Below are 144,179 nucleotides of genomic sequence, written 5' to 3'. Positions count from 1 at the left end.
TCATTCCACAGTAAAAATGGTTTTGACATTATAAGTACATCTAATGTGAAATCATTCTACAACAAAAATTGTTTCGGGGGGTGCGCGAGAAAAATTGGGGGTGCGTGATAAAAAATTGGGGGCGCGCGAGAAAATCTGGGGTGCGCTAAGTATATGGGGGGTGCTAAGCAATTTGGGGGGTGCGTTAAGCAATTTTCATTATTTATACATGATGCATAAGGAAAAAGCTTATGCACCATAACCGCTCCCCTATACTAGAGATAGAACACAACACCCTACATTGTGTCAAAAATTGCCAAAATGAAAGGCTCTCTCTAAAGCAATCCAAATTAATGCATATCGACAAACATTTTACAATGCCAACAACTGCAAATTTTTGAAAAACCTACCAAATTTGGGCAATATTACAATTTGTTTTACTAATAACACTTCAGTAACTAATGCCAACAACTGCAAGTAATGTGTACCAAAAAAATTAATCATACAAGAAATTAGCAAAATATTTGCAGCATATACAATAAATTGAATGAGTAAAAAATGAAGTTAGGAGACCACTCTTATACAATAATGTACTCACCACAGAACAATAAAGTAGTATGATGCATGCATGCATTTGTAGGGTAGTACTGGACAACGTACATGGATAATATACCATATGGCTGCCGACAAGAAAATTATCCATACAAAATGATACAGTCCCTTATATAGAAAAAAAAACTTAGAGACTTTATTCCCTTGTACAATTAAGGCTTAACTTATCCCTTACATTTATTTTAGGTTTCAATTTGATCTCTTACGTTTAAAAAATATCAATTTGATCTCTTACGTTTCCACTATTTGCATTAGTTAATCATCTTGCTATTATTTTTTTTTCAACCAGTTTTTTCCCGCCTTCTATTTATGAACCATGACTAGACTGTCATGCCATGTTAGGAGTGCGGAGAAGAGAAATATGTATCTAGGGTTCAAAGTAGGAAATACAGGTGTATCTGTTTCTCATCTCCAAATTGTTGATGATATCTTTTTCATTGGAGATGCTTCAATGGAAAACCTCTGGTCATTGAAAGTTTGCCTCAGGCTTGGAAGTTAGCTTCTCTAAGAGTTTGGAGAAAGGTATGTGACGGTGGTTCTGCAAGTGCACAGAATCGCTACCAAGTAATAAAGTAGTAAGTTTATCGTTCTGCAAGTGTACAGAATCACTACAAATTTGTTTTTCTCGACTTTAGGTGGGGTGGGGAGCCTGTTTTGATGTCCTTTGGTGTCGGAGACACTTGCGGTTTTGTTGTATTTTTCTTCCCTTGTCTGTTTCTGATTTTTTCCTCTCTATTATAACGATAGAACACAACGCCCTGCATTATGTCAAAAATTGACAAAATGAAAGGCTCTCTCTAAAGCAATCTACATTAATGCATATCGACAAACGATGCTCATTGATTAGTACAATACTATTACAATTTGTTTTTCCAATAACACACCAGTAACTAATGCCAACAACTGCAAGTATAATGTGCACGAAAAAAATAAAGTTAGGACAACTCTTATACAGTAATGTACTGACCACACAACATTAAACCTCTTTCGGAGTTATGACCCCAATTAGTATGATGCACGATGCATTTGTAGCGTAGTACTGGACAACGTATATGGATGATATATATGGCTGCCGACAAAATTAAGGAGAATGTTAACTTGTGCTCTTAAGGCACATGTTAAGAAGATAAATGTGGAAAATATTTATTGAACTTGTGTTGTATTCAATTCTGTAAGCATTAAATTCTTTGTATCATTAAATGCTATATATTTCTATTTTTAGGTAGCTTAACATGTGCCCTTAGGGCACAAGTTAACATGACCCATTACTTAACTATAACTTTTTTTTTAATTTTATTAGTGAAGATAAGATAAACTTTTTTTGTCTCTAAAAAAAGTTATGTACAAGATATCATATAGAATTAAACTAGATTAGGATAATCCTCTTGCTAATATTTTTTTTAACCAGTTTTATGCCATGTTAGGAGTTCGGATGAGAGAAATATGTATCCAGGGTTTAAAGTAGGAAATCCATGTTTATCTGTTTATCATCTCTCTAATATGTTGATGATACCATGCTTATTGGGAAGCTAATTCAATGAAAAACCTCTGGTCGTTGAAAGCTATTTTGCATACATTGTAAAGTAGGGACGTACGGTACCTTTTGAGCTTGCCTCGGGCTTAAAAGAATTAACTTCTATTTATGATGCATACATTGTAAAGTAGGGACGTACGGTACCTTTTACTTATTAAATATATATGTTAGTTTAATTTAATTTAATTTTTTTTTACTTTTTATATGTTTCGAATATAATTGGTAATTGTCATTTTAAAATATTAATTTTTAATATATTATATTTTACATCAAACTTAATATTTATTTTGTCAAAAATGTCAAACTATTATTTTGTAGCGTTTTTTATAATATTTATATTTATTAAAAAAATTACAATTTATAATTTGGATATCCAAAAACCGATCCAAATTAAACCGCATAATATTGGATCGGATTGGATCGGATTTTTTTATTTGTCATCCAAAACCGAACCAAATCGCAAATAAATTTATTTTTGGATCGGATGAGTTTTTCCCTCAAAACCGATCCAAACCGAATCACGAGCACCCCTACATGTAGGAGCGAATCATTGTAAGGAAGCAACCTGGCAGCTTCTCTTGGATAGTTTGACTAGGTGTTTAGGAGTTTGGAGAAATAGGTGATGACTAAATTAGCAAGTGTACTAACTTATCGTTAAAGTGATAAAATTTATAAAGTTCGTATCCGCAGGGATTGTTCCAATCTCGACAAAACAATTGTATCGTATTTAGGAATGTAAATGCAAGGGGGATTTGCTAAGCAAAGTTGGTTTATAAAACAATTAAAATTAAAAGTGATGATTGCAAACGATTAAAGAGATGATTAGAATTTTCGATTCACTTCCTCTTCATGATTTGATAAATGCGATCCTAAGCTACCTTTTCACTCTTATTGTCACGATAAATTAACTAAATAGTTCAGACCAGTGTTAATGACTAAGAACCCTTTTCCATAAAAATAATTTCCTAATGTCTAGGTCAATTCAAATTCATAGAAAGATTTATGCTCGTTAATTCTCCTTATCATAGTACAATAATCCGATATCTCTAAAACGACTATTGACCAAACAATTATTTCAAATTCGGGTTTCAAAAGTTATGGTTAGTAATTATTCGATTCCTAAATTCAATTCATAAATTCGTCAATTCATAAAAAGCAGGGGCTGCGAAGAAAACAGGGGCTGCATTCATTTTTCACCTTCAATTTTGCAATATTTTTTTATGTCTTTTTTTTCTTGTGATCTTTTGTCTTCAAACTTCTTGCTATTGTAATTTCTTCAAATAATCTCCTTTTTGACCATGTATTACTCCTAAAAATCACTAAAATACTATAAAATAATAATTAAAAATACTCAAATGATCGACTGTCATCAATAGGTATGCCAGTCTTAAGGTAGGGTGATTCTCCTGAACTCGGTCTTCAATTCCATAACCATTTTTTATCTCTTCTTTATGAAAATGCCTGTTAAATTTTGGAAAAAGGTTGTCCAAATCCAGCGGAAGTTTCTATGGGGCAGGCCTACATGTACTAGTAAGATGGCTTGGATAAGTTAGAACAAAGTTTGTAAGCTTAATAGTGAAGGTGGGTTGGTGGTTAGAGATCTTCAGGTAATGCCTCTTGCATTGCTTGTAAAATGGAGATGCCATTGAATTTCAGAGGGGGTGACAAAAAAGGTTGGTAATGGGCATAAGACTTCCTTCTGGTTTGACCCTTGGGCGTGGGATACACCTCTAAGGATGCAATTTCGAAGGCTCTTTCAAGTTTCGGCTTAGAGCGCTAATATTGTGTGAGACATGTGCAGTTGGGTTTACGACCATTGGGTTTGGGAATTAAGGTGGAGAAGGCTCTTTTTGTCTGAGAGCTTAATTAACTTGTTGGAATGTCTTCTTGGTATTCTAAATGTATTCTAAATGGGGTAACTGGTTATTCCTTACCTTGAGACCAAATTGGTTATTGGGCAGTAAAAATTGTAACAGGTGTACCCGACTAGTTGTCTACAAAAAAAAATTTGCAGCGGGGTAAAACAAATCTCACGTATTTTGCAGGGGGTAAAACCCTATTTACCCTAGGATAAATGTTAATATTGTTCGAGTCACACATAATAAACAACATCAAGGGTGTCGTGACAATTTGGAGAATAATGTACCAGATATTGATAGGATAAACGTTAACACATATATATATTTTTTTTTGTAGATAGACGAAATGATAAAGTCATTATAAACTCACACACACAGGAATGAAGGAGCCGGGATTCGAACCCCGATCAAGACGTCCAACCTAATAATTTTAAATATTTTTTATCAGTTAAGTTAAAACTTATTAACAAATGAATAATTTTAGTTTTTTTTTTGAAGGAGAATAATTTTAGTTTTTTTTTTTTTGAAGGAGAATAATTTTAGTTTATATATGCTGGGAAAATGGTCGGTTTATAAAAAATGTAGAAGTGAAAGTATAAGCTTATGGATGAGAGGTATGATTTCAAATTTTCATCCTATTATTTGCCACATGCCCAACATGAATATGGCCTGCTATCGTTTATGGGCCCAACAAACTATTGTATTGCAATTATATATATATATATATATATATATATATATATATATATATATATATATATATATTTTGACTAAATTGCATTGCAATTAGAAAATTACTCTTTAGGCCTCCAAAGGGACTGTTTTCATATTTCAGCCTTATAAATATTTTGGTCCATTTCGGATCAAGTGTTGTGTTTTGTGTTTCGTGTTTTATCCCCTTGTATACAATAGATGTGTAAACACTGTCGTGTTGATACTTGTTTCTCCTTGTGAAACTAGTAGAAGTTTGCAGCTGGGCATGGGAGTCGGGAGTCTTAGCAGAAGGTTGCCGGTGCCCGATAGGTTTGAGACAAGTGGGGGAGAACCTATATTACTCATATTAATACGAGGTTTTTTTTTTATTATTTTCTATGAGAACCTATATTTATACTCATATTAATACGGGAGACCTATTATTTACTGTAGTTTTTACTGAGACTTATATTTACACTCATATTAATACGATTGCATTTTTTTGTAATTTATACGTGGCCTATATTTATATTCATATATCAATACAATACCCTTAATTTTTTATAATTTCTACGAGGGCAGTAGAGAAAATACCATAATGTTGGGAATGTGGTGTGGAAGATCACTCTCCACTGTGTTATGTCCCTTTAAAATCCCTAAATTTGTATTATATTTCATATTTACGAAGACCTTTTTTTTTTGTAATTTTACGAGGACATATATGAATATGAGGACCTATACTTCTAGTATATGGAGACCAATTTTTTTGAAATTTGTAGGAGTTATATACGGGGTTTATTTTATGGTAATTTTTATGGATGTTTTGATACGAGGTTTATTAATATGGGGCAGAGGGCCTCTTTTATGGGAACCTATATTTATACACATCAATACGGGATACCTTTTTTTTTTTTTTTACTGGGACTTAGAGCATCCACAATGAAGCTACTCATTTTTTAGTACTTACGTGGGCCTCATATGTACACATCATTTATTTATAATTTTTTTAATAGTAGTACATAATAAATACTCAATCCCTCCAACCTAAAACCTCTTCAAAAGTTCTAAATTGGTCCCACTAGTAGCACATCTATCCAATAACTCAACATCATTTTAAATGGGTCACACAAAAATTATTTAGATACTATGTCTTATTGTAAAACTAGTACTTATTAGGTACAATTTTGCTTTTACTCCAATGGGAGTACCTATTAGGTACTAGTACTTAAAAATATAAGTACCACCATTGGAGATGGTCTTATATTTACAGTCATATTAATACGAGTGTTTTTTTTTTGTAATTTACACGAGGGCCCGTTAGAATTATACTCATATATTAATGTAGATGCTTGATTTTTTTGTAACTTACATGGGGCCTATATTTATTCTCATATATTAAATACATGACCTACTTTATTTTGTGATTTCTATGAGGGCGGGAGAGAAAACATTGTATTGTTGGGAACGGGGAGCGGTAGATCACTCTTCACCCTGTTCAATTCCTTTAAAATCTCAAATATTTTTTTCATATTTGAAGAATTAATGATACACAAATTGCAAGTATACAACTATCGTCAAGTAGTAGTTAAAAGATATCGTTCCACTCGGGGATTGAGTTAAATTCTTACCACAGAAATCATATCTAACACACGTATTTTTGAACACATAATTTGGGGGAATTTCAGAGGATTATTTCGAGTCTTTGTTCATAGTTTTAAAAGCGATTGGAAGTTCTTCGGATCAATTATTTCGCAAGCAACAACGTGACTTCGTACACAATTGAATCGATCAAATTCACTTAAGATAGAATCACCACTAATTGGATTCAATCTCTTGAATTCCAATTCTCTCAATCAATCACAAATCCCTAATCTCTTAGGTGATTGGTGATTCATTGAGGTTTTCAACACATGATTCCATTATCATAATCAATTATGCCTAATCTCTTAAACACAATCAATTATTCAAACATTCCTAGTTCAACAATTAATTTCTATTCTCATAGCAAATCAATCATACAAATCATCATATAACTAGCTAGGAAACATGAAGCATTACACATAAAGAAGTTTTATTAAATGAAGTCGAGTGATTACAAGACTGTACCAAAGTTACATCAATGCTGCTACATAATCTCACCTAAGAACCTCCAACCAAGATGCCTAGTGTGCCATCCTAATCTTGCACTTCAACACCTTCGCGGTTGATCTTCTCAATCCTAGCATATTCTCAAGGTTCTTCAGCTGTAAGGGAGTAGAAAATCACGAGATCACCTTCAATAGTCACTTCTTGATCCAAAAAGTCGAACCTCTTAATTGGAAACTCTGTTTCCTTTTATAATTTCATGAACCTGCACCATGCGCAGACCCTCGCGCCCTAGCGCAAAGTGGCAGTTACACCTGCGCAGTGGCGCAGGCCTCTGGCGCCATGGCGCAGCTCCCAGATCAAGATTTCTCCTTCAGAACATTCATATTGCGCCATGGCGCAGCTCACAAATACTAAATCCTCCTTTCCAAGCTTTAATTGCACCATGCGCAACTCCTTTGCGCCATGGCGCAGAACACAGGTGAGAACTCTTCCTTTTCAAGCTTCAATTGCGCCATGCACGGCTCCATTGCGCAAAACACCGGGAAAACATCTGGTAATTCCATTCCAATTGCGCCATGCACAATCCAGTGGCGCCATGGCGCAGCCTACAGAGGAATTGAACTCTCCAATTTCGCTCAATTGTGCCATGCGCAATACTTCTGCGCCATGGCACAACTTAATCTTCAATTTCCCCTATTTTGCTTGCGCAACACTCTACCTTCAACTTGGCTCTTTTTTCACTAGTTGTAATCAACTTCCTTACATTATTACCTATGTTTTGCCTTTAATTTGCTCAAATAACATGTAATGATGAGGATTCATCAATTAATACAAATATAACATCAATTTTACAAGTAATTGCAAAAATAAAAATATCAAAATTGCCAATTATTTGAAATCTTTTTCACAAGAGATAATTTTCAGTTGCTATTTGTTACACTCTTTTTTAAAGCAATTTGATACACTTATTTATAAAAATAGGTACATTTGTTTTTAATTCTCTTTAGGGATTAAAAACATAAATTTTGTAATTTTAAAGACCATAAATCGAATACAATAACTAAAAATACAAGGGTCAGTCGGAGTTCGAACTCTGATACACTTACTTGACAAAAAATATATTAATTAAAAATAAGAATAAAAAAAATTAAAATTAAATCTAAAAAACTTTTTTTTAAAACCAAAAAAGTGGATGCAAAGAATTATCCACCCCAAAATATATTAAAAGTAAATAACAAACATAAATGGAGGGGACCAGACCAAAACTCCATTAAGAAGAACAAAAACGAAAGATAGGCATGCCTAGCTTGTTCCTTATAAACAAAGGAGAATCCACCCAACAAGTGAGAGATCCTAAAAACAATCCAAAGTTAGCAAGGAGGTCAGCCACCTAATTGCCTACCTTTAAAGGAGAGTATGTGTCTGATATAAGGAGGAACATTAAACTGTTCAGATAGAGGAATGCCACACCAATTATCATTCCAAAAATTAACCTTCTCACCATTACCTATAAGCCAAATGAAGTTAGCCATAATCACTTCAAACTCCGCTTTAATACTGCTCCAAATTGAAGAAGAAATGTGGTGCTGTATATGATATCTCATCTAATCAATTTTAACTAGAGTTGGGTATGCAGGTTGGCCCGTCTAGTTTAACCCGCCCCGCATAAGCCCGCACATTAAACGGGGCGAACAAGTCTGACAGCAAATGTAAACGAGTTATGATATGTAGGCTCGACTCCGATATAAACTAAAATCACTTTTTCAAAAAATAAACTAAAATATTGATATAATAAAAGCTAAAAAAAACTATATTGTTAATAATTTTATGTTATAGCATATAAATTATACATGACAAATAAAAATAAATAAAGTTTGTGACATTTTTAAGTTTATCTATCTTCTCTATGCAAGTAATGCAACCAAAATCAAATTTAACTGATCCTTATCGTCATTCTTTCTCCACATACACATTAAATCCATAAAATAAACACAAATGATATTTAATAAGAATTTTAGTCTTGTTCAAAATATTAAAAAGAACTTTAATAGTCCAAACCAATATTAAGAGTACAACCAATATGAGTGTGTTGTTGTTTTTTATAATTAGAATTTAGACTAAGTTTTTTTTTTTTTTTGAGAAAGTTGGATTTGGACCATGGACCAAGGTTATAATTTATAAGTGATAAAATTTGTAATTAATTATATATAAAAATTTTTTTAAAAAAGACGGATCACGGGCCAACCCGCAAATCTTTAACGGTCCAACCCACACATGTGCAAAGTTATAAACGGATCAAAAAATTTGGTCTTAACTCCGTGCGGACTGCGGGTTGAACGGGTCATATCAACCTGCAGACCTTGACCAGTATACCCAGCTCTAACTTTAACCTTAATCATATATACTAATCTAATTAATACAACAGGATAAAAAACTTTTAATAACTCATTTTTCATTGAATATTAACCTATATATGCATTGCACGGATGAGTTATACTCGGTTTTCAAAATGTCATATATGTCCATCTTTCTGTGTGATCTCAAAAAATAGTCTAAGATAAATATGTTCACCTATGCATTTCTCGAATTTTTTCTTTTATGATGTAATAATATTTTTCAGTGTTGTTGAACGGAGAACATAGACAACCTTCTAAATAATATAAAATGAAAAAGGACATATGAAACCTTTAAAAGAAAAAAAAGAACATAACCAGATAAATATTATTGAAAAAAATGAACCGTGCATGACAATGAGCCTGATGTATATTTTCTAAAGAGTCAGTTGAGGATGAGTTAGCGGACAACCATACTTGAGGACATCTATCGCAATCAAATAATCATGGTATATTTTAATTTTATGGGAAACCATGCTCCCAAAAAATCTTAAGGCCATGAAAAATCACAGCATATTTTCATAATAGAGTTATAATTATTTTATAATGCTGGTCAGTCTGTGTTGTAACAAAGTTATTTTTGGTATAGTTTATTTTTAAATTTTTTTTGTTTTTTTAATAATTAGATAGAAGTTATAGAAGTTGAGAATAATTTTAAAAAAAAATGTAGAAGTTAAAAAGAGTTAAAAAAGAAATTGTTAAGGGTATTGTGGTATTTATGAGTATAGATTTAAAATTTGAAATAAAGGATAAATTTAGAAATAATAAAAGAGGCTACATCAAATTTTAAGTTTTCCCTTTATTATTGGTAGGTATAGATTTATAGTGAACCTATATGGTCTCATAATTTAATGCAAGTGAAAGAATCTCCTAATTGTGTAGAACGGGAAGCAAATACTCTCTATCTCGATCTACCCTGTAAAATCTTTAATGGCCCGTTTGGTGCACATGATAAGAGATAGGATAGGATAACTGTATCATATCCTGTCTCAATCCAGTGTTTGGTGACACAGCAGGATATGATAAGTTAATCCTGAAGCTTATCCTATCATGTTTCTCTAGTTATAATCCTTATCCTGAATTTGAGCTGGGTTACCAGCAAGATAGGGTAAGAAACAAATCGTTGATTTATTCTATAAAATATATTTTAAAATAAAAAACTGAAAATTAATAAAATATAAATAATAAAATAATTTGATAGTAAATTAATAATAAAATAATTAATTTTTAAATATATACGTGATTTTTCTCACAAGGGTAATTTTGTAATTTATATAATCTAAAAGATCAAAATTCTCCTAAAATTACAATATTTTAAAGTAAAATAATTATTAAAAAATTGCAAAATAGGAATATTAATTTAAATTTAATAACAACTTAAATATAATTCTTTTACAATGGTAGTTTTATTATTTACATATGAGATATATCATATATTTATTTAGCTTATCTAACATGTATAATTGAGTTAATTATTTGATCATGATTCATATAAAAAACTTAATTTGTTTATTTTCCTCATGATTTGTATTTAAAATTTAAAGTTATTTGATTACTTATTTATATTTTTATTTATAAAATTCAAAGTATTACAATATAATTTTTAAAAAATAACAATTGTTTTACAAGGGTAATTTTGTCATTTAAATATGTTATGTATCTTATCATATTGGTATGAATAAGTATGTATTAAAAATATGATAATAGTTATCATGTTTGTTATCCTGTGTGCACCAAACACATGATATAATAGTTATCATGTTTGTTATCTTGTGTGCACCAAACACAGGATATGATAACTGAGGATAACTGTTATCCTGCTGATATCCTATCCTATCACTATCCTGTTGTATATCCTATCCTGTCACTATCCTATCCTGCGCACCAAACGAGCCCTAAACATATATCATGCAAAAACTATCTCAATTTTATCGTAAAATTTTAAACCAACCTAATATTTTAAAATAAACCCATAAATAATAGTATTAAAAAAGAAAATAATCCAGTGCATGACACGGGCTAACGTACTAGTTATTTATAAAAGTAAGAATCATTTTGGTCCCTATATCAATTTTCTTAGGACAATTTGGTCCCCATATTTTTTTTTTAAAAAAAAAACAAAATTATTTATTCTTCATTAAAAAAATTCATAAATGCAGTTTTTTAATTTTAAGAGGAGAACTTTTGAAACCCTAAATTCTTTATTTTTTTGGGCAAATTTGCGTATCTAAATGTAAGAATTCAACCCTTCTTTTTATAGCAAATCCAGTGGTTTTATAGAGGAGAAAATAGGGCGTATAATAGAGAATGTGATTCTCTTTCTATTTTTTGAAATACCTATTCAACTTCATTTGTTTCGAGTAAATTCATATGTTTCTATGCTGCTTATTATAAAAAAAAAAAAATTCTATGGTTTTACCCTAAATTTTTTTTGGCCTAATATTTGAAAACTTCTCATCCCACCTACCCACTTTTCTTACCACACCCCTGGAAATTCCATTTTTGCCCTTGGTCAAAAAATTCGGAACGCGTTTTCCGAATTTTTTTGCCTTTAAAAACAACTTCGGAATGTGTTTTCCGAATTTTTTCCAAATTTGAACTAAAGAAATTCGGAAAACGCGTTCCGAATTTTTTGACCAAGGGCAAAAATGGAATATCCAGGGGGTGGGTGAGAAAGTGGGTAGTGGGATGAGAAATTTTCCTAATATTTGTAAGGGCATATCCAAAACACAACATTTTGAGGCGTGATTTGGATATGACAACTTTTCTAAGATATTTTCTCTTTTTGATCCCCCCTTTTCTTTTCTACCCCCAAACTGACGTTTTTGTCCTTGGGGTACTTCGGTTTGTACGAACCGATTTAATTTGATCTTTTATGCACTTCGGTTAATATAAACTGCTCGCTTATTTGGTTAAGTTAATAAACCGAAGTCATATTTGTTCGGGTCGTGAAAACCGAAATATTTTGCTTATTCAATTTAACCTAATCAACCGTAATTTTTTTTTTTGGTATACTAATCAACTGTAATTTATCAACGCTTATCATGTCATGCCCATTTTTTTTTTATGATCATGGTACTTGTTGATGAAGCTTGTTGAGAGAACAATGAACTTGGAGGAGGGAAGAAGATGAATTGTTTTATTTATTTCATAAAAGGAAAGATATGATTTGTTAGATATGATTTTTTTTGACAACTTAGGTATTAAAAGAATGAAATTGAGCCTTTAGATCAAATAAAATAAATGGTCAAGATTTGGTGTCAATATAAACTTTGACACCTGGTGTCAACGGATCTGACTCTATATATATATATATATATATATATATATATATATATATATATATATATATAACTTTTTTTTTATAATGAAAACTCTGTTTTTTTATTAAACTCTTTTTTTTTTTTAAGAGAAAACTCTTTCGTAAGTTACTAACAGTATGCAGTCACTAATTTCTGACCGTATAGAATCTAAATCCCTTAAAAATAAACTGTTTCTTTCCGTGATACTATATAAGCAAAAAATCTCTTTTTAGATTCATTACTTTATTAATGTATTCGCTTATAAATAGGCCGGAGGGAGTAACTACTTTATTGTGCGAATAGGAAAAAAAAAACTTCATTATTGTTTCTTTTTCTTGTTAATCAACAACACCATCTATCATTCTATAATTTTACCAATTAACATCATAGCATCTAGTAGAAAAGAACAAGATAGTGGTAGTAGTAGTAGTAGTAGTACAATACTAATTAATTCCGCTAATTAAGATACATAGCCTCTAATATTAATTTTGGATTACTAGTGCTTACAAAACCATTTTCGACATAAATTCTACCAAATAATACATAAAAGTTGTATTCCTAGTTGTCTTCATACCTTTATTTATCTTTGGTCTCAGAACTTCCCATAATGTCAAGAAATGTGGTAGTGTTACACTTAGGACACCTTGGATTCTCTTCTGATAGCATAACATACATGAAGCATTTAGGACAACCTACGAGAGCCATTGGCTTTATTATTATCCCATTTATTTCCTTAGAAGATTCTTTACCTTGTTCAGTTGGTAGTAGAATTAGTTCACTGGTCAAATCTGATGTATAAGATATTGATGAAGATGAAGAAGACCTTGCATGGTGTGATGAATTTACTATGTGGCTCATGATTACCTCTGGATGAAAAATACTATAAGAAGATAAGCAAAATGTTAGATTCTTTTTCAAAAGTAGTATTCAAGGAAATGACATACTTTGAATGCATGATATATAACAGCACGTGAAAAGTAATAATCACATGTACTTTTTTTGTACAAACATTATTTTTAATTTTTTTTACTAGAAAAAAATATTTATTCCAAATTGGTAGAGTATAACCCCGTTTAGATTAGCTTATTTTTTAGCTTGTGCAAACAACTTATACAATTTTTATGTATTATTATAAGTTTGTCAAGATAGTTATGATAAAATAGCTTATAAAAATATAATTTTCACTATATGAACTTATAAAATAACATAAAACTTAATTTATATTACATAAGTTGTTTGCATAAGCTCAAAAATAAGTTAATCTAAATGAGACCTATATTAGATACAATCACGAAAATGCTTATAAAAAAAAATACAATCACGAAAATGTGAATTTACTAACAAACTCACAACATCCAAATTAATAGCAACATATTCATGTCTACAAATAATTTGATAAAATCAAAGTCACCAAAATACATATGCCTCTGAATCTGCATTATTGATGAACTTAGTCACTAGTTGAAATAGTAATTGATCAAAGTTGATCTGTCAATCTGAACCAAACAAATTCCGCAGATGATAAATTAAACAAACACCACACTATGACAAAAAATCAAACAACGTCGCACTGAGAGTATGATAACATGAAAAACAAAATCTAAAGAAAAACTTAATCTACGTGAAAACCACACATTTAGATTAAAGAAAAAGAAAAATTAAAAGATGCATAGGGGTGTACCTGATGATGGACCGTTGATTGACAATTCTCCAATTGGGGGTGTACTTGCAAACACATCAACGATCAAGTAAGAAGCTTATAAAAAAAAACGATCAAGAAAATGTTGTACATTTGAAGTTTTAAGGTTAGAATAATGTGTAGTTAAGCTTTATTGGGAATTGGATTTGGTGTTGTAACTTTTTTGATGGAGTTACAGTTTTCAATCGTTCAATTTCAATTAATAGCTGAGATCATTTAAATGTATTAAATTAATGTGTAATTTAGACAGTCTAATATCAAATCAACGGTTCAGATTGAAAGTAGCGTTAAACTGCATGGATGAGGAAAGCAGCCGATCTAAATCAACTTTATAGTGTGTGAATTATGGTTTCTAGTTCTCATAACCTTCTACAAGACAACTGTCATCTTGAAAATACAATGGTCTGTATGAGTCCATCGACCTTGTTCCATGACACCTCTAGGCGAGTTCACGTTGTGACCTTCAATTCCTTAAAGCCAGTGACTTTAGGCGAGTTCATGTTGTCCATCGACTCTGTCTGAATCAAAAATTGAGATTTCACAATTCGAATATTATATTAGTATCACAGTATATATAGATTAATAGACTTTTTTTAGGTGTCTGTTAAGGTGGGAATAAAACTTTATTTTTCTATGGTGAGAAGGTAGGTTGTTACCTCTTATGTTCCATTAATTTTTTTTAACACAAAAAAGTAGAAAACTTCAAACCTATTTCTCTCATTTTTATTTCTTTTGACCGAACAAATGCTAGCTACTACTACCTATTTCTTTAGGGTTTAAAAAGTATTAGCAGCGGAGCTTATTTCTTATTTGTCTTTCATTTATGTGCAATTATTCTAAAATAGAAGTTTTCATTCTCAACCAAATTGAAAAAACGGTCTCATCGGAATGTTAGTTTCTACAAAAACGTGTATTACCAAGAAGAAGAAAAAAACAATTAATTAAATTCGGATTTTTTTCTAAACGTGAACTTGGAACATTAATAAGGGTTAAATATGTTTTAAATCCCTATATTTAAGAATAATCCTTACATTTTAAAAGCCGTGAAAAAACATATAGTTTTTTCCATTACTAAATTTAGTCTCTGCCTTCAATTTTACCAACGGAGTGTTGACGTGGCATATATAGTGTAGCCCATTTTTAATTGAATTGGCAAATGGGATGATGACACGTGTCAATACAATGTCATTTCTACTTCCTAATTTATCCATAATATTCCAAATTTCATATCCTTCATTGTAATTTTACTCTATATTATTAAAAATCTATACATAAACATAGGAACAAAATAAAAATATGAATTTATCTATAAAAATAGGAACAAAATAAAAATATGAATCTATCTATAAAAATAGGAACAAAATAAAAACAATAAAAAGATTATCGAAAGTTTAAACATGGATCAATCTGTTTGTAAAATTGACGGCAGTGATCAAATTTAGTAACGGAAAAAACTATAGAGTTTTTTTTCCACAGTTTTAAAATGTAAGCATTATTTTTAAATATATAGCAAAAATTACTCCCTCCGATTCTATATATAAGAAAAATTTGACTTTCTAGATTCATTGTAGAATTGATGTATCTAGACATAATATAGTCTAATTCTACAATGAATCTAAAAAGTGAAATGTTTATTTTATATATATATATATATATATATTGAAATTCTGGTATCACTAGAATGATATTGCCTAAGATGTCCCAACAACCACTTTGTGAATAATGTTGTTTTCTATTGTTGGCACATCTTATATAACATATAAAAACTGACAGAGAATAAATAAATGACACAAGTAATTGTTAACCCAGTTCAGCCAACTGCCTACTCTGGGGGATACCAATCCAGGAAGGAAATCCACTAATAGCTCTAGTTACTAAGACCTCCAGCAAACCCTAGGATTTACGCCTTAAACTAAGACCTCCAGCAAACCCTTGGTTTACGCCTTATAACCTCGACACTACTCATACAACTTCTGCCTAGGAACTCCTAGACATGAGATCCCATCTCACTTCCACTCACACAACACAACCTGTGTTGATTATACAATGTTAGGAATGATGTGGCGACAACTTGCCAAGACAACACTTCACTTTTGCTTAAAAGCTTCAAGTGAATCACACACGGTAAACTCCGTACTTCAAAGCTTAGGAGTAACCTTAAAATAACAAACTCACTTCTTAACTTGTGTTATAGAATCCACAAGCAAGAATTACAATCAAACAATAAAAGACTCAACAAAGACTCAATATGTGTAACTAATATTTTTCAATGAGATACTTAGTCTTGAGCTTGGTCTTCGTATATATAGTGATTAGGCACGCTCCTCTTTCTTCACAAATGCTCAGACGCTCCTTGAGAATCATAAAGGATGATCTGATACTTTTTCAATCTTCATTAAGGATATATCAAGACTTTCCAAAAGTGTTTAAGGGACTTTATAAGATAGGATAAGTCATCCAGCTATTCCATTAAGTTTGTCTTATCCTTAAAGCTCCTGATCAGATCAAATCTCCATTGAGCGTGCTCTTTAAGTGGATTTCCATAAATAGCAGATGCTCTCATAAATGCGCGAGATTTCCTTGAATAAATATGATGTTGTAACATGTTTTCCAACATCTTGTTAGTATATTTGTTTTAGCAAAATTAAGCCAATTCAAATATCCAACATATATATATATATATGACCGGAGGGAGTAATAATTGTATAAATTTATTTTAAATTTGAAATGCAATTCCAGAATAGTAATGGGTCATTTTCATAAATAATGGTAAATAAATAGAACCTGTTGGTACGACAGGTTGTCCATCCTAAATCTTGGCCGTCAAATATAACTGCTGAACTTCATCACTGGGATTGGATATTTCCCATGATGCAAAAATTAAATGTCTCACCCATCTTAAACATTACCGTAGATTTTTAATTAATTATTAATAGACATATTTAATTTGAGCTGGTCACATCTTTTGAAGACTGAATGGCGTTAAATTAATGTGGTAGCTAGCTAGAATGTTTGGTGAATTTTCTTCGTGATTACGATGTACTCACTCCGTTTCAAAATATAAGCGAAAGTTGGTCAACAAAAGTGAATGTGTTTAGTCCATATCTTTAATCAAATACGTCAAGTTTCATTAACTCGTATTGTTTATATTTTGGGACGGAGGGAGTACGGTACGAGCCAAAGATAAAAATACAATTCATGAATTATTGGCGATTTTAATTTTTAAAAAAATTATTGGTAATTGTTTATGAAAATGACATCACCTAAGTACAGTAAAAAAAAATGACATCACCTAATCTATGAAGCACGGACTCCGACACGGACACCGCGACACGACACGGACACGGACACCACGACACCGCTAATATAAAAAATATAGGACACCGACACCGCTACATATTTATAAAACATATAAAATGATAATCAAAATATATACATGTAAATCTAATTTGAGCAAGTTATATTTTAAAAAAAATTTAAAACAAGATATGATAGTATTTTACCTTTATTTATCCATCTACGATCGAAAAAACTAAAAATATCGTAATCAAAATGTAATGTCTTCAATCTCACATTGATCAATATTGTTGTTTCTACACTTCTTTAACTCTTGTAGATATGTCTAATATGTGCCTAAAGAGAGTATAAGCAAAGAAAAAATAATTATTTTTTGGGACACTTGTCCGACACGTGTCATTCGAGTGTCTTACAGGTGTCGGACACCGATCAAAGGAGTGTCAAACTAAAGAAAAAATTGAATTTTTTCCGACACCGATATGAGCTATCCGACACGTGTCGGACGAGTGTCATAAGAGTGTCGGACACCGACACGTGTCGGACACCGCGACACGCCTAATCATAGAGGTGTCGGTGCTTCCCAGCACCTAATTGATGTAAAGACTCTGGCTGAAATGATACTTCATCCGATTTTGTATATTAGGAGATGTTTACTTTTCAGATTTATTTAATTATTAATTATATATTTGGTCAATATTATGAATCAGATATATTTATAATTGAATGAATCTAATAAATAAAAATTTGTTTATATATGAAGTTGGCCGAAGTGCCATTTGTTTAAGGGAAAATTCTTTTATAGGCATAAATATAAATAAGAGGTGTTAAACACACACCCACAAACAACTAAAAATTAAAGAAAAAAGAAATAAAATGATGTTGATTGATTTGATTATATTATTTTTTATTTAAATTTTTGGATTAGTATGTGCCCAAATAAAATATGATTTGAGTTTGTGCCTATACAAGTCTTTCTATTGTTTATGTCGGCACTAGGTGGTGTAAAGACTCTCAGATAGTATTCTACTTGTTACCAAATCTAATCAGAGTCTTCAATGCTATATATATCTCAATCATTCAATGCATGCAACACTACTAGAAAAATTGTTTTTGACAGCAACATATAAGTTGTTTTTTTTTTTTTTTTAGAAAAAAATGCTTATAGCATTTCATTCATAATCAATTGACTTGTACATGTCGGTATATCAGTAAAGATATTGGAGCTAGCTAGAGATGTGGCTACCCTTGCCAAAGCATGAGCTACCTCATTTACTTGTCTCCTATTAAACTCAACATGAGAGTTTGTAAAAAATAATAAAAAACAGCGTTTACATTCACCTATAATGTCTCCAAATTCCATAATATCACATCCCCTTTATAAGTTGTTGATGAAAATATAAAGTTGCTATGAAAATATAAGTTGCTGAGGAAAATATATGTATTGTTTGTTGTGGACAATATTGCAGCAATATTTTATGTCGCTGACATAAATTACATTTATTCTTTAATAAAAAAAATTACATTTTCTTACAACTTAATTATGTCATTTAATAAAAATATAATTATATATTTTTAATTTCATTTTAAAAATTAGTATCAATCTCTTTTTTAATTTACGTTAAAATATAAGTGACGTAAAACCTATAGAGAATCATAACAAGAACTTAAACACAAGGTGAACCTAACAGGAAAAGATTACGATAACATTCTGTTAGAATCAGAGATACACAAATAGGAAAAGAGAAAGACGGCCAGGGTTAGAATATCAATAGCTTAACATTACAAAAGAGTTACTAGAGAATATATATAAAATCTAATAGACTCTGAACTAACAGGCTCAATAACAACGAATTTGGATACAAGCATCAACATGCACGAATCATCTCGTTGAGTTTCGCTGCGGGCAGGTATCAATTTAGATCTTCCTTTCAGCAATGATTTTTATTAATTTCCAATTGAATGTTACCTAGGCTAAATCCCTAATTTCCAATTTCCAAATCCCTAATTCCCAATCTCTTAACAATCATCACTATCACTTAAGAGAAATCATCACTCGATATCAATCCCAATTTCTTAATCCCTAATTCCCAATATCTATTCCAATTTCTTTGTTTCTTATTCAATTTCTATTAATCATCTTCCTCTCTCACGTTAGACAACTATAACAATACATTCATCAATTCACATTTTTCCAACATCTTTATCTCCATTCCATCGATCACAAAGAACATCACAAGTTTCTATTCCTTTAGTATTTGATTTTTGATCTGTACTCTTTTTCTCTTCTCTAGGTTTTATCCCTTAGGGTTTTACTAAGAAGGTTTTTTAACGAGGCAGATCTTTTCCTGTTTTGCCAATGAAACAATACTTCCATGAATCATAATTTTACTATCTGATATGTGTTTCCCCCCCTTTCTCTCTATTTTCAACGTTTGGTTGACTAGTCAAACGAGAGTTTAAAGTCCTAGCCCGGTTTCTCCGGAAACGGAGTTACCCTCGGTTAGGGACCAGTGTTGGCGAAGCAACTGAACGGTGGAAGGCTTTTTCTACGTTGGTTGACTAGCCAAACGAGAGTTTAAAGTCCTAGCCCGGTTTCTCCGAAAACGGAGTTACCCTCGGTTAGGGACCAGTGTTGGCGAAGCAACTGAACGGTGGGAGGTTTTTTCTAAAGGATGGGGGATGATAATCATGATTGGCAAATAGTTAGAGGACGTAACAGACATGGCAACAACCCGTTTAAACCTGATATAGCAACATCAAGGTATTTCAAAAAAGAGAATTTCAATCTCTTTACTACATATTTCTTTTCTGATATTCCTGATAGTTTTGGAGCAAAAGCGTTATTCAATGCTTTTCATTACTACGGGGACATCATGGAGGTGGGGATACCAGCGAAAAGAGACAAAGGAGGACGACGATTCGGATTTGCGCGCTTTGACCGGGTGAATGATCCTCGCCAATTTGAATTTGAATTGGATAACATCATCATCGGAAGAAATAAAATCTCCGTGAACCTATCACGTTTTAAACGTTCAGAAGGCAATTTTAATAACGATGACCGGAGTAAAGAGAGAAAGGAGGCGCGTGATATAGTTAATAAGGATGAAGGCAGAACGCGTGATTTTCTTAGAAACGGACGGAATTTACAATTTAATACTCGGTCAGATAATGTTGATTCTTACGCCCAAGCAGCGCGGACGGGGGAGGCAGGGAGACAAAGAGAAAAACAGAATACGGCGGCCTTCTCTTTTGAAGCGGAAAAGGATGACATGGAAAGGTTGAAGAAGGCATTTGTAGGGGAAGTCGATCAACCAGGAATGTCATATAATATTCAAAATGCTTTCCATAGACAAGGATATTTTGGCGTCAAGGTTACCCCTCTTGGAGCAAATTTGGCGTTGCTTGAAGGACAAGAGGACGGCGAGGTGGAAGCTCTTATGGAAGATGCGAAAGATTGGTTGAAGCAATGGTTTAGGGATATTCGCCCATGGAGTCCTACGGAAGTTGATCCGGTTAGAATTGTTTGGTTACGAGTTTACGGCATCCCTGCCCACGCGTGGAATGACCTCTTTTTCACGCAGGTTACGAAACCTTGGGGCTCTTTGATCAACGCTGATGATGTAACGATGAAGAAATTATCTATGGATGTGGCCCGCCTGATGATTAGATCTTCGTGCCAAAAAGTGGTGGACGAATTTTTAGATGTCAAAATTAACGATGATATTTTTCATCTACGTGTGATCGAAGATTCTTATGGGCCCATGAGAATTATGACTAACCAGTTTCAAGGTAAAGAGGGTAGAGATGAGGAGGAGGAAGCGGAGGAGGAGGAAGAGGAGCGGTTGTTAGTGGAGGAGGAATCGGAAAGAGAATCAACGGGAGAAGGGGAAAATTTATTGGTTATAAACTCTCATGTTAATGCTCAACATTCTCCAATTAATTTGGTTGTCACTGATGAGGAAATTCATGAAGAAAGAGAGGAAGTATCTCGTATCTCAAATAATATAACAACTACTCCTATTTTGGATAGTTTGAATTGTTTGAACTTTGATGTTGAGACTACGAACTTGGAGGGAGGTGCAGCAAAGAGGGTTAGTGCGAATGCCAATGTTGAATTTTGTATGGTCCAAAATTTGCCCTCAAGTGGACCAACAAATTCCATTAATTCTCCTCCTATCGTCACAGGGGCTACAAATAAAAGACTCTCCAAATCGGAGGATTTAGGCCTCTCTCACAAATCCAACTTCTTGAACTCTAATGTTAGTGGAGGTATAGTGGGGCTTAAGGGTGGAGTTTATAGTGATGGACCAAGGAGTGTTTACAACAAACTGAATAATGGCCCACAGTACCACAATAATTCAAAAAAATCTTTGAGTACGCATAAACATACAGGGAAAGCGCCATTATTTCTTCCTTCTGCTTCTTTGCGTAAACAACAACAACTTGCAAGCAGCCTCAAATCTCGCAAACAGAATTCTCATATTTCTTCTTCTAAAGCACGTTCAGATTCGTCCAACACGAATACTGTTTCTGCTGAAGGTGCTTCTGAGGTCGCTGGGGTTAGGAGGGTTCAACCGTCGATGATCACTTCAGGGACGGGTTCGTCAGGCTCTTTATTTCCTGTTGACGAGTTGTTGTGCTGCAGTTCTATCAACTCTTCTGACATTCGAAACTGCAACAGAAAATTCTTGAAGAATTATGAACACGAAGTGGCATCCAAAGTTTGGCTTGGGGCTCTAGAATTGGGGGTTGAAGGAGAGGAAGTAGGAGAAAGGTATGTAGAGAGGATTATTTCAAATGAAACCAGAGTTGAGGAAGCACGTATTCAAAGGGAGCACCAAAACCAATGTTGCCCATGAAGATTATGTCCTTGAATTTACGTGGGTGGGGTAATACAGCTAAACGACGTCGTTTAAGCTCGTTGTTAATATCAGGTGCTTTCGATATGTGTTTGTTGCAAGAAACAAAAAGATCTACTTTTGACGACTTTATGATTCATAACTTGTGGGGTCATAAAGATGTTGAATGGGTGCTGAAAGAATCTATTGGTTTATCAGGTGGTTTATTGTCAGTTTGGAATAAGGAGTTATTCTCTTTTCAGTATAGCTTCATAGGAGATGGCTTTTTAGGTGTGTGTGTTGAATGGATTTCTGGCTTGCTGTACATTGTTAATATCTATTCTCCGTGTAGTATGTCAGGAAAGCGGAAGCTTTGGAAAGACTTGATAGATTTTAAATTGAACAATGCAAAGGGTGATTGGTGTCTAGGAGGAGACTTTAACGCGATCTTGAATTTGGGAGAAAGAATAGGCAGCAGTGGAGGAAGGAGCCCGATAGAGAGGTATGAATTTGATCAGTTTATTAATGTTATGGAAGTGATTGATATACCTGTTTTGGGAAAGAAATTTTCCTGGTTTAATTCGGATGGCTCAGCTATGAGTCGTTTGGACCGATTTTTACTATCTGAAGGCTTTATTGAGAAAGGAGGCATATCCAATCAATGGATTGGTGATCGTGACATTTCCGACCATTGTCCTATATGGCTTGTGTGTACTAATCTCGATTGGGGTCCTAAGCCTTTCAAGTTTAACAACTGTTGGTTAGAGCATCCGAACTTCATGTCTTTTGTTGCTGACGTTTGGGAAACGACGGTGATTAGAGGTAAAAAAACTTTTGTTCTTAAAGAAAAGTTGAAAGTTTTAAAAGAGCGCCTGAAGGTGTGGAATCGTGAGGTTTTCGGTCTTCTTGATCTCAACATTGATAAAACTGTGAAGGAACTGAATGAGATAGAGGAATTGGCCGCTAACGGGATCGATGATCCTTCCACTCACAATACAAAGGATTTGGTCAAAAAATTCTGGGAGCAAATTCATTATAAAGAATGTCTCCTTCATCAAAAATCTAGAACGAAGTGGGTCCAGGAAGGCGATTCTAATTCACGCTTCTTCCACGCTAGCATAAAAGGAAGACGACGTAGAAATCAAATTGTAATGCTAAAGGATGGAGAGGAGTGGATACAGGGGGTGACAGGCATTAAAAAAGAAGTGAAAGAACACTTTTCCAAGCATTTTTCTGAAGAATGGAATAATAGACCTTTCTTGCAAGGCATTGATTTTTCTTCTCTTTCCGCCGAAGACAATGCTCTTTTGTTAGCACCGTTTGAAGAAGAGGAGGTGAAAGATACTATATGGGATTGTGATGGTAATAAGAGTCCGGGCCCAGATGGCTTCAATCTTAACTTTTTTAAGGCTTGCTGGACTATTGTGAAAAATGATGTGATGGCTTTTTTACGAGAATTTCATAACAATGCTATTCTCCCTAAAGCGGTGACAGCTTCTTTTTTGACTCTTATTCCAAAGAAGGACCACCCTCAAATTCTCTTTGATTACCGACCCATTTGTTTGATTGGTAGTCTTTATAAAATTTTGTCCAGGATTTTGGCTAATAGACTGAAAAGAGTTTTGGGCAAAGTTATCTCCAACTGCCAATCTGCCTTCCTTCCGCAGAGACAGATTCTTGATGGGGTGCTTATTCTCAATGAGATTCTCGATTTAGCAAAAAGAAGAAAAGATGAATGTTTGTTGTTTAAGGTTGACTTTGAAAGAGCTTATGATACTGTGAATTGGGGTTTTTTGGAACGCATGATGGTAAAGATGGGGTTTTCTGATGGTTGGTTAAAGTGGATGCGGGCTTGTATCTTTGAGAGTTCGATGTCCATTCTAGTTAACGGAAGCCCAACAGAAGATTTCAAGGTTGGAAGAGGCCTACGTCAAGGTGATCCTTTATCCCCTTTTTTGTTCTTAATTGTAGCTGAAGGTTTAACTGGAATGATGAGAAGAGCAGTAGAGATTGGGAGATTTAAAGGATTCCAGGTAAATGATAGTATTCAATTTCAGATCCTTCAATTCGCTGATGATACTATTTTAATGGGGACAGGCATATGGGATAATTTGTGGTCTATCAAAGTGTTGTTAAGAAGCTTTGAATTAGTGTCCGGTTTGAGAATAAACTTTGTGAAAAGCAAGCTTTATGGTATAAATATAGATGTGAACTTTTTGGAAGCTGGATCATCTTTTTTGTCTTGCAGTTCAGATTCTATCCCTTTTAAATTTCTAGGAATACCAGTAGGGGCTAATCCTAGAAGGAGAGAGACATGGAAATCGGTGGTGGATGTTATATCTAACAAATTAAGTTCTTGGAGTAGCCGTCAGCTATCAATTGGAGGGCGCATCACTTTAATCAACTCGGTTTTGGCTAGTATGCCACTTTATTTCTTCTCTTTCTTTAAGGCTCCTAGTTGTATTTTAAAACAATTAGTGAGGATTCAAAGAAATTTTTTATGGGGAGGCGGTCTTGAGGAGAAGAAGCTATGCTGGATTAAGTGGGATCATATTTGTTTACCAAAGAACCAGGGTGGATTAGGAGTAAAAAATTTAGAACTTTTCAATACGGCATTGCTTAGCAAATGGAAATGGAGATTAATTGATGAAAGACAGGGGGTGTGGGCTGATTTATTGCGGTATAGATATGGGCATCTACCTACTAAAATTTTGACTGGAACAACACCTCAGGTTGGGGCTAAGGACTCTATTTGGTGGAGGGATATTTTGAGCATAGGCAGAACCGCTGATGAGGATTGCTTCAAATCGAATGTGGGTTGTTGCGTTGGTGATGGTAATGATATCGGATTTTGGAAATTCAAGTGGTTTGGAAATAACAGTTTTGGTGAATTATATCCTAATCTGTATGCAAAAGAAGCTTTTAAGGATGTTTTGATCTCAGATAGGTTGAGTCGAAATGGAACGGATACCGAGTGGCATTGGCAGTGGTGTGAAGAACTTTCTGACAATGACGTACATCATCTTCGAGCTCTTAAGCAACTTTTACTTGATTGTCCTTTTGATCAAGCGAGGTCGGATAGATGGCGGTGGGTGCCGGATTCGGTTGGCCTCTTTACGGTTAAATCGTGTTATAGTTTGTTGCTTCAATATTCTAACACGGTTGTTTTGGAGTCAAATGTTTTGGATGCTATCCAAAAGCTTTGGAAAAACGATGTTCCATCTAAAGTTAATATTTTTGGTTGGAGATTGCTTCTAGAGAAGCTTCCTACGCGGGCAGCCCTTCATCATAGAGGTATTTTGAATAATCCGCATGATATTTCTTGTATTTTTTGTTATATGCAAATGGAAGACTGTTCCCATCTATTCTTCAATTGCTCTTTTGTTAAAGGTGTGTGGGAAACTATATATAGATGGTTAGGACAGAGTTTACCGACAGGTTTGGAAGGTTGGAATCACTTTTTATCCTTTGGTTCTTTGGTTAAATCAAGAAAAGGTAATCGGATTCGTCATTTGATTTGGTTGGCTACTACATGGTGCTTATGGAAGCTTAGAAATAATGTTGTTTTTAATGGAGACTTACCGGATGCTTCCAAACTTGTAGATGATATTAAAACTTTTTCTTGGTTTTGGTTTAAGGGTCGTTTTGGTCGTAAGTCCTCTTTCTCTTTTTCTGAATGGTGTTTAGATCCTATTGTATGTCTTCAAAGCATACTATAATTTGCTTTATATTGTGAGGGATTGAGTACCCCTTTGTACTCCTTTATAATATATTGTTTGCTTATCAAAAAAAAACAGGCTCAATAACATAACCTATTATTTTATTATCTAACATCTACTCTCAAACTCATTATGCATCAACAAGAAGCATTATGAGTTTGTCAAACAAAATACGAAAATAAAATAAACTACCAAATAAAATTAACTTCTAACATCACCCCTCAAGCTAAAGCTTATTAAGCTTTAAGCTTGTTACAAATTAGCCCTGACAATAAATGAACCCAATTAAAATCATGATCAACTGAGAGCAGCCATTCGCAGTCAATACAGAAATCATCAAAGAAGGGAGAAACAAATCAAATTAATCCAACATCCAATCTAGTCCGGTCCAAAGTCAACCAATCCAAATCGTACCAAATCAAACAAAACCGGACCAAACAGAAGAATCTGCCAATAGAGAGAGATGTAATGAAACCCTAGCTGTCTTTCTCTTTTCCTATTTGTGTATCTCTGATTCTAACACATTCAACGGTCCAAATGTGCTTAAATCAAAATTTCACATTTGCTTAACATATAATAAAATTTATAAATTACAAAATGATCTTGTAATAAACAGCTAAAAACTTATAAATTTATAAATTACAAAATGATCTTGTAATTTCAACATAATTAGAAGTTTAGTTTAATACTTTTTTTTTTCTTTCTAATTAAATTCATATTTAATAAAACACGGGGGACAAAATAAAAGTGGAACCCAACCAAATCAGTAAGTCAACATCAAGTCTCTCATACTAAAATTGGTTTTCTTATATCTTTGCTAAAATTGGTTTAAATTTGTTAAGAACTCACGTTCGATTCGATGTGACATGATATAATATGGGATTATAAAAAAATAATAATAAATACTCCTTCCGTCCCAAAATAATTGAATAAAATTTTGTCTCAACATAATTGTCATTCTCACTTTTCAATGTAATATTTTTCAATTGTACCCCCTAATAATTAGTATATGTATTATTCTCAAGGAAACAAACTATAACTAATAGGGGTAATTTAGTAAAAATATTATTTCTTTTAACAACATCATTACATTTCTTAATATGTGTGAAACAACCTTAAAAGACAATTTTTTTAGGATGGAGGAAGTATATGGGTTTATAAACAAGTTGATTTGGTAAGATTGAAAATAATTTGGCAAGCTAACTCAGGCATCCCATATACTCAGTTGTCTTAAATTGTATTGTAATTCATATTAGGAAGATGATCGGCTAAGCTAACTCAGGCATCCCAAATACTCAGTTGTCTTGAATTGTATTGTAATTGCCTTGAAATTATGATCAGAAAATAAACAAGTGTTGTTGTTGCCTTCTGCACAAGGCGCAAGATAAGCTGTGCGAGGCGCAATGCTTGCTTCAGCAAGCAGTTTTGGCTACTGCCTCCTGCGCGAGGCGCAGTATGCGCGAACCTATTTATAGGCAGTGCGTTTTCTGACTTTTTAATGGGATTTTAGGGTTTCTAAAGCTAACTAAAGACTAGGATTTATAAGTGAACTTCTCTTGGGCAAACACTAGGATTGGGATTGATTCATCGCCTTGGGAAACACTTTCATATTGAATTTCTTGGTCACGAGAAGAAATTCGGGCAGAGGGTAGAATTAGAATAAATGCTAATTCTTGTAATCTCTTTGGAGGATTTCATTGTAATCAAGTACTTCATTTGATAGTGGAACGAAGAGTTGCTCACCCCTAGATTAGGTCACTTTGACTGTATTGAGTAAACAATTCTTTTTTTTTTTGGTTTGAACTGAGTAAACAATTTTATTGTGTTCTTTATTTATCGCCGTTTTTATCTTTTCTTGTGATTGTTATTGTCGTTCTCATTGTTTGGTTGCTTTAATCGTATTTGCTCCACACATCAAGTTCTATTATTGGTTTGATTTTTAATCGAATTCACAACAAATTGGACTTACCATGGTTTTAAATGGTGGTTCACATTTGAATTTGCAACCGTAATATTGCTCTTGTGGTAGTCTCTGCAACGTCATTACTCCGTAATTGTGGTGTAATCTTAAATCACATGTTACGATCGCATTAATTATTAGATACAATCATTTTAGCCATCGTTCCAATCAAATCGACCCACAAACGGCTAAATACAGCCATGTTTGTCTAAATCTTTTCAAAAAATTAAATTTTCATTTTCTATCCTAAAAGCAAAATTCTAAATTTGATGCAACAATGGAAAGAACTGCTGGACAGAGTAGCATAAAATATCACACGCAATTCTGCTTCTACAACAAAGCAACTAATTTACTCAAAACTTTAAATAAATAAATAAAAAATAGTCAATTTATTTTAGGGTTAAATAATGTTTACCTTATATAATGTTAGCGAATTTAGATTTATTCTCTATAATATTTATTCTTTATGACCTTCTGTATCATTTTTACCCCCTATAATTTTAACAAATTTTAATTTACCTCATCTCAGCATAATTTTAAATCAGTATATTTTATGAGAGGCTAAAAAGTTGGAATATTGATATTACAGAGAATAATAAAAAAAAATTATTATTATAGGAAATAAACAAATATTCTCTAACATGGCTAAACACTATTTTACTCATTATTTTATGAAGAAAAAAAAAACAGAGCAATGATTACTAAATTTAAAAGTAAGCTAACAGAACAGTAGAATCTGATTCACAGCAGATGTGTTTACACTTATAATTATAACACTTAACAACCAGGGCCCCATTCATCTGGCAAACTTATTGTGAATTCAGTAAACATAAATAGACAGTAAGGAGTAATAGTAGAATCTGAATTCAGTTTTTTAAGTGACCAATATTTAAAGAAAATTATTATAAGATTAAAAACAAAATTTATTGGTAAAATTGTTACGGTGAATAGTGCATTTCTTTGTACTGTGTTACTGTGAATAGTGCATTTCTCTATCATCCATATCTTATTAACGGAATAGGATTTCCTGCGGTAAATGTTTCACGCTGTTTCACCTGTTTTAAACAAGGACCGTCCGATCTAATCTGAATGGTTCAGATTGATTTGGACTGATTTTGTATAGATTCAATATGAACCGACCGATCTGAAATGGACGGATGAGATCTAAAACAGCGTGTAACTTTGTGATTTCCAACTGCAGAGAATCTTGATCCCTTATTAACCACTTTGACTATTTTGTTAATCAAGAAAAGACAATTCATCAAAAACTTATTTTATGTTATGTACTGTCAAGTAGTTTTTAAAAAATGACAATACATATGAGTGAACTTATGAGTGAAGGTTTGTATTGGGTTTGGGCTTATTTATGGCAAGTTCTAACATGTGGATCATATGGTGCACAGTGGACAAGTTAGCGATTTTATTATAACGAATACGAATTTTATAAAATTCACTGGTTGGATTGAAAGTTTATGTCATATAGATCATCCATAAAAAAATTTAAAATCATTTGATATGTTATTGAGACTCATAAAGATTAACGGTATTTAATAAAAATTTATAAACCGTTAATTTTGACGGGTCTCAATTACATATCAAATGATTTTTATTTTTTTGCAAAAAAAATTATGGATGATCTATATGATATAAACTTTCAATCCACCGGTGAATTTTGTAAAATTCGTATTCGTTATAATGAAATCGCTAACTTGTGCACCGTACACCATATGATGCACTGTGCATGTTACCCAAAGCCTTTATTTAGTATTGATAAGCATATTGTTTTGGTTCACTGGTTTATTGAATTTCAAAATTTAAAACTGAGAATCAATCCGAACTAGTTACCTTTTTCTTGGTATGGTTTTTAATACAAACGAAATAGGATTGGGTAATTTTCAATTTGATTTGTCAATATTGCCCGAACCGCTTACACTTCTATGGTACCTCTAAGGGCCAAAAAAGACACAAAGGTAGCAAGACATTATAAGTATGTTGGCATCCCAAAGACACCACCTAAGAAGCACCATCATGCAATATATGAAATAAAAATAAAATAAAATTAATACAAAGGAATCTTGGGGGACTAAATCAAAACCCAAGGTATAAAAATCCATCAGACTCATTAAAAACCTTACAAAAAAAACTCAACGGGACAAAACTCTAATGATGTGAAAAAAAAATATAGGGATAAAACAATGATTCAACATAAACAACAAAATCAACAAAATATATAAAGGTATTCCTAGCCTATTGTGATTAAAACCATTTCAAATAGAACTAGCAAATTATTCCACCAAGTGAAGCTATTTGTAGACAAACCAATGTTGGCCAATTTATCAACATAACAATTCCCTTCTCTAAAAATATGAGACTTTAAAATGCATATAAGAAATGAAGATGCATGTAATTCCTCCATTTGTTATTAAAGTCCGAGGAATAATGTGATGTTGCAGGCTTGAAAGCCAATGTAACAAGCTATGAATCAGTTTATAGTCAAAGATGATGCAAATCCTTAGCAAAAACAATTTCAATGGCCAAAATAGCTCTCATCAATTTAACATGGAGAACAAATGAAACATCAATATTGAAAGCATAACAACCTAAAAAAGTAGCTTGATAATCTCTCAACACACCACCACGTACTACATTGCCAAGACTACCAGCTTCATATGAGTTGCATTTAGTCCAAGAAGTTAAAGGATGATACCACGAGATCTTTTTGATTTTAGGAGTCTTAGGAGGAGGGTGAATCTTCACATAAAAAGCTTTAAGAATTACAAATTCTGCCATACTAGGAGCAACAATAATGTTAGTATAATTTCTACTAAGGAAACCATTAGAAATAATATAATTGATAGCACATATTCTTACCATAAAACCTACAACTATACCTGCATAACCAAATGTGTTAAAAATATTAATAATGACACTTTGGATGACAAGCTTGTATTGGCCAGACCAAAATTTATGTCAAGAGGTGATGATATGCTGCATAGAGCTAGTGTCAATATGTATACCAATATAATATGCTACAATCAACTCCAAATTTGATTAGAAAATGACGCCGACAAAAGAGATGCAAAGAGGATTCTAGATGAGCACCACATATCACATCTGTAAACAATAGCACCATCTCTAAAAATAAGTTTTAGCCATAGGTAAATCGTTAATGAAGGAGTCTCCAAACAATGATTGATTTAAATGGAGAAATATCTCTGTGCCACATCATTTTGGTCCAATGAAGCAATTGGCCAGAAGACATTTGAAACTTATAAGCCTCTTTAAAATTAAGAGACTCATCCACACACTTTGAATCCAAACAAGCTTAGGATATTAAACCTTAGGAATAATTATCTTGTTGAGCAAGTTACACATGTTTGGAATTTTTTGCATAATAAAACCAGGAATGTGCCATTGATTATTCACAATGAAATCTCTCACCTTAGCATTGAGGATGAGGCTAGAATAAAGGGCATCCTCTAAGTAATTATCAAACCAAAAGTTAATATAAAACTCTCATCACCAACAAAACATATAGGGTTATCCTTCACATCTAAAATTTTTCTTTCAATTCCTTTTGAAAAATATGATAGTGAGCGAAACTTATTTTCCTATTGACTCTAGATCTTAGAAGCAAAGCCCGTTGATTTTGAGAACTTAGATGCTCCCCACTAAAATTAATCATAGCTCTTTCTTTGATGTATGTAAGAGACCTAGCTAAATAATCCAAACCTCTTTTAAGAATAGGACAAATGATATAAATATGTAATATTTTTTTAGGCAATATAAACATAAAGTCCTACATAATTTTGTCTATTTTAAAAAGCTTACAATATAAGTTGCTTATAAGGCCTCTAAAAGGCTGCCCTTAAGCAAGTGCGCATAGTTAAAAGAAGAGAAGATTAACATGCATAGTTAATTATCACTCTCTTTTATTTTGTTTTTGAATTGATCAGATACTGCATTTCTAGACCAGGGGGTGCAGGATTTACGATGAAATTTTTATTTTGTAAAATTGTCTAGTGGCAAAAAAAGTTACCATGAATAAGTGAGAATATCAAATTCAAATTTTGGTCTCTGCATATCGCAACGTTTCTACCAATTGAATTATACTCGAGGACAAATATTTTTACTTCTTTAATATATTTTATAACATTGAATTAGGAAATTAGGATTAAATACAATTATTTGATTAGATAAAAAGAGATGAAATTAAAAATAAGTATATAATAATAAATTTAGTAGAAAAACAAAACTACACCAATATTTAATTTTTTTCATATAAAACTAATATTTATTATACCATTGCATATATGAATGAATGACATGTAGTGGCAAAACGTTTCTATAATTCTAAATTTTAATTATTCTTTTGCTACAAACTATTTACAAATCAAAGCTTAGTGGCCCAAGCCCATCATATACATTAACCTACCAACATAACCCTAAATTTCTAATGTTATCATTTGAAGAAAACCAGCCGTAGCTAGTGTTGTCACACTTCATCTTTTCTTTCTTGTCCTTCCACTCTCTTCTTTTACCAGCAACTGTTATAAGTTATTCCCTTTTTCTTTCTGCAGTTCTTATTTCTTTGTGATAGAAGTAGTAGCTCATGGGTGCAAATAGAAAGTTTCAGGGTGTGCAAAGATCACAAATTCAAGATTATATGTGCAAATTTCAAAAGTTCAGGGTGTGCAGCTGCACACCCTCAATTGCATGTAGATCCGCCCCTGCATACCGGATACATTAACGAACTTAAAAAGTCAATTTTGCTTATAGTCTCACACATGGAGTATTCTTAAGACACTCATTAGTATTTTTATTAATTTTATAATTTGTTAGTGTAATTAATTGACTATATGAAGACAATAATACCATATTAACTAAAAATAAAATAGGTAACTGGGGTAAGCTAACCCCACTGCCCCCATGGGGGATGACTAACGACATTGTCTTGGGGATTTCTATCTTTTGTGCTCACTATCTTGGTGCGAAGAAATTGTTGTCTTTTTTTTTCTTCACAAATCAATATGTTGTGTGGTACGGCTAGAGATTCATCATAGATCCTATCATCTACTCCCTTTTTTTGAGTTTGTTTTTTCTCGAATTGTGATCCGATTTGAATTAAAACTATGTATTTTCTCTTAAGGCATATCTTGTGTCTTTTTTTAATGTTATTCTTTGGCTTCTTCAAAAAAATATTTATAATTGGGGAGGGATATATTAACTCAAAGAGTAGTTCTTTTAAGTTACTCTAAATCAGCACCCTTCATTTTATTTTAATTTTTTTTTGGTCAAGTCATTTTATTTTAATCTAATGATTCTAATTAGTTATTAAATCATCTTATGTGATCATGGATTATTAAATCATTCCCTTGCTCCGTTATCCCTCGATGTTGGCCAATGACGATAAAACGAATTACTGTGTTGGGTCTTCTTCCTCCCAACATTTCTTAAAAAACATGGATTGCACTCTAAGAGTATACTCGTGAACTGATTCAATTCATTGGTAATTTCAATTTATATTTTAGATATTTGTTGTTGAATGTTACCAACCAGAATTTTGAATTACACTGTCGGCCACAACTATCTAGCACCTCATCAACCAGAATTTTGTACAATATACTACTAGAGCTTAAAAAGATTAAATTAATTTCTAAATTGGGTAAAACCGAAATTTTGAGGGGCTTGGAAGCAACTTAGGGGATTTAGAAAATTGCTTTTTAGACCTCCCATGTTGCTTTTTAACCCCCAAAAATTCCAAAATACCCCAAATTTTGGGCCAGTTACGTTTGGTTCCTACAATACGAACCTGCATAAATTTTGTATTCTAATGGCTACAACTTCAAAGAAAAGCTTGCAAAAACCAATAAAAGACTACCCTTCGTACCCGACGAAACGAAAACTCTAAACTTCGTATTTTATGAAATGAATACGCTAGGTTTCGTATTCTACGAAATGAAGATGCCTGATTTCGTATCCTAGGCGTGTTATACCAGTAAAACCCCAACACTTCATTAGTTTGAAGAAAACTGGGTTTTTAGGGATGTGAAGGGCGATTCTTAAGGTTTCAATCGCGATCGAGAACGACGAACAAGGATCTCAATCAATCAGTTTCATTCAAGCACTGTTATTCGTCTCACTGAATCGCTACAAGAACAAGGGTTTGTGTTGGAAATTTAGAGGACCTATTCTGTTGGGTTTTTGTATATTGGCTACATTTTGCGAAAACATATTTTAGCCAAGTGTTGAGACAAATGTGCTGACCCCAAGTGTTGTGACAAATGTTGTTACACTTTGGAACAACACCTGACTCTGTTCTGCGCGCGCCAGCTAGATGTTTTTATTTTCTACTCAATCTTTTGAAGATCTGTTTGAAGAATTATTTCGTGGTTTCTTATACAACAAGGCGCACGTGATCAATGTGTTTCAGAAGGCAGCTGAACCCTAGTTCTATTTTCCAAAGGAATTATATTTTTGGAAAATATATTTTTGTGTTTCAAAAATAGAACTATTATTTTCAAAAATATATCTTGTGAAGATTGCTGCAGAAAATATAAAAGATTTATTTCAAATAAATCTTTGTGCTTAAAGAAGATTAGAAGATTTAATTTTAAAATATATTTACAACAAATATATTTATGGGAGGAATATTTGATGCAAAGAAAGATTTGGTAAAAATATATATTTTGCATCTAGAAGATTTCTTGGAGCTGAAGCATTGTGAAAAGCCCACGAGGCTGTGCTATATAAAGGGTGCTGCTAACCCTTATTATTAACCGAAACTTGAAGCTAAAATAGAATATCAAAGATGTAGTCTTTTAAGGGTTTCGTGTCTTTAAGCCACTCTCTAGGAGAGTTGGTGTAAAGTGAACCACTCGGGTTGTGAGATGGTCACTATGTCCTCACTCAGAAACCTATAGGTAATGAGTTGAGTATTGTATTTGGAGGAAGCTTTTAAGCAACTCCAAATTGTGAACTTAGTCGTTGGCTAGGTGGTGATGTTATTGAAGTGTGTCTTCATCTTTGTCAAGGAGAGTGTCTCCATTATGTTGTTATTGAAATCCTTACTGGTTGTAAGGTTGAGGGGAGTGAGACGGGGTCTCATATCTAGGAGTTCCTAGGTAGAAGTTGCATTGGGTAGGGATTAAGTGAGGAGTTGTAAACGGGGGAGTTTAGCTCCGAATTAATACTGCTGATAGTGAATTTCCTCCTGGATTGGTATCCCCCAGATTAGGCTGTTAGGCTGAACTGGGTTAACAATTATGTGTGTCGTTTATGCTTTTCAGTATATGTTTTTAATGCTCTGTTTTATTGTTCTTACTGCTAAGACAAGTGTTGCGACAAGTGTCGGCACATCGTGGACAACACTTGTCTACTGTGTACCAGAATTTCAATTGGTATCAGAGCAGGCATCCTGTTCTGTATCTGGGTGAGATCCTAGGGAAGATACTTTCTGGTTATGAACAAGTAAGGAATACTGAAAAGTTGTTTGGACTTGAAGAAGTTCATATTTGTTTGAATGGTCCCTAGAAGTGGAGGATGGACTATTCATGGCACGATGTATAGCTTTGATGTTTGAGCTTCTGTATGGTTTGATTTATTTTCAAACCTATGTTAACCTGTTGCACCTGAAGTGTGGAGTTTGTGCAAAGGTCATTATGGTGTGCCTGAAGTTTGTTGAGGAGTTTTCTGGTTTGAATTCCGCTGCATACATATATGATGGGAAAACTCCTGGTGGTTTTGAGTGTGCTACACTCTGTTCTCCTCTGGTGAGGTTCAACTAACTTGTTGGAGATGCCAACGATACTTGAGGGTGATCTCAAGTCCACTCATAAAGGCACTCATATATGAGTTTGTTGAAGAGAGATCTGAACGAAGTTGTGAGCAATTTATTTTTGCTTCTAACCCTAAAAGCCAACTTCCAGTGGCTTTGATAAAGGATCTCTTGGTGTGTTCCTTGAGAAGGGGACTGATGTCGTCCCAGATGTTGCTACATCTGACCAGCAGTATGCAAAATCTTGTTGGATTTATTTTGACACTAGAAACTTATGGTTGACTTCTTGGGTGAGTTTATTTCTGATCCAAGTAAGTGGTAGTGCAGATGTGTGTTTTGCTTTTCCTGTGTAAGCTTGATAAAGGATCTATTATTATGGTACCTGAGAAGGGGACTGATGTGCTCCCAGATGTTGGTACATCTGACCTGCAGATTATGCAGAATCGTGTTGGATGACAGTTGGGCATGTAAGGTGCTTGGAATTATGCATAGGAGTGCTCAAGTTGTATGGTCAGAAGAAGCTTATCTGCCTATGTGAATCAGAATGTGGAGGTTCTGATCTTTCTTTAATAGTATGCTCTAGCAATGCATGACTATTGATTCCACTAGTAGTGGATGTAAGGGCAGCAAAATATTGTCAGATACTGAGGTCTGATAATTGTCTATGGTTATCTACTGCAAGTCACTCGAGAAAAGGGCTGATAATCAGAATCTTAGTCAAGCTTTTAAGCAAACTAAGAAGTTTTGGAGTTTGTGAGTGACTTCACACTTATTAAGCATGACATCTTGCCTATTCAAAAGGTCATGATACAGAGTGTGGTTCTGCAAGGATAGTGATCAAGATGTGTCCTTGTTAAGGAAAAGGGTTAGAGTGTTGTTCAAACATGTGTGGATGATCTGGTATTGAAGGTTAATCAACTACTGATGGTTGATCCTCTTGTGTCCCCCTGCTGTTGTTAATTGTGACTTTGGTGCTTCCACTAAGGCCACAAGTGATTGTGTTGGTGAAACTCTCAAGGAAACTATCCCTGAGACAAATGTTGTACCAAGTGTAGGTACATTTGTGGCACCTGCAACTGCCACATATTTTGATACATCTGCAGCACCTGAAACTATAATAGATCATAATGTTTCAGATATTTCTTACCAGATGAATACTACTGAGAAAGAGAATACTACAAAAGTAATTATGACTGGTAATAATTCTGCTGATCACTGTGTTGTGTACTATAAATCTGATGAGAGTATTAGGTCTTTGTTTGCTGATAAAGAACCTTCTGTTGACAAAAGTGTGGGTGATGATCCTGATGTTGTCATTGTGAATGATATAGTGGCTGGTAACAAGTCACTAGATAAGACACCTAGTGCTAATGTTGTAGGAAGAATCAGAAGTAGGGCTGGTAAAAATGTGACAACTGTCAATACACTTGTCCAGAAATCTAAATCATGAACGGTGACAAGATTTGTTGGGAAGAAACCTTTTTACGGTCCACCAAGGACAAAGAGTAATAATGTATCTGTTACTGGGAGAAGAAAAAGAGTCTGAAAAGAAAGAACCCCCTTCTAGTAAATCAGACTTTGAAAGGGAGACAAGTGTAGCTACATTTGGTGACACATTCAGAAGAAGTGTGAAAGGAATGAAGGTCTGATGAGAACAGTGTCTGATCTAGGTGACTGTTTTGATAAGTTGGTAAGGGGATTTGTAGTGAATGTTGGTGACAATTGTGATGATCCTAAAAACCCTGAGTATAGGCAGGTTTTTGTGAGAGGAAGGTGTGTTCACTTCTCACCCTCTATAATCAACAAATTTTTGGGAAGAAGTAATGAGGAAGTAGCTGAGCTGGAAGTCACAGATAATATTTGTAGAACAATCACTGGGAATAGGCTGAAGCAATGGCCTTGTCAAATGAAACTTTCTGCATCTCAACTATCTCCTTTATATGCAGTTCTGAATAAGATTGTTGTTGTTAATCGGGTTCCTACCACTCATTCCAGTAATGTAGCCAAAGAATTGGCTAGGTTCATTTATGTTGTTGGAACTAAGGCCAGGTTTGATTATGGTGCTTATGTCTTTTATGCCACTTTGGAACATGCTAAATCTTTTGCTCTACCCATAGCATTTCCTACTTTACTGTGTGGTATTGTTCTTGACCAACATCCAAATATTCTTGTGGACACTGATGTCCCTTGTAAAAGAAAAGGAAAGCTGAATATTGAGCAAAGGCTGCTTGCAGGGACAAATGTTGCAGCAGGTGTTGGTACATCTGTCCAGCAAAAGCTGGTGCTCTCACTAGGCAGCAAATGATAACTGACTTGATTGAGTCTAGTAGAGCTCTCAGGAAACTGAAGACTGTGATGATCCTTTGAGCAAAGAATTCATGAAGGTTTTTGACATGGGTAGATGTGTTGAATTTTCACCTGATGTGATTAATAAGTTTTTGGGCAGGAGTGAAGAACCTGAAGCTGAGGTAGAGTTTTCTGACAGTGCTATAGGCTTGAGTAACTTTATCTACACTGTTGGTACCAAGACCAAATGGGATTTTGACTCTTATATTTTTCAAACTACTAAGCATGCTAAGCCTTTGGATGTGAAGATGCCAACAACATTTCCAATGTGCTTTGTAGTATTATTCTTGATCAGCATCCAAGTATTTTGATCAGCTCTGATGTTGTCTGTAAGAGGGAATCTCCTCTCACATTGCACTATAGACTAGTTGAAGGGACAAATGTCCCACATAATGTTGCAACATCTGGCAAGAAAATTCTGGCTTCATGACAGAAAAAGAGATGATTGCTGATTTGATGAGACCTATGCAAGTTGAAAACCTTGTTCGAAAGAAGTATGTCTTTTTAGTTGTTGATGATTCCTCCAGATTTACTTGGGTAAATTTTATTAATATCGAATCAAATGTTGTTACTCATGTTAAAGGTTCTGTCAGTTCAAATGTTGTGGGTAGTGTTGGAACATCTGTCAGATGTACCTCTGAAACTTTCAATCTGGTATGAATGTTGCTGTTGTTGATAACACTATTGTTGAAATCGTGCATGTGTCATCTTCCAAGGTTGTTGGTTCTGACACTTTGTCATCCCTCACTAAAGTTGTGGTTGAGTCCCCCAAAGGAACCTAACATAAGTCTAATGTCATATCGGATGTTGAAACATCCTGGACCAACCAGTTAGTGTTGTTGAAACCTGTTCTGCAATCCCCCAAACTTATGCTGATATGGTTCTGAGAGTCCTCAATCTAATGAGGTTGAAGATCAACTAATGGTGGTTTGGAGTATTAAGGTTTTGAATGTGGTAGAAGAAACTAATCTTGATGATCTTCCACTTGACCAAAGTTGTTGCTCAAAGTGTGACTAAAAGAGAACTAGCATGGTACGATTGTTTGGATGTGCATTCTGCTGAGAAGTATTACATGTGTTCAAATGTGTCATGATCAGATGCGATAATGCTCAGATATGTGATGATCAAAGGTGATTACTACTATGGTAAGTGATTGTTTCAGACCTGTTTCTGAAACCTCTAGTTTGATGTTCTTATGTGATGACAATATATCTATTGTTGAAGATGCTTTTGGTATATGTCTCTTGAGATTGACACTGAATAATACTCATCTGTGTTGAATAACTTGTCTGTTCTGGTACGAGATGTTGTAACATCTGTCTCAACATCGTGTTATCTCAAGTGTTCCAACATTGTGTACAACATCTGTCACCAAAATGCTAGAATGTGGTTGACTATGAGCCAAATATTGAGGATGATGTTCTGGGCATCATTGTCACTTGACAGGAAGAGAGTTGACATCTCTTCTGTCCTCTTAGAGAATGTTTCATTCATTTTGAAGAAAATGTCTAGAAATAGAAATTTGTGTTTTGAAGGAGATAATGTTATGAGAAGCTGGATTTTTTGTGAGTATGTTTTTAACTATGAAGCAAGCTACAACGTTTATGGTGAAGCTACCAATAACCTTTATGGGTGTAATCTCTAAGAGTATTATGAGACAACTCTTTGAGATTGAAAGATCAGAAGCACTCCAAAGCCAAAAAAAAAAAAAAAAAGGAGTGTCTTTGACTTCTGACTATAGATTTCTTTTGTCGGACCACATGTTCCTAACATTGTTTTCTCTGCCGGTTGGTACATGTTGGTTCCAAGAACAATGTTTTCTCATGCTCTTGTCATGTTGTGGAAACAAGGGGAAAATGTCTATTTTATGAGTGTGAGTTATATATATATATATATATATATGCATGTGTTGAGGGGGAGAAATGCTATTCAGGAGGAGTAGTAGTGTGTAGCTAGCTTGATAATGTGTTCTGCTAGCTTATGCTCTGATAGTGTGTTTAATGGTTGTGGGAGTGTTATGTTCCTGATGTGTGATGTCATGTCTGATGTCTAGACATCCTGATCTGATGTGTGAGAATTTATTTTTCTCAGTATGTGGGAGTTTATTTCTCCCTATGTGGTTCTTTTGTGAGAGTTTAGTTCTCTCTGTTATGTAACTTGCACTTCTGATACTGCTATGGTACCTCTTTGCCTCTATTCTTTTGTTTAATGCACACTGACTTTATTTGTCAGAATTTGTGGCTAAAAAGGGGGAGTAGTGATCTGTGACATCGGGTATCTATCTGTGTGGACAGATGTGCTGACATCTGGTATCTGCGTGATGTGTGGACAGATGTGCTGACATCTGGTATCTGCGTGATGTGTGGACAGATGTGCTGACATCTGGTGTGTATGTTGTTGCGGTTCTTTCTGCGATGTGTTAATCTTCTAGGCCTATGTCTGAGTGGAGTAAATGTTACCTTCAGCTCTGTGTGATGTGTTGCAAGAATTCCAAAAAGCATTTAAATTTGTAGCATAGGGCATGATCATAATCATAGTCATAGAAATATGGATGATTCATCGTGCTTAGTCATAATCATAGAAATATGGATGACTTTTATGCTTAGGATCACAGTCATAGAAATATGGGTGATTTAGGTCACATTCATAGCAATATGGGTGACTTAGTTAGTTACATTCATAGAAATATGGGTAACTTGTACATGCTTATTTATGAATGCACACATGTGTGTCTACAACAACCATTAAGCGTTAATCACTCTGATTGAATGCTTCTGCTATTACAAGGATGTTGTAGTTCCTATGGTTGACTACATTGTATGCTTGTGCTCCATCATGCAAAAATTCAGGGGGAGTGGTAGTATGAATAAGTGACAAGTGTGATGCCAGATGCTGAGACATCTTGGCTTTATTCTCTGGTGGCTGGGAATTTATTTTTCCTAGTTCTATGTCTGTGGGAATTTATTTTTCCCTGGTGATCTTTTGTTGAATGGATGTACTCTGATTATAGGAGTTTATTTCTCCTATCTTTGAATCCACTATGAGAGTTTATTTCTCTTTATCTGCTCTGTGAGGCTATATGTGTTTATTCCTGCTATTGCATGCCTCTGATGCTACTTACCTCTCTTGGAAGTAGTCTTACTATGTGTTACTTTCTTTCCTAATTGTATGATCATGTTGAATCGAAGGAAAGGTAATACTGTATCTCTCCATATACTGGTCTAATATTGTTTTAGCCAAAATTTGCCAAAGGGGGAGATTGTTGGGTTTTTGTATATTGGCTACATTTTGCGAAAACATATTTTAGCCAAGTGTTGAGACAAATGTGCTGACCCCAAGTGTTGTGACAAATGTTGTTACACTTTGGAACAACACCTGACTCTGTTCTGCGCGCGCCAGCTAGATGTTTTTATTTTCTACTCAATCTTTTGAAGATCTGTTTGAAGAATTATTTCGTGGTTTCTTATACAACAAGGCGCACGTGATCAATGTGTTTCAGAAGGCAGCTGAACCCTAGTTCTATTTTCCAAAGGAATTATATTTTTGGAAAATATATTTTTGTGTTTCAAAAATAGAACTATTATTTTCAAAAATATATCTTGTGAAGATTGCTGCAGAAAATATAAAAGATTTATTTCAAATAAATCTTTGTGCTTAAAGAAGATTAGAAGATTTAATTTTAAAATATATTTACAACAAATATATTTATGGGAGGAATATTTGATGCAAAGAAAGATTTGGTAAAAATATATATTTTGCATCTAGAAGATTTCTTGGAGCTGAAGCATTGTGAAAAGCCCACGAGGCTGTGCTATATAAAGGGTGCTGCTAACCCTTATTATTAACCGAAACTTGAAGCTAAAATAGAATATCAAAGATGTAGTCTTTTAAGGGTTTCGTGTCTTTAAGCCACTCTCTAGGAGAGTTGGTGTAAAGTGAACCACTCGGGTTGTGAGATGGTCACTATGTCCTCACTCAGAAACCTATAGGTAATGAGTTGAGTATTGTATTTGGAGGAAGCTTTTAAGCAACTCCAAATTGTGAACTTAGTCGTTGGCTAGGTGGTGATGTTATTGAAGTGTGTCTTCATCTTTGTCAAGGAGAGTGTCTCCATTATGTTGTTATTGAAATCCTTACTGGTTGTAAGGTTGAGGGGAGTGAGACGGGGTCTCATATCTAGGAGTTCCTAGGTAGAAGTTGCATTGGGTAGGGATTAAGTGAGGAGTTGTAAACGGGGGAGTTTAGCTCCGAATTAATACTGCTGATAGTGAATTTCCTCCTGGATTGGTATCCCCCAGATTAGGCTGTTAGGCTGAACTGGGTTAACAATTATGTGTGTCGTTTATGCTTTTCAGTATATGTTTTTAATGCTCTGTTTTATTGTTCTTACTGCTAAGACAAGTGTTGCGACAAGTGTCGGCACATCGTGGACAACACTTGTCTACTGTGTACCAGAATTTCATATTCCATTTGGTTTCTTTATTATGTCTGCAATTTACATGACCCATGTCTGGCGTGTGGATTGTATTCCATGAGAAAATTCTATAACAAGCGTCAGTTAACACCATTTCGTAACAATATCAACCAATACAAGCACAACAGTTCATGAAACCTGTAAAGTTTGTCACGTAACTACCAAAGTCACTTCCTAGCGTAACTACAAAAATGCAGAACGTCAGCAATTCCATGAAAACTTAAAAAAAAAAAACGGTATAAAGCATAAATTACCTGTTGTGTGACTTCAAATGAGTGTGGGATCCCTCTTTTGGTGAAAAAATGTTGCTTTGAAGCCTTCCAATCGTCCCAAAATCGCCCTAGGCCTATATACGCATACTTCGTAACATGTATTACGAAACTCAGCGATTTCGTTTCGTAACTAACGAAATGCTGAAATTTTTTCAAAACCGTGACACTTCGTAACCTGCGTAACAAATCCATGTGTTTTACTCAAAATTTGGCTAACAATCCAACGTTAGGTCTTGTGAAATATCATTTTGTATCCTACAATACGAAATTAGGTGAGTTCGTATTGCAGATTTCAAACTCCTTATAAGGGCAACATGGTCAAACTAAGGGGCCTCAAATTAAACATGAGGGGCCAAAAAAGCAATTTTAGGGGATTTAAAAGAACAAAATTCAATGCCCAAAATGAATATGGCCTGCTACCATTTATGGGCCCAAGATGAATATGTGCCTATTGTATTGCTCCTAGTTAGTTCTTTTTCTTTTTTTTTTCTATTTAAAAATGTTTTTGGTATTATCCTTTCTATTTTTAAACTATTTTTGGAGTATTACAATGAGCTGGGGATCGAACCCAGAACCTATAACGTACTACCCAAACCTCTCACCACTAGATCAAACCTAGTGACTTAACTGTTTTTGGAGTATGATTATGATGTAAGTAGAGTTTGATTAATAATTTTATTTTATTTTAAAAGAATCAGTTTGACAAGATCTAATCAAGCAATAAAACTCCAAAAGCACCTTTGCTTGAGTTGTTCTGTTTTTGACACTTGGGTTATGAGGTTTCAATCTTGTGCTTGTTGTGGGGAAAAGGCTTAGAATATATCATTAAAAGTCATTAGAAAAACCAAGTCTTAGTTTTGATAAGTTAGTAAAAAAATAATAATATTGTTTCTTATTTAATTTATATAACTATTAAATGTGAGATTTGGGGCAAAAAGGGCTTGCATAAAATTTTAAAATATTATGCTCTTTTTTCATGTTTCTCATTAGCTTTTATTTATTCTCATTAGCTTTTCTAGTTTTCTCTCTTGTAACAAAAAAAAAAAAAAAAAAACTAATTTTCTAGTGAAACATGTGTGAATCATGCAAGTTTTCATGAGACAAACAATGGAGAATATTTGGTTTATAGTCAATTCTATGGAGGATATTGTCTTTGAGAGAATTTTGAGCGGAACCAACTCACCATGAGTGACCTTGTGAGATGAGTGTCAATTTTTTGAGAAGTTAATGTTCATGAAAATTCTAAGCTTCTAATTTGGAACTTACTTGGTAATTCTTTTGGTTTTGACTAAAGTTATTTTCTAACAATAGAAAGAAAAGGATGAAATCGATGGAATTTATGAAGTCTTAGTGCCCAAACAAGATTTTATGATAATGAGAGTCATCCTTAATGAAGAAAATGAATGTTCAATGAAAATCAGTGTTGGGCATAGTTAAAAGGTTAAGAAACAAGTCATAAGAGTCAGAAAATGAAAAGTCACTTATGCATAATTTTGAGTGTCGTACAGTCCCGTAGGGTTGTACTGCGGCTATAGGGCTATCACATAAGACCAAGTGCAATGGGTATGTTGAATCTCATTTCAACTGCAAAATTGGTGTTGAAACCATTGCACCTATTGTGTTGAAACTGATGTGGATGAAAGAGGAGATGAATATATTCAACTGAGTTGAACACTGCCACGAGGGACAGCTGTAGCGTTGCGATTGGCCCAGACAGGCGCGTGTGGCACACGCGCCGACAGAACGCGTGAGGGAGCATTGAACATGGAGAAAGAAGCTTTGGTTGGATAAAGCAGGCCACGTGGCTAAGATGCGGACTCTCCCACCGTCGTGGCACTCATGGTCGCAGCTCACCATTGCGGCCTTCATGGATGCACCATGAACAGGGCAAAGAATGAAAGAAACCCAAAACCAAAAGAGAGTAAAACCCTCCATAGGCGAGTTTCTAGTGTTCTTGTTATTGCGAGTTTCTAATGCCCTCCATGCGCCGTTGCGCATCGATCAGCCACCAAAGGCATTTCCCACACCACCTTCCCGTAACTTCTAGCCTAATTAGAAGCAGTTGAATAAAAAGTTAAGAAAGGGACAATGGTCCTCTCATTATTTTGAATGAATAAATAATATAAACGTGCATACCTTTAAAATGGGTGACGTTTATTTATACATTAAAACTATAATAATATACACTTTAATTTCTTTACTTCTATTTCTGTTAAGAAATGAAAAGGATCTCAACTCAAAATAAATATTTTAAACGTCGACCTTCAAAAACAGTCAACCACATATATATTTCACCGATAAAATCCATTCATCTAAAATAGTGAGCATAGATCCAGTAACCACCACCTAGAACTCATTCATATAACATTGAATATGACATAATTACTCCAAATAAATGGTGTTGAACTTGCAAAAACAATTTAAACAAAAATATCAACCAAACTCAACCAATTTAATATTTTTTACCAAGTCCAACTCCTTTCAACCTCACACACGTAATCACGCACAAAATTAAAAGAATTAAACAATATACATGAACAAATTACGTTTACACATAACTTGTTCCCCATTTTTAATTCAATGGAGGTGAACCTTGCCAAACTAGTGCAAACAAACACTGATTTTAAAAACTTAAGATAATACCAAAATACACCTTTGTTATTATTTTGTATCATCTTAATTTTAATGCATTTAAAATTTTCAATTTATATGCTGAAGGAAAAGCAATTGCTTTGACCACAATCCCTTCTTTGCCATATTGATCTTGATCACACTTTTGAATGATTCATACCACTAAAAAAATTAGAATTAACAACAACAAAAATAAAGACAAATAAATTAAAATTGTATTTAATTTCGTCTCTAAAGACTAGAGACGACACAATTTGAAACCAATTTCATTTTTCTGTCACTGATTTTTGTTGTTAATTCAATTTTTCTAATTTCATCCGGAAGGTTTGGTAGTGATACTACAAACCTTGTCGGGGAAAGCTTCGTGGCAGATTTCATTGAAGACTTTAACAATCACACTGTGATAACAACTAGAATTGAGATGAAGAAAACACCGAAGAAGATCTTGAAGATCATCCTCCGAATCGATCTCATTTTCGAAGATCATTTGAAGCATAGAGTGTTTGAAATCATGATATGGATCCTCCGAGTCCTTCTCGACCGCTACGGTGTTCATCAGTGGACTTTGTTTGGGTACAAAGTAGTTGTTTGTTGTCTCACCTTCAGAAAAGGTAGTGGTGGAGAAATCTTCGCTGTCGTCGATGCTACAAACGGCGCCGTTTGGTTCACCTGAATTTGTAGTGGAAGAACCTTTACTACTTGGATTTGTGATCTTTTGGTTGATGGAAATTTTGGGTTTTTGGGTTGGTTCGTGTACTTGAATTGCTTTTGATTTTGCACATGATCCACAACTTCCATTTGAAGTGAAAAATGTTCTTATAAGGTTTTTCTTTTTGGAAGACATTATAGTAAAATCTCCTAAATTATATTGACACACAAATATTTATATATAAATATATGGTATAGAAGAAAAAAAATAGAGGATACAATGATTTTGAATTTTGGTGATATGAGAAATGAAAGTACTAACAACGTTGGAAAAAAGTTAGAAAGATTGATATGTTAAGGTAGAGGTGTTGTTTGGTAGGATTCCTTTTCAAACTAACTATGTGATGATATGCTAAGCTTTATATATAAATAAATGGTGGTAGATTTCATAAATAGAAAAAAATAAAAATAAAATCATTAAATAATGGTGGTAGAAAAAGGATAGGGTGGAAATTAAATTATTGAGTTGGATTGTGGGATCAATGGGGTCTCTTTCGGATATGTTTGGTGAAAAAATTAGATTAGAGATTGAGTTTAGATGGGGGTTTAGTTTTATGAAGGGTATTAGCTGACTTGACGTAGCTAGGAGTATAAGGGGTTAATCATTAATTGATTAATTTTTGGAATTAATCATAATGAGATTCTTTGTTAGGAGTTATTTTTCAATGACTGAAATTTATTTTCATATATAGATATATTCTTTTAAATATTTGAATCGGCCAATTGCTATTGTATCTTGCTTTTGTTTTTTTCCTTAAGGAGCTAACTCCAAAACAAAAAACCGAAAAAATATCATTAATTTTTTTTTTTTTGGTTACAAAAATATCATTAAAGTTATTTTAATAAAATAATAAATAAAAACTATGTGCTGTCTCTATTCTTTTTATACAAAAAGATTGTTGTCGAAGTCGGGATCTCTATTTGTTTGAGGGGTCTTGCTAACATGTGCCTTTAGGACACATTTTAACTTTTCCCTTAATTTTTTATTTATTTATACCATTTAATCAATACTATGTACATCACTCTCAAGTCATTTATTTTTCACTTTATATTTATGTTATAAATTATTAATGGTTAAAAAATATAATTTAGTAAATCACCGATTTCTTGTTTTTTCATTCACTATTTTTTCTTATTTTATGTGAAATTGTCAAACTCAACAATTATTGTAAAAATATTTTTTTATATATAAATGGTTCAACGTTAATTTTTTGAACTAGTAATATTTATAGCGACTATATCTACAAAATTAATAAAATTTGATCTGGTAATTTAAAAATGGTAAGTACAATTATTTAACGAATAGTGTTTATAATTAGGACCACATCGAGGTCTCTACTCCCCAACCGCACAACCAGAACAAGAGAAACCAAGCAAAAGAAGACAAGATCGAATCTCCAAGTATCGTCTTGTGCTCCATAATTCTACAAAAGAAGCTTAAATTACAAAGCATAGAACTAATTTACGGTAAGATTCTAACGTAATTTTAAAATGGTAATTACTTTAAAGGATCTTCTATGAATAAAGTTGGCTTACAAGGAAACGGGCCTTTTCTTTCGCATTTTACCGGGCCATGAAGTTTTGTCTCTTATATTGAGTCTAATTTGGAGCATGAATAATTAGAGATGTTCTTCGGATCAATTTAAATAGATTTAACTAGGCATGCATGGTAATAAAACTCATACTCACCGGTATCTGTCCAAATCATACCTGTTTTGATGGGAAAAACCCGAGTTGATTGAGTTTGGGTTTGGGTTTTTCCGATTTCAAAAGATGGGTTTGGGGCGGGTAATGGGTACATTGATACCACCCCGAACTCGCCCCACTTATATTAAATTAGAAATGCTTAAACAATCTCTTAAATTACATTCATATATTTATTTTTTATTTTAAATTTTTGAGTATTAAACAAACCATTTTCTCTATTTTTTTTTCTTTATTTTAAAAAATATTGTTGAGAGAAAATAATTTTGGACATTTAACTTTTTTTTAATAAAAAAAAATACTAAAATACAATCTAAATTCATGTGGAAAGAGGTGTAATGGGGATACCCGAAACCCGATGGGGATACCCGATCCCCGTTGGGTATGGGTTTGGGTTATCATATTTATCTCCGCTCGAATTTGGGATGAGTTTGGGAAAACCCGAACTTTAGGGTTGGGGTTTGGGAGGGCAAAATTCGTCCCCGCCCCGCCTTATTGTCATGCCTAGATTCAACCATATGGTAATTAATGTGTTTAGTGTTAACGTTTTGATTCTTAAGGAAAAATAACTTTAGTAATTTGAAATTTGGTCGTAAAATAAATAAAACTTGTTCAAAAAATTATTCCACCTAAAAAGTAAACTCGAATTTTCTCATTTCATTTAAAATATACAAAATTATGCCGCTTCAATTCAAAAGAAAAAACAAAAATTATGCATTCAATAGTCATTATAACCTGTCACACTTATAAACTATGACCACAAGAAATTTAATTCATTCAAATATAATCTGTCACACTTATGGAGGATTAAAGCCTTTTAATTTTCAATTGTATTTTTTTTTTTCTTTTTTCTGGTCAAGAACTTTTAAAGTAGCTTGTTCTATTTGTGCATAAGCATTATTTTTTGTAGCACCTTAAATCAGATATATATTGATATTTGTCATTCATTCAGCTACACTTAGAACTAGCTGATAACTTGTACAAAAAAAAAAAAAAAAAACTAGCTGATAGCTGTTATTCAAATACTTATAAAAAAAACTGTTATTGAACGTTCACTTTTTTATTAAATTTGAAATTTTTTTTTTTGTTTACAATGGAACGAGAATCGATCTCATGACCTCTAGCATACTATCTAGACCCCTCACTACTAGATTAAATCCAGTGACTTTAAATTTGAAATTTCTAACTCACATATTTGTTATAACAAATGGGACAATTTTTCTTTTAAATATTAAGTAAAAAATAGTGAATAATATTATCATTTCAAAATAAATTTATTTTATACAATTTAAAAAAGGATATTAAAAATGTTTTTTAAAAATCATAGCACATTTGACTATTAGCTAGCTCAATAAAATAGCACCTATCGAAAGTGTTGGTTTTCCACCTGTCCTATATAATTGTCATAAGTAATTGATGCTTCTAGTCTTGTTGTATTGCTACAAAAAAATTTCATTTTAAAATTTATAACTTGATTACAACTCTAGTAAAAACAATGATAGTGTGTCAAATTTTTCAATATTATAATAAAACTAAATTGAATTAAAAAAAAATCCAGAAATTCACATCTCTGGTCTTCCCTCAGCCGTTTGCTAATTTTGTTTAGTTAGTAGAGAAATATATAATACTTAGTCATGCCGTCTTTGCTTATGATTAATTAATTTTGTGTATTGACGTGTAACATATGACTATGACTAACTACACATTTGTTCTTAGATTATGCCATATGGTTTTTTATCATTCATATAGGGATACTAAAATTAATATTTATAATATGCTCTACGGTTGTTACATATGGAGAAATTAATAGATGGGAACTGAGCTAACTGTATAACATTAAAATAAGTAAAAAGCTCCAACTCAAGTATTTAAGTTACCATATTTTTTTAGCAAAAGTGTTTCAAAAAAAAAAAAGTTACCAATTTTTTCATGCATGTTATGTACATTTAATCCATATTGCAGCACACCTACCATATATATGCACTCGTAATGGCATTACCTGCAATTCAAAATTCAAAACCAAGCACATGGATGAAATCTTTTGTTTTTTGTTCAAAAATCTATTTTTTTTAGTGCATTGTGGCTTGAATTTCACCTTGTGAATAAATTAGAGCTGTCTGTTTCAAAAAAAAAAAGTTAGAGCTATCAAAACAGACTTATGGGCCAACCCGCCAAGCTCACTAAAACATAGGACTTGGGCTTAAAAATTTGAGCCTGAATTTTTTAGGGTTTTGTAGCTCGGTCCGAGAAAACCCGTTATAAAAACGGGCTAGCCCGCATGGGCCACAGGTAGCCTGAAATCCATATTAAAATAAATAATAAAAATAACTAGAAAAATAACTATAATTTTTCTTAATTCTACATAATATGATGATTCAAGGTTTGAGATTTGCACATCACTAGTGATTTATTTTTTCTTGTGCGCATTCTTATATTTAGCTTAACATATTGTCGTATATATTAAGTATCACAATGACAATGTTTGAACTCAACCATAATTTACAATTATTACGGTGGATCGATCGGCTATATTTGATTGTATTTATTTATTAATAACATTTGGTTGTATTTTATACCTGAAACAGAAAAGAAAAATAAAATATACCGAAATATATTATCATTTATCAATGAGAAGTATATATTCATGAATAAAAACAACATAGCTTTTTATATAGTAGTATGTCAAATCAAGCTTCAAATTTATTATTATATTAAGTGCTCTCTCGATGCGTTTTTTTCGATTTATGAAATTAAATTTGTAAATTGACATCTTTATTTTTCTATTATTTTTTTAAGACAAATACTATTTTGTTTTAGTATTTATCAATTATTTCATAATATTTTTAAAAAAATTAGCGTTCAACACGTATAGGGTCGGGCTTGGTTTTTTTTTATAAGCAGGATAAAATTCAAGTACATGTTCAATTCATTCTCACTACCAATTAGCTCAATTTCCTGTTGTATTTTCGTGTCTAGCGGAACATTTTGATTTTTTCGCCCCCGCGTGCCATGCCATGCGCTTGCTTATTGCGAAAAGAGACGGGACATTGGGCCAACTTGACCTAGTCATGAAATTTTCTTGTTCTTTCTTGGTCACGGTCCTACCACGGTATATGGAGGTTGCTTGACACCTCCGTGTGTATTTCGGAGCACTTTGATTTTTTTGCCCCCACGTGCCGTGTCACGCGCTTGCTTATAGCGAAAAGAGACGGGGCCTTAATACTACTATAACAAATACGAATTTTACAAAATCCACCGTTGAATTGAAAATTTATATCGCATAGATCATCCATATTTTTTTAAAAAAAAATCAAAAATCATTTGATATGTTATTGACACCCATCAAAATTAACGATTTATGAATTTTAATTGAATCCGGTCATCCACTTATCCACTTTAAGCTTGAAATTCAAGCTATTATCCTACTTGAAAAAGAAAATATAATTATAATAGTTTTCCAAAGTATTTTCTACACTACAGTTGTTGTCTCTTCTCATAACCATAAGTTTAAAAGTCACGTGCCCTAGCCACATCCTCTTCTTGGGCTTATCTATGAGAGCCCATTATATAAAATGAACAATTTCCCTTTGTGACATGTAAGCAACAGGAGTAAGATTGTCGACACAACACAACTACTGATATTTTTTTGCATCATTATCATCATTACCAATCTTTGTTTCTTTTTCTGTTGGCTCAACTTAACTCACACAAAAACTCTCTGCAATTTTCATAACCAAACAACATATGTTCTAAGAGCACAACAATGGCAACGTTTATGCTTCTTCCATCATCATCTTGTGTTTCTTTATTGAACAAAGAGAGTTATAGATTTTGCAGTCTTGCTTCTATTCATTCAAGAAAATCTAAAGGGTTTAGAGTTAGAGCTGTTAAAGAGAAAACTGAAGAAATTAAAAGTTCTTCAAAGAATTCTTCTTCACCTGAAGAAGTTACTCAGAAGTATGGTCTTGAAGCTGGTCTTTGGAAGGTGCCCATTTCTTTCTCTTTTCTATTTTGGTTTTATTAGAATTATTTGGTTACTAAAAAGTTTCAATTTTATGAACTAAAGTGAAAATTTTCAATAAAGATATTTATTTTTCTTGCTTTAAAAGTGTGTATAAATGTATTGTTTCTTACTCTAGAAATATTTTGTAAAAAGAAGCCAAAAGTATATAAAAAGGATATTTCAAGATAGGATTTTTATTGCTGAAATTTTTAGGGAAAGGAAATAAAAGCTTTTGAAGAAAAAATTTAGTCTTGAACAAGTTAAGCCAAAATGACTAGTTTTGCTTGTGAGATTGAATTTGGGCTATCTCAGATTAAATGTTGCTTTTAGAACAAGAGATTTGCAACTTTTTCAAAGTTTTAATTTTGTGTTTACCTTTTTCTTCCTTTAGTTATAATGTATCTTTCCCGGATTTTAGAGGAGAAAAAGATGTGTTGTGGGTTAAATTTTACCTTCAAGAAATGTTCTGTAATGAATCAAGATTGAGTACCTTTTTCTTAGATTGCTAAGGTATGAGAGAAATGTATCTAGGTGAACCATATTCGAATGTCATTCAAAACTTGGATGATAATTGGTTTCGCTGCTTTAAAGTATGGATTTGACAATAAGCGAAAATGAATTTAAGTTTAGTTGTATGGTACAAATATGTGTTTCCTTGTTTTTTTTGCTGAATTGATACCAATTGGGTTACCGTCTTAATTGGTAGGGAGGATGAATAATACCATGAGTTCATACTTACGGCAGTGGCATCTTGTTATTGTTAGGGTTTGAACGATTCTCAATCATTGGTTCACTGCAAACCATTTGAAACACTTTCTCACCCTAAAAGTGAAAGCTGCCTTTTTCACTCTTTGTAAAATTAAATTTTCGTTCTTTTGCAGATTTTCAGCTCAAAGGAAGAAGGGGAAGGACAGAAATCGAAAGGTGATCAAGCCAAGGAGTTGCTAGCAAAATATGGAGGAGCATACCTGGCCACCTCCATTACTCTGTCATTGATCTCTTTTGCTCTTTGTTATGTACTCATCAATGCTGGAGTAGATGTTCAAACTTTGCTTCAGAAGGTGCAATGCTCATACATAACCCAATGTAGATTGCATTATATTTAAAACAAAATAACTCCTACGATTAACACATTATGTCTTTATTATATCTTCAGGTAGGAATCACTACTGATGCGACCGGCGAAAAAGTTGGTACTTTTGCTTTGGCCTATGCTGCACATAAAGCTGCATCTCCAATTAGGTTTCCACCTACAGTAGCTCTTACCCCAATTGTGGCTGGTTGGATTGGAAAGAAAGCTGATAAAGAAGATAAGTAGCTAGTAGTGGTAGTACCATCAAATACCAGTGTTTCATTGTAGTATAGTTCTATTTGTAATAAATTTTCATATATGTTGCCAGATGAACATTATTTCCACAGTCGTGGACATGTAAATCCATATCATTGTAAACAATAGGTAAAGTGATGTTAACATTAATAAACAATATCTATCTAGCCATATTGTTATAATTTGTTCGAATGGTTGCATCCTCCATTTGTACCCCTTGCAAAGTATTGATGTAGCTCACTAGTGTGAACGGTTAGCCTTAGAGACAGATATTGAAACGTGAAAGAGGAACAGAGAAAGGAGAAGTTAATAACGTGTTAAGAGATACAGAATGACGAAAGAATCTCAGATGAAACTTATTATTCGACCTGTGCTCTGTTGAGAGCATAATTCTACTTCAATTTGCAATCTGAAATGTGTTTTTTATTGCTTTGCAAACATACACATTGCGCTAACTGGTCTATAAAGTCTGGGAATTATAATATACAAAGTTGGGTTCACCAAAGCTACGTGTTTTTTCCTCGAAGTACAAAGTCGCTTGGATTATGTAATACTAACTGTACAATTAGCCATGTGACTGGCCATTTAGTTTTGCAGGACAAGCTTGATGAAACGTTGAGAAAGTATCTTCTAGGAACCTTCAATCCAATCACGGGGCTGGGGGCTGGGGGCTGGGTGGATGTCATAGGTTCTCAGTGGAGAAAGAACTCCACTTTATCTTTAGAGTCACAACAAATCCTTTTGAGGCTTCATCCAACTGTAGGGTTGGATGTGGAAGACACTTCACCTATGTTTGAAGCATTATTTGGGGTTGTAGTGTGCTCACGGGCCATACAAAAATCTTCTTGAAATGCGTTGAGTTCATTCCATTCAACTCCGGCTGAATTAATATATCAAGGAAATTACAAGGTAGTGAGATATATATACATATATATAAAAGGAATGAAATGGAGTGTAAGGTGTCAAGATAGGATACGTTCTGTTCTCCACATATCGGTTATGCTAACACCGGCATCTGATAAAAGCCAGTAATCAGCATCAGTCTGCAAAGAGAAACCACAATTTTAAATCAGAAACAACTCTAAAACCTTGACAACAAGAAACATGCAAAAATTTGTACCCAAAAAAATGAAACGGGAAACAATTTATTTCTGCTTCAAAAAATAACACTAAGCTGATTTTGGAACTCTAAAACCTTTACACTCTTTCCTCACAATTAGCAATGCATGTATTCTCTCAGAATAATTCTTTGCAAATACATGAAACAAATATATCCGACAGAGGTGATGCTTACAGCAACATCTGAAGGAACAATCTTCATGATCCCACTCACGAAGTCGTGAGAGTTGGTAGGATCTGAACTAGGCCCTTCACCATCTTGTGGCTGCACTTCTATTTCCTTCCCTTTATCCTCTGGGACCACAGTTGATTGATGCATATTAACTTCTAGACTGGATGGAACTTTGGGTGCAACATCAACACCATTGATCTCTTCAAACTTTTCTTCAAATTGACTAGTATGCCAGTGAATAAGGGGAAATCAGGAATGTCAATATTATAGCATGTTGTAAGCTTCAAGCATCATTGTTTCATATGGCATTGTCATATGACCATGCCATTGCAATAGCTAAATGACCCTTGAATTAAATGATAACAAAACACCTAATATTAAATATACCTAACAAGGTAAACATCTATTGGACCCATTGTGCTTCTCAGGACTATCCTGTATCTCCTCTGTGGATAATCAACAGCCTAATAGGAAAAAGGGAATTTGCATTTAGATAGACAAATGGTTAATCAATTACTTATACGCAACTCCTCACGCCCTCTCAAATCACCTCATCAGGATCAGGGACTTCCAAAGTGGTTCCATGTGGAGCTTTAATTGCTATCAAGGTTTCATTCTGGAAATGGGAAAATAGCACCAGTTAAAATCCAAAATAAATTTATATACAGGAAGCAAAGTTCTGTATAGACAGGGAAACTAACCTGGAAGCAGGGCAAGTTCTTTATATCATCCTCAGTTACAAAAAGCAACCTTTAAGAGTGGAAATACATTAAAGAAAAACCACACCAAATTAGTTATAAACATCAAAGTGTGGCAAAATGACCCAAATATGGATTGAAGGTAAAATAAATATTACTTCTCATTATTTTCATCTTCACTAAGATCCCGTAGCTTTTCTTGCATCTCCCTGCAATAATAAAAAAATAAAATTAAACTCTTAATAGACAACAGGCGAACACTGAAATTATGCAATAAAGAAGAATCATCAAAGGCAAGACAACCAAACCTTATTTCTTCATCTAACCGACGTTCCTCCATTGTTAAATTTTCAATCTCTGCCTGCATGAGTAATGAAAACATATCAAACACCAAAATATTTCAGGATTTAATACTAGCTTCAAATCTATTATATGCTATAAATCATGTAAGTCAGAGTCTGCAAATTTACTTCAACAAAATAAAAAAGTATGCTAGACAAGCTGTCTCAGATAAAACGATTTAAAGACAAGCTAGCTTCAGCTTGAATAATGAAAAGTTCTTGCCAAGAAATTATAAATTGACTATATCACCAGACTTTATATCTTCCAAAGAAAAGAATCTTCATGTGAATTCCAAAGATAAAATTTAATCATTCCTAACCTGTAAACTAGCAAAACTATCATCAGCTTCCCCTGGTTTTGAAACATCCAGCCCCCTGGTCAATCATCAAAGGAGTTGGTAAAAGTGTTGCAACATCTTGGATAAAAAATATGACAACAAAAACAGATGAATAGAAAGAAGTCCCACTTCCACTGAATTCTGTTCTTGAGCTTTTTCTCTATAAGACCAATCCCTTCAAGAACATTTGTTATATCATATATCCTCCTCTTTTGCACCTGTAGACACAAAAGCTTCATCAAGTAATGAAACTTTTCAGTAATCAGCATGGAATCTTTAGAACAGAAGAAAATATGTTACCTCTAATGTGTCAGCAGCATTATTAAGATCAAGAATACCATCCTCTGCTTGTTTTATTAAATTTATGAACTTTTTTGTCAACAGACCTGTTTTTTGAACAAAATGATATATAGGATAATGAGAAAATGCATCCAGATCCTTCATTCATTAGTAAAACATATAAAGGGTAGATTACACTTTACCCCCATTACTTACACCACATTTCAGATAAACCTACTTAACCTGTTTTTTCCATGTAATCACCCTAAACATTGGTTTAACTTAAAAACATTAAATTTTCAATTAATTTAAATGGAAGTTCAACATTTTCGCATCCTGCCCCCAAATTAAATTTAGTTAGGAGGGTAATGTGTAAAATAAACAAGAGGAATGCTAGGAACAATCACTTTTAACACACACTTTCCAACACTCTGAATAACAATAAACCTCTGATGAATATGATCAACAATGAACTAATCAAGACTGAAAAATTAAGTAATACCTAAAGAGCTGTCATATCGACATGGACCAGCAGGGGTGAGATTATTTCCTGAAGGAGAACCTGTCAAATTTATAGAAAAAATATAACTTGTTTGCCATAATCGACAATTGAAGGAAAAATGGTGTATATTGGTTGATAGTAAACTAGCTGTCAACCAAAATGTTGGTTAAATATTTTCTTTGAATATATTATGAAAAGTATAAATATTGAATCCTACTTAACAAGCTCGGATGATAATACTCACCAATATTTGAGCCTGGGGTTTGCGTTCCAGATCTGTTGGCTTTTGTCAGCCTAGAGGATTTGCCTCCCTTCCCCATCTTTCCAGATACAGGCGTCTGAAAAGGACCATTGGCTGCTTGAGTGGATCCAGGGGTCATCCTATCACCTGAATCAGCTTCAAGATCAGCTGCTTCACTTTTCCGCTTCAATGGCTGAAGTAAAAAAGATTATATGTAGTAAGTTAGCATAATAAGAATCATATGTTCATAAATAACCTATGTAACCATAAATCTATGTTGTTAATCTGGGATAGCAGTTTGGAGCAACCGGCTGTAAAACAAAGATATTGGTAGAGAGGGAAGCACGATAACCACTATTGCAAAGAGGAGGAGAGGAAGGAGAAGATGGGAGAAAAGGGAAAAGATGGGTGGGAGCGGTGAGGTAAGAGGTATTTTGGTCTTCTCTGGTTAGAAAAAGGGGGTGTGGGTAGGAAAAGCCCATCATTAGTCTTATTTAGAGCCCAATAAGGGAAAACTTAAATTTAAAATGTTCCATTCCACAAATCAAACATTAAACAGCCAAAACATTGCAGTTTTCTATCATTCCTTGTTTCTTCTTGTGTCTTACTTCTACTTCATTCATCTTCTTTACTATTTCTCTGTCGGCGAGTCTCTGAAGTTCTTGCCGGAAAACACCAACTCATGTCTAGAAACTTCCAAATCGTGGCTAGTGTGGGATGGGTTTGTGTGGTAAGACCCTTGCTTTGGCCGCAATCAGGCGATTCAGCACACAACGCAGCCGCAAGGCCTTCCGCCGCACCACGAAACCATGATTCGACGCAAATCCGGCACAATTAATTACATAGCTATAAATATATAGCTTCACGTCAATTACAAGATGGAAGTTGCAAAGAAATATTTACTTATTTCCTTATAATGTGTCAAGATATTTTGGCAGATCAGTGCATCACAATGTTATGCACAATTCATTTTTCACATGATCATATTCTAATATATTGTTAATTTGAGACCAATCAGTTTGAAACCTTTCATTGAAAACCTTTTTCACCCGAAGACAATAGAAGGAAGAGGCTTGACACACATTTATACACAATTTAACAGCTTTTATCACATCAGATAGTACATTAGGTACTTCAAGGATGTGCATCATACCCTTACAAAGAATTTCTCATCAAGTAACACAAGGATAAAGAACGTATACATGAGATTAAAGTGATTCAATTCAAAAAGGAAAAAGCTAAAGATTCCAAAAATAAACTAAACAAGTCACAAAGCACGGTTATTGAAGTAGAGTTACATTACTATCCGCAAAAAAAAATTCTATAAAACTCTTCCTGTGTCGTGGTTATCGAAGTAGAGTTACTTTACTATATGCATAAAAGTTTTCTATAATATACTACCTACTTGTATGGTAACCCATTTCCTTTTTGTCAAATTTCATAGTGTTATCTTGTACCAAATAGTAAAGCTCATTTAAAAACAACTAGGAACAAGAGAAATATGCACATAAACTCAATGGAACTTTTCAGAACCATTTGAAATCATCCAATGCAACCAATTACTTTCCTTGCAACACCACATGACCCTTTTCACCTAGAATTGACTAACTTACAATCACATCATGATATCAACTGCCGGTAATCAACAAGCACATCCTTTGATCCTCTCAACGTCCTCATTCTCAAGTACTAAACCTAAATACTTAGTTCATATAACTTTCTTTTTGTGTAAACTCTCCGATTCTCAGGGGAAGGGGTCCCTGAAAATTCAGAGTTTGACCGAGAGGTAAGTAAATAAAATATAAACACACAAGTTATGTTCTTCAACTTCGAGAAAATACATCGAACTCAAACGATTAATTTCTTTTCCATTTCAAAACACACTCTTTAGCATAACTAGTTCAGGAAACTCGATATTTTTCACTAAATTTGAAGGGAAAAAAAAAACCTTCCTTAGTAAAACCTAAGTTAGATCAAACTCAATTTCTTTCACTAAATTTGAAGGGGGGAAATTACTCTTTAGTAAAACCTAAGTTAAATTCAACTCCAAGTACTAATTTAGCAACTAATTTCAACAAATTAATAACTAAATAACTAATGAAACCCTAAAATTGAATAGATCTCTAGTGTTCTAAATTACCTACCAACATTAAACTAAAAACCTACTCTAAAATTGCAGCAAAATTCATTGACCAAAAAAAAATCTCATAAAAAACGTAAAAAAAATATTAAATTAAATTAAATTAAATTAAATTAAAAATTGAAAAAACTCACAGGAGTCTTAACGACGATAGCTTCAGTTTCCTGGTCGAGATTCCGGCGGTGGTCAGGGGCAAAGCGATGATAATCAGAGGAAGCTAGAAACGGAGGTTTCATGGAGGAGAAAGGGAGTTGGCGTTTCATGGATTGCATGATCTGGTCCGGCGAGGGAGAAGCGGCGGGTGGAGGAGCTCGGTTGCCCGACATCACCTGACGGCGATGGAGCTCCGAGAGAGATCGGAGGAAATGAGATGAGATCTACGGTGTTTGGAAAGTCGGAAAATAAAAAAGCGGGAGAGAGAAAGAGAACAGAAAACGAGGGAGGGAGGGAAGAGAGAAGAAGAAAGAAGATGGAGGGAATTTGGTTCGGATATTTATGTGGAGGGAAGAACCACTTATACAATAATTCATTCATTCTCAATTAAATTAAATAATTTACTATTTTTTTTACTTAAATAAATGATTATTATTCTTAGTCTATAAATATTAGCAGTAGTTCAACCAATTCATTGAACTCAGGTGGTTAATGAGTTTCAACAAAAATGACGGATTTCGGGAGAATCCAGATTCGATTTCTGGGTGGAACAATTTCTTGGTCAGACTTTACTTACCTCGCGACCGAACTCTGGACTACTAGGGTCCTTTCCCCTAATACCAGTTATAAACCAAAAAAAAATATTAGTAGTAGTTCAACCTACAAATGGTGATCTTTCTTTTCTTTATTAAAAATAAAAATTCACAAATGGTGATATTGTTAGATCAAAAGTCTCTATGATCTATGTTGTTTGTTATTTCTTTTAACAAAAAAAAAATTATATTATTACACTAGTCTAAGAAAAGGGTTAGTATTTTACAATGTAGTGGATTGAGGTTTAAATCTTTGCATAGAAAAATTATTGAGATTGATTTTGATCTAATACATTTTTAATGTAATTTTTTTATAATGTTAGCCTATCAAATTATTATTTGTATAATTTTAAGTACATATTTTAATAATGAATCAAGATATTGGTTAAAGCGGTTAATGACCTTCTTTTAGGGTAGATCATCCGGAGAATGCGAATTTGATTCTTAGTAAAAACATAATTTTTGTTTGGCTTTACTTACTTAACGGTCGAATTCTGAAAAACAAAATAAAACTATAATAAAACTATAAAATGGAAATAAACAATGGAATTGTACTTAAATAAAACTATAAAAGACAGAAAAAGTCAGCAAATAAAACAAATAAACGAAAAAATAAAACAATGGAAAAAGTTTGGCTTTTGTTTTGTTCCTTAAAACCGCTTTGCTTATGTTCCTGCAACATAACCACCACGTACTCAACTTCATCATTTTCATTTTCTTAATATTAATTATTTTATGCTAAAAATTTCAATACAAGATTTATATTTTAGGATAGAACATGGAGATGTGGAATATGACTTGTACCATTTCAAGTAGGATATAGTTTTTAAGATTTGTGGAAACAAAGAAATATAATTTTTTGAAGTGTCATAAATGTATCAAACGCAGATTCAAGAAGTGTGGAAGCCAAAAAAGAAAAATTTTTTGTTGAACACTTGTTTATGTTGGTGATTTAATAATATAATGGGCTTTTGGTTATAATTTGGTTTTGGGTATAATAGTAATTTAGTCTATTTATGTTTTCTATATATTCATAAGATAATTCATTGTATTCTAAGCTATTGTAATGTAATTCTATGAAACCCTAGTAGCCTCCATTGTTCATTCCTTGGATTTGTATCTCCGATTCTAACAGTCCTACATCTTTATACAAGTGTAAAACGCCGATACGTGTGGGCCTCTTTAATTAATAAATTCTACGACAATAGTCCCTTGGACTTGGAAAGTTATAACGAAAATGGCTAACCTAATAGCTGATTTCGCAGCTGCCACTTGAAACATGTCAGGTACCGCACACCTGATCCTAGAAGTATCTATGGTTCATAGTAGAGAATCCACTAATTTAAAGTAGTAATCAAATTGCAAGCCAAAACATGTCTAACTTAACACTAATTTAGAGTTGACACAAAATTAGTACTTAAAAAAAGTTACAAACCAAATAGGAGATGTGGAATATGACTTGTACCATTTCAACCACCAAAGAACAAAATGAAACTAACTATTTTCACCTTTTCCCCATCATTTAACAAAAAACAAATCCAAATCCACCAAACACTTCATAAAACAAAACGGTAGTATTCATAAATAGCTTTCTTTCTACCAGCGGCTTTTGTCCTTTGATTCATTCCATTGAGGCTGTGCCGAGTTGTTTGAATTAGAAGAAACACCCTTCCATGAATACACATTGTTCGGATTCTGTTGAACCCTGCCTTGTCCTCTACTAAAAGGCGCATTCGAACGTTGTTGATAAGAAGATCCTCCGTAACCATTAGGTTGTTTACGAAAAGGAGTAAATGTCGACATTCTTTCATTAAGAATGTCATGATCGATCCTTTCTGGTTTGCCTCTACCCGAACCCCATCCAACGCCAGCACCTTCGTGAATCGATTCAGAAGGTCCATAGATTCTTCCACCAAAAGCAGATGCAGTAGGAGGAAACTTTGAATTATTGCCCTCCCTATTTGAACTTCTCCAATTGTCTTGATTATTCGACCTGCGTATATATTCAACTTGGTTAGTCAAAGATTTTTACAATTCCGCATTCGGCTTTATAATGCAGTAACTGTAGGTAGTTAAACTAGGAGTCTAATCTAACTAGCTACAACTAGCTGCACCATAAAACCGTCTGCGCAACGAAAGTTTCAATATCAAGTACATTACAGCTCTACACAAAAAGTAAAAGGAAAAAAAGAGAAAATCAATAAACTGTACCGCTCAAAACGGTTATGAAATTGTTGAAGTTCATGCCAGAGAACCGTCTCCTTTATATCATTTTCAAAGATCGTCTGCAAAACATCGATGTTCAAGGAGAGTAAAATATGCCAAAAACTTGAATTATGCCATTGATAGATTTAATAATTTCATATTGAATAATACTTCATTTACCTTTTCGGGAAAATTTACGCCATATAGTAGATGCTGAATATGACTTGAACCATTCACCGGCATCTCATATTTGACACAACTGCAACATAAAGCAATATTAAATAGCTAAACTAGAATGCTACCTAAAAAAAACTGAAGAATATTTTCTCTTAATAACATACAAGACTGAATCTTGTTGGTTTTCCTCAACGCCCTCGTGGCAAAGACTTATGATTCCGCCAATGCCATCGCTGCTAAAAATAAATGAAACAATGAACTGTTACTTATTTCTGACCGAATATTTCTAACAGAATATTAATATATGAATATATGAATATGAAGAAGATGCAAATATTGTTAGAAACCATCATTTATAAACATTGACAAACCTTATGCTTGTGTCTAATTTGTTTGAACTTAGTGAGCAAATTTTTTCTGCTACCTTGGCAGTGTTACTAACCAACAGCCTATCTACTTCAACCGAATTTCTTTTTGCTTCAGTTTCCTACAAAATATAGTTTAGAATTTAAAGGTTATCCGCAAAGAATGCAATAATGCAAATTTAATGTATATGAAAAAATTAATGTGCTAAGTGATTCATACAGTTAATCCATTCATGAGTTCTCTGGTTTCAGCCAAAAGCCTTTTTTCATCCATATATGGAAGTTTGCATATACCCTTCATGAAAAAACATCATTCAATTTCTGTCAGAATATATGTATGTGCACGGAATATTAGAAGTGACTCGAGTAGCACTGATATAGATACGAACACAACACTGACACGTACATAGATATTCGTTATAATATGAGAAACTAGAAGTGTTATAACAATATGTACTAGTATCGTGTTGTCGGACATGTGTCAGACACCAAACATGATTTGAGTCTAAAGTGTCGGTGCTACATAGCTTGAGGGAGATTTACCTGCCACATGAAGCGCTTTCCTTCTATGTCAATTTCAAAATCTACAAAATCAAAATAAAAAAGAATAAGAACAAGAAAACAAGTTCAAAGAATCACATACTTGAAAAAAGTAAAACTTTAAAAACTTACTCTGAGGAAACAAGTCAAATATTTTTGACTGCTCATCCAGCATCAGATGTGCATATGCTTTTGGAAGTGCATAAGAACTGCATACAAATATAATCGGATAATATTCAATCATAGCAAAGAAATGGTATCAAACTATGTGAGGCCGACACTTTCAATTGAACAGACACGATACCGACACATGTGGTTGCATTCAAACACTTCAACCTTTTCAATTGAACAGACACGATACTGACACATGTGCTACATAGGAAAACGTAATTATGAAAATTACCTCCTTTGAGGGAGAACACTTAAGAGTTGATCAAAAGGTAAGAATGGAACACCTTTCTCAAAACATACTCTCACTTGACCCATGCCTTTTAAGTCTGAAGCAAATGGACCATAATGATAGGGATAAAACCTGTTTTTAATTTTCAAAGATTATTTAAAATTTTCAACACATAAAATACATGAATCACAAGAAAAATAAGTTTTTTTAACCATATTGATAATGTTAGTTACCATGTCCACGAAGCAACTCCTGAAAAATAATATTGAAGAACCCACAACAAACCCTCAGTGTACTTCTGCACCTACAATTTCATAAACGCTTATCTATCAGTATCGGTGTCGTATCTAGTGTCTGTCTGTAGGTGTAGGAAACTTACTATTTCTTTCCTTTTTAGCTCAATGTTGGTAGAGCCCTCCACAGAAAACTTCTCTTTGTAATATCTCTCTTTAAACCCAACAGTTCCCAATTTTATCTGAATGAATCATCACAATACTTACTAAACAATGTTTCATATGCATTTATAAGATAAAAATTTAAAGCCCTTTGACAAAAAACTGTATACCTTGTCAATCAAGAAATCTCCACTCTTCAATAAGTCCCCTTTCTCTTTTATGCATTTGTTTAATTCCTCTTTCAAGTCCTTTGTGTTTTTCAAAATCTAAAAATAAGGATCAATAAAATTATCAACAACTAAACATCATCATACTCCACTAATACATTGTACAATGAAAAATATCAAATAATATGCATACTTACTTCCTCATCAGAAACCGTGCAATTTGAACTACTTTCATTTTCAATATCCATATAATCAAATGCATTCTGTTCTTCTTGCTTCTGGAAGAAAACAATGGAATCAATGAAAGCTTAATGAATGTCTCAATGTTTCATATATTATATGCATGAACTTACGGATTGCTCTTGATCACTAATAAGCCTTCTCAATTTGTTGTCTCTAATTGCACTTTTTTTATTGAAGATTTTTTCTTCATATGCACCAACCATAAGTATGAATTTTTCAACTCGTGATAGCTTCACAAATGTCATGCATTTCTCCCCCATCTGCTTTCATATCATGGTCACATAAAATAAAATTGAATTTAAATAAATGAAATTTAATTAGGAATTATGGACGGTTTTTCCTCTACTACCCTTCTGTTCTGTCGTCCCTGCTGCTCTTCATCCAATGATCGATAGTAAAAGAAACAGTTTTAAAGAGAGAAAAAAAAAACATGAATGGACAGTTGAGATGATGGCAAGCACAAACAGCAGGAGAGGATGAGCTAGAGAGGATCCAGACCCTAAATTATATTGTTACATTGTTAGGGTTACCTTATTAATGTCCACAAGATATCCTCCAAATTTATTGAACTCTTTCTTGTAAACAGTCATAAGTAAATCAATAGCCCCCTAAGAAAATGGACAAAGACAAATATAAACATATAGTTAAACATATATTTATATTTTATATATTGAATTTATTAAAAGTTTATAAATACCTCAAAAATATTATCCAAAGATGGCAAGTGAGGAAGAAAATCATTTCCAGCAAAGAAACAAATGAAGATAAAATCATCAACTATTCGCTCAAAATCAACGGTGAAATTTTTCGGAGGATCTTGTATCTTCATTTCTAATTCAAGATATTCTCTCAACAACCAAATATGCAAAAGCTGCAAGCAAGTGTATATGGATTAATAATCAGAATCATTATATCAACTTCAAAATAGACTTTAATCTATTATTATTATACCTCGAACCGCTTAACAGCATTCTGTTGCAGCTTCTCATGATAATTAGGCACAACCTGTACTTGCAATGAATTACATTTTTCATGTTTAGTTATATAGAAGATTAAATGTATAGTTTATTGATAATAAGTAATTAAGTATCGTGTAAAAGTAACCTCTCTTATGATCGAAAAATGAGGCTCGTGGCTTGACAGTCCAAGCATTATAAGATCAGCATCCTGCAGCCGAAAATCAGAAGTTTGAGCTCAAAATTTCAAATATCACAGAAGAAATTAGAACCCTATGTAATAAAAATAAACTAAGATTTTGATACCGAGCCATATAGGCAGTGAACGGTGTTTGGATCGTAATCAGGAAGACCCCGTTGTTTCCTTATGAATGAGATAATCTTATGTTCTCCTTCCCCAGGAACATTAGCATCAGATAAAATTACCTAAGAAAAAAATCATCAACTAAATTAATAAACAATGAAATGCTACTACTAGCTTAATAATGTAGCAACATGAAAATAATTATTTCTTATTTAATAAGAACTAAATCATACCATAATATCTTTCCATAAGGAATTAGAGGATATTCTTAAAGAGATATAACTTTTAAGAGCCTTTGAGAGTTGGTGCATGAACTCTGTTCCTGGTGTTATTATATTAGAATCTGACACTTCACATTCTTGTTTAGGAAGAACTTGTTTTCCTTCCATTTCAAATTTCTTCCTTAGTCTCTCTTCCTCGGCTTCCTATAATTATAAATCGAAATTAATCGAAAAAAAAACACTAAGCCTCAATCATCCAACCATTGTATAACTCAGACAATTTAATTTTAAAAAAACTCGATGAAATTAGAACTTACACGCATTTCATCATCTTTAGCCGTTCTAAAACGTCTAGTCCTTTGATTATACATTTTCCCTTGTGGAGCTACTCCGTCTAATCAAAATGAAAATCAATAAAACTATTATTGACGCTCGCAACTACCACCAAGACTATAATACGTAGACATCAGTAATAATTTTTTTTTTTTAAATAATTAAATGTAAATTGTCTAACACCGACCACATGATATTAGATAACACATTTTCAATCAGAAGTGTCGGTGCTCAGTGCTGTTGACTATATAACACATTCTTTTAGCCAAATAATTTACATTTACTCTATGTTACTAACATTATATTAAACTATTAAAAAAATAAAAATAAAAATTAACATAATCTTTCAAAATTAGTCTCACCAATGGCCATGTAGAGTAGCTTGCGAGGCTTAACAATGGTAACAAGGTGATCAATGTAATCAAACATATTTGTAAACACTTGATCAAATGTTGTTGGAGAAATCTGAAAAGTAGTAAAAGAATAATAAAAGATAAATAACAAAATGAAGCATGAAAAGTCAACGGTGAAATTTTTCGGAGGATCTTGATCAAATGATAAATCAACGGTGAAATTTTTCGGAGGATCTTGATCAAATGATTAAACTAACTTAATAAAAGAATAATAACAAAATGAAGCATGAAAAGTAGTAAAAGATAAAAGACAAAATAGCAAATAGTAACAAACCTTGTTGATGTTGTTATCATCATCATTGGGATGAAAACATGGATGGATAATGGAATTCATGTCAAGATAAAGATTATCATATTCAACAGTTGAAGTGTTTGTGTTAGTAACCGCTTTTGGATATTTGTTGATTAACCATCTATAAAACGATGGCACACCCATAATCAAAGTTTTTCTCTATGATTATAGAAAACTTTGTTTCTCTATTGTTGGTTTAGAGCAAAATTCATGAAACAGACTTATATAGAAATAGTTATTATTTATTTATTTTAATATCTAATCAAGGTGAGAAATATGAAAAGACTAAAGAACACGCTAGATTTTGGAAATGAAAAAAAAATTATTTACTCTTTTATCGAGCTTATCAATTTCTCAGAAGTCAGAAGATTACTCATTACTTATGAATAATAATAATGTGAAATTACTTTTATAATAAATAAAATTTTTTTGGAAGATGTTCAACTGTGCAGGACTAGTTAAATATTTAAATAAGGAAATTTTTTGTTGAAAATTGTGTATATATTCAATACGTATCTTAAAAGTGAAAAATTTTATTTTATCAACATTAATTTTTTCTTTTATTTGATTTTTTGTATGCTTCCGAGGTACTTTTCGGTGTGACCCAATTTTTATTACTATAAGATAAAATAAAAATGTGAAAGTAGGATCGGAAGACTATTATTCCTTTCATATTCATACCAATTGAAATTACGATGGAATTTTCTTTTTAATGAACAAAATCATTGCTAGATTTTTTTTTTACACAAAATCATTGCTAGATTTATGAAATCAAAATTTATCAAAAAAAAAAAAAAGTATGAAATCAAAGGGTGATGCTATTATATTAATATATATCTTTCCAGAAATCTTTAGAGAACAACGGTTATGAGAGGAATTCTTCAATAGGCACAACCACAAATAATCCTATTTATGCACACACATATTAAAGAAAAAAAATATAAATGATTTAGTCACATCAACTATTATTAATTAATTTTTTTTATATTTAACTTTTTTAAAAATATGTATGTGTGCCTAAGGATATTTAGTTTAAGCTTGTGACTATGTAAGTGTTGCTCCGGTTATGAAACAAATGCCAAAGATGCCAATGAGAGAGAGAGGCTAGGGATTGTGTGTGGAAAAATACATATATTCTCGCATTTATTTTTAATTCATCTAAACCTTTAATCATTTTTGAAATAAATCTAACGGTGTGTATAAATGGTACACCGATGAACCACTTGTTTGATGGTTCACCTTAGACGCCACAAGAAATTTCAATACAAAATTTATATATTTTTTATTATTTATTTTTTAAGATTTGTCGAAGCAATGAAAAAGAACAATACTTGTCGGACACCGGATTCTCTCTATTTATTTTGCACATTTAACCCTTCAATCTCACTTTTTGGTAATTTTTTTTCTCTCTCCTTCATAATGAAAGGTGAAAATTTCAATGGACTCTCATGACATAAGAGAATCCATTGGCGTCGGACACCAGAACACACTTAGACTGGACACTAGAGGAGAATCCACTCATTTCAATAGGTAATCAAATTGCAAGCCAAAACAAGTCTAAATTAACACTAATTTATATAAAATTAGTACTTTCAAAAAGAACACAGTAAATAATATGGCAGAAGTTACAAACCAAATAGTAGATGTGGAATATGACTTGTACAATTTCAACCACCAAGAACAAAATGAAACTAACTATTTTCACCTTTCCCCCATCATTTCACAAAAAAAACAAATCCACATCCATTAAACATTTCCCAAAACAAAAAGGTATAGTATTCTTTAATAGGTTTCTTTCTACCAACGGCTTTTATCCTTCGATTCAGTCCATTGAGGCCGTAACGAGTTGTTTGAATTAGAAGAAACACTCTTCCATTGATACACATTGTTCAAATTCTGTTGACCCCTTCCTCGTCCTCTACCAAAAGGCGCATTCGGACGTGGTTGATAAGATCCCCCATAATCCTTACGTTGTTTACGAAAAGGAGTAAATGTCGACATTCTTTCATTAAGAATGTCATGATCAATCCTTTCTGGTTTGCCTCTACCTGAACCCCATCCAACGCCAGCACCTTTGTGATTCGATTCAAGAGGTGCATTGCTTCTTCCACCAAAAGCAGATGCATTAGGAGAAAACTTTGAATTATGGCCTGCCCTATTTGAACTTCTCGAATTGTCTTGATTATTCGGCCTGCGTATTCAAGTTGGTTCGTCAAAGATTTTTACAATTCCGTATTCGGCTTTATAATGCAGCAAATGCAGGTAGTTAAATTAATAGTCTAATCTAACTGGCTACAACTGGCTGCACCATAAAACCAATTGCACAACAAAACGATAAAAGGAGAAAATTAATAAACGGTACCTCTCAAAACGGCTATGATAATGTTGAAGTTCATGCCAGAGAACCGTTACCTTTATGTCATTTTCAAAGATCGTCTGCAAAACATTGATGTTCAAGGAGAGTAAAATATGCCAAAAACTTGAATTATGCCATTGATAGATTTAATAATTTCATATTGAATAATACTTCATTTACCTTTTCGGGAAAATTTACGCCATATAGTAGATGCTGAATATGACTTGAACCATTCACCGGCATCTCATATTTGACACAGCTGCAACATAAAGCAATATTAAATAGCTAAACTAGAATGCTACCTAAAAAACTGAAAAGAATATTTTTGATTAATAGCATACAAGACTAAATCTTCTTGTCGGTTTTTCTCAACACCCTCGTGGCAAAGACTTATAATGCCGCCAATGCCATCACTGTTAAACATAAAGGAAACAATTAACTGTTACTTATTTCTAACAGAATATTACTAATATATATATATATATATATATATATATATATATATATATATATATATATATATATATGAATATGAAGAAACCACGAGTATTGTTAGAAATCATCATTTAGAAACATCGACAAACCTTATGCTTGTATCTAATTTGTTTGAACTTAGTGAGCAAATTTTTTCTGCGACTTTGGCAGTGTTACTAACCAACAACCTATCTACTTCGACCAAATTTCTTTTTGCTTCAGCTTCCTGCAAACCATGGTTTACGATTTAAAGGTCATCCGCAAAGAATGCACATTTTATGTATATGAAAAAATTGATGTACTAAGTGATTCATACGGTTAATCCTTCCATGAGTTCTCTGGTTTCAGCCAAAAGCCTTTTTTCATCCATATATGGAAGTTTGCATATACCCTTCATAAAAAACATCATTAATTTTCTGTCAGAATATATGTATGTGCACGAAATACTAGAAGTGGCTCGAGTAGCACTGACACAGATGCGCACACAACACATACATAGATACTGGTTATAATATGAGAAACTAGAAATTATAACAATACTCCCTCTGGTTTCATATATAAGCAAAATTTGACTTTTTAGATTCATTACTTTTTCAATGAATCTAGAAAGTCAAATTTTGCTTATATATGAAAACGGAGTAGTATTTACTAGTATTGTGTTGTCAGTCATGTGTCAGACACTGAACATGCTTTCAGTCTAAAGTGTCAATGCTACATAGCTCGAGGGAGATTACCTGCCACATGAAGCGCTTTCCTTCTATGTCAATTTCAAAATCTACAAAATCAAAATAGAAAAAAATAAGAACAAGAAGAAAACTAGTTCAAAGAATCACATACTTTGAAAAAATTTAAACTTAAAAGCTTACTCTGAGGAAACAAGTCAAATATTTTAGACTGCTCATCCAACATAAGCTTTGCATATGCTTTTGGAAGTGCATAAGAACTGCACAAAAATTAAATTGGATAAGAAATGGTAACAAACTATGCGGGACCGACATTTTCGATTGAAGGTGTGTTAGACATGTGTTAGTATCCAATACAAACACGATACTGACACATGTGGTTGCATTCAAACACCCCAACCTTTGCAAATTATTACAAGGGTTCGCATGTCAGTGTCGGCGCTTCGTAGATATTAAATTTCATAGAAGAAAGGAGAAAATAACTACGAAAATTACCTCTTTTGAGGGAGAACACTTATGAGTTGATCAAAAGGTAAGAATGGAACACCTTTCTCAAAATTTACTCTCACTTGACCCATGCCTTTTAAATCTGAAGCAAATGGACCATAGTGATAGGGATAAAACCTGTTTTTAATTTGCACTGATTATTTCTCATTTTCAACAACATAAAACACAAGACACAAGAAAAATAAGTTTTGTCTAAACCATATTGTTAATGTTATTTACCATGTCCATGAAGCAACTCCTGAAAAATAATATTGAAGAACCCACAACAAACCCTCAGTGTACTTCTGCACCTACAATTACATAAACGCTTATGTATCGGTTTCAGTGTCGTATCTGGTGTCTGTGTTTGTAGGTGTAGGAAACTTACTATTTCTTTCCTTTTTAGCTCAATGTTGGTAGAGCCCTCCACAGAAAACTTCTCTTTGTAATATCTCTCTTTAAACCCAACAGTTCCCAATTTTATCTAAAATGAATCATAACAATACTTACTAAATATATACATATTTATAAGATAAAAATTAAAAGCCCTTTGACAAAAAATTGTATACCTTGTCAATCAAGAAATCTCCACTCTTCAATAAGTCCCCTTTCTCTTTTATGCATTTGTTTAATTCCTCTTTCAAGTCCTTTGTGTTTTTCAAAATCTAAATAAGGATCAATAAAATTATCAACAACTCAACATCATCATACTCCACTAATCCATTGTACAATGAAAAATATTAATTAATATGCATACTTACTTCTTCATCAGAAACGAGGCAAACATTGTTGATAGCGTGAGCCTTTTTAATGCGAAGGGCGCAATTTGAACTACTTTCATTTTCAATATCCGTATTATCGAATGCATTCTGTTCTTCTTGCTTCTGGAAGATAACAATCGAATCAATGAAAGCTTAATGACTGTCTCAATTTTCCATATATTATATGCATGAACTTACTGATCGCTCTTGATCACTAATAAGCCTTCTCAATTTCTTGTTTCTAATTGCACTTCTTTTATTGAAGATTTTTTCTTCGTATGCACCAACCATAAGTATGAATTTTTCAACTCTTGATAGCTTCACAAATGCATTATGTTTCTCCTTCATCTGCTTTCATATATGGTCACATAAAATAAAATTGAATTTAAATAAATGAAACTTAATTATGAATTATAGAAATTGGATCCTCTACTACCCTTTTTGTTCTGTCATCCCTGCTGCTCTTCATCTAATGATCGTTAGTAAAAGAAACAATTTTTTTTAGAGAGAGAGAGAGAGAACATGAATGGACGGTTGAGATGATAGCAGCACGGACAACAAGAGAGGATGAGCTGGAGAGGATCCAGATCCTGAATTATATTGTTACATTGTTAGGGTTACCTTATTAATGTCCACAAGATACCCTCCAAATTTATTGAACTCTTTCTTGTAAACAGTCATAAGTAAATCAATAGCCCCCTAAGAAAATGGACAAAGACAAATAAACATATAGTTAAACATATATTTATATTTTATATATTGAATTTATTAAAAGTTTATAAATACCTCATAAATATCCAAAGATGGCAAGTGGGGAAGAAAATCATTTCCAGCAAAGAAACAAATGAAGATAAAATCATCAACTATACGCTCGAAATCAACGATGAGATTTTTCGGAGGATCTTCTATCTTCATGTCTAATTCAAGATATTCTCTCAACAACCAAATATGCAAAAGCTGCAAGCAATTGTGTATATGGATTCATAATCAGAATCATTATATAAACTTCAAAGTTTTAGACTTTAATCGGTTATTAATTATTAGTATACCTCGAACCGCTTAACAGCATTCTGTTGCAGCTTCTCATAATATTTAGGCACATACTGCACTTGCAATGAATTATATTTTTCATGTTAAGTTAAGCTATATAGAAGATTAAATGTAAAGTATATTGATGATAAGTAATTAAGTCTCGCGTCAAAATAACCTCTCTTATGATCGAAAAATGAGGTTCGTGGCTTGACAGTCCAAGCATTATAAGATCAGCATCCTACCACCGAAAATCAAAAGTTTGAGCTCAAAACTTTCAAATAACATAAAACAAATTAGCACCCTAGCTATGAAATAAAAAATAAACTAAGATTTCAGTACCGAGCCATATAAGCAGTGTACGGTGTTTGGATCGTAATCAGGAAGACCTCGTTGTTTCCTTATGAATGACATTATCTTATGTTCTCCTTCCCCGGGAACATTAGCATCAGATAAAATTACCTAAGAAAAAAATCATCAACTAAATTAATAAACAATGAAATGCTACTACTAGCTTAATAATGTAGCAACATGAAAATAATTATTTTTTAGTTTAATATAAACTATGCATATCATACCATAATATCTTTCCATAATGAATTGGAGGAAATTCTTGAAGAGATATAACTTTTAAGAGCCTCTGAGAGCTTGTGCATGAATTCTGTTCCTGGTGTTATTATATTAGAATCTGACACTTCACATTCTTGTTTAGGAAGAACTTGTTTACCTTCCATTTCAAATTGCTTCCTCAGTCTCTCTTCCTCGGCTTCCTATAATTATAAATCGAAATTAATCGAAAAAAAACACTAAACCTCAATCATTCGACCATTGTATAAACTCGACAATTTAATTTTCTTTTTTAAAAAAAGATGAAATTAGTACTTACACGCATTTCATCATCTTTAGCCGTTCTAAAGCGCCTAGTCCTTTGCTGGTTCATTTTCGCTCGTGGAGCTACTCCATCTAATCAATAGGAAAATCAATAAAACTATTACACATGAACACTACCACCAACACTAATACGTAGACATCAATAATAATTTTAAAAAAATAATTAAAATGGAAATTGTCTAACACCGACCACAACACATATTTTTAATCAGAAGTGTCGATGTTGTGCTGGCTATAAAACAAACATTCTTTTCGCAAAATATTTACATTTACAATATGTTACTAACATTATACTATTAAACTATTAAAGAAACAAAGCCACTAGATTTGGTATAGTGGTGAGGGGTTTGGATAGTGTATGCATGAGTTCATAGGTTCGATCCTCTTTGACAAGATTGTAAACCAAAAAAAGACTATTAAAAAAACATAATATTTGAAAATAATAAAACATGGGTTTAATGTAAAATTAGTCTTACCAATAGCCATGTAGAGTAACTTGCGAGGCTTAACAATGGTAACAAGGTGATCAATGTAATCAAACATATTTGTAAACACTTGATCAAATGTTGTTGGTGTTGAAATCTGAAAAACATAGATAAAAAACTAACTTACGAAATGAAAGAATAATAATAATAAGAAAATGAAGCATAAAAAGTAGTAATACTAAAAGAGAAAGAGTAACAAACATTGTTATCATTGGGATGAAAACATGGGTGGATAATGGAATTCATGTCAAGATAAAGATTATCATATTCCACAGTTGAAGTGTTTGTGTTAGTAACCGCTTTTGGATATTTGTTGATTAACCATTTATAAAACGATGGCACACCCATAATCACACACAGTTTCTCAATATGATTAGAGAAAACTTTGTTTCTCTATTGTTGGTTTAGAGCAAAATGAAACACACTTATATATAGGAATAGTTATTATTTTACTATTTATTTTATTTTAATTTTGGTGAAGTAGTAGTAGTTGAAAAATCAGCAATAGAACCGAACAGTAGTAGTAGTAACTAGCTAATCCAATCAAAGGCCTAGGTGAGAAATATGAAGAGACCGTCCGGAAGATTACGCTAGATTTGGAAATGAAAAACAATTTATTTCCTCTTTTCTCGAGCTTATCAATTTCTAAGAGAATATTAAAATTATGTTAACATGTGTCATAAGCAGTGGCGTCCCTGAGTTTTCGGGGGCTCTGTGCGAAATATGAAAGTGGGCCTTTAATAATAAAAAAAAACGTAACTTTTTTTTATAAAAAAATCATCATCGATTTAAATTGCAAATAACATAAAATTATAATCATTCTTGTAATAACATAAAAAAGATCCATAGTCTAACAATAACAACAAAATACATTATAGTTACTTTAGGAAGTGACTTAGGAGGCATTGAGGGAAAAAAATAGAACCTGAAAATTCTCACTGTTCTGGATCGATTCCGCAGGACCGCAACATTGAAGTAGAACCAAATAGACAACATTGAAGTTGAACCGGTAAAAAAAGAAAAAAAGAACGTAATTAGCAATTAAAACAATCCAAATAGAACAACACATTATCAAACCAAATAGGACAATAAACATTAAAACATTATCATGTTGAAACTAGGAATCTCCGGCCGGAAGGAATCACATGTTTACATAGAATGGGAGTAGGATTTGTGAATAACATTATAGCTAAGCTACTTTAGTTTCAGCATTAGTGGAAATTAAAAGAAAATCAGTAGCAAAATTAACACTATTGGTAATTATACTGCATAACTACAGTACGGCTATTGGTAATTAACTAATTATATGGGAACACTATTGGTATCATTACTAGAATAGCAAAATTAACTTTGGGAGAAAAAGAATGATGGGAATTGGGAATTGAGAAACACAATTAAAATAGCAAAATTGTGATTTTACATTGCAAATTTTAGAAACCCTAACTTGTAAAATTTAGTTTTTACCTTTGAGAATAGAAGGAAAGAGGTTAAGTGGTTAACCGACGCCTGGTGATGGTGGCAGGAGGCAGGTCGACGCCGGCCTGGTGGTGAATTAATGGAGGCAGGTCGTAGGTTCTGAAAGTGAAAGAACTTGCGAACGCAAAACGCAGAAAGAAGGCAAAAACACATAACGCAAAAAGCTGGCTTCTTCTATTGCTGCTTTTTTTTTTGTTAGGAAAACATTGTTGGGTTGGGCCTTTACAACAGTTTCTAACATACATAATTAATTTTTACACCCCCTAACTTACTAATACTACTACCCTATAAATTTTTTTTTGAGGCCCTCGATTTTAAGAGACCTTGTGCCACGGCCCATGTCGCACATGGGCCTAGGCCGCCCCTGGTCATAAGGCAGATGATAATGATAAGATACCTAAATATAGAAATTTAGCATTTAATGATACAAAATATTAAATGTTAAAAGAGTTGGTTATACAATTTTCAAGAGTATATTTCCACATTTATCTTCCAAAATATTAAATGTTAAAAGAGTTGATTACACGATCTTTCTTTTTTTTTTTTTACTATACATTTAATCATATTTCATATTATTTTATATATTACACAATTTCTATTTGTTTGGTTCTCAAATAATATTTTTCATTTAGGAGCGTTTCAGACAAGAGAATAATCAAAATTAATTATTTTATTTTTCATTATATATTTCTCATCATATTTATGTATTTTTCACCATTTTTGATTTATTATTTTGTATTTCTCATTATATTTAATTATTAATTAATTTATCTACGTTTTTATTAAATTAGATAAATTTTATTTTTATTTAGACAAAGTTAAAAAAATAAATATAGAATGACCATTTGTTATTAATGTATGATACTCAAAGTGGTATCACCATTTGAGATGCTCTTAGAAATAAGTGTCTTGTTAACGAGTGTCTCATACATTTCATTTTTTAAAAAAAATTATTAAAAAATGAAATATTTTAATTCTTAATGGGTTGAATTCATACATTTTTATAATTTTTTTACAAAAACTTACTACAACCTCCATCCCTAATTCTAGATCTCATTGAGAAAATTTGGGAGATTAAGAAAGTGGGTTGTGACATTAAATTTATTGACAATTGATATTATTTTTACAATTTTATCCTTAAAGAAAGAGAATGAGTTATTATTTTTTTAAAGTATTGTAGATTGTAGAAAAATATGAACTTTAATTAAAAATATGTCGGTAAAGAAATAATTAATACCCTTAAAAATATGAAAAAAGAGTCTTATAAAAATGGGTAAACAAAAATCTAAAGAGGGTCTTATATTTAGATACGGATGTAGTATTTAAATTGTTTAAAAAGTGTCTCTGAATCACTCATTAGTATTTTTCTAAAAATAATAGTAATGTTAAATTACTAATTTTCATATAATTAAATTTTTATTACTCCTCTAAGAAATACTAGTACTACTGTACTACTAAAGAAGATAAAAATGTGAAAGTATATTTCTTTTCTTTATTTCGTTTCTGAGAAGAAGATATATAAATGATTCAGGTTTTTGGAGTGAGATTTGAGACGGTAACTTAGGTGAGCTAAACCAATCCAAGTGACTTGGACTAGAAGGAAACTAGAAAGGGACATAGAAAATCCACACACCTCTGTTCTGTCATCATTACTCATTAGACCAAGTGCAATGGGGTGTTGAATTTGTCTTTCAACAGCAAGAGATCAGTTGAAACCATTGGAGTTAGGCTGTTGAAACCCATGTGGAAGAAAGAGGTGATGAAACCTTTCAACACTGCAAACGGGACAGCTGGCGCGCTGTGATTCATCCTATGACAGGCGCGTGTGGGACACGCGCGGGAGCTGCAACTGGGGAAAGAAATCACGCGGAGAGAGAAGTTCTTTGGATAAAAGGCGCCACGTGGCTGCTGCTGATTGGTCTGGTGGATTTTTATGATTTTTATCCTTTGAACTCAATTATTTCATTGAAAATTAATTTTTTAATTTTTATACCAAAATTCGTGATTTTTTTTTCTCTACAAACAGAGACTTGGTTCATTTCATTTGGACACAGAAAAAAAAACCAAATTTTTCACTATCTTAATCTATTATTAACTTTCTAATTAGTCATTCTTTTGAAGTTTTAATATTTTTTTTAGTGAAATGGATCCCAACAATTCTTCTAATTATCCCAACAATTCTCAAAATCCCAACAATTATCAAAACTCCAACAATTATCAAATCATGTGCGTGCTAGATCTGAGTTCCGTGATAAAAAAGCTCATCACGAATTGCAAGCAGATCTAGTGAAGCACATATGGACAAAATTTGGAATGTTTCAGGATTAAAGATGAGTTTCGTATTTGTGTGTTGTTTCGTATTTTAAGTTAGTTTGCATCGTATTAATTATGTAACTTGTGTGTTGTATTGCATTTTAAGTTAATTTGTATCGTATTAATTACGTTATTTGTATGATGTATTGCATTTTAAATTAAGAAAATAAAAAAAAATTTAAATAAATTTTGTTAAGTGTATTATTTTAATTTAATTTTAATCGATAATTATAATGTTATTTAATCATAAAAACAAAAAATAAAATTTAAATAAGAATATGAAATAGAAAGTGGTGGGGTAGAGAAAGTGGTGGGGTATGGTGTTGAATATAAAAACTATTGGAGAGGGTAAAAGTTGAATGTGTGTTGAATGATTAGGTGGAAGAAAGAGAAAATGATGTGGAGTGAAAAAGTGGGTGTTGAATATTTTTTTTTGTTGAAACCATTGTGGGTAGTCTTAGTAGTACAGTAGTAGTATTTGTTTTAGGTATTTGTGCATGCAGACAGATGTGGCCTTTTCAAATCCACAACATATCGGACATATCGGTATTTTCTATGCAGATGAATAATTTGGACTACTGTTCAAAATATATGGTGAATAGAATAATTTGGACTACTGTTCAAAATATATGGTGAATATGTGGAGTGTCCTGGGTTTAAACCCGAGCTCCTGCACATATAATGCGATGATCATACCAATTGAGATAAGCTCACGAGGACAAAAATATATGCAGTTTAACGTTATTTTTAGTCTCTGTAAAATTATAAATAAAAAAGCGTTGTTTTTAATCACATATGTTAGCTTGAAATCGAACGAATTGAGATTCTCTCCATTTTTTATTTATTTCATTTTTTTATTATCAAAGTTTTTAAATGTTTTGAGGTGTATAAAAAATATTTGGAGTATATAATAATGGAGGAAATGGAAAGAATGAGAAATAAAGAGGATCCTAACTCAAATCAGACCATTCTGATTACATATCAGCTATAACACAATTCAACGATCTTAGCCGTTGATTTAAATCGGACGACGGACAACAATAAGTGCATGATGTAGTTACTGCGTCAAATCCAATTCCGAATAATTGATTCGCAAAATACTACTCCCTCCCTCCCAAATTGAGTGACACGGTTAATTGTTTCACGTATGCCGATGCATAACTTTGACGATTAATATTTTTATAGTAAAAATTATAAAAATTTGATTTCTTGAAAATATTTATCGAGACGAATCCAACAACAATTTATATGTTAATATTTATTTTTATTTATTAGTAGAAAAATATGATCAAAACAATATATGTAAATAGTGCAATATAGTCAACTATGTCACTCAATTTGGGACGAAGAGAGTAGTAAGGATCCGATAAAATAGTACTCCAACAAAAGTGATAAATTTTAAGATGGACGAGTAACTTCTTGGCTGCAAACAAATTTGAACCATTTAAAAAGAGTAATAAGTCAATTTAGTCCCTAAACTATCACTCTCTCACCAACTTAGTCCCTAAACTATTAAAACCAACTAAAAGGTCCCTAAACTATATTCACATCCTTCAATTTAGTCCCTAAACTATTTTCCATCCATCAATTTAGTCCTCCGTTATATTGTCCTTTAACTGTTCTTTAAAACCCTAAAATTCAAAAGCTACTTTTACGCTTATATCTCTCTTCTCGATCAACTCTCTCAAATCATCTCAATCTGAAAACCCTAGCGCCACCTATACGCTCCAATTCCGGTTGTCGTCGTTGTTTTAAGGTACGTTTTTCATGCCAACTCCAGGATTAAGTCGAGGATCACGCAATGAAGGACCTTCTACTTAGTGCTTTTTTTGATTGTTGCTTATAATATTTGGTTTTTTGTAATGATGCATGCTAGTTTTCTAGTAATGAAATTATGGTTTATGATTAATATTGTTCTTTAGTTAACTATGGATTGTGATTTAGTTAGTTATTTTGATGGATAATGAATTTGTTGACTTATGTAATGAATTTGATGGATTATGGTTTAGTTGATTAATGTAATGAAGATTATGGTTTATGGTTTAAATTATGGTTAAGTTTGTTTTTTGGTTTTTGTTGATTTAGCAGTAATGTTTCATTTGGTTTAGCAGTAATGAATTTGTGTTGTTACTAGGTAGTGAACGAATTTGTGTTGTTACTAGGTAGTGAACGAGACAAAGGATGATTTAGCAGTAATGAATTATGTTAAAAATGAATTTGATTTAGCAGTAATGATTTAGCAGTGTTGTTACTATTTTGTTGTTTTTAAAGATAGTTTAGGGACTAAATTGAAGTATTTTTTATAGTTTAGGGACTACTAACAATCACTTAACGGAAAAGTTAACCGAGGGACTAAATTGAAGGATGTGAATATAGTTTAGGGACGTTTTAGTTGGTTTTAATAGTTTAGGGACTAAATTGAAGGATGTGAATATAGTTTAGGGACTTTTTAGTTGGTTTTAATAGTTTAGGGACTAAGTTGGTGAGAGAGTGATAGTTTAGGGACTAAATTGACTGATTACTCCATTTAAAAAAGGTGGGAAAGCAAAAAGAGATTTCCATCCTACTAGTTCACGCGTATGCATTTTTATTTTTATCTTTCTACTACTTAAATCGTGAACGTTATAAAATGAGTAATTTTTTAGAAATATCACCCTTGTCATCCGTTACCTAGGTCGCGGAACAGTCGGTGGTCAAAAGCCCCTTCATTTTAATTGGCCCTTTGTGCGGCCAAAATGCCTATAAATAGCCACCTTCAGAAAATTAAAGGCACACACCTCTCCCACTTAGGTTTTCCTACATTTTTTTTTGCTTAGTTTGTTTAAATTTTCTCACTTGAAATGTAAATTGTCGCACGGTCCTTCGTCGGCTAACCTCCGACGAACGACTTGTTGTGTTCAAATTGGGTACGATAAGATTAGTCGAAATGGATTCTACCACAATTACACTCAGGGTAACACAAATGGAACTCTCCCATAACAAATGAGACTGTTCTATACTACTGAACCGGTGGATGATAGGAGGAGCAAGACGATGAGCCACCATCATTCAATTTTACGGGGACAAAATTTCACGAGAGGGGGCTAGGTAGTTTATTCAATAAGAGCAAGATGATTTGGACGAAATATTAAAATTGATGTAATTTTGTGTCTATCGTGTTAATGAAATATATATATATATATATATATATATATATATATATATATATATATATATATATATATATATATATATATATTTGACTTGCAACTTTGCAACTTGTTCAATACTACTGAATCTGTTTCTTCTGCTATCTGTCAAATGACGTCCGCTACTTAAGTCGCAGAACTGTCGGTGGTCAATTTCCCCCACCCAGTCAAAGGCCTGCCACGTGCCCAATTTTAATTGGTCACAGGTGCGGCCATAATGGCTATAAAAGGAACACTTTAGTGAGCAAAAATCACAAACACTTCTCTCACTCTTCTTCTTCTGCCAATTTTTTTTAACTGTCTATAGTATTTAGTTTTTATCATTCGTGCCTAAGTGGCCGCATAATTTTCTGTCGACTAATCTTACCGCACCTACCAGTGTTGTTTAGTAATCATGGTTGGGTGTAGTATGGTATTCGACGGGAAACTTTGGTGTCCCAATATTTAGGTACGGTAAGAGTAGTCGAAACAGAGGTACGGACCAAATAATGGAGAATGTGATGATAATGGAAAAACAGTTGCACTTGTTGTCCAATCTCTACGTTCGAACAACCTCAACTGATTGGTTGTTAATTTTTTTTGACACCAAAATCAACATTACCTATTTTGATTGTTAAAAAATTGTCACCGCATTCCTTTTGGTCTTTACTATTTATATTATAGTTTTGATGTAATTTTTTTTGTCAAATGTAATTTTATTGGGTACGGTATGATTAGTCGAAACACATAACCCCGCTAAAATTTTCCCTTCACACCACCTAGCTATCTGCATTAATCTAATGATATGCAAGTGGTCGATAAATGTTGGCAGGTGTTATGTCCTCAACTTTTTTTTTTGTTAGTGAGTGGTTGATAATTTTTTTTTGTCTAATTTTTTTTTTATTATGATGTAATTTTTTTTTGTCTAATGTAAGTTTATCATATAATGGTTTATGATGTATTTTTTTTTCTAATGTAAGTTTATCATGTAAGGAATCACAATGTAAGTTGGATCATTATGATTAATCGGTTTTTTCTTTTTGTATTTCTTTCAACTGAAAATTATGTAACGAATCACAATGTAATAATATGATGTTTGTTTTGTAATAAAAATTTGATACAATTCTATTGTTATTTCTGTTATATATGATGTTATGTTATTTTGTTTATTTTTCTGTCAAATGTACGTCTGCTACCTAAGTGGCCGACAACAAAACGTAATAGGGTGGTTTGATAGGGTGTGTACCCCCAGCTGGTAAATAAAAATACACACCTGATACCTAAGCTCCAAAGAAGATTCTTTGACCTAAGTCGCGGACATGGGTAGTCTGGTAATTCCCTGACCTAAGCCCCAGAATCAGTAGGGTGACAAAAATAAATCTCAAGCAAAAATGTCGATGGAAGACTTGTTGGCATACTGGGCCGCCAACAAGGTTGGCCCAACACATTGCAAGGGCTTTAGCCGCTAATAAGTGCTGAGTGTTTGAAAAAAATTGAGATGAAATTTCCAACCCCCGTGTTTCTTTTATACTCCTGAATTTTCAATTTTGCCCTTACAAAAACTTCGGTTTCTAAAAACCGAAATTTACTCTGATTTGCACTAGAAAAAATTCGGTTTCTGTGAACCGAATTTTTCTGCAAGGAAAAAATTGGAATAATGGGAGGTATAAAAGAATCACGGGAGTCGGAAAAGAAAACAACAAAAATTGACTACTCACTTCTTGGCGGTTTGGCCGCCAACAAGTAACCCAGAATGAGCAACGACTATTTTTTTCTTGATCTATATATTCCTCACTTCCTATTTCATTACTACACAACTATTCTCCCTCTTTCGTAAAAAAAATAATAATAATTCTCCCTTTAAAATTTTCAGATTTCTCTCTTTCAAACTTCTCTCATAATGTTTTTCAAAAAAAAAAAAAAAAAAATTCTCTCATAATGTATTTTTCTTTTTAAATTACAGTATGTTTTAGTTATATATGAAGGAATGGTAAAAAGAGAATTGAAACAAAGATGTTCATAATTAAAGTTGAATGAAGAGAGAAACTAACTTGATGGAGTGTTCCATGGTTCAAGTGAACTGTGAAAGTAATGATCGACAGAACTGGTACCTATTCAAAGTGGAATTTACGTTTTTATGCTAATGCTGGAAGATGGATAGAGGTAAATGTGGCTAGAAAATTGGTCACAGTTCAGTTGAAATGAAGCTGTTATTAAGTTCTTGACCATCTCAAGATTCATTTGTTGTTTCAAATTAGGAAGTATTATCTGCAGGAGTAGCTTTAACATAGCCTTGGAGTGTTTTGCTAATCTCCTTTAGCTGCCTTGGTCTGTGTATTTCCATCAATAATATGCCTATATGATGTAAGATACCAATAATTTATTTCATCTTATGCCATTCAGTGTTACTTGTGTAGATTCCTTTATGTCCATTGATAAAACATTCAAACAACAAGCAGAACTACCTCAATAAAACAAAGATCATCCAAACCAATCAATCTCATATGATTAATAAAGAATAGAAACGAATTGAAGCGTCAGATCAGAAACCGATAGCAACCGGGTCTAAGGAAGATCGGATCTAAGAAAGATGAAGATGAACAACAACAACTACAGCAGGGTGAACAACAACAACCAATCGAGGATGAAAGAAATTGATTTTGTTTGCAGGGTAAACAACAACAACAACAACAACTCTGTTTTGTTCGCAAGGGAATTGATTTATGTGTTTAGCGTTTTGGGTTCTACAACCCGACTTCAAGTTATTGGGGGCCTGAGGCCAAATCCAGGGGTATTTTGGGATTTTTGGGGTGCCTAAGACAATATTGAGGGCTTCAAGAGCAATTTTCGAAGACTTGTTGGCAGACTGGGCCGACAACAAGGGTGGCCCAACCCAAGTAGTCATTAAGTCTAAAATTAATTACATTTTTTAATTTATGTGAGATGACCAAAAACAACTTATAATTTATAAATTTTCTGTAAAAAAAAAACCTTATAATTTAGGACAAAAGTAGTAATTTTTTTTATTACCATGATATAGGTATAAAGTTTCTACCTTTATTTAACGCTGATTAATCTTCATCGGATAATCTCTAGAGCACATCATGTGAATTTTTCCCTCCTAACCATTTTTCATAAGAAGACTAAAACTATTACTACTTGAAGTAATTTACTACTCCATCTGTCCAAAAATATAAGATTTTATTGACCACTGCACGTATGCCAATACATAATTTTGATTACGAATATGTTTAATTCTATATTAGTAAAAATTATAGAAATTTGATATTTTAAAAATATTCATCGAAACGAATCAAACAAGATCTTATATGATAATATTTACATTTATATACTTTTAAAAAAATACGGTCAAAACAAGACATATGAACAATACATTTAGTCAAATGAAATCTAATAAAATGGGACGGAGGGAGTATTGTTTTTTATTATATTGAACCATTGAAATTTAAACCTAAATTCTCACGCATACTTATCGTTAATTGTGAGTAATTTTTGTTCTAACTAACGCTAGAGCCCATATAAGGATGGAAAAATATAACAAGAGAAAAATACAACAAAGCAAACCAGTGAGACAATTTGTCATCACCCTAAAATTTAAATTTAAATAAACATTAAATACACCAGTATACTAAGGTTATGAATGTGATCAATGTAGATTTTGTTGTATAATCTAAGGACATGATCCTAAAGCTATGGAAGCATTGATGAAACTAATTAATAGGAGTACTATTAAATATAGGGTAATGTTAACTTGTGCCCTAAGGGCACATGTTAAGCTACCTAAAAATAGAAATATAGCATTTAATGATACAAAAAATTTAATGTTTAAATAATTGAATACACCACAAGTACAATAAATTTTTTCCATATTTATCTTCTAAACATGTGCCCTTAAGGGCACAAGTTAACATTCTCCTTAAATATATGTCCAAAAAATTGACTCCCGTTTTCTATTTCAATTTTGGAATCGCAACGTTTGTACACGGACAAGGTACAATGAGATTAGACTTCTCATTATTTTTTCCTACATATTAAAGGATCCAATGTTGGTTTACAATTTATACTATAAGTTTTGAATTAACTTTATCTACAACCTATGTACCAAAAAAAAAACTTTATCTACAACCTATGCAGTAAAACTCTAGTGTCGGCATAGTAAAAAATAAAAATTCTAGTGTCGGCGTGTAGCAAAGAATTCGTCTATATAAAAATCATACAGCTAATTAAGAGTTAAGACATGTACCATGACAATGTCGACAATAAAAACAAAAAAATTGAAATTTCATGCAATTTCATCATTTCATATAAAGCTTAAGTAGGGTCATATATCTGATAAATTGCTCCAATTAAATAAATGACAACAATATTGTGTCATATATGTAAAGATTGGTATTTGAATCTCGAACACTCTGTTTATATCCTTTATGCTTATTTATTTTAAGAGGTAAACTTTTTAGGGATCTGGATTTCATGCCTAAGAAATGTCACGGTTCCACACATAATAATCATTGATTTGAGATTGGACGGTCTAAATCAAACATTCAAAAATCATTTCTTACCCATAGAATTGGACGGACAAAAACAGTTATTGCGTGATGCAGTAACTAGAACATATTTGTTTCCACTTTATATCCACTATATTACTTGATAAAAAAAAAAGACTAAAATGTAATCCTCTGATCTCAAATACAAATAAAAATTGATAAATTTATTTTGATATATTTGACTCATATTAAAAAATAACTCAACTTTTTATACTAATTTTTACTTTGTATTAGAGTGAAACTATAAGAAATAGAAGATAGCACTCAAGAAATTCGTGAACAGCAAAAAGTTACATATGGTGGAGCAAAATAAGCATGAACTAACAATTCTAACACAGTAAACAAAAACAACAAAAAAAACTAAACATCAACTTTACATTTTTGCAAAAGCTGAAACTTAACTGCCGGAGCAACAACTCCGACGCCGTTATTCCGATCACCACCGAACCGAACATAAGCAGGACAATTAACAAAAAGATGGTACCTCCCAGAGATCCAAGTTCCCACCTTCCATTTAACCCTTCCGTTAATTTTGACGTTAACCAAAACCATTCCGTTATTCTGATCCTGTTGCATTGAGCTAAGTGTAAAAGGCGAAACCGGAACACCAACACCGTAAATAAACGGCGACCAAATGGTAAAATCTTTATGACCTTGGTAAGTATCAGGAATTGAAGTTGGTAGTGAGATTTGTTGGTTTTTATAAGAACCATACACGTGAAGTTTTTGATAGTAAATTCCTATTCTTTTGTTTGGGTTGTGAGTTGAGAGTGTGATTTGCATTGTGAGGGTTAGTGTGTTTGGAATAGGAAATGGTGAAGAATTTGGTGATGAGATGTTGAAAGTGTAAATTGTTGCATCTTGGATTATGAAATGTGGTTTTGTTGGTCTAAGGATGATCCATATTAGGAAAATGGTTAGGAGGATTAGGAAAATGAAGGCAGTGGCGGCGATTATGCGGCGGAGGAGGCCGCGGCCTTCATCGTCGTGGTGGCCACATTCTTTTATGGACATGGTGTGGTGGTTGCTATAATTAATTGCTCAACTATGCAAGCTTAGAAAATGTAAATGGTGTGAGTTGCTTGTGTGGTTGTGTTGAAATCTCTATTCTCCAAATTTAGAAAATGTTTCTAGCGCTAGCACAATGTATGCCTTTATATAGAGAGAGGTAAAGGGAAAAAGATAAAATTGATTTTCAACAAAATTGAGTTGGAGTCATAGCTCAACCGGTAAAAGTATCAAAATTGTTAACCGGAAGTCATGATCAGAGTTCCCTCACTTGTATCTGAGTTTATAATGACTTTATCATTTCGTCTAACTTATAAAATAAAAAGTTGAAGTCGTCAAGTCGATTAGTGAATAATATATGGATCTTTGTTATAAATCAGCTGATAGGAGATAAATTAACCACTAGTAATAACATATGAGTGTATTAGATGTCAGAAATGACCTCCGAACAAAATTAGGTAATTCAATGGATCGGATACTGATGGTGAAAAAAAAAAAAATACACACGAATATATTAGAGTTCGAACTAAAATCCCTAGATATCCTCACGAAAATGTGAATAATTAAAATTTAAATTGAGAGGACTTTGCATTGGTGAAAATCAAATTAAAGATTAATATGGGGGTAGGAAAACAGGTTAATGGAAGAAAACAAAGGTACAATACTGTTGCATAGTGCATACACATGTGAATCGTAATTATGTGAAGACAGTGGCGGGCCCTAAAATAATTATTGGAAAGTATGGGGCAACAAATGCCAATTATGGTGTACTGCTCTCCGATCTAGCCAAAATATCTATGGCTCCATTCACAGATCTCAATAGTTGTTGACCATCCGTAAAAAAAAAATAGTTGTTTAGACCAAAAAAAATACTCCCTCCGCCCCAAAATAAATGACTTAATTGATCACCATTATGTTTGTCAATGTACAACTTTAAATTATAGTATTTTATTAAAAATTATAAAAAAAATATATATTTTGAAAATATTTATCGAGATAAATCAAATAACATCTCATATGTTAATATTTTCATTTATATATTAGTAAAAAAATATGGTCAGAGTAGATCATATTAATAATACACAAAGTCAAAAATATGTCATTTATTTTGGGACGGATGAAGTACATTAATATTTCATCCTTCCCAAATTATAATGGAAGAAACAAAATCACACTTATTAAGAAAAATTAAAACATGATAATTTAAAATATATTTTTGTATATTACCCTTGGAATAAGTTGCATAGGAAGATATAAAATCCAAATTGTTTCCGTATTTTCCTTGGTTCTCATTTTCTTATCTTCCAACCAAATGGATGATAAATCTTATTTAAAGGATAATTACTTGTTGCGAGGATAATACAATTGAATCCTATATTAATTCAAGTGTTATCACAATAGTTTGATTGATTTCGCATCATATTCATTGAATTGTTCATATGTTCTAAACTTTTTATGAATATTTCATTTATCTTTTGTATTTTGATCCTTTATTTTCTTTCTTTTTCATGGAAGTTAATTGTTAACTTCTCATTATACTAATATGTCATAAAATATTTAGTTTTCTAGGTATTAGGCATTCAATTTTTCTAATAATTTGATCATTAGGATGATGACTTATGGATAAGCTGATAAGCAAGGAAAATCTTCAGAGGATATAAGATTGAATCGTAGAGGCTTGATAATTAGAGGGTGGTATTTCAATGTTTCATAGACTTGGACTTATATATTTTTCTCTCTCCCCCCTTCTTTCTTTATAGAGTTTGGTCTTGCTGAGAGGAAAAAAGTGTTGACTTTTGATACCACAATGACCAGATCTTGACCGGATGACAACGCTCAATTACTTGAATAAAACTTATTTCGCTTTAATCTACTATATTTGATCTATTGGTGAGGGGTTTAGGTAGTTTGCTAGAGGTCGTAGATTTTCAGGTAAACAAAAAAAATGTTTGGCCTTAATTTCTTGTTGACTTCACATTGACTAGAAGATCATGTTTTCTTTTTGGTACAAGACTAGAAGATCAAGTTGTTAGAAGCGAGCCTTTTCTTCCCGTGTTTAATTTCATATCTATTAGTATAATATATTAAAATCGATTACCACCAATGTTACTAATTTATTCTTATTATTTTTAACCACGTTGCAAATTTTATATTCTTCACTGTAATTTCATTAAAAAAAATATATATAGAAAGAATATAAGATAAATAAAAAAAAATAATATGCTTAGAAATAGAAACAAAAGATATTATAGATTGGAACAAAACAGAACAATCTTTACTCATAAAAATAGCAACAAAACAGATTAAAATCATCAACTCAATAATCTACTAAAAAAAATAGTTAACAAAAAAAATTATAAAAAAAATAAGATGAATATGCATAAAATTAGGAATATAGAAATAGAAACATAAACAATATTTTTCATAAAAAAATAAAATAAACAATATACTATTAACTAATAATAATATAATAATAATACAATAAATTTAATTACTATCAAATTTACTAAATTATCTTAAATATTCATAATCAAATTTCTAATTTTTTTTATTAAAAAATACACACGGGACTATTATTTGTGACGGATACATAAAAAATTGTATAATTTATCATTGATAATTATAATCAAATTTATTCATTTAATAAATTTTACAAAAAATAGTACAATAGTTTTACTTATATTTTAACAATATTATATAACAAATTTTTAATATTTTATTTTAAATAAATTTTCTACCATAATATAAATGACAAACTTTTTTTTTTTTGAAAAAGCTAAAATGATATATATTAACACTACAGCCTTCCCAGCACAAGACGTACAAAGATAAGCTACAAAAGTTTACAAAGTGTCAAAAACACAAAATCATAAACACATCCTACAAAGCCCAAACAAATCATAGGACTAGACCACCAGCTATGATAGTTATAAGCTAACGAAACACTCGTCGACTTCAACCACCTAAACGAGAAAAGCTTGATCTTGTCCAACAAAATATGGGGTGTGTCCTCTGATCCTGTGAACAACCGATGGTTTCGCTCCGTCCATACAACCCAAACACAAGCGAGCCAAATAAGCTGTAAAAATGATCGACGCGCGCGAGATCCACCTGCTGAAAGAACAAACTGAACAAAATGGTCACGCAGAGTAGTGAACTCCACCGAAGAGATACCAATCCACGATCACACTAGATCCCAAGCAGATGAATAAATGATAAGCTGACTCGGCCTCTCCACATCCAAAAACGCAAGAGTGAGCTGTAGAAGATAAAACGCCTTGAGTAACCAGATTTACTCTCGTAGGCAACCTGTCACGCAATAAACGCCATGCGAATATGGAAACCTTCAAAGGAACCTGAGGGTGCCAAATAAGGTTATCCGCATCATCCAAAGTAACCGAAACATGAGAAGTGAGTATAAATGACAAACTTAAATATCGAATAAAAGTCAATGACCCGTGCGAATGCACATATCTTGAAACTAGTTCTATTTTAGAAATATTTTCTACACATGAGAGATTGAATAATTTATTTACATTTATCAATATAGTGATTAGTAGGATTATGAATATATAACTACTGCACAAGTAAATGAATGAAATTTAGAAACAATTTCTTATTCCATAACCAAGTTATTTATCATTGTGAGCATTTGGCTATTTCTTCCAATCAGGTATATCTTTTTTCACCTTCCATTTAGAAGAATAGCAGAAGCTTAAAAAATAAAACAACACAAATATTCATAGAATCATACTAAAACAATAATAATTTTAAAAAATTAAAAAAGCTATTGAATTGAAGGGAAAACAATGAAACATGGAAGAAAATTGCATTGTATTATTCCATTTTGAACAAACTCATATACAACACTCTTTTAATCATGCAAGTGTTACATATTATTACACTTTTATGATTAAAAGAAAAAATCTGAAAAGCTAAACACAATACATGGAACTGAAATCCATGAAAGAATGAAAGAAACAAAATTTACAATTTCTTGAAGAACAAGAAAGTGAAACTTAAAATTCAAGAAAAAGTGGTAGAGCAGAAGAAATGCTCAACAAGAAGTGGAACAGCCACAGCAATTACAAGAAGAAAGATCAACATTCCAAACAATGCAATCCGAACCGTAGTGACCAAATCACTATAAACATCGCACGATGCAAGAAACGAGTTAACAACGACGGTGCTTGTACTCGAAGGACACATTTCAACTTTCACTTCTCCACAATTACCTTCTAACTTGTCCTTCATAACCGGCCACATTGGTTGGGCGAATCTCGCATTAGCACTAAACCGTAAATCCAAATACACAAACCCGCAAGACTCTCCATGACCATGAATGTTCCTCCATTCATCGATCATCATAGACACGTTACGAAACTTTGCTTCTTGAGTCAAATCTTTCGCGGGTTCATTGTAGAATAAAGGTTCTGGTAGAGAGAAAGTTGAGAGCTTTTCTTGACGGTGGAATAGCGAAAGATGAAGAGAGTCATAGTAAATGGTGCTTCCAATAGTGTTGGAGTCTTCCGCAAGAAACTCGATACCTAAGTTGGCTGTGAAGGTTTTCCCATTAGTGACATTGAGAACTGTTGAAGTTGTTGAATGAAGTGTGAAAGAAGGAGTTAGAGGAATGAAAAACAACGCGATCGAACATGTGAGAAATAAGATCATCCATTCACCAAGAATTGCAAATAATGCAGTTGCTGTAGCATAAGCTTGATTCAAAGATGAATCATCAAGATCAATGGTGTAAAGAGATGCTTCTTTGTTGGTTTTCATGGCTGAAAGATTTTTTGTGAGAATGTGATGAAGAGAAGAAGATAACAGAATTGAAAGAAGTTCTTTCAAGATTAAACTAATCAAGTTGAAGATAATGTGTGAATGCTTTTATAATCAGAGGAATTGAGTTCAGATTTTTTTATTTTTTTCCAAAAATTTTATATATTTAATTATGTTTATATCTGTGAGAACCACTTAACTACTTTTCTGTTATATGTTTTAGATTAGATGGTTTTCTGTTAGGTATTCTGTTAAGAGGTTAATTAGTATTCTGTTATAACTTATAATTATGTTTTAGATGGTTTTTATCTCAATGAGATGATGAATATTTAGTATAGTTTTGGGTGTGTACTCTGGTTAATATGGATATTTATCTAATTCATATTGTTTGATTTTATTTTTTGGACACACATATAGTTTGATCTTAATGAAATATACCAAATCAAGTTCAACTACTTATCTAGAAATGACAGATCTTTTGAGAGAAATGATATTAATCAAACATTCGAATTAGTCAAGTCTGGAATTCCGTAATTGATAAATTATACGTAAGTTTCATTATAAATCTTGCATGAAGCGTGTCTTCCTTAGGAATTGCCTATTCTAACTTTTTGTATCTAATTCTAGGGTCTGTCCTGTCTCGTTAGTGAATTTCGACTGTTAAATTAATTCAACCATTAAAACTTTTAAAAGAGATCCAATTCTCAACTACATATACTCACACGGACTAAACTAAAATCCGCACCCGAAGTATATCAAATACCCCCACAACTTGTTACCATCTGAGTTGTACTTACGTAACATAACGTGGTGCCTTCTACGTTACACAAACTATCTTCGTGTATCGTTGCGCAATTGACTGAAAAATTGAGGCTACAAGTTACAACAACAATAACAGACAATATCATCTAATAACAACATTCCTCTTGCAATTAAGAAATCTTCAATGATTAACTATGGTTTAGCATCAACTATGTGACAATTCTTCCCTATTCCCGTAAGTTTTCCAGTATTTTTTGGAGAATAGAATTCCACATCCAATTCCTCACAATAAACACACAATATTTTTTCCTTACTTGGCCATATTCCAGCTTCAAATCTAACTCTAACAACCATCTTAACATCAAAATTCACCACCCCTTTATTCCACTCCTTAACTAGATTCTCTTGCACCAACTTTACTGAATTCTTCATTACCAACTCAACATTCACACTCTTATTGCTCATCTTCACCAAAAGTAAAGGCTGTTGCACCTCGGCCATCGAGAGCACGACCTCACTGTAAAGTATTACCACGATGAAATCGTCGAGAATCAGTTGGATTTTCTTGTTTTGATTTGTTACGGTTAGTCTAACCTCGTACATGGATGTAATCTGTGAATCCGATACAGTGAAGTTCGAGACAGAAAGTGATGTTACTGCAAAACTAGGGTCGTGCGGATGCATGACAAACCAAGCTATACCAATAACAGCCATTAAAAGGACAAAGATGGATACCACTGTCAAGGCTAGACGCCCGGTATCAGAACTTCTTGACAGGATATTTCTAGTAGAAGGGTGCTCCATGTTCATTATTTCGAACAAAGCCGGTATCAGAAGATCTTATTCTTGTGCTATTATTATCTTATTAGTGATTAGTGATATGATTCTAGGTATAGTAGCTAGTAACCAAGATCAATTTTGGTCTAGTGATGTTGCTATATATATCCTTTAAAACCAGTGTATAGGTCTTTCTTATGAAGGTGATGCAGTGCTCAAAAGTATAGTGTATCATAAATTTGAATGAGGAGATAGAAACCACACTTAATAAGATAAGAAAACGCGTACATATGTGAATGATTATCATAGCTGTGATACTTCCTAGGAAAATTTTGCATAACATGGAAACTTGGTGGAAGATTTGAAACTATTCACTTTTAAGGTAGGTTCCTTTAAAACTATATTATTTTTAGAGTTAAATAGTGTTTATCCCTGTGATGTTAACGAATTTTGGTTTACCCTCATGTAATATTTTTTTTCGATTACTCCATTGTAATGTCAAAATTCTGTCATTTTAACCCCCTCATTGAATATGTTGGCTTAAGATTCCGTCCTTTGTGTCCCTTGTAATGTCAGCGAACTTTGGTTTACCTCCTTCACTAAGCATGCCACATTGCCACGTCATCATTTATGAGGAATCTTAAGCTATCATATTTGGAGGGGCTAAAAGGGTAGTATCTCTCGACATTAAGGGGGTAATCGAAAAAAAAAATATTATAGGGGGTAAACCAAAATTCGCCAACATTACATGAGTAAACACTATTTTACCCTGTTTTTTATAACTAAAGTAGGTCCCTTTATGTTTATTACTTTATCTCTTTCTAAGAAAGATTCATCTGCTTTGTTGAAAATTATGGTATCAATCAATAATGCATTGGTATCTGATTGCCAATGGAAGAGTGGTTTCTTTTTCTGTCATTAGAAAGTAAAATATTTATGTCTTTTGCTTTACTTCATTTAATCACAAGTAATCACAAAAGTTAAGGAATATTTCGATAAATAAATAATGCAGTAAAAATATGAAAAGTGTACTATAAAATCGAGCAAGAAATTTTTTCAAGAGGGTCTGATATTTAAGGGCACGGATATTATTTCAGAAGGAACTCAAAATCGAAGGCGAAAGGTATGCATTAACATTTAACAACTATATGCCGAGGCTCAGGATGTCCATACAATTAACCGTAAATTGATATTATTAATTTGTATGATATCACTATTTACAGCATCATAAAAGTACTGAAAGAATTACAATGATGAAAAAGAACCAGCAACAAAGCCAAACATTTCTCTTAAAAATTCAAGTGCTGCTTGAATACCTATGAACTATAAAACCAAATTTTAAACATTCAAATACAAAACAAATTCATCAGGTAAAAATTAAGATACCTCATGATGAACAGCGTCCTCCGTTTTCTTCAGACATCATTCCCTTAAGACTCTTGGCTAACCAAATCGCTGTCTCTCGCGGAGAGACCTTATCTTTACCGAATGGCTTTAGAACAACTTGAAGTTCCTCCAGTCTATTTTGCTGCAACAAATCTGCAGACAATTCCAAAAGCTCTTCAAGTGCTTCGGCTCTCTGCCTGAAAGATTTCACGTCGAGTATTTCCTTCACCGGAGGTTTGTCTTCGGTTGTAGGAGTGTTGCATTTACCAAGCTCGGATGAATCAGATTCTGAAACTGAAGAAACAGTGTTGCTCACTTCTTGTTCCTTAAGACTAGGATGATCCGGAATGCTCGGTTTCAAGCTCGTAGCGTCGGAGAAACTTGTGTTTGTGTTTTTCATTTCCAACTGATCAGAAATACTAGATTTAAAGCTTGCGGATTCGGAGGAACTCGAAGATTTAAGAGTCATCGGAGAGCTTATGTTTCTCTTTTCGATGTCATCCCTCATAACATTGATAAACTTACCAACATCGACATTCTGAACCCCCATTTCGACTGATTCCATTACCGGTTGATCACTCCCAACACGGTAACTACTATGTCGAATAACATGGATGACTTCGTCAAAGGCTGCAGGAAGATGACTAGTATCTGGCCTTTCTTGTGCTGCTGGATTCTGCGTGACAGTTCCTTTCTCTTGCGAAACTTTCTGGTTCGGTATTTTAGTAGCAGTAGTTATAGGATCAGTTTCAGCGACCAACGACAATCGCTCCTTCACCGTGAATTTGTCATCACCAGTGACAGTTTCAGGCCTATTATTGAGTTTGTTTACCGAACCAACTTCTTCACAAACAGCGTTTTCTCCAGAAATTGAGGGTGGATGTTTGGGAGACTTGGTTAAATCCATTTCCTTGGAAATATCTCGAAGATCTTCGATTTCGTCGGCCGCTTCAGCAGGCGGGTCAACAGATCTATTATCACACACGGAAGCAGTAGATGTAGTTGTCTGATTTCTCGGATGACTATATTCCGAAGCAAACATTTCCTTAGAATTTTCAGCAGGGCGATCAAGAGTTAAATTGGAACTCACTTTTTCATTACTACTAATAGTACTCTGAAAATTCATGGTGACTTCACAGGTTTCCTCTGACACTTCTTCAGCCATCTTACAATGTGTACAGGTTGTCGACGAGCTGCGGTCTGGATATGATTCAACACCGACAACATTTGTTTCATTGTCATGATCAGGAAGAGTATGTTCTCTCATGTCAATAAAAGTTGTTGCATCATCAGCAAGTTCACATCCATGAATTGAAACTGAAGACGAGGCAGAATTACTACTGTCTGTTTGCATTCCTTTAGAACTTCTTTCAAAAGCATTCTGAGGTTCTCTAATAAACGGTCTAGAAATACGTGGTACGTTTCCATTTAACAACTGACAGTGGCTCATCTCAGACTCCTGCCCTATATTACTTGGACCTAGCTTCCCGCTATCGTTCGCTGCATTTGGAACATCAATCCCTGCAAGCCTCATTCGTCCTGGAAAAGTAGGTCGTCGAAGTAAGCTCGGGGGAGTTCTTTGCCTTGGCCTAGGAGGAACTCCATCTCCTTCTCCTTGTTGTTTGATAGAACCAGATGGTGGAGTCATATCTTGTTTCGGTTTAACTTTTGGCGACGGCTCTGTCATCAGCAACTGCCAGTACATTGAAATAAATTTAAATGCTATGAGGAATCACAACCAATCAAACATTTTTAATGATCTGACGATTATAATTAATTGAGTGTAAAAAAATCTGTATGCTGACAATGCATACCAATTAAATCGAATTTCAGAAGGTAATGTACCTGAAGCTTTGAATGAGGCGATCCATATATTCGTTTCGAAGAATCAGGGGATGCCTTTAGTGGAACAGTTGGTGACTCTAAATTAGGCTTCAAACTCGGAGCAATGAAAGTCGGTTTAGGCAATTTAGACGGCATGTCTGTATTTACTTTCTGCGTCGATACTCCACCAGCCTTTACACGACTGCCTCTCATCGGAGAAGTAACTTCTCTACCTCTCATCGGAGAAGTAGCTTCTCTACCTCTCCCTTCTTTCAATGCCATCATTATATTTCTGATTGTTCTTGGCTGCAGTTTAGATTCAACATTAGAATGCTGTTCATTATGAGATGATTTTATCACCTCCTGGAGATTCTCTGAGCCATCATCATCAATATCCATATCTGTGGCTGTGCTATCACACTTCGGCGCTGTTGTTGCAATGTTTCTGTCATTTGACATTAAACTATCTTTGTCACTACTTGAACTAGTACTGTTCTGACTTTCAGCCATGCGTCTTTTAGTATCATTGACAGCAGAAATTGGTTTTTCGGGAGAAAAGGCTGTTTGAGGAGCAAAAGATGGACGATATTGATCAACGTAAGGTTGCAAATAAGGGTGCTTCAAAACTTCAGATGCCTGTTGTTTAGGAAAAACAGTGATAGTAAATAAATCATTTCCGAATTGGAAAAAGAAAATTCTTCTCAAGAGATGCTTACTGTTGGTCGATGCTCAGGACTTTTTCTCAACATGCCTTTTATTAGTATTTTCCTGTATGTACAATAGTAACAACTTATGATTTTGATTGGAGAGTGAAATAGCATTTGAACTAGCAAGTTATTAGATGGATAGTTTAAATTAAAAAAAATGATAAAAATCAACGGAAACAAAATTGAAGTTGCGCAACAAAATGTGGCCTATAACAACGTCGTTAAGTGACTCTCGCAGAAATTGGAAATATATGTGTGCGAACTGGCAACTATATCTTGCAGTCATAAATCTAATTTCGTCAAGGGTACTGATGCTCGGGACTTACAATGAAGGGGAATAACACGGAGGCAAAGGGCCGATCGAGGAACGATTTATCTTGCTTATCAATCCTGCCATATCCTGAAACAAAATTTACAACGCATTGTTAAACACACACATAAGAAATAACACACAGTGAGATACCTTCACGTACATAAAAATGTATAGAACATTATGTAGAGAATCACATAACTAGCATACATCACATATAAAGTAAAAAGGTCGGAAGAAACTTACAAATGCTTTAAAGGCAGGGCGATGAGCAGCCATTTCGTATACACAGCAGCCTGAACAAAAAAAAATTAATTCCAGTTGCACAAAAACAAAATTTTCTTTGTCAAAAAAAAAACAAGATCTTCAAGTATCGGATGCTTTCTTACAAAATATATACCTAAGGACCAAATATCTGATTTGAATCCATACGGAATATCTGCAAGCAGTTCAGGACACATGTAATTCGGAGTTCCTACCACCTGCATAGAAACATTTAAAACAATTACTATTTCCACATCTTGTAACTAGGTATTTGTACATAAATGAAATGCACTTGTTAGCTTGTGGTTAACGAAATAGTTTGATTTTAAAGAAGAAAGAAACAAATTCCGTATTTCATACATACCGAAGAAGCCAAATCATCTGCTTTTAGTGTCTTAGCAAGACCAAAATCACCTATATATGCCAGAAAAATAGAGACGACTTTAGGATGAAAAGTTGAAAACATAAGTATCTGTGTCCGATAATTTAAAAAGGTAGATGAACTCACCAAGGCGAATATCCTGATCCTTTGTAAGAAAGATGTTGGAACACTGTAAGAAGAGTCAACAAATCAGACCTAATATATTTTGTATCGAAGAAAAGGAATGTAGGCCATATATTTTGCTTTGTATAAGTATACCTTTAAGTCGCGATGTAAAACATAATTCGAATGAAGGTATTCTACTGCCAAAAGTAATTGAGTGAACCATTTGCAGAGTTTCTGAACAATTACAACAACTTACATTATGAGCCATTGCATACTTTAAACATTTAAAAATACATAAGCAAAAAGGTTAACAAAAAATGGGATTGGGTGAAATGTATTAGAAATTTGAGGAGAAAAACAAGTAAATTTAATAAATGGAGGGAAAGAATACCTCCTCAGGAAAGTAAGTGCCGTTTAATTTTTTCATCGTTTCAGCCCTGATACAAATATGACAAACTTTGAGAAATTTGGGATATAAAATTTATGAACTTTTACACGAAACTGTGAATTCATAGTTATTAACATAGACTCACATGTCTCCACCTTCACAGTATCCGGTGACAATGCAGACATAGCAACCCTACAACACAAAGTAGAATAAGCTTAGCAGAAAAGAAAACAATCACCATCTGGTATTTTCTTAAACAAGCCTGCGACATCAAGATTTTTATGTCTCCATCACCATAACGCCACCTCAATCGAGGCTGAATTTGACAGCGATTCAACACAGCATGACTGCGAATGTGATTTAAGACCATGATCCAATTCATTTTAGAACACAAAGAGAGTTCTAAATTGCATCCTACAACCGTAATTACGGCAACAATATGAAGGTTTTAGAGGCTTCCACTCCCCAACAACATCGCAGCCGTAACAAATTGTTGAAACAAAAGTAAGAATATTTAAGAAAGTCTCTCACCTTCTCAACCCATGCTTCCTTAAATTCCACAATGTAAGGATGCTTGATTCTTGCAATAAGAGCCATCTAAAATCCACATCAATCAACATCAGTTAAATCTCCACCATAAATTAAAAGCATATTCCAAAGTATATGAATCAAATCAACAAAAAGGATACCCTATAAACAAAAACAAAATAAAAAACTCACCTCTTGATGAGCAGATCTTCTACATCTTTCAGTCTGCCTAGCAAGCCTGATTTTCTTCAACACATATCTACAAAACAATGAACAAAAAAAGAAGCTTAAATCATCAATATTATCAACCTACCCAAAATCAAATTTCTCATAAACACAAAAAAATAAACCAATCAATGAAATTGAAAACCAAAAAAAGTGTTGACTATTACTTTTTCTTCTCAGCTTTATGATTAACAAGAATAGCAGCACCAAAAGCACCACGACCGATCTGTTCCATGATCTCATACTGATCCATCTTAGATTCCATTGTTCTCAATCCACAAAACTCAATTCACCAAACCAGAAAAAACCCAATTTTAGTAACCAATCTTACACCATTACCCACTTCTCAAAATCCTAACTTTCCACATCAAACTCTTGAAATAACCTTCTTCTACATTGCTTCTACACTACACAATAAAAAAAAAATTCTTACCCTTCTATTGTTTCATTCAAATTTCAACAATGAACAACAAAAAAACCATACCCTTGATGTTTTTTCAACAGAATTACAACTACCAAGATTCAAAGTTTCAATCTTTGTTACTAATGCTAAGAAAAAACAAGACCCAACACATAAAAAAAAAACACTTTCTCTCTCTTATGTGACAGTTGAATTGAATGAAGAGTTTTTAGAGAGAGAGAGAGAGAGAAGAAGAGGGGGGCTTATGGGTGTGCTTGGTTATTCGCCGACAGTCACAGCTGGTCTACTAGGTTCAATTCAAGGCCTTTCAATTTTAGTATGTTGTTTTTATTTCATTTTCTTGTTTTTTTAAATGTTATTTATTTTATATACTGTAATTTTAGTATGTTGTTTGTTGTTCTTGTTTCTTCATAATTCATCAATGTTGGTTTGATGATGTGATAATGAAATATGAAGAATGTCAACTTCATGGGAGAAAATGAAATACTACTGTCAGTATATCTATTTATTTTTCCATAATGAGTAACATTTCAAATGTCACCAACTGTTTGTGGATTGAATTTCTCTAATGTAGTATATTGGACAAATCTTTAAGCCAACTACATAATTTTGGTAATTTTAGTAAAAATAATAATTTGGTAGTTTTTTATTTATTTGTTTTTTTACGTAGTCTAGTGGCTAGACTCTCACACATTTAAATGTGGAGAAGTATGAAATTCGGGGTTCGAACCCCGACCATTCCAATAATATCCCTGGTAGCTACCATATGAGCTACACTTATCGGACAAAAAGTATTTGTTGTTAAACGATGAATAATTGTATCATAATCAAAAATAAATTATAAGTGTCAGCTAATTTGTTTAAAGTTAGGTTGTCATGATAATATCTAGTAATATATGTCTTGAATATTTTTTTAATAATTAAAAAAAAAAATGTGCAAAAGAAAATGGAGGGATGAAATTCCACACGACATGAAATGTCATAGGAGATAATCTCCACTCGATTGAGTTTAATTTAAGATCGCAAATATATAAATGGTAAGAATTTTGAGTCTTTATCAGATGGTTAGAAGTTCGATTTATGATTGCTCATGTATATTTTGTACAACCTACATATTGTTTGATGGAAATTAGTGACCACTATCAAGCGGTGAAACTTTGTAACATGACATCTTTTCTGAATGCCTCGAAAGAACAAAAGAAACGTCTTCCTCTTTCTTAAATAATTTTTGACCTTGAGTGGACCTTAAGTGTCTTCACTCTTGAGGGTATCAACAATGTCCAGAAGGTATAAATTAAGAGTGTATCTTTTCAAAATTAAATTAAGAGTATGTTTGAATGAGATAATATTTTGAGGTAATTTAGTTTTTTTTTGAGAAATTCAAATTCTTCCATTTAAATTCTATTGTTTAGATGATTAAGTTTGGTGAATTTTTAAAATGATGAGAACTAATTATGAAGTAATTTTTCTATAACAAAATTTTGAAATTTCTTCCTTACTATATTACAATGTGAATGTAAAATTGGTTCTTATAAAATTTTTTCTAAATTTTAAAGTTGGTCCTTCATATTTTTTAAAGGGTCAATGATCATTTACCTCCCTGCAAAATAAGCAAATTTTCGTTTACTCCCTGCTAATATTTTTTTCTGTTTACCCCCTGCAAAAAATAGATTATCTCATTTACCCCCCTAGGTGTACAATAGGATATATGACTGTGCAAATCTGCTGACGTGACTTTTACACATGGAAAAAATCATTCCCTACAATTTTAAAAGGGACTAATTTGGAATTTTTAAAAATTAGTCCTTAATTATAAAATAATTTTATAAAATAATTAGGGACTAATTATAAAATAATTCATCTTTTAAAATAATTGGAAGTATTTTATAATTAGGGACTAATTTGGATGAATTAGGGACTAATTTCCAAATTCCAAATTACTTTTATAAAATAATTAGGGACTAATTTAAATTTTTCTATTGAAATCTCAATATTTCAAAATATTTTTGTTTGGATTTTGTTTGAATTAGGGACAAATTAGTCCCCATTTTTACATCCTAATTCATCTTCTTCTTCATTCATAATTCTTTGATAGTTAGATGGTGATAATGAAGTATGTATAGGGTGTCAATCAACCTCGTGGGAGAAAAAGAAATACCACTAGTTATCTATTTATCCAATACAATATAAGAATATTACTGTCTCTGGTAAATTCTAAAATGCCCCTGCTTAATAAACTGCCATGTGTCCATTTTAAGGGCAATTGATGTCCAAAAAACTGCTAACTGAACTAAATTGTGTTGAACCAAGCCATATATACATAACCAAGCCGCAAGTACAGATTTGAGACACAAAGTCACTTTTTAATATAAGCCATGGTTGGAAACAAATTGAGCCGGTTACATTTGAAATGAAAGTACACCTGTCAAATCAACCTCTTTTGCAACAAAACATCTTTTGTCTCAAATAAACTGACATTTTTCCCTCTCTCTATACACCAAAAGCTCACCAACTCTGTCTTGGTTGTCTCTCCCAGAAACTGTTCTCAGCAAGCAAGATTTTGAGGTAACGTTTTCATCTTCTTTCATTTCATCTCCTTGCATTTCATTCATGGTGTTGAGCTGTGTTTAACAGTTATAAATTTCGTGTTTTTGTGTTTTCACCTCTTTATTTTCATGTTTAGAGTTATAAGTTTTTATATTTTCATGAAATCGTTTTTGGTTATTAATTTCTTCAACAACATAATACTCTGTTTTTTAACTTCAAAGTTTAGATCTTTTTATGTTTTCATATTTGGGTTTTAATGGTTCCAAAGTTTTTTTTAAATATCGGTTTAACGCTTCAAATGTTGGTTCTTTTGATTTTGCTTTAACGGTTGGTCATTTGAGTTAGAAAATTTTTAATTTATGTTTTATTGAATATTTATTTTAATGTTTAAAGTTGTAATACTTCAAAGTTTTGCTATTTTGATGTGTTCATATTTTTGTTTTTCTGTTTCAGAATCTTTGTTTGTATCTCACTTTTAATGCTTCAAAAGTTGAAGAAGTTGTCTTATATATTTTGAAGTCATATGTTTTGTTTCTAAGTCACTTTGAGTGGTTGAAATGTTGAACAAGTGTCTTACAGATTTTGAAGTCATGTTACTTTTAAAACTGCTAATAATGTGTTGTCCTTTTCAAGTATATTTGGATATTTCAGGAAATGGCTAGGGCTTTTGAGTTTATCAAAGACATCGCTGACCGTAAGGATCTATGGAAAGTAGCTATCAAAGTGAAAGACAAATGGAGTGCTACCAAAGATGGGAAGGAGTACTTTGAAATGGTTGTGGTAGATGCAAAGGTAAAAATCAAATAAATTATTAAAACATTTAGTTTTGAGGTTGATGTTCAGAAATAATGTTACAATACATTCATATGTCAAGAAAAAAAACAAACATTACATACAGAGATTGATATTAATTAATTTCAGGGAGATGATATCTTTGTCTTAGTTCCAAACGAGTTGAAACAGAAATTTGAAAATGAGATTCCTATCATTGTCAAGAACACTTACACTATGCAGAACTTTCAAGTATCAAAGAATGATGACCAATTCAAGCCATCACATCATGAATTCAAGTTGAGGTTCACTGGTGGTACATTAGTTAATGATGTCAATGTTCATGAAATTGCTGACCCTGTTACAAAGTTCAAATCTTTTGTGGATATTATTAATGGGAATTTTCGTGAAGATTACTTATATGGTAAATACTGTCATTTTCTATGCTTAAAGTGAATAATTTTTGGTTTGTTGTTTGATGTATCATCCTAAAAGTTTACATTATTTGTCATTGTCTATTTGTAGATATCATTGGAATGGTAGATGAACTAGGTTTTCAACAAAAGGTTTGGTTTTTTCAACCTTCGCTACTTTAATAATCATTCCATGTATATATCTAAGTTGTTTTAAAAGGCCATTGATAAATTTAATATATAGTATTCTAATATATTATTAAAAATTTTTGAATTAAATGTATTATACTTTCTCAGTTAAAATAATATAATTTTGTTTTAAGGATTAATAATTTATTTTCAATAACATTGTTGATTTATATTGTTTTTTATTTTTTATATATTTGGTAGGTCACAAGTTGCTTTAATATACAAAAAATATTATTTAAGTCAACCAACTGATATCTTAATGGGGCCTTATATTAAAATATTTTTAACAAACTGTGGACCCAATAAAGCATTTGCCAAAATAATATAGAAAATATCACTTAAATAATGTTTTCATTTATTTTACCAAACATATAAATTTGTCTTTATCCATATGAAACAATTATATTCCTCTAAATATTACCTTTTGAAGAAACGGACAAACAGGATTCAGAAAGCTCATTAACTATCTACACGCCAAAATCGCTTTGTGACTTCATCTCCTACCATTGGATCTTCGAACACCATCTTCAATAACTGACCCAGCCATTAAGATCTTCCATGGAATCTTCTTCAAAAAGGTAAAAATCTTAACTTTATCAACTAATTTCAGTTTTTTACGCATATGAATCTACAAATGCATGCTTCAGATACTTCATCCTTTTCCATTTTTTTCGTCGGAAATTGCTTTACAGTTTATCAAACCCATCAATGTTTTAATCAATTAAATTTGTTTGAAAAATATGAGAATGTTATCTTTTATAATATATTCACAAAAAATGAAATATGTGATAGATCTGTTTCTGCGATATAATTCATTTTGTATATGTTACGGTCATAATTTGTTTGCTGATGATGATGAACTTTTGTATCAGATTTGAATTCAAAAGAAACACCAGATTTGAAACGATTATTTGCCCTGATGAGGTATATCAATAAATTTACATACTTTACTTTTGATTTTTTTTCATGTATTTCTATAATCAATAATTCATGTCAACTTTAGGGAAAAATTGAAATAACAAGAGATTTTTTTGAATCATGGAAAGGTGATATTGTGAAAAAAAAGATGCCCAGATAAGAACAAATGAAAAATCCTCAACAGTACGTTTGTGTTTAACGGATGACGAATGTTTTATGTATTACGCACATTACGTGGCTAAAAGCTTTGGTTTTACGCAACCCACCAAAGTTATGTTGGATTATAAAATCCTTAACAATGTCTTTGAAATGACGATAATTGGAAGTATTGATAATCGGAATAGAGCTACATCATTTGTAACAATAATCAATCCATTTGAGGTATATTGCATTTTTATATAATCTACATTTATATACAGTTAAATTAATTGATGTAATGCTAATATGAACATTTTATAACTTAGCTTTATGTTAAATTTAGAGAAAAATTCAAATTCCAATTGCTTTTTATGAACAATGGGAAAGAGAACTCCATCGACTTGATTATGGTAGGATCCAATGGAATGATCGATCGGTAAGTGTTAAGTTTGAATTCAATAATAATGAAAAGGTTATGTATGGATATGAGGTTTCCTCCGTATTTGGAATTCTAAGACCAACAAAAGTGCGTCTACAATATCAAATCAAGAACAACATATTTTCATTGAGTTTGATTGAACCATCCGATCACCAAACCATTGAATCAACCGGAGTATTGGTAAAGTACACTTTTAAATTTTCATTTTCTGCTTGGACAAATTTTATTAGGTTTTCCAATTTTAATATTTTGTGACATCTAATTATTTTTTCAGGATGGAGTTCAAAAACATTACACTGCACAAGAGCTTCAAGCTGCTAATCATGATGAATCTGTTGAAAAGTCACTAAGTGTTTATCAAAAACCAAACCTGTATGTTACATTACCATATACAATACTTTCATTAAAACTTAAGCTGTCTACCTTGGTTCAAATTATTATTTTACTTAAGTATAGTTCTAAAGGATCAAATTATTATTTTATGGTTTTCAAATATTTTCCTTATATGCTGCTACCTTGGTTTTAAAAGTCATATAACAACTTAACATTTCAATGTCTTTATAGTTTTCAAATAATACATTTTTTCAATTTAACTATTGCCAACTGTTTTCATTACATATTTACAGTTTCAAATTGACAAGAGATGTGTCTGAAATAGAGAAAACAAAGTCATTTCGAACCATGATTTATCCAAAAAAGGTATCATCAAATTAAACTATGACCATCATATTTCAAATTATTTCTCATCATACAATATTTAATTTAGTTATCATAAATTGTATCTGTCAACATATAGGAAAGAATACATCATATTTCTTGGATTCATGAACTTCAAAAACAGTCATATGGATGGATTAGACATCCAAATATGAATGTAGTTCAGATAAGTTTATGTTTGGATGATGCTAATTGTTATTTTACTTCTGGAAGAATAGCTTCAAATGTGTTTTACTTTCAAAAACCCACTCCAGTCATTCTCAACTATGAAATTGATGACAATCTTTTTACAATGACTCTTAAAAACAATGAAGACAATGAGAATGACTCTGATTGCTTTATTGTATCGAGTCCTGAAAGATCTTCTCATTCATATGAGACTATCCCTGAACCTCAGATTGATGAGAATGAGGAAATAAATGATGAAAGTCTTTATAAATGGGAGCTCATTGTGAGTAAAGCTTATGCAAACAGGAAAAAATCACAAGTTTTGGTAAGCAACTACAAAACTCTTCTTTTTACCATTAAAAGATAAAATTCTGTTATTTAATATCATAGCTTTTTATTTAATCAGATTATAATTAGTTGTTTTTTCAATCTTATAGCACATACCACCAAAAACTGCTGAATTAGTGCTGAATGGCAAGGAGTATCTATTCATAGATACTCCCCATAAAATGAGTGGGATTAGATGCACCGTTATAACTTATGAAAGAAAGAGCAAGGATAAGAAGAAAAGAAAGACTGTAGAGAAATATTTGACCAAAGGATGGTATACATGGGTTTTGGCTAATAGTATAAATCAAGGAGACAAGTTGATATTCGAACTTGAGAGGGGATCAAATATTATTCACGTTGACATTGTTCGAAAATTACAATGACCATATTAGGGAGCTTTAGATCATTGACAGTTTTTTACATGTTGTATGTTACTTCAATTTGTATTTGAAGTTCTGTTGGATTTATCACATGATCAATGTAATGTTAAATTCTATGTGCCAACATTAACAATGAATTTTAATTAGTTGTATGTCCTCTAATTACTAATTTGTAATGTATGTCAGTTGAACAAATTCACCCTTAATTGGTATTCAAGTTGTATGTCCTATATTTTGTGTCAGTTTTATGATGCATTTACATTGTTACAAATCCTTACCTATGATGCTTTGGTTAATATGTTGGCTACTTGATTTCAAATTTCATACTTATCTAAGTTATGCATATGTTTTGGCACTATATAAGAATTATTATTAATATAAGTTGATTTCAAAATTCATACTTATCTTTGTTCTATTAGTATTCCAATGGTTCAATGAATACAATGATATTCAAATGCCATTGATAAGTTAAATCATCTATTGCTTCATTTATAAAATATTATTGACATCCTTTGTACAATTGACTTATGTCCTATATATTGATATGTTTCAGCAATTAAAAAAAAGTTGTCGAACAATTATATTTAATTAGATTGTATATTCAATTATTTTTTTTGTTAATCTGATATCCCAAATTGTGACAAAAAAAAATTAGCGGCGTACGTTACGAAGATGTGGAGTCATCATTCTTAGTTTTTTGTCTTACTTTATGGAACTTGATGTTCAATATTATCAAATTTGTATCTATCATTATAATTTTAATCAATGTTTCGTTGATATTTGTTCTTTAATCCCAATTTAATTTTACTATTATTCAATATTTACATTCACAATAATTAATTCATCAAAATTCTAATGTAACAAAATTTATAGATATTCATAAAAAATACACAAGTCTACATTTTTCGACATATTATTTTAGAAATTTTGAATAAGTATTAAAATCAGATAGAAACAATTCAATATTACCGCGTCATTAGTGAAATATGGGGGTAAATTCCGATTTAATTAAAATAGATGAGGTAAAACTTCCATCACAAACTATATATCCATATGGCTGCAACAGTTGATACCATAACTGATCCCCGAACTATAATAAAACGGTGCAAAATTCCAAATAAAAAACTTTGCTAAATATATACACCACAATGATCTAAAAACATGCCGTCAAATTAGACCCATATTAAATGTTTAGATCCTCATTTACCAAAAAATAATTTGATCTCATTAGGACCAAATTTTTTTAAATAGCAATCATTAGTCTCAACTTATATAATATGTTTTTTTAATAGTTCTTTTCTATTTTTTACTACTAAGTTTTTTGTCATATTATTGACTGCTATGTTATATATTATGATTCGGTTCCAAAATAGACACTTCAAAATTTTATATCTATATTTGGGGTATAAATATATTTTTTCAAGTCCTCATTTATTTTTATGATTTGATTTATTTGTAGGCATATATTACTAATTCCATTTTTTTCCTAATTTAAATACTACATTTCCAAAATTACTATTATATATAAAACAATTCATATTTGTTTATTTAATATTATAAGTATCTTTTAAAATTGATTATTGATATATCTATGTTGGTGGACCCAGTAAACCAAACGACTAAATTTATTCTTCAAATCTTTCCATATCTGATAAAACCCAAAAGATTACTTTTAACATTTAACAATAAACAACAACCACAAAAATTGAGCTATCGTTATCATCTCTCAGAAAGTTCTAATTCATGGCGCGTCATCATGCTCCATCCTCTAAAATGGCCGATTCTTCCTCAAAATGGTTAGAATTTCTTTTCATTTCATGTTTCGATTTAATGATATTCTGGATTTCGATACCAGTTACATATCAACGTTTACATTCATTGCATTAATTTAGGAAATTAGGGTTTCATTCAAACCTGTACTTTAGATTGCGAATATTCAATATTGTGTTTACAAATCATGTTCTCTAAACTATCTGATTTGTTATTTGTTGTTTTTGACATACTTTCCTTACATGATATATCGATTTGTATATTTATTTAATCATAAATATATCGATGTCTTTACTATACTAGCTAAAGTTAGAAAACAATACTTTGGATAAGTGTGCTGTTACAAACTACTTAATTTACATGTTTCCAGTGTCAAATTAACAAGAGCTGTGGTTGAAAGAGAAAAAACAAAATCATTCAAAACCATGATTTATCCTAAAAAGGTAATTTCAGCCTATACTTTGAACATCATATGATAATTATTTATCAATTCAGCATTAGTCATCATCAATTTTATCTGTTATACATGTAGGAAAGAATCCAAATTTGTCCTAAATTTAAAGCTGCTTGGATTCATGAACTTCAGAAACAGTCATACGGTTGGATTAAACATCCAAACAGAAATGAAGTTCAGATAAGTTTATGTTTGAAAGATTCTAACTGTTACATTACTTCTGGAAGAGTTGCTTCAACTGTCTTTTCCTTTCATGAACCAACTTCAGTAATTCTCAACTATCAGATTAATGACAATCTATTTAACATGACTCTGATCAATAATGAAGACATTATTGATTTATCAGGTAATGATTCGGATTCAGATTGCTATATTGTTTCAAGTCCTGAATCATCTGTGCATTCATATGAAAATGTAACTGAAGATGACATTGATGAGAATGAAGAAGTTAATGATCATAATATGTATAAATGGGAAGTCATAGTAAGTAAGGCATGTGCTTGCAGGACTAAACCTCAAGTCTTGGTAAGCAAATACATAACTCTTTATTATTTTGATACAGTCATTTACTTATTTTAATATCATTTATTTTGAATTAAAAACTTTATGATTAGTTATTTTTTTTTCTTATAGCACATTCCACCTAAAATTTCTCAGTTTGTATTGAGTGGCAAGGAATGTGTATTCATAGACACTCCACATAAAATGAGTGGAATTAGGTGCACTGTTAAGAGTTACCAAAGAAAGAACAAGAAGAAGAAAAACAAAAAGATTGTTGAGAAATACTTAACTAAAGGATGGTATACCTGGGCGTTGGCTAATAGTCTGAATCAAGGGGACCGATTGATTTTTGAACTTGAGAGGGGATCAAACATTCTTCACATTGATATTGTGCGTTCAAACACTAACCAAGTTATCAGTTCTCCATAGCAATTTGTGATATGTTGCAGTTGCAAAAACAAAACTCAGGTTTCAATGTTGTTCAAGTTGTATGTCATGTGTTTGTATGACTTTTATTTAGTGATAACATTGTTATAGACCTTTAACTATCATGAATTATTTAATATGTTGCATGTTTGCATTCCAATTTTACATGTATGTAATGACTAAGTTATTTCTACTATGTTGATTGTGTTAATCATGTTTGGTATTAATATGTTATGCTAATATATAACCATTATCTTCACATTCTATGCTACAATATCATATTTGTACTACAATTTAACCTAATCAATAGAGTTGTACTCAAATGCCATTGATATGTTACATCATATATTAGTTAATTGATAAAAAATTCTTAACATGCTATTGACAAAAGAGTAAGACACAAATAATCAGCACATGAAATGTCTGTTTTGTAAGGAAAAAAAGACAGACACTACTTTTTATTGATACTCACATCACATTTGTAACATCCTTTCAAACTTTTTATCTATTGTCATATCCTTTAAAGAAGACAAAATACAGCTAATCCTATCATAAAATTATAATATATTATATTAAACTATGTCTATAAAGTCAATCAACTTATAATGTTCCACAATGAATCATTCATAACATCTCAAATTCAATGGCATCAAGGTGGCCTCCTATCTTGCAAGGAAGTCCTAAAGGAATGTTTGTTACAGTTCATGCTCCAAATCAGGTTCGATTTGTAACTCATTATTTTTTTCATGTTTGAAAACACAATTGTGATGTGAGTATTAATCTGAATGCAGATATATGGAGAGGTGGATCCTTTTTTTTTAGTTAACTTCTTCAATGAGATCAGTAATCAGTGGAAGTTCTTTGATGATGAAGGTGTTTGTCACAATGTTAATTTCAATGGTTCCACAATCCTACCACGTCTAACAAATGGCTGGACAGAATTAAGAAACCATTATAATTGGCCTGACATTAAAAAACTTACACTTTTCTACTTTGGAGAAAGTTCTTTCCTAATGATAATTTCATCAGGCAGACCTTCCAGAAGTCTTCTTCCATCTTATCATAGCATGAGTAGAGCAACTTCGTATGATCATGAATATTGTCAAACTGTGCCCGACGAAAACAACATCATATCTGAATTTGTGAGTATTCTATTTTTCAAAAAAACATAAAATTTAACTAATTATTTGCAACATTTTAATGAAAGAGTATTGAATTTAAATTTACAGGTCCTTTCCCAGCGTTTTGGACATTATCTCATCTCCCAGACTAATTATTCTGAATTTAAACTTTGTGGACCATTAGGTAACATTGTTATTTGTAGACTTATGGTGTCATATGAACAAAATTTGACCGTCAAGTTTGGAGAAGGATGGAGATATTTTTGTCAACTTAACAACATTCAGCCTGGAAATCAATTGAAGTTCATATGTAATCACTATTATGAAAACAATGTTGTTTTAGTTAAGCTAATTCAATGACTGTCGTAATATCAATTATGTATTATCTTATAAAATATGATGTAATGAATAAATATTTCAGAATATTATGCTTAATTTATATTATAAATTAGTGTCCAAACCAAACAGTTTATTTATTTAGTAACCTATCCCAATTGTGACTTTCAAATTTAACAGCATAATATTACCAGCCTTGTCAATGAAGAAGCCTATTAATCTTCTTTTTTTTTTTTGTTGTATGTTTGATGTGATTAATTGAATCAAGTAATATGCATTATTTGTTAACATATGTTTATTAGAATTTTAAGTGATGTCTAATTTAATTTTTCTATTATTTTTCGACTATTCAAAAAACTATTCTTTTTTGTTATTCGGATTAACTACCCATTATTTTATTTATTATATTATTATATTTAGTTCCTCATTCATTATTTTATAAACCAAAACATCAATCTCTTTAATGTTTAAAATATTATTGACATGCTATTTACAAATTTCTTCTATATTATCTAATTATGTCTTTTTGCAATTAAAAATAATTTGTAGATTAAATTTTTATACTGAATGCATATTTGAAAATAATATGCTTTATTTATAATTAGTATGTAAAATATATATTTTCCTTCTAATTTGCTATCACAAAGGGTGACTTAACAAATTAACGTCGTAACATTACGACCCGTGCGAATGCACGGGTCTATTACTAGTTTTCTATAACAAGGAAAATTTCAATTGTCACCAACAGTTTGCAGATTGAATTTCTTTTATTTTTTTGTCAAGTGCAGATTAAATTTCTAGTCGTGCCTTAATAGTATATTGGACAAATCATGAAGCTAACAACATAATTTTGGTAAATGAATATTTGTTGTTAGAATAGATGTTAAACAATGTTGTATCCGTGATCAGCATAAGGTCTTTTACATAGTTTGTAATGAAACCAGGGGATTCACATACTAGGTTGAGAAAACAAAGACTATATATGTTCAAAAGCTATAACAAATAATCTCATAATCATATATAACCTTTTAAAATATAGACAAATAATTGGAGTTCAACACAATATTCATTGCAATTTCAAATCAACTCCTTTGCTTCTCCGCCCCCGCTCTAATTTACTTCATTTGTTCCACAATAATCGTTGTATTCATTGATGTATTGCAATTCTCTATTCCCTCACCTAAACCGCCTTCCACCAAATCCACCTTCTAATCCAAAGTTCCTTTAACATGATGTAGCAAAAGACGGTGGTGGTGTGATAGCCCCTTCCAGCTCCACCACCTTCAAACCCCACTCGAGAGTCTAAAAATAGGAATATAACAAAATTTATGTATTTATCTATTTATTTATGTATAATATAATAATATAAAAAGAATTATTTTAATTCTTAATTAAATGTGAAGTACTGTCACAATTGCAATAGTCTTTTTTTATAGGCCGAGTTGACGGTCTTTTTTGGTAGTCTGAAGACTAAGGACTGTTCTCCTAAGAATGAAATTAGAATTGAACCTCTATTAGGTGATGTCTATTTTTGGCTTTATTCATTGATGTTCCACTTATATACGGTGCATTTGTTTTGTAGTTCCGTTTTTCGCGATCTTTGTTCGTCTTATGCAAAGTTCGATTATTATATATTTATTTGCCATTCAAAAAAAAAATTAGTCTAAGTGGTAAGAGTCTTGATCCCCTTAAGCATGAGGTCAGAGGTTTGATTCATGACTCATGCGTATGGAGAAAATTCAGTTGGAGGAGAGAACTCATCTTATGTGCCCCACAAGTTTCTCAACGGAGGTTAGTCATCGTTAACAACTGTGGAAACTCCGTACCAATATCATGGTAACAAAAAAAATTATAAGAAAACTTGACATTAATATGAAATTATTTGATGTCAATGAGATACATCAAAATTACTTATTTAATATTAAATATTAATTTTAATTTATTTCATTGACATGTGTAAAAAAAAAATATATATTTCATTGACATGTTAAATAATTTCAGACTAAGTTATATTAAATTTTATAGATATAATCTATTTTAAAAAAAAATTTATCAAAAGATACTTATATCATTTTCTTCAAAATTAACCGAGTAATACATGTTGGTACAACAATAAAAGTAGAATAATGCTAGCAACACACTCTTTAACAAACACACTCCAACACACTCTCTTTTATTGATTGAAATTCACATGGGTCCCATAAAAAAATGTGGACCCATATAACTTTTATGAGACCCATATAAATTTTAACCAATAAAAGAGAGTGTGTTGGAGTGTGTTTGTTAAAGAGTGTGTTGCTAGCACTCCTCATAAAAGTATTAAGACTAGCTATAGATGTGGCTACCCTTGCAAAAGCATGAGGTATCATTGACTTGTCTCATATTAAACTCAACACAAGAGTTTTCAAAAAATAAACTAAACATATTCTTACATTCCATCATAACATCACCAAACTCACTAAGATCATTTCCTCTTTTGTGAAAATAATCTACCACTTTCTTTGAATCGAGAACAAAATCAACTCCTTTCAATTACAAGTCATACACCCAATTAATACTAAAGCTTCCCCATCAGTGTTAATATCTCCTATTTAGGATTGATATCTCCTATTTTTTATTTTAAAATTAATTCTCCTACTCTAGCTAGGTTAACACTTAACATGAATTCTTTGTGACCCAAGTCCCCAACAACCCCACTACACACACCTAATATAGAAAGAAAAAGCAAGCCAAGTTCAAGGCAAAACAACTTTATCCACAATACAAAAGTGATTTATTTTGGGGTGAAGACAAAAGTGATTATTTTACACCGTTATTTGTCAAACACAGTATAGTAGATAGATAATAGAATGAACTAGAATTTCCAATATGGGGCCACGACGACACCATCATTTACACAAAGATCAATGAGTTGAAAACGATATAAAAACAATGATTAGTGTATGATACTAATATACGAATATAATGGGAAGTTGAATAACATCAAACACTAGCAAACATTAAACATGATTTGTAGTATTAAGAATGCAACCTGTGCCATGGTTTCAGTGCTGTGTCTCATTATATTAACACCATGTCATGTGCAAATTCCTCACCCACGTTCATATTTTATTATTATGATATGGTATTGCAAAGCACATGGCTATGCATATAATCAGTAGAATTGGATTAGATGTAGTCATTTGTTATATGCAATCAGCAGATTAAATTTATCAAATTTTGATTAGATGGTTAATTCACATTTTAAAATAGACTTCTTAATTTTGTTTATTTAATATAAAATTCAAATTCTTAAATTTAGACCATGTGATTATGATCAAACAATCACAAAATTAACTATATATAAATGGAATAAGGTTAGTCTTGATAATGATTGTGGAGGTTTAGGGCTTCGTAGGGTTAGAGAATTTAATTAATCTCTATTAGGAAAATAGATTTGGAGGATTTTGATGGAGCATGAGGAGGGTAGAATTTTGGGAGCAGGGGAGAAAGGCAGCTGTGTGTTGGAAGGATGTGTGTGAGGTGAGTCATTTAAATGTAGGTCGGTGGTTTGAAAATAATTGTAGTAAAAAGGTGGGTGGTAATGGTGAATTAATGTTAACAAAGTAAAATGTAATTTTGACCCTTCAAATTCTTTTTTCATTTTTGAGGGAAAGCTTTAACTTTTCAGCTTCTTACATATCCCTCCTCTTCTTTTTAATAAAATCTCTTTTGCGGTTTAAAAAAAGAGAGCAAAATGTATGAATATTATGTGTTAATTAATATTTTGTCTTTAAAAAAAACGAACTTTTTTTTTTCTTTCAATAATTAGATTTTTTCTATAAAACAATGACATCCATGAATATCTGTTAATATTCGCGGATACCTTAATATCTGGGAATTATCCGCTTAGCGGATATCCATGCGGATATGAAGCTGACACAAATATCATATTTGTCCAATGAAACGAACACGAAGTATCTGCATCCATGGATATTCATTGTGACATTCCTACCCTCAAATAATAGCACCACACCAAACACTCCTCCCATCTCTGCACGCACTACCAATGTTTATTTCACTCTACACTTCGTTGAAGATTTTCAATCAACCAAAGGAATTACCGGAGAACTCTCCACAAAAACTTTATTGCCTCTAAGTTTCTGTAAGATTGTATTCAGCAACAAGCTATGTAAGAATTGCCAATTCCAATTGCCATTCATATTAATTAAGTCACATACCTCCACACCATTACGATCATCTGTAATACTCACATTTTGATCTGCAATTCGCAAACTTGTGTCAAATCCATATAATGTTCCATGCTGCTATATCGCTACCATCCTTCACAATCCATAAACCAAAATCATTTAAATGGGGAGCAAGCTTAACAATAACTTTCCACAAGCTCAAATCTATACACCCCGAACCAAGGTTGTCAGAATCAAGTTTTTTCATCAACTTATTTAGTCTAGGTGGAACTGAAACGTAAACTTGATTCGTTGAGTTTACTGAGTTTACGTCATATATATATCTCTGATATTAAGAATTTTATTTTTAGTCTAGAAATTTAAGTGCGATGAATATTAATTAAAGAAAATATAAAAAGTTAATATATTATTTATTTTAAATTAAAATATGAATTTTAAATATTAGATAATTCACATTCAATTGATTTTCTCTCATTCTCATGAATTAATTATGACTATAGTCCTGCATTTCAATATTAAATATTGTTGGTATTGGTTGAAAATATACATGTCGAAAAGTCTTGATTTTCTCAACAAATAGCACCAACACACTATATACCCATCAATATATCTTGTAAAAAATAATATCTCTTTTATTTTATTTTTTCACGTATTAAATATGACTCTTTAAATCATGCATGTCATGTAATAATGACTATTATATATGATAGAAATATAAAATGATTGTATTGTAAATTTTATTTTTACGAAACCCATATTACATTTATGTATCTATTATTTATTAAATAACTTATTATATTTAGATTGCATAAAATTTTGTAATTATTATTTTATCAAAATATAATTACTTATATGTTTCGTCTATCACATGTTTTCATCTATTCTTTTGTATTTTTTTTCAATTTCTTATTTTGGCACGCATGCTTAAAATAAGAGATATTGTCGGAAACACACAAGTACTAAGAATTATTATTTTTCTGATGTACTCCCTTCATTCCCTATTATATGGGAAAAATTCACTTTTAGAATCATTTTTTTGAACAAGCACTTTTAGAATAATTGATGTATTGATCTGTAATATAGACCATATATATTAATGATTATTTTGAATCTTATATTAAAGAAACGGATGAATTATATTATTATAAAAAGTACATGTCAAAAATTGTTACCACACTAATTATTAACATGTATTATTATTAAAAAAATAAAGTTTTTCTAAATACTATATCATATTGTATTTGTCACTGATATGAAATTATATATATTTTTAAAAAAATGTATGCTCAAATGATAAAAGTGAGCTTTTGAATTAATAATTTTTTTTTTTGAGATTTTGAATATTCAAGTAGGTAAAAACATGCGAATTTAAATGATTTTACTGTAGGTCAAAACATACGAGTTTAGATGATTTTACATAGAGTGAAATAATGTAAACTCGTTTTTACTTGTGATTTAACCCAAAACTAGTTTAGCTTTGATTTAACATGCAAGTCATACATAAAAACGTAGAATAATAAAGTTTGCGTTTTAAAACGAAATTTTAACAACCTTGGTCCCAAACATTCACATCAGTTCTCAAATTGTTACATTCCTATTTAACACGTAAAAGTTCACACAAAAAATCATTTGATCCTAAATATAATTTAAATCCTAGTTTGAGGAAAGGAAAACTTTGTTCATAGTATCTGATCTTCGCAATCAAAGGCCCCCAACCATTTTGATTTGGTCACCATCTCCCAACAAACACATGATATTTTCTCACATCCTCAATATTATCCCAAATAAATTTTCTTTGCAATCTTTGAATTTCATCTAGACATGCCTTAGGAATTTTATTTGTCATCATAGGATAAAATAAGGATAGCCTCATAAATTATTCTCATAAGTCATCATTCCATTAAAAGAAAGTTGCTTAGCTCTCCACGCCATAAGCTTAGAGTTAAGCTGATCAATCAATAATGTACTAAAAATCTAATTGTAAAAACCTGAAACTTGGACCAACCTATTTCACATGGCCCTGTTCGGATACTTGTTTTTTCATGATTCACCTCTTTGCCAACACTCACGTAATTTTATCTAAAACAAAATCTCGTAAAACAAACTCCTAACTAAAGTTATCATAAGCTTTCACAAAATTTACTTTAATAGAGAATATACCTTTTCACTTTCATCTTGTGCATTCTATGAAGCATATTTAGGACTCAATAATATGTTTGTTTGATTCACCACAGAAATTTCAATCGAATTTGTCCTCACGCTGCGAACATAATCACAAACTGTGCTATGTTAAGACAATAAATTTAAGGCTTAATTAGTAAAATGGTCCCTTAAAGATATTTTTGGTTTCACATTGATCCCTTAAAGATAAAAAGGACTGAATAGGTCCCTTAAAGGAAAATAAATGTTTGAATAGGTCCCTTAAAGACATCTCCGTTAATCAGTTTGGTCCTTGAAAAAATGGACGGAAAGGACCAAACTGATTAACGGAAATGTCTTTAAGGGACCTATTCGAACCTTTTTTCTTTAAGGGACCTATTCGGACCTTTTTTTCTTTTAAGTGACCAATGTAAAACCAAAAATGTCTTTAAGGGATTATTTTACTAATTAAGCCTAAATTTAATAAATTTTTATTAGAATTTGTGCATTTAAATTTCTGACAGTTAAATATTTTATATTAAATATTAATTTCTACATTTAGATTAATTATATGTGACACATGTAAACATGATTATTTTTAATACAAAATTAATAAATATTATTAATTAATTTATATTAAAAGGTCAAACTGAATTATAATTTAGAACATACGTATGTAGTATAAAATAAATAAACAACCTAAAGTACAAAAATGTTGAAATTGTTATTTACAGAATTTATTAGCTATTACCGTGTGTCAAAAAAAAAATTTGAACTACTCGCTAAGCTAATTATAGATTAAACATCAAAATCACACACAAACTTAACCAACACATTTTTTTAATAGCTAAGCAAGCAAAATATCGAGTTGTCATAAAAAAAAGAGTTGGAATTCTCTCCATTTCTTTTATTTATAAATTTAAATGAAATAAAATAAAAAAATTACTACATTTAAGAAATAATTTATTTAGTAATAATAAAATAAAATAAAAGCAGCATTTGCATTGCAGTGAAAGAAAGAAAGCAAAGGAGAAATGAAAAAGCAAAATGAAGAGCGAGTTGTTATCTTAGGAGGCGGTGTTGCCGGTTCTCTCATCGCTAAATCTCTTCAATTTAATGCACATGTCACCCTCGTTGATCCGTAATAATTACTCTTTATCTCTTATCATTTCAATTTCAATTTTTTCATTTTTTTTTAATTTTATGATTTTATGATTTTATGATTTTTTTTTTGTTTTGTTTTAATTAGATAGCTTATTAGGGTTACTGGGTTAAGGTTTATGCTAAATCATGAGTTGATTTCAATAGAACCTTTGATGCATAATTGAAAATTTTATTTTACACCCGTTTGGATTTGCTTATTTTTTAGCTTATGCAAATAAATAAGCATTTATGTTATTATAAGCTTTTCGAGGCAATTTATCAAAAAACAACTTATAAAAATACAATTTTTGTCTGTGAAAACCTATTAATTAAGGTAAAAATTTATTTATTTGCATAGGCTATTTTCATAAGCTAAAAAATAAGCCAAATTCAAACAGATGTTTTTTTTGAATCATAACCGCTTTTTAGAATTTCCCAATTTTTGATGTTTTAATTTTGATGTTGAAAAGTGTGATTTTGGAATTGGAGGTGTTTTATCACTTGTTATTGTGTTGATTATTATTGAAGTTCACTTCTGTTGTACAAAACACTGCATAGATGATTGCTTGATTGATTGTAGTATAGTATAGATTTCTACAAAGCACAGACACAAACCCGACACGGACACCGGTAAGCCTGTTTGTATTCACTTATTTGAGTTTATATATTAGCATAAACAATTGAAACAGGTTGGAAGAGTTTATGAAAACAACTTATGACATAACCATCCATAAGCTTTTTTCAGCTTATTTTCATAATTCTGCTAGATAGCTTATGAAAACATAGATAGCTTATGAAAACAGCTTATAGATTATATGAAACCAATTGGCTATATTTTATCTTTTGTTTTAGAAATACTTATATATAAGCACGTATGCGATCAGTGTTTGTGCTATAAGTGTTTTATTAAGTTGTTTATCCAAACATAGGGTAATTTTTTTGATAAAATAGAAGTGATTGTATGTAACCACAACACGTGTTGGTACTATATAGATATTTTTCATGCACATGTTTTTCAAATTGTAATTGTCTATATGTTCTTTTCCTGATTGAGTGCAATTGAATACAGGAAGGAATATTTTGAGATTTCATGGGCAAGTTTGAGGGCAATGGTGGAGCCATCCTTTGCAGAAAGGACAGTGATAAATCATAGAGATTACTTCACAAAAGGTGACCTTGTTACATCCAACGCTGTCAGTGTGACGGAAACCGAAGTGTTGACTGCAGATGGTCATCGGATTGAGTATGACTATCTTGTTATTGCCACTGGTCATGCGGATCCTGTACCCAAACTTAGGAGCGAAAGACTTCATCAATATACAGAAGGTAAACTTGAACTGTATTTTTTTTATCCTGTAACGTGACAAAACTATTATAAATTTAAACTGATGCAAAATTTGAGACAGTTACTTGAGCCTGCATTGCCATAATGATTTCCTTTAAATGTTTCTTAAATTATAGTTTTTTAGCTGATCTTTGAGGAGATCAAGTTTTTCCATTGAATTCATGTAGGCTAATCATTAAAATTGGCTGCAAGGCCTTCCTTACATGGTATGAAATGAATCATTGTAAAACAATGTTTTAAAAACCGAACTTGAGATCAAATCGATGAGACCTCCATGTTATGGTTCAATTGGGTAGCTATGGTTGAACCGGATTACAACTGGTTGAATCTGGTTCAACCAGACTAAGGTAACTGGGATCAAACCAGCCGACGAACTGGCCAGTTTCCGATTCAACCGGTTGAACTGGCTGGTTCGGTCTGGTTCATAAAAAAATGTTGTAAAGTACTAATTAAATAAAGGACTATGGAGCTCTTGTATTACCATGGAAGAAATATTGGAACCCGAAACAACTGATTGAATTTTGAGCATATTGCTATTATCTATATCATCAGATTTGAGATTTTGTATTATTTTTTTGATTCAATCATATTATATACTGATTGAATTTTAGTAGTGTTTTGTAACTGATTTTATAAGATGGATTCAAAAATGTAATAAATAGTTACTGTGAGCAGTTGATTTATAAAGTTCATTTTATCTGGCAGAAAATGAAAAGATAAAATCTGCTCATTCCATTCTGATTGTTGGAGGTGGTCCTACTGGTGTGGAACTTGCTGGAGAGATAGCCGTTGATTTTCCGGATAAGAAGATTACTCTAGTGCACAAAGGACCAAGGTTGTTGGAATTCATAGGGGCAAAAGCTGCTGATAAGACTCTAAAATGGTTGAAATCTAAGAAGGTTGAGGTGAAACTAGAACAAGCAGTTGACTTAAACAGTACCACAGACGGAGACCGCACGATATATCAAACTTCAGTTGGGGAGACCATTGAAGCAGATTGTCATTTCTTATGCACGGGAAAGCCACTTGCTTCGACATGGCTTAAGGAAACTGTGTTGAAAAATGACTTGGACGTTCAGGGAAGGATTAAGGTAGATGAAAACTTGAGAGTCAAGGGCCGGAGCAACATTTTCGCAATTGGAGATATTACAGATATTTCAGTAAGTGCTTGCTATTACCAACATATTCTGTTTTTCCACTGTTATATATGTTACCACCCACTTTTATAGCACACTCAACCCACAATTTACGCAGTCTTGTGCTTCTCCCATGATCTTCTGTCCGTTTTCTTGAATTAATCCGAGAGATCATGGTTTATTGCCTGTATTTTTACTAGTATTGAGTTTCTACTCGCTAATGATGAAAACATTGATGTAAAATAAACGAGAACAACACTTGTATCGTTGCTTCTAACCAGGAATAGTTAACTTTCCCTTTTCAAATTATAGCTAGCTCATGAAACTATATTGACTGGAGTCCTTACTGCATGTAAATATATTTAGGGTCTATTTGGATTGGCATTGGCTTATTTAAGTTTATCTGTGACATAAGCACTTGTAAAACTGTTTGAGAGAACTTATAGAAACAACTTATGACATGTCCATAAGTTATTTTCAACCTATTTATCTAAACTCTTCAGTATAACTTATGAAAAAGCTTATAGCTTAATATAAAAACCGTTTTGGCTTCATTGTATATTTTATTATACAAAGAGCCCATACACAGCCCTTATCTGATAAATGCTTATGTTATAATCGCTTAATTAAACGGTTTATCCAAACATGTTGTTCTTTGTGTCTGTTCAGCAACTTTGTTGGCGAAGAAAAATGTCCAAAACCCTTGAACTTAGAAATTCAAGTTACCGTGTGACATCAAATTTTAAAAGTAGACATGCACAATTTACAACTGTTTTTTTGATATTGTCTTCTGTAAAATTGACTATCCCCTATAAACTTATTGCATTTTAATCTCTTTACAAGCCTCCTGATAGTTTATTTTTTTTAATGGAATTCAATTCAACAGGAACTCAAGCAAGGGTTTTTGGCACAAAAGCAGGCGGGAGTGGTCGCAAAGAACTTGCGGCAGATGATGGAGGGAGGTAAAGAATGTTGGAGGGAAACTTACAAACCACATCCAGTAATGGCAATAGTTTCACTAGGGAGGAATGATGCAGTGGCACAGTTCCCATTCCTAACAATCAGTGGAAGAATACCTGGCTTCATCAAATCTAGAGATTTGTTTGTTGGTAAAACAAGAAAACAAATGGGACTCAACCCTCATATTGTATAAGCTTGACATGATATTATTTATGCAATGTGATAATGAATCAATCTGTTTCATAGTTTCTGTAATATTGTACTCTCACATTTCCTTTTTAAATGTTGTTTTAGGTTTCTGCATACATGCATTCGCGAATGCACAGCTTTGATCACTAATATCTTTAATTATCTATTATAAAAAATTATGAAAATTTTATATTTTGAAAATATTTATCGAGACAAATTAAATATTTTATATACTACTATTTATTTTTATATATTAATAAAAAATTGTGAACCTCATCCAAATTTAAAGTTAAAACCTCACAATTGTGGGCTATAAAAAATTATACACACAGTTGTGAAGTTTTAACTTAAAACTTGGAAGAATGTGTTCATGTTAATAATATTGATATTTTTTAGTTAAGCAAGACTTTAAGGACATGTAAGATGTAATTTTATTGAAATTTTAGGATGAAAGAACACATTAGTATTTCAGTGAAAATGAAAAATCCCAAACCATAAGACAAAAGCAATAAGAATCCCAAACACGATATCTAGATTGAAGATAAAAGTCAATTTTCAACCCAATTTTTGAAAATCTGATGAAAGTGATGGGTATAGTATAGATCTTATCCCATTTTTGGACACGGTAAATATCTTATCCTAATCCAAACAATTTTGTTTGTATTAAATCAAACGCATAGTCCATAGTTTATTATTGGAGATTAATACAAGTAGGAAAGGGTCCTTTTCTTTGGGTCAAAGTGAAAATGAAAAAAAAAAAATCCTAATATTAAGAAGATACTAGAATCTTGACACTAACATGATGCAATCATTTAGTTAAAAAAAAAATAAAAATAAAAACATGATGCAATCACAAATAACAATGAGCTAGTAATTCATGAGAATGGATTTTTTTTCTATTGAATTTTCTTTCAATTATAATATCTCAACTATTCAATTTAATATTATATTTTCTTGTAAATTTATTTCTCTTTTTCTCTGCTATGTTTGATGGTAGACATATAAGTAAATGTAACAATTGAAAATATTTCAGTTGGCACTTGCTGACTGAGCGGGTGTAGGCTGTTGGTCAGGGGTTCGATCCTTGGCAGCAGCAATTATAGTATTTTCTTTGTAAATAAGTTGGTGGTACTTATAAACCATCAACTTTTTAAAAAAAAAAGAAAATATTAAGATAAATTCAATGAAAAGAAATCCATTATCAATTCAAAGAAATGAATTGGGTGCAGTTTATTTTTTTCAGTCATGCAGTTACATATTTTAATCTGTTCCATTAAGATTGAACCGTCTAAAACACATTTCTATTATTTATCATTTAATAATTTTAAAAATCTTTTATTTAATTCATGATCATCTAATTTTAATCGGATAACCACTAACATATGATTGTAGCGATATTTTCCTGCGGTTCTCTTAGTTCACACGCGGTCTCTTGTGTTACACGTATCTTAATTTCATGACCCCAGTTTTCAGCTCATGATAGTAGAAAAAATTGTTAAAAAACCCTAATAGAAAATTTAAATTATTATTTTTCTCCAGCTCTATTTGAAAATGATATTCTTGGCAAACAAGATTGAGCTTATGCAAGTTGGCAAGTGGGAACTATATTTTTTTTATATTAAAAAAAGTACCCATCATCATTTATGATTCACGAATACGGTTGTATTAGTGGTCATTTTTATTATTAAATATAATTTTAAATATAACTTTAATCAATGCAATTATAGTATTTTATTTTTAATTTTTCTAAGTTTTTGTTGTTTAAATTCATTTCTTACAAATTAAAAAACTATTGATTTAGTCTCTGCTGTTTGAATTAAAAGATGTGTCCACATTAGGTATCTCTCGAGAACGATTCAACTCACTATTTTAAAGTCAGAGTGATACTGCTGAGGTATAACACGCTTAAACTATGTTACATTCAACATACTTTTAATTAATTTTAATAACCGCAAAATCAAACACATTACTTTCTAGAAGAATCATACTAAAAAAATAGGAGTAAAATAACGGTAAATTCTAATATGGATCACTTCATTAAGTGATTAATGGTGGACCAGTCATGAATATCATTATAACGAATACGAATTTTACAAAATCTACTGTTGGATTGAAAGTTTATATCATATAGATCATCCATAAAAAAATTTAGAAAAATTGAAAATCATTTGATATGTTATTGAGACACGTCAAGATTAACGGTTTATTAAATAACGTAAATCTTGATGGGTCTCAATAACATATCAAATGATTTTCAAAAAATTTTAAAAAAATTTATGGATGATCTATACGATATAAACTTTCAATCCAACAATGAATTTCGTAAAATTCATATTTGGTAGATCATTTGTCCACGGTGGACAACTTGTGAAGGTGGTCCACCGTAGCATTAGCCGTAAAATAACCCCCTGAAATACTCCCTGAAATTTCAAATTCATCAAATATCCTCTCCATAAAATTTGGAAATAGGTAAATACCTCCCTGAAATTATAAATCGTCAATCAAATTACCCCCCTGACGTGGACTCTGACTAGTAGTGTAAGGGACAATTTGATTGACTTTTTATAATTTCAGGGGATATTTGCCTATTTCCAAATTTCATACAGTATTCTTGTGAAAAAAAAAAAAAGGTGGTTGCTTGAGAAGTTGCATTGCATCTCAACACCTCATTCGGGTTGTTAAAGTTGACTATTAGCTATATACCATTTGTCTTTGGTCGATTTTATGTCCAAATTCAAACTAAGATGTTTCAACTTTGATGATACATGCAATGATGTAATCACATCTATATATATTGCTTCCTTATCTTTATTGTAACATAACAATCATTATAAACTTAATTTCAACTCTATATTCAAAGGAAAGCTTACAAATATACAAAACAAAAAATGGTGGAAAAGAAAGTTGTGATTATTGGAGGTGGTGTTGCTGGTTCTGTTCTTGCTAAAACTTTACAACATCTTGCTAATGTCACTCTTATTGATCCGTGAGATTTCTCTTTATAATTCAATTCATGCTCTTTAATTCAATTTTGTATATTGTTTTTTATGGTTTGTTTGAAATTTAAGTTGGATGGTAATTAAATTAAGCCGAATCGTTATTGAGTTTCCAAGTTCGAACTCTGGTTAGAACAGTTCTTAGTTAGTCTTTATTTATCTTCCGGTTGAACTCCAGATAATTAGGATCCGTTTTTCCTAGGAGGCGAAGGGTTACACAAAAAAGCTAAATAATATTCCCTTTGATCTTATATATAAGCAAAAGTTCATTTTTCAGATTCAGTCAATAACTAATGTTTTTGGTGTATAATATAAACTAGATAAATTAGTTTTTAATGAACCTAAAATACGAACTTTGGTTTTGTTACTGTAGAGAATTGTGTTGTCAAATATGGTCTAATTGGCAGTTTCATTGCGATAATGATGGTTTCAAATTGCGGTTGTAGTCGCTGTTACTTTGCGAAAATATGCAATGGATGTAGCCACATCTGCGTTTGTGATGCCGTTGTAGATATCTTTTAAACTGTTATATTGTGGTTGCGAACTGCAATTTAAAACCATATCGAAGACATCAGAAACTTGGTGTCTGATTGTAGTCGTGTACTTTTATTTAAAACGGTACATGAAATTTGTTGTCGAAATTGGTTCTAGTAACTAATTAGAGTTGTTGAACACAGGAAGGAATATTTTGAGATTCCATGGGCAAGTTTGAGGGCAATGGTGGAACCATCATTTGCAGAAAGGACAGTGATTAACCATAGAGAATATTTCACAAAAGGTGACCTTATTGTATCAACTGCCACCAACATAACTGAATCTGAAGTCTTCACTGCCGATGGCCGTCAGATTGCATATGATTATCTTGTTATTGCAGCCGGTCACGCAGATCCTATCCCGAAAACAAGGACCGAAAGACTTGATCAGTACAAAGGAGGTATGTAATACTACTTAGTTCCTTAGTGGTAACTGCTAACTCTTTAGGCTTTAGAAATATCTAATTTGAACCGATCAAACATCAATCGAAGTTTTAAATTAAACCGCTGTTGTGTAGTAATCCTTGATATTGCGGAAAATCAGAGTAAAATGTTGCTGATAAGACCTCAAATGCAGTTGTTTTGTGGCTGCATAGACATTAGAAACGTTGATGTTGCAACCAAGATCGACCTCTTTTAAGACTCGATAACTTATAATTGATCTTTCATTCGATCTGAGTATTGATTGTGCTAGTCTATATGGAGTAGGTGGCTTGTAATTATCTTGGACCTGTTTGGATAAAAAACTCAATTAAGTGTGTTTAACTTAAGTTTCTAGTTGTCTATAATATAAGTGCTCATGTATATTAGTTATAAACCGTTTTCATAAGCTATTATGAACAACTTATGGAAGTAAGCTGAAAACAACTTATAGACATATCATAAGTTGTTTCTGTAAACTCTTCCAAACAATATTCACAAATGTTTATGACACTAAATTAGCTCAAATAAGTCAAGCGAAACAGACACCTAATCAAAATTATGTAAATTGCTAATTCCTATTTTCTGTCAAGTTATGTAAAAGATTTTCAATGTATCAATTTCATATGAGTGACAACGATCCTTCTCTTTCAATGACAGAAAATACAAAGATAAAATCTGCGCGTTCAATTTTAATTGTCGGAGGAGGACCAACCGGTGTCGAGCTAGCAGCTGAGATAGCTGTTGATTTTCCTGACAAAAAAGTGACAATAGTCCATAAAGGATCAAGATTGCTAGAATATATCGGACCAAAAGCTTCAAGAAAGACATTAAAATGGCTTAAATCAAGGAAAGTTAATGTGAAGCTAGATCAATCAGTTGACATTGATTCATTCACAAATGAGACTTATCAAACTTCAGCTGGAGAGACTATAGAAGCAGATACACATTTTGTATGTATAGGGAAGCCACTTAGTTCAAGATGGCTCGGAGAAACGTTTTTGAAAGACGGTTTGGATGGTAATGGAAGAGTTCAAGTTGATGAATACTTGAGAGTTAAGGGTAGAAGCAATGTTTTTGCAATTGGAGATATTACAGATATTCAAGTAAGTGCTTACCAAAACCAAGTTAAATTGCTCTATTTTTGTTTATTTGTTTTTCTTGCAATTAAAGTTTTTTGTGCATGTTGCGTGAGCTCATCTCAGTTGGTAGGCACATCGCATTTTATAAGCAAGAACCGGGGTTCGAACCCCGGACACCCCATTTATCCCACCTTAAGTGTGAAATTTCTAGCCACTAGGCTACCTGACCAAAAAAAATAAAATTCTGCATAATCAAACCAGATTTAGCAATAGCACTACAGCGTTATTCTTATACGATACTTTCCATACACTATATAGTACAAATTGTTGTTAAATAGTGGCTATAGTTTTGACACTATATCGTAGTGTAATTTGAATAAACCACTAGTTTCTGCGATCTTCAATTGACAACCGTGGTGCAAATTCTTGTTAACATTCCCTCGATATCGTATCATATGAATATGTGCCGCAGCTGACTATTGCCAATTGGTTAGTAACAATGCTAGTAACTGTCTGATTAAGATTGGACGGCTGAAATGGCACGAAATTTCGTCCCTTCGGCCTTAACGAATCATGATCGTCATATCTATCAATATTTGTTAGTTTGTTATTTTCACTCAAGCATCATTCTTAATGCAAAATTTTGATTCAAAAATTGAAATATATGTTACAGGAAATAAAACAAGGAGTGTATGCACAAGGCCATGCTAAATTAGTAGCGAAGAATCTAAAGCTATTGATCGAAGGAGGAGCGAAAGAACCTAAATTGGGAACTTACAAGGCACAAGCTCCAATATCTATTGTTTCGCTCGGACGAAAACATGGAGTTGCACAGTTCCCTTTCATGACAGTTGTTGGAAGGTTTCCTGGTATTATCAAATCAGGAGATTTGTTTGTTGGAAAAACAAGAAAGGAATTAGGACTTGAACCTAATGCTAAAAAATCTTAATTTCATATAGTTCTTGTGTGTGTGTGTATAGTTCATCTTTTCTAGTTATTGTTTTGCATGTTTGTGTTCATTATGTGTTTCCTTTCAAGTGTGTATTCAATTGAATTCTAATGTACCTATAGTTGTATTTGTTTATAATTTTGATTTTGATTTTTGTAAGTGTTGTATATGTACAACTTCACATAATAAATAAATGATTTTGAGTTCTGTTTTTTAGGCTGAAATATTTTTCTACCTTGTTTTTGGTATGAATAGATTTCAATTAAGGATAACTAGGGATGGCAATGGGGCGGGGACGGATTTTGCCCTCCCCAAACCCATAAAGTCAAATTCAAGCGGGAATAAAAAGTATAACCCCAAACTCACACTCAACGGGGATAAATTTGAGTACATTTTTCTCCAAAAAAATATACTTGAATACTTTCACAAATTAAATTACACATTCTAAAATTTCTATAAATATTAAACAATAAAACATTAGAAGGGATGCATGAAACCCCCGCAAACTGAGAATTAACAAACTAAACAGGCTATTTAGCGGGGGTTTAAAACCATGGCTAAATAGTATACATATAATAAAAAATGAAAATTTTGGGGCGGACATGGCCCTGTCGAGCTCATGAGAGGCTCAGCCCCTGGTTAGGGGTAGTATGAACATTATTACATATGTATCTTCCTTTACTAAATATATGATTTGATATGATTTCGGTGATCAAACGCACTTCTACTTGAAGTTACTACTTGTTGCTTTCTCACTAATGAAATTTTTTTTAGTGACTGTATTTTGTCCTCTTCCCTAAATGCCCCATATTACTACTATGAGTTTATTTTTACGTAACACTTTTTGTTTTATTGCAAACGGTAGTAATTATACATGTTATGAATAAGAAAAGAATTTGTCAATTTATATAAATATATTTTATCATGCATTATCCTTTTATCCTAAACTGATCAATTTGTGTATTTAGGCACGCATTATTACGGACGGGCCTTTCGTTATCCTATGAAGATTGATCATTAATCAACCAAACCCTTTGTAGGGATTTTACCCTATACTCCCTAAGTCCTAAATATAATAAATAGTTTACTTTTTAGATATATTAAAAGACTGATGTATCTAATTATGATATAGTCTAGCCTCTAGATACATCAATTTTTCAATGTATTTAAAAAGTAAATTTTTTCTTATATTAAAGACTGGATGGAGTAGTATCGTAGTACTCTTGTGCCAAATATTCCAAACACCATTTTAGTTTAATAGAGAGTCATTGATCTTTTATAAAAAAGATATAAATTATTTAACACCTGAGTCCGTTTTAGGTGTAGAAGTTCTTTTAATTATAAAGCTAAAAATAATAGTTTTTTAACTAAAGTTAAAATTGTTTGGTAAATTTATTTTTTTATAAAAAAAAGTTAAAAATTGTTGTTTTTTATTATAATAGGGTTAAAAGATATATTTGAGAATATATTATTATTATTTTTCTAAAATATAGAAACTATTTTTTTTTACCATAGCTTTTAGAAATTGTTGTTTGGCCAAACTTCTTACTTTTAAAGTAAAAAGAAGAGGAAAAAAAGTTAGGTCAAACGGGCTCCTATATCTCATGTATAAACAATAAAAAAATATCACACCTTGGTAACCCAAAAAAAAATCACACCCTTAAAAAAATAGTTGAACTCATTTATTTTGCTAATATTATTTCAAATTTCCCCTTATAGACATTTGTTCCATGAAAATAATAGAAATTTGTTCCATGTAAATAAAGATGTTATTGAAGAAAAAAACTAAATCTTGCAAAAACGAAATATTCATCCGTCAACTACCCTTATCCAATACATCCAATTATAGATTTTTTTTTTAATATGACAATTTGATTCACCATCCATCCAATGTATCCAACTAAATATTCATCCAATTTATCCACCAAATATAAAGGTAGTTAATAGAGGGGTTTGGATAATATGATAAAGGTCGTAGGTTAAATTGTAAAAAAAAAAAACTTAGTAAATTGAATTCTAATTCATCCAATTAAAAATATGGATGGATTGAATTTATCCTATAAATATATAAGTTTTTCTTTTGTTGGGTCAGTTTGGTTCGGTTTTATTTTAGAAAAACCCTAAAAATTGAAACAAACCAAACTCGATGGATATTTAATCGGCTCGGGCATTTTTTTTAACTGAAAACCGGTCCAGCCAACTACAGTTCTACGCAAGAGTATATATATTCAACTTTTGTATCGACGTATAAATCTTCTATGTGAATGATGTGTGTTAACGCTAAACCTTGTCCAATTAATCTAAACTTTTCTCTATAAAAAAAGAACAAAATCACGCAAAAACGAAACTCTATTTTTCCACTCTATATTACTACCAAAAGATTTCCTCTTTCTTCATCTTCTCCTACTTTCTACATGGATTATCGAGAACTTCTCTTAGAAACTAGAGGGTTAATACAAATAAAAAGTGGTGTCAATTTTGTAGAAGAATAACACACCAAAAAAGTTCATATAATTTTTTTTTTTGTTTAGTACTATGATTCTATGAATGAATAAAAATCTTTAGTTGTGTTTTGTCAATGTGAGTAACTGAGTGTTAGTGGTTCTTGTTTGTGAGGTGATGTAATTTTTTAAGGGAATTTAAATTAATTAATTAATTAATTATTTAATGAATTTAAAATTGATTTTTTTAATATTTAAAGAATTTAATTTATATGCACCGTCGGTGTAAAGTTATTTTGTAGATGCGTCAAATAATATACCGATACATCATGTATGGTAATTAAAAACACATGACGTGTCACATTCATTAAATGATGTGGCAACGCGTCATTGGATGTATGTGTAAAAAAAAATTACATCGACAATGCACAACAATTAAACTCATATTTAAAACCGGAGAATAACATGTGTGTGGACAAAAAAAAACATGTGTGTGGACCATGTGAAATATTCCCGACGCCTTGTACCTTTGTTCCTAATCATCAATTTGCTAATATTTTCAATCTTCATCACTCCATGGGATTGGTTGCGAGGACGGACTTGGAGGGGGCAAGCAGGGGCCAAGGCCCCCTCCCCCTCATTTACATACATATACATAAAATATTATATATTTTTTTGAAAAAGTTAAATTAATCATCCAAATTTGTGTTAGAGAGAATCGAACTTCAAATTTTAAGAGGAGCACACTCTTAAGTCCCAAGTCAATATCAATGTACCAACCCAAGCGAGTTAATAAAATATCATATTATATCATATAAGTGTTGAATTATTAAAAATATAGTCTTTTAATTAACAAAAAATTAGTTGTTTCAAGTGGTAAGAGTTTTGAGTCTCTTAAGTAAGTGGTCAAAAGTTTGATATTTGACTCTTGCGCATGAACAAAATTCGATTGAGGGGAAGAACTCATGTTTTGTGTCCCACATATTTTCCGGAGGCGATTAGTATTATGTCACCATTAAACAAAAACTTCGTAAATATAACACGATAACATAAAAAAAAAATTATACGGGCATTCATTTTTATTATTTTAGTATTTTTCGACACCGGTGTGATAAACTTCTGCCTCCTTCCCCGATTGGTTGCCACATGCTTTTACAATTTGGTAATATGAAACACTTTTTATCTTTTGACTGCCAAGTGTTATTGTTTGACTTTTTATCTTTTGGTAATATGTTCATTCATCACAAGAGGCACCCCATGGTGCTACTATGGGGCCAAGGCACATATCAAATGTGTGATTTTTACCATTGACATATATCATCCCGATTCCCGAGTCAATCTACGCCCCGAGTTGCCTCTTTGAATAGGCGATGGTGTTTAACATGGGAAAGTGATAGTTTCCCACTATATGAAAGTTGATTTTTGACCATTAAATCAAATAAAAAACACATAACCACCACTTTCTACGACTCATACATCCATCCCTATCAACAACTCCGGCGGTTACATCCACCGTAGCTTTCTCATTGATTGATTGAAGATCTTCAAAATGGTTTTAGGACATAATCTGCATAATGATTTTGATAGAATATTCTGTAATTAAGTTTGATTTCCTGTAATTATATACATAATTATATATAATTATTCTTCTAGATTTTACTTTACCTATGACAGTTATATATATACTCTTGCTATTATCAATGAAAATGCAACAAATAATATTCCTAAATTTCTACATAGTACAAACATAATTACAGAAAATTAAACTTAATTACATAATATTCTATCAGTTTTGTAGTTCATTGAGTGTATTTTCTACGTAATGTAAGGTGAGGTGACATTGTAATGAATGTTGTCTCAAGTTGCAAAATGATAATCATCATTTTCAGTTACATACATTTTCTTTTCAAAGCCAAAATATAAATAGTTGCCTACATTTTATTTTTGATCAGACTTTACTTATTTTGCGGTTGAATTCTGGATTACCGAGATCCCTTTCCCTAAAAATCGGAGGGTTAATAAAAAATAAAATAAAAAATGGCCTACATTTTTCTATTCATGATGAATAGCAAAATAATCTCATCAACAACTTGGATTGAGGACAACTTCATCCTCTCTAATTTGGAAACTATAACATGTAAAGTGACACACATATCAGAGGAGGCTTCAGGCACGGGGGAGGGAGACGGTTGGAGGCTGATGATACAAACACTTCAGCGTGAGTTGTAGATCGGACCAGTTGTGACTTAAGCTTTGACAAAAATAAAAAGATGGCAACATGGCACTTTATGGAGCATAAAATATATCAAACCGAGCACAAGTTCCGAACGGCACGCTAACTTTCACGGTAGGAAGAAAGAGGATCCGTTTCCGTTCTACAGGGTTCAGCGTGAGATGTAGATCGGTCTAGTTGTGACTTAAGCTTAAACAAAAATAAAAAAATGGCAACATTGCACTTTATGTAGCATACAATATATCCAACGGAGCAGAAGTTTTCGAACGGCACTCTACCTTTCTTGAGAGGAAGGTAGAGGTTCCGATTCCATCTGACGGCTGCTGCATCATTGAGTTTGCAGGAATTCTAAAATACAAAAAGCAACAAAGTTTTCACATCCTTAAATTAATTACTTCTTCAAACTTCTTGATTTTACCATATAGCCACACAAAAAACAAAACAAAATAAAAATTATATATTTCTTTATTGGAAAATGTTATTCCAACACATTTTTCAAACAAAAATACAACAAATATACACTTTTTGTTTTTTAATATTATTTGCATGCATCGATTTCCGTGCATATGAGTGGTAAAAAGATGTGTCAATTTTGTGTCCCCAAATTTTGTGTTTAGATAACACTCCTCTTCTTTATTTACACCTCCATACCTGTATAAGTAGTACCTTAAAGTACACTGAAGTACAAAACCAACAAACTGAAAAGTGTAAACAAATAAGTTATACCATTTTTTTGCTGCCAAAACAGACATAACGTCACAACCAAAATGAAAGTGAAATTTACTCAAAATGCACTGAAATTACATCCAAATCATCTGCCATCAGAAGATGTAAAAGATTCTGCAAAACCAGAAGGCTTATTTGGTATACTTCCTTTACTATTTTCAAGACTTGTATAACTTACATCGTTGCTGTCTGCTTCCTTCCAAAATTTCAATAATTGCGGAAGCGGTTGACCGAAGTCAACGCCACCGCTATAATCGAATTCTTCATCAACCGGTCTCCATTTCTCTACTAATTCCGACAGCACCTTGACTGCATGCCCCATATCTGGCCTATGATTTGCTTCTCTAGCAGTGCAATGTCCGGCAAGTTCAGCTACAGTGGAAAAACTCTCGAAAGTCTCTTCGCTTACATCAAGTGCTGGATCGATGGCAGCCAATAGCTTTTCTTTGTTTGATTTGATTTGCCAAAACCATTCGGCTAAGTATCGGTTTTCCTCTGGTCGGCTCTCGTCAAGAGCCATTAATCCGGTCAGAAGTTCCATCAATACCACACCGTAGCTGAACACATCCACTTTAGTCGTGATTTTCCCCATCACTGAAACTCGCATAAACTTTTAGTTAGATGCGTTACACAAGAGTTCAAGAAGTGTAGAGATTTAATCACATCTATATCTTATAAATATAATACAAGGGATACGAGGATCATATAGCTCATATATTTATTTATTTTTAATATTGATCTCATGGTTCTAAATTTCAGTTGCGGTCGCATTGCAAACATTTATATTGTGATAAAATAAAGTCAAATGTTGCAGTATTTATGGTTCCAATGTTGCTACAGAGACCTCTAAAACTGTTATTTTGGGGTCACAATTACAATCGCAGACCGCAATTTAGAACTATCTTGAACACACTGAAAACAAATATATCATATTCGTGTTCAACGTAAATATAGGTGTGCTTCTAACCTGTGACCAAACACTACTACATGGCATTACTAAAAAATGCAATTCTATATTCTGACGATGCAGAAAAGGCCAAACAACATGTTACAACAATATAATATATTGAATTTACGTGTATAAATTCACAATTCTATTTGCAAAAAACACAAAATGAAAACATAACCTTTTGTTACACACATAATTTGTTTTATTCTAAAGATGTCTTTATTTTAAGAACATACTGACTAAAATAAACCAACAACTAGGGATAATTTTAAATTGTGGGCTGCAACTACAATTGCGGCCTTAATATAAAGGTTTCGCAGGTCTCCAAACAACATCACAATTCACAACCATAACTCCGGCTGCATCGGCTTCATTTGCTCACATTTTGGTGCAATATTAAGGTTTGAAGCGTAACCTCAACTGCAATTTAGAACCACAGAGAAAAACTATATGCTAAAATGCAAGAGTTTATAATGATTCAATTCTTGCTGCCATAACATAAATGATGCTATTATTTAAAGCAAAAAAAAAAAAAAAATACCTGCATATTCAGGGGCAAGGTATCCAAATGTTCCAGCAAGTCTTGTTGCCATAGACTTTTCACCATCTGGTGCAAGTTTCACCAAACCAAAATCAGAAACTTTGGCTCGAATATCATCTCCAAGTAGGATATTAGAAGACTTGAGATCTCGATGGATGAAGGTCTGTCGAGCAAGACTGTGAAGGTATTCCATCCCTCTAGCAACATCAAGTGCTATTGCAAGCCTATGTGGCCAAGACAAAGGGTCCAAATTCAAGCTTTTCCAATGGAAAAGATGTCTGCTTAAAGCACCAAGAGGCACGTATTCATAAACCAAAAGCCTCTCATTTCCTTCAATGGAATAGCCTAGAAGGGATACCAAATGTCGGTGCCGAACCTTCGAAAGGACATCTATTTCTGCTTGAAACTCATCAATTCCTTTACTGCTAATAATTCCACATTCCATTCTTTTCACTGCTATTTTTGTTCCGTCTTCCAGTTCACCTTTGTAAACGGTTCCAAATCCTCCACGGCCGAGTTCATTTTCCGAAGCAAAATTATTTGTGACCTTGCGTATAACATCAACTGAGATGACAAGGTTACCGGAGTCAACAACATGATAGTATCCGGTTTCGCCACTAGTTAGAGAACTTGTTCCTGTAGTTGTGGATAAGTTCCCAGTGTTGCTGCTATCTGACACGGCAAGTTTAACCATCGCGTTTGGATCAGATGAATCTTGAGTTTTAACCACAACGGAACTAAAACCATCAATTGAACCTTTTTTCTTCTTCTCCATACAACATAATACTAAGAGACAAATGACCAAAAGAGCTACCAATGCAGCTGCAACTCCAGACACTATAGTTACTGTTTTGAATCCATGTGAGTTACTCGGTTGAGCCTTTGATTCGACATTCCTAGATTGATCAGAGCTTGGACTTTGACTAGAGGGATGTGGAATAACGGAGGATGGCGATGGAGATGGAGATGGCAATGGCAGTGGCGGCGGCGACACAATGTGTGGTGAAGGTGGACCACTTAAAGGTGGTGGACTGCTAATAGGAACGGGACTCGTTCTAGAGTGATCAACAAAAAGAGGGTTACCATCAGTGATAACTTTCACACCATCGTGAAAATTTGGCAATGGAGGTTCAAAATTGTTATCACTCAAATCCAACAACGTCAGTGATTTCAAGTCAGTAAAATTACTAGGAACTTTGCCATTTAAATTGTTTCCTGCAAGCTTAATTTGAAGTAATGAAACTAACTTAGCAAGTGAAGGACTCAAAGTACCATTAAGCTTTTGATTAGGCAAATTAATCATCGATACCTCCTTCGCGTTATTGCATCTCAATCCAAACCATGGTTGTCCACAAGGATCATTACCAACCCATTGACTAATAAGATTTGACGGATAATTCACATTACGTAGAAAATCCAACAAGACATTAACATCAGAAGCACAATCAAAACCAGGTTTAGTTTGACAAAAGAAATTAGAATCATATGATACTTTTGCAGCCTTAAACTTCGGTATTGGACCCATGAACTTGTTATTATTTAAATCAAGTGTTTTAAGTTCCATATTTGCTAATGAATTTGGAATCAAACCTACAAGTTGATTACTATTGAGGATAAGATCTTGTAGAGAAGTGAGATTACCAATATTCGATGGAATTGTTCCGGTGAACTTGTTTCCGTGTAACCAAACTTGTTTCAAAAACGTCATTGAACCAATAACATCAATAGAACCTGTCATTCCACCGCCTTGTTGATCATTCAACCATAGAACCTGTATCGACGATTGACCAAAACTAACTGGAATTTCACCCGAAATTCTGTTACCTGAAAGCCTCAATTCTGATAATGAAGACAATGTGCCGAGAAAATCAGGTAATGTACCAACCAAATTACAATTCGCCAACGAAAGAGTTGTTAATTGAGCTGAATTTTTCAAATCCAAAGGAAATGACCAACCATTAGTAGCATTCAACAAAGGGTTTTCTTCCAAAGTCAAAATCTGAATATTGGTCAATCCATTGAAGAAATCTAAAGGGATTGCTTCAAATTGATTATAATCCAAAAAAGCATATTGCAAATTAGATAATCCACTAAAACTAGGTAACATTCCACTAAGATTATTTCCTTGAAGACCTAAATTTTGAAGCTCTGAAAGTTGATTAAAATTTGAAGGCAATGAACCTTTAAGACCAAGATTCTTAGCTTGAATTTGAGTAACTCTACCTTTAGAACAGTACACATAATTCCATGAAGGTGAACCACATGGATCATCACCATTATCAGGCCATTTCAGAAGCTCTGGATTCTTCAACCCTTTCTTGAAATCAATCAGAATTTTGAGATCATTTGGATTGGTTTCACCATAACACATTATAATCATAAGGGAAAATAAGAGAAAAATGTGAAATTTAATCTGAATAGATACCATGGTTATGTTAACAATTGTATGAAATTGATGATAAAGATTGAAACTTTCCTAGAAAATTCACAACCCCATTTGCGAAAAAGATCAAAATCTAAATTCTATGATCAAAATGAGATGATAACAAAAATACCCAGATAGAAAAAGAACATAGAACAAAACATTGCAAGTGAATGTCTATACTATGTTGTGTTGTACAATGTTTGTTACTCACACCGACAAAGTAGAATAAACAAAAGGGAAATTGAATTGACAAAATGGTGAAGTGAAGGACTAGAGAGAGAGAGAGAGACGACAAGAGAAGATAACAAAGGGCAGGAATGTAAAAGTGTTGGAAGAGTATGTGAAAATCTTTCTATTCAAGTACAAGTAAAGGAAAAAAAATATTTAGAAAGAAATTTTCTTTTTTTGACAATTAGAAAGAAATATTTTATATTTGACAAAAAATAATTTTTTTTGTTTACGATGAGCGGGGAATTGAACCAGGACCTATAACATACTACCAAAATCCCTCACCACTAGACCAAACCTAGTGGCTTTACAAAAAAACAAAATTTATTTATTGTATAAAGAATCAGAAATATTATAAAAATCAAATCAATCATTAAACTGGCGAGACTTTCAAATCATAACTTCTATATTTTTAAACCGCGTCGCCCGATGTTTCAAAAAAGAGAAAACCGCGTCAACTAAAACATAATTACGGTCAAACTAGTCGAATAATATAATCGAAAACGATATAAAGTTGGTGAGACTTTCAAATCATATTTTATTTCGTCTTCGACTTAATTTATCCATCTGATTAAACTAAAAATTTAGACATTCAATGATTTGATTTATAATTTTGACTTTTAAAAACGTTAATATTATGTCTGTTTCACAGATAGCCCTTTAGTTAAGGAGTCTCATTACAACCTAGAGATACTTGATTCGAAACTTGACATTAGAAAAAAAAAACGTTAATATTAAGAAATGAGAATTGTTCTTTCTTACGAAAATTACATGTGAAGAAATAGATTACATGTGAAGAAATAGAAGAATGAATCATGGCCGTACAAGTCCACAATAAACCACACCATGATTTCCTCTAAACTTCCCATTATATATCATGACAATAGCGAAAATCATAAACATAGAATATCATGTCATGATCAATTAGCCTTAATTCTAGTTGGATGAATTTAGGACATCATAATAACACAGTTAAGAATTTAGCATCAAACTTGTGTCATGCCATATTGGAGTCTCTTTACCTTATTTATTCAGAATAATTAATGACATTTTTAGAACTAATTTGTGACAATTTTTTAGGCAACTTTCTTTTTTCCTTTTTTTTGGGACAAAAATAATCGAGAGAGGAGGGTAGGAAGTAGGAACACAATGAGAGCATGAGAGAGACGTCTAAAAAATTATACCAAATTAACAATATTCATTCATTTCAATAATTAATAGAGTATATCAGAAGTAAATACAAGTTCAACATCGCTAAAAACGAAATTGATGAATTTGCGAACGAACTCACAACGTACATCCAAGTTAAAAGTAAACAACAGCAAAATATGCCTATAAATAAAACCATAAAATCAAAGTGACTAGAATATTCATGCCTCAGATCTGCAATGTTAACACGCAAATCATTGAATGAATATGCATGTTTGAAGTTGATATTTCCATATGAACTAATTAAACAAACATCGCAAAGAGATAAAAAAAAATCAAACACAATATCGTACTCATACAATGAAATAACAAAATAAAATAAAAAATTGATCTATGTTGAAAAAATAATTTGTTTAGATTAAAGAAAAAATACAGCGGGGTGGGGTCATTCTAGGTTAAAAAAAAACCTAAAATTACCTATCATCGATAAATTAAGAAAGAGATAACCTAGAGAAAACGTAGAGCTTCTCTCTCTAAAAAATTAAATCTAATTTTCAATTGTATAAATATCATTTATTTTTTAAAAAATCTTATTGTATAAGCATAATAGCATAATACTCGTTGTTAATTAATGGTATAGTAATTCTTGTCAAAAAAAAATTAATGGTATAGTAACGGACTAATGATAGTTGGTTTTGTTTCAAAAAAAAAAAAAATTGATAGTTGGTTTAGTCTAAAATAAAATATTATACTACTAGTTTGTTTCCGATTCTCTATTGATCGATGATATTAAAGCTACTTCTTCGTTCTGGTTTAATGGTCGCAAAAGCCGGAACTCCTCTTTCTCTTTTTATGACTGATGTAGTAATCCTTTCGTATATCTCCAAAGCATTTAATCATATGTTTTGTATTGTAAGGAATTGAGTACGTCTAGTACTTCCTTATAATAAAATTTTACTTATAAAAAAAAAATGTTATCAAAATTGAAAACTCACCATAAATTATAGTGATAAATATAATGTACCAAAACAAACGGTATAATAAATATAATAAAGTACTACTGTTAAGAATTGGTATTTTTTTATAAGTTTAATTAATATACATCATTAGCCAAATTTGATAAATATGGCAACAAATATAATTTTTTTTAATAGAATTATTGGGAGTTATAGATCTAACTCAATCTATAAAACCGGTTTGTAAAGTGATAATTATCTTTTACTTATAAACTCATATTCCGGCCAACTAACATCCGACGTGAGACTTCTTAAGATACTCCATAATGCCTAACACTATTTGAGCTAGATGCGTGAATATATATGATCGGTGACCTGATAATTGTCTTTTCACTACAAGAAAATCTGCATTTAGCTACGAAGCCACTTGTAGCTAACTCGTAGCTAATCGCTAGTAAAACAGTGTTTGCTACGCATTTGTTGTGAATTAGCTGTCGTATAGGTCCTAGCATGGATTGGGCGGCAAATCATCTAGAAAAATATTTCCTAGCTAATTTGCAACTAATATATAAGAAATCATAGCTAATTCCCAATTAATACATAGTTAAATATTGTTGAAAAGGTTATGTTTCCTAGCGATTTCGCAGCCAAATTCAAGTATTTTAGAAAAAATTTATAATTATAAAAGGCTAATTACTATGAATCCATTCCTAAAACCAAGCTAATTGTTAATTAATTATCATCCATCAAAAAAGCTAAGTTAAATGTGCATCATATACTCTCATTACATCTTATTACTGGCAAATGAAACAAATATGCATGTTATACTTAAAGATATTGATGATACTTTAAATCCAATATAAACTATACATTTTAATATTAAAACCATAAATATGTAGAAGTGAAATTGATTAGTGTTAATAAACATATGAACAGAACTAATGTAATGCATAATTTGAACATGAAATTGATTAGCAAAGTAAATATATTGATCTATTTAATGCCTCGAGTTATCAAGAATTCAGAACTCAGTAAAAAAAAAAGTTCAATTTACCCAAAATAAATCCATGTGCTTCAAGAGAAAGCCGAGACTGATCACTCTTCATCAACTACAAAGCAAATTCAGAGAAATTTTTTTAATGTGTTCCTGATAACACTATAAATGAATACTGAAAATTCCCATGAGCAACAGATTAGTAGATTCGCATGAGCTAAGTTAGTGAAATTATTGATCCAGACAACACTATATAGAATAATGATGAATAAGACACATTCAATCAATATTTTTTTTCGAAGTGCAATACTAAGTTTGTGGCTTAGTTTTTTTCCAACTTTAATTCATCAGAATTAAAGAATAATTATGAGTTAAGAAGCCTTTCTAATCAAATCTAATTAGGGTAGTTTGTAAAGAACTATTCACATAAAGCACATTCAAGTTGACGAAGACAAACACATAAATGATGATGGACCAAACTGAAATAATATTGGAAAGATAACTACACCAATATCCTAATGGTCCATCAAACGATTTGGATGTTCTTGTTCTTAAAGGTCATTCAATACAGTTTTGCAAGATGTTAAAAGCATTACCAGAACATGTCACTAGTCAATAAGTTAGCACGAGTAATTTGACAACCACCATAATTAGTACCTTTTCTTGCATCAGGGCTAATCTGCATGCACAAAATAGCACAAACAATACTTATGATGGGTGGTAAAGAAATATTTACCGAGACTTATTAACTAAATCTGATTGGTATTAAAAACTTATTAACTTCAACTTATAAACCTTTCCCCAGCAACCTTGAATCATTTAATGAACATCACTACTAAAACTGACTAATTTTTACAGAGATTATGTGAATCAGTGAACAAATGAACCTATAAGGCTAATAGGTATGCCTGTAGCTTATATAGTGTTTTATTTCATGAAACTATATATTAAAATGAAACCATACCCACCAAAACTGCAACCTTATAAAAAACAGTACGCTATACTAGAGAAAACCAAAACATCAGACAAGATAAGGATTTACTTTCATACCTGGTCTGAATTGGAATAAAAAAATGAAAGCAGTCATCTAGCAAGGCATGTAGCAACACCGTGCAGACATGTTGTGTGATACTGTGGACTTCACACTTTCACAACACCGTGCATGTAGCAATGTACCTGTGAGCAGGTAGATTGACACCCCATGCCAGAGTTATTGTGCAGACAAGTACCTAAAAACACCATAATGGATACTTAATGAAACAAGAGGCAAATTCTGAAAGTCTAGATTGAAAACTAGTGAGATAAGCTCTACCTTCAAAAGTCCATCAGAGAATACTTAAGCATTGATTATTATTTGTAGTTAATATTAGAAACAGTTTAGAATATATCGAAATAAAGCAGTTTGTAAAAATAGCAACAGATAAATGTCTGAACCATACATATAAACAAATCAATAATGTTAACTAATTAAATTAAAGCATTAATAATATCTATTCATTCCCAACAACACCTAAGATAATGTGAAACTCTCAATGACAAAACTTAGCAACACTTAACATATATATTTGGTATTGCTATGAGCATTTAACTCAATACGATATAGAGAACATACTTTTCATTTTACATACTTGGTATCAACACATTTAACCAAGTGTCATAATATGATTCAGTAACTTGACCAAGTTTTGCACAAGATAAAGTGGAAACATTCTTCTTGATAAGAAGATATATAAGTAAACTACAAAATCATCATTTGAAATTTATAATTAAAAGATATGTTTCACTATAAAATGGGACATTAAAATCTCTATCAAGAAACTTTCATAGATAATTATCATAGCATGCAGAACAATATTTTGAATGTCAGCGAGACCAATGACCAAAAGCAACACTCTCTTCTTACCCGAAAATCTGCCTCTGGCCAAGCTTTATGAAGATCCCAGGCTGACATCATAGGACAGCAAACATCGTATCTTCCCTATAAAGTAAAGAATGAAGATCATACGACATTGAATTGTGAAGGAATATGATGCAGCAAAAAGTGATTTACCTGCACGATTGTGGTGTTGATATGCCATGCCTTATTCTTTAAGTTCTGCTTCCAGTTCGTCCTGAAAACGAGAATAAATTCAGAATGCCGCATGGACAAGTATTACCAACTATTTAGCACCAACATGCAACAAGATACAGACAAAAGTGGTTATTTCAATCACTTCGATTTTCTTAAACTATTATCGGTGTTTACATGTATGTTAGTAAGTGTCAATGCTTCATAGATTAGTACTCTACAACACTACACAATCAAAAAGTAACATATTCCCCACCCAATTCCTCAAACATAACCAACAAATTCCCTGTTGGTTTCAGCCAGGAATGAGGAACATGATACCTGAAATTATTAGCCTACAAATTCCCTGTTGGTTTCAGTCCAAGTGTGAAACAAAGAAGAGTGTTTTATTTTAGTAATGAACTCATTCTTAGAAGGCACACTAAACTTAATTTGGTTAATGATAGTGGACACACAAACATGAAATGAAAGAAGCATCTACTATATGTCAATCATCCCTACATTTATTCTTCAATGAAAATATATTCTCACATAAATGATCATTCTTATAATTTATCATAACTGGTTAAGTCTATATCAATTGTGGTAGCAGCAACAGTGAATAACCAAAAGCAATAACTTACAAAGGAAATCATAGGACAAATGCAAATAAAAATCAATAAGTTACAAGGCAGTTAAAATTTTATATCACCGGTCAACAAAAAATATTTCTCAACATTATTGAGCAAAAGGAACTAGCAGAATCACACCTTATTTCCACCATCACTGAAGTTGCTTCAAGCAAAAGATGCAATGGAGGATCAACGTTATACACTCTGCATGAGGGACATTTTCCAAAACATCGACACTATCAATCCAAACCTGTAGAATTAAGGAACATAAGTATTAAATGTACATTTCAAAGACACAAAGCATCAAACCTATTTCATAGATGAAGTGGAATCACATTACCGAGATTAGATAAACATGTGATATTTTAGTGAAATAACCAACACAATACATGTTGAGAAATGAATATTGCCTAACAGAGTGAAATGCCACTCCATAAATGGTTATGCAGTAAAGCTATTGCAGGGCAAGTAACAAATCTCAAGTAGTGACATAATTACTAGTATTAAGGTCGACTAACATCAGACGTGAGACTTCTTTAAGAAACTCCCTAATGCCTAACACTATTGAAGTTTGGTGCGTGGATATAAATGTGTTGTTCAACGTAACTTGAAGAAGCTCCGATATCATCTTAGAATTGTATTTTGGATCTAACAGAACCTTTTTTTGAACAAGCGAATCTAACTCAACCTTATAAAATCGACTTGTAAACTAAGAATTGTCTCTTACTTATATACACATGTTCAAGCAAACTCATATATGATTTGAGACTTCTTAACATTTTCTGACTTTATGCATTTTAA

The 144,179-nt window shown here is 32.3% G+C and overlaps 11 protein-coding genes and 1 long non-coding RNA gene across 17 annotated transcripts; 3 read left to right on the top strand and 9 right to left on the bottom strand.

Moving 5' to 3' along the window:
• Nucleotides 1-44,812: 44,812 nt before the first annotated feature.
• On the bottom strand, nt 44,813-46,502 carry LOC123922156 (transcription repressor OFP6-like). Its single transcript, XM_045974901.1, has 2 exons — nt 45,820-46,502; nt 44,813-44,890 (listed from the first exon to the last, which is right to left on the bottom strand). Exons 1-2 carry the CDS (start codon nt 46,315-46,317, stop codon nt 44,813-44,815), a joined length of 576 nt encoding a protein of 191 aa, XP_045830857.1. The 5' UTR covers nt 46,318-46,502.
• Nucleotides 46,503-51,459: 4,957 nt separating this feature from the next.
• Nucleotides 51,460-53,407, top strand: LOC123921198. The gene is made up of 3 exons (XM_045973635.1): nt 51,460-51,870; nt 52,770-52,949; nt 53,045-53,407. The coding sequence occupies exons 1-3, from the start codon at nt 51,649-51,651 to the stop codon at nt 53,204-53,206; spliced, it is 564 nt and encodes a 187-aa protein (XP_045829591.1). The 5' UTR covers nt 51,460-51,648; the 3' UTR covers nt 53,207-53,407.
• A 209-nt stretch (nt 53,408-53,616) lies between these two features.
• LOC123921197 (transcription factor E2FB) lies at nt 53,617-59,565 on the bottom strand. The gene is made up of 14 exons (XM_045973634.1): nt 59,180-59,565; nt 56,909-57,098; nt 56,665-56,724; nt 56,184-56,269; nt 56,013-56,101; nt 55,866-55,920; nt 55,513-55,565; nt 55,363-55,413; nt 55,208-55,256; nt 55,057-55,122; nt 54,894-54,970; nt 54,510-54,729; nt 54,192-54,258; nt 53,617-54,095 (listed from the first exon to the last, which is right to left on the bottom strand). Exons 1-14 carry the CDS (start codon nt 59,369-59,371, stop codon nt 53,965-53,967), a joined length of 1,386 nt encoding a protein of 461 aa, XP_045829590.1. The 5' UTR covers nt 59,372-59,565; the 3' UTR covers nt 53,617-53,964.
• Nucleotides 59,566-61,150: 1,585 nt separating this feature from the next.
• On the bottom strand, nt 61,151-67,190 carry LOC123924370 (5'-3' exoribonuclease 3-like). 4 transcript variants are annotated; one of them, XM_045977233.1, is made up of 23 exons: nt 66,785-67,190; nt 66,460-66,562; nt 66,082-66,158; nt 65,777-65,968; nt 65,546-65,665; nt 65,388-65,450; nt 65,235-65,288; nt 64,981-65,154; nt 64,814-64,891; nt 64,394-64,543; nt 64,238-64,318; nt 64,044-64,139; nt 63,858-63,953; nt 63,712-63,782; nt 63,482-63,610; nt 63,211-63,287; nt 63,082-63,122; nt 62,759-62,833; nt 62,545-62,660; nt 62,338-62,406; nt 62,177-62,255; nt 62,003-62,076; nt 61,151-61,784 (listed from the first exon to the last, which is right to left on the bottom strand). In XM_045977233.1, the coding sequence occupies exons 1-23, from the start codon at nt 66,944-66,946 to the stop codon at nt 61,388-61,390; spliced, it is 2,574 nt and encodes an 857-aa protein (XP_045833189.1). In that variant the 5' UTR covers nt 66,947-67,190; the 3' UTR covers nt 61,151-61,387. The 4 variants fall into 4 exon arrangements, with proteins under 4 accessions (XP_045833189.1, XP_045833191.1, XP_045833188.1 ...); XM_045977235.1 differs by having other exon boundaries at nt 62,338-62,409; nt 64,238-64,315; nt 66,785-67,186; XM_045977232.1 differs by having other exon boundaries at nt 62,338-62,409; nt 66,785-67,184.
• A 1,170-nt stretch (nt 67,191-68,360) lies between these two features.
• On the bottom strand, nt 68,361-75,109 carry LOC123924369 (5'-3' exoribonuclease 3-like). 2 transcript variants are annotated; one of them, XM_045977230.1, is made up of 23 exons: nt 74,893-75,109; nt 73,959-74,064; nt 73,478-73,554; nt 73,170-73,361; nt 72,934-73,053; nt 72,770-72,832; nt 72,612-72,665; nt 72,349-72,519; nt 72,184-72,261; nt 71,761-71,910; nt 71,563-71,685; nt 71,371-71,466; nt 71,190-71,285; nt 71,042-71,112; nt 70,811-70,939; nt 70,499-70,575; nt 70,367-70,407; nt 69,949-70,023; nt 69,743-69,858; nt 69,500-69,571; nt 69,339-69,417; nt 69,165-69,238; nt 68,361-68,993 (listed from the first exon to the last, which is right to left on the bottom strand). In XM_045977230.1, the coding sequence occupies exons 1-23, from the start codon at nt 75,061-75,063 to the stop codon at nt 68,600-68,602; spliced, it is 2,625 nt and encodes an 874-aa protein (XP_045833186.1). In that variant the 5' UTR covers nt 75,064-75,109; the 3' UTR covers nt 68,361-68,599. The 2 variants fall into 2 exon arrangements, with proteins under 2 accessions (XP_045833186.1, XP_045833187.1); XM_045977231.1 differs by lacking the exon at nt 74,893-75,109 and adding an exon at nt 74,169-74,315.
• A 10,566-nt stretch (nt 75,110-85,675) lies between these two features.
• LOC123921952 (NDR1/HIN1-like protein 1) lies at nt 85,676-86,628 on the bottom strand. Its single transcript, XM_045974697.1, has one exon. It carries the CDS (start codon nt 86,500-86,502, stop codon nt 85,849-85,851), a length of 654 nt encoding a protein of 217 aa, XP_045830653.1. The 5' UTR covers nt 86,503-86,628; the 3' UTR covers nt 85,676-85,848.
• Nucleotides 86,629-92,232: 5,604 nt separating this feature from the next.
• LOC123922154 (NDR1/HIN1-like protein 26) lies at nt 92,233-92,844 on the bottom strand. Its single transcript, XM_045974900.1, has one exon. It carries the CDS (start codon nt 92,842-92,844, stop codon nt 92,233-92,235), a length of 612 nt encoding a protein of 203 aa, XP_045830856.1.
• A 1,139-nt stretch (nt 92,845-93,983) lies between these two features.
• On the bottom strand, nt 93,984-99,907 carry LOC123923717 (serine/threonine-protein kinase Nek5-like). Of its 2 annotated transcripts, none has more exons than XM_045976440.1 (15): nt 99,421-99,907; nt 99,104-99,343; nt 98,904-98,970; nt 98,715-98,780; nt 98,329-98,375; nt 98,187-98,232; nt 97,949-98,029; nt 97,817-97,859; nt 97,673-97,722; nt 97,445-97,526; nt 97,291-97,340; nt 97,061-97,134; nt 96,744-96,795; nt 96,049-96,663; nt 93,984-95,896 (listed from the first exon to the last, which is right to left on the bottom strand). In XM_045976440.1, the coding sequence occupies exons 2-15, from the start codon at nt 99,199-99,201 to the stop codon at nt 94,205-94,207; spliced, it is 3,063 nt and encodes a 1,020-aa protein (XP_045832396.1). In that variant the 5' UTR covers nt 99,202-99,343; nt 99,421-99,907; the 3' UTR covers nt 93,984-94,204. The 2 variants fall into 2 exon arrangements, with proteins under 2 accessions (XP_045832396.1, XP_045832395.1); XM_045976439.1 differs by having other exon boundaries at nt 99,104-99,338; nt 99,421-99,832.
• An 18,362-nt stretch (nt 99,908-118,269) lies between these two features.
• On the top strand, nt 118,270-122,193 carry LOC123921105 (ferroptosis suppressor protein 1-like). Its single transcript, XM_045973504.1, has 4 exons — nt 118,270-118,445; nt 119,517-119,773; nt 120,498-120,952; nt 121,815-122,193. The coding sequence occupies exons 1-4, from the start codon at nt 118,339-118,341 to the stop codon at nt 122,079-122,081; spliced, it is 1,086 nt and encodes a 361-aa protein (XP_045829460.1). The 5' UTR covers nt 118,270-118,338; the 3' UTR covers nt 122,082-122,193.
• Nucleotides 122,194-124,750: 2,557 nt separating this feature from the next.
• On the top strand, nt 124,751-128,281 carry LOC123921104 (apoptosis-inducing factor homolog A-like). Its single transcript, XM_045973503.1, has 4 exons — nt 124,751-125,063; nt 125,751-126,007; nt 126,687-127,132; nt 127,782-128,281. Exons 1-4 carry the CDS (start codon nt 124,966-124,968, stop codon nt 128,055-128,057), a joined length of 1,077 nt encoding a protein of 358 aa, XP_045829459.1. The 5' UTR covers nt 124,751-124,965; the 3' UTR covers nt 128,058-128,281.
• A 5,062-nt stretch (nt 128,282-133,343) lies between these two features.
• Nucleotides 133,344-137,712, bottom strand: LOC123921103 (receptor protein kinase TMK1-like). Its single transcript, XM_045973502.1, has 2 exons — nt 134,948-137,712; nt 133,344-134,051 (listed from the first exon to the last, which is right to left on the bottom strand). The coding sequence occupies exons 1-2, from the start codon at nt 137,373-137,375 to the stop codon at nt 133,543-133,545; spliced, it is 2,937 nt and encodes a 978-aa protein (XP_045829458.1). The 5' UTR covers nt 137,376-137,712; the 3' UTR covers nt 133,344-133,542.
• A 4,851-nt stretch (nt 137,713-142,563) lies between these two features.
• Nucleotides 142,564-143,623, bottom strand: LOC123921102. Its single transcript, XR_006813954.1, has 3 exons — nt 143,517-143,623; nt 142,750-142,810; nt 142,564-142,677 (listed from the first exon to the last, which is right to left on the bottom strand). It is a non-coding gene; the product is annotated as an uncharacterized LOC123921102 (long non-coding RNA).
• Between the last annotated feature and the right edge of the window lie 556 nt (nt 143,624-144,179).

Source organism: Trifolium pratense, linkage group LG4, assembly GCF_020283565.1.
Source record: "Trifolium pratense cultivar HEN17-A07 linkage group LG4, ARS_RC_1.1, whole genome shotgun sequence".
NCBI classification, from domain to species: Eukaryota; Viridiplantae; Streptophyta; class Magnoliopsida; order Fabales; family Fabaceae; genus Trifolium; species Trifolium pratense.
This window is presented reverse-complemented; position numbering and strand designations above follow the sequence as displayed.

What these genes read in the sequence shown, in the direction of transcription:
- LOC123922156 (XM_045974901.1), bottom strand. Translation starts at nt 46,317, where the DNA reads ATGTCTTCCAAAAAGAAAAACCTTATAAGAACATTTTTCACTTCAAAT. An exon ending in ACGAAGCTTTCCCCGACAAG is followed by an intron (nt 44,891 to 45,819) that starts GTTTGTAGTATC and finishes GCTTCTAATTAG; the next exon opens with GCTAGAAGTTACGGGAAGGT.
- LOC123923717 (XM_045976440.1), bottom strand. Translation starts at nt 99,201, where the DNA reads ATGGAATCTAAGATGGATCAGTATGAGATCATGGAACAGATCGGTCGT. An exon ending in ATCAGATATTTGGTCCTTAG is followed by an intron (nt 97,341 to 97,444) that starts GTATATATTTTG and finishes TTTTTTGTTCAG; the next exon opens with GCTGCTGTGTATACGAAATG. An exon ending in CGCCTCATTCAAAGCTTCAG is followed by an intron (nt 95,897 to 96,048) that starts GTACATTACCTT and finishes ATGTACTGGCAG; the next exon opens with TTGCTGATGACAGAGCCGTC.
- LOC123921952 (XM_045974697.1), bottom strand. Translation starts at nt 86,502, where the DNA reads ATGTCCATAAAAGAATGTGGCCACCACGACGATGAAGGCCGCGGCCTC.
- LOC123922154 (XM_045974900.1), bottom strand. Translation starts at nt 92,844, where the DNA reads ATGGAGCACCCTTCTACTAGAAATATCCTGTCAAGAAGTTCTGATACC.
- LOC123921104 (XM_045973503.1), top strand. Translation starts at nt 124,966, where the DNA reads ATGGTGGAAAAGAAAGTTGTGATTATTGGAGGTGGTGTTGCTGGTTCT. An exon ending in AATGTCACTCTTATTGATCC is followed by an intron (nt 125,064 to 125,750) that starts GTGAGATTTCTC and finishes TGTTGAACACAG; the next exon opens with GAAGGAATATTTTGAGATTC. An exon ending in GAGATATTACAGATATTCAA is followed by an intron (nt 127,133 to 127,781) that starts GTAAGTGCTTAC and finishes TATATGTTACAG; the next exon opens with GAAATAAAACAAGGAGTGTA.
- LOC123921105 (XM_045973504.1), top strand. Translation starts at nt 118,339, where the DNA reads ATGAAAAAGCAAAATGAAGAGCGAGTTGTTATCTTAGGAGGCGGTGTT. An exon ending in CATGTCACCCTCGTTGATCC is followed by an intron (nt 118,446 to 119,516) that starts GTAATAATTACT and finishes AATTGAATACAG; the next exon opens with GAAGGAATATTTTGAGATTT. An exon ending in ACTTCATCAATATACAGAAG is followed by an intron (nt 119,774 to 120,497) that starts GTAAACTTGAAC and finishes TTTATCTGGCAG; the next exon opens with AAAATGAAAAGATAAAATCT.
- LOC123921103 (XM_045973502.1), bottom strand. Translation starts at nt 137,375, where the DNA reads ATGGTATCTATTCAGATTAAATTTCACATTTTTCTCTTATTTTCCCTT. An exon ending in CCTTGCCCCTGAATATGCAG is followed by an intron (nt 134,052 to 134,947) that starts GTATTTTTTTTT and finishes TGCGAGTTTCAG; the next exon opens with TGATGGGGAAAATCACGACT.
- LOC123921197 (XM_045973634.1), bottom strand. Translation starts at nt 59,371, where the DNA reads ATGTCGGGCAACCGAGCTCCTCCACCCGCCGCTTCTCCCTCGCCGGAC. An exon ending in AAGAACAGAATTCAGTGGAA is followed by an intron (nt 55,921 to 56,012) that starts GTGGGACTTCTT and finishes ATGATTGACCAG; the next exon opens with GGGGCTGGATGTTTCAAAAC. An exon ending in ATAGTTTTGCTAGTTTACAG is followed by an intron (nt 55,566 to 55,865) that starts GTTAGGAATGAT and finishes TTACTCATGCAG; the next exon opens with GCAGAGATTGAAAATTTAAC.
- LOC123924369 (XM_045977230.1), bottom strand. Translation starts at nt 75,063, where the DNA reads ATGTTTATTGTCCTATTTGGTTTGATAATGTGTTGTTCTATTTGGATT. An exon ending in CTAAAGATGATGAAATGCGT is followed by an intron (nt 73,362 to 73,477) that starts GTAAGTACTAAT and finishes TTATAATTATAG; the next exon opens with GAAGCCGAGGAAGAGAGACT. An exon ending in CATTATGGAAAGATATTATG is followed by an intron (nt 73,054 to 73,169) that starts GTATGATATGCA and finishes TTTTTTTCTTAG; the next exon opens with GTAATTTTATCTGATGCTAA.
- LOC123924370 (XM_045977232.1), bottom strand. Translation starts at nt 66,946, where the DNA reads ATGGGTGTGCCATCGTTTTATAGATGGTTAATCAACAAATATCCAAAA. An exon ending in ATGATAACAACATCAACAAG is followed by an intron (nt 66,563 to 66,784) that starts GTTTGTTACTAT and finishes ACTACTTTTCAG; the next exon opens with ATTTCTCCAACAACATTTGA. An exon ending in AAATTAGACACAAGCATAAG is followed by an intron (nt 62,410 to 62,544) that starts GTTTGTCAATGT and finishes ATTTATTTTTAG; the next exon opens with CAGCGATGGCATTGGCGGAA.
- LOC123921198 (XM_045973635.1), top strand. Translation starts at nt 51,649, where the DNA reads ATGGCAACGTTTATGCTTCTTCCATCATCATCTTGTGTTTCTTTATTG. An exon ending in TTGAAGCTGGTCTTTGGAAG is followed by an intron (nt 51,871 to 52,769) that starts GTGCCCATTTCT and finishes GTTCTTTTGCAG; the next exon opens with ATTTTCAGCTCAAAGGAAGA. An exon ending in TTCAAACTTTGCTTCAGAAG is followed by an intron (nt 52,950 to 53,044) that starts GTGCAATGCTCA and finishes TTATATCTTCAG; the next exon opens with GTAGGAATCACTACTGATGC.